This window comes from Hetaerina americana, unplaced genomic scaffold (assembly GCF_022747635.1).
Source record: "Hetaerina americana unplaced genomic scaffold, ioHetAmer1.1.p SCAF_3, whole genome shotgun sequence".
NCBI lineage: Eukaryota > Metazoa > Arthropoda > Insecta > Odonata > Calopterygidae > Hetaerina > Hetaerina americana.
The window spans coordinates 4,749,284-4,893,462 of NW_027286874.1; the positions used below are offsets into that span (position 1 = coordinate 4,749,284).

Genomic DNA, 144,179 nt, shown 5'->3' on the forward strand with positions numbered 1-144,179 from the left:
GCCACATGTGCAAGCAATGCACCTCAATGTGATAGCATACAGTGAAGAAAATGCTTGCATGGCCACTTCGCCATGGAATGGATCAAGAGATTTGGCTGTTGCATGGTGGAAATGATGAATTTTGAATAAAAGTTATTAAATTTTATCCATTTCCACCAAACTGTTGGGTATCAAAAGAATGTCAGCATGACATCATCTTTAGGTGTAGTTCTAAAATTTCCGCATCCATCACTGCTGGTAGTTCCTAAAATTTCCAACATGAATGATCCTCCTTACTTTCAAGAATGTGGTGGTGATACCTTGGGCATGGTGCTCTTCATCACACCCTCCCATGCCAGGACTGAGGAGCTGCTCTGTAGGGAATTAGCTGTTCTAGAAAAAATGCCCATGATGCATCCTTAACATGTTCTACTGCCCCAAAGTTTCCCTAGCACTGCTAAGAGTGGGTGTCAGGGAAGGGCTTCAGTCCCCCCATCCAACAGCCCTTCTGGTCATTGGCTCCCACCTCTCTTGGACTGCACTGGAATTGCATACAAGTCAAATTTACTCAGTATACTTAGCAATCTACCTCAAATTATTCATCAATTAATCTCGCTTAGTTGCAAGTGCTACTGTCTTGAATTCAAAAGGTCATGTGTTAGCTGTTTAATACAATTGATGTAAGATGCTATTGTCCATTTCTGTGTTACAATCAGCATGTCCTGTGTACAGGTATACTTGTAGATTCCATCAATTTATTTAGTTAAAATGTTCAGTAATAAGATTGCATTGATTGATAGGTTTTTTAAGCCTTTTTTGAGAATAGGGGAGGATACTTTTTTACAGAGTCGAGCATCAATTTTTAGTTTAAAATGTATGATCCAGTGACGGCCCCATTTTAGTTGCATTTTGATGATCCATAACAAGTTCTATCTACATAGTATTGTGTAATTCCTCTAGGCCCATTTTTTTGTTCCAAATCATGTCCTAGTATTTTTATGATTACTACCATCTTTCATGACATCCATATAGCCTATTCCCTTTCTTCCTCTTATCTTGTTACATGTCATTCTCCCTTATCTCACAGTCTCCTAATATCTCCTCCATACACTCATTCTGCATTCTTGGACCAATACTCCTCCTTTGTATGTAATCAGTATAAATATGTGTATCTAAAACATCCATGGATTTTTAAGGTTTTCAAACCAAAATTTTTTTTAGTTGTCTAGTTCATCATTTGATTTGAAGCAGTAGGTGCCTATTTTTAAAGTTCTAAAATTTCAAACTCCATCGTAAGTCCAAGCTTGCATTAAACCAAAGAATATTTTCTTTTTCAAAGACTTGGAGTATCGAACTCCGGCACATTGCTTGTTTAAAAAACTCCTTTATTTTTATAAATTAACACGAGGATATTTTTATAACTCCTCCTTTAAAACTCCTTTATTTTTATAAATTAATGAAAGGTAAAATCAGGCTGAAGTGTTTCTTATATACATATTATCCTGCACGTATGACGCAAAAATTATCTGTATCTGATAAAATAAGGATCATTTACCGCACATTTCGTTTATTTCAGAAGAATGATTAACTTCCCACACACGAGTTTTGCACTAGTGAATAAAGGGAATATCAGGGCATCATTCGTCATGATTTTTGGGCATGGTTTCCTGATGCATTGCAATTCTGTAATGTATTAAATTTCCATAACAATGACTGAGATTCTACTATTTACTGTTTCTTCAGTTGCCTGAGCACACAGTTCACTTGATGGTTGCATTAAACGCTACAACCAATAATTAATAGTTTTTAACGTTAGAAAAGAGAAAACGGCACGCAAGAAGTTATTTTGACCAAGAAATGAAACTAAGATTAATATATTTCAAACATTATCGGGGTCGCCATACTTTCATTAATTTCGTTAAACCATTTATACTTGCCGCTCGAGTTAGGTTATGATAGTTTTCTTTGAGACGAAGTAACGGATCATTAAATGTCCTGAAACACGGACTGAATCATTCATTACTCACAGAAGAGCATCGAAATTTTTGGAATGAAGAAAGTCTGCATCGAAGTCTTAATCTAGTTGTTTTGAATTGACAATTCATTAGTACAGGAAGATACAGCATTACTCCTGAAGCAGCTTTATAGATTTTAAAATGTCATCTTTTCAGCGGGTTCAGGTGAGTTTGGAATTTGTTGTACTAAATGGAGTAGGTTAATGTTGACGGTCGTGCTAGGGTGAAAGGGTATTATAGAATTTTTCATATTTCACCTTCCTGTAGATCTGGTCTATTCATTGAAATTTAATTTCTCATTTTTCGATGTTGCATGGCCATGTTAAATTGTCATCAAGTGAAGAATTTATGCTATCAGGCAATACAAATTCCGGTGGATTAAAACTAGTAAACTACTATGCTACGGGTCTTTCCGTTTCAAATCAACCAAAAGAATTAGTCTCGGTACCCATAATCACTGTTGTTCCAGTGAAGTGGTTTTACGAATCTTCATTCTCCAGACAAGTATCTAGACCTTAAGAATCCAAAGAAACTTGTATTGCCATTTGTGGAACTGTATTATCTGGGTGTATTTTCGTATATTTAAAACGTCCTTCATGGGGTCTGTATTTAAATGTACGCCATATTTATGGGTGCCATGAAAATTGATTTCTTCAATGCTTGTTTTACAAAAAATTCGGAAGGCTTTGTTAATTTTCTTTATGCTTGTAATATCCTAATGAACCCTTTATTTGGCTATCTTAAAGGAATCAGAGGATATTTATAGATTGTTAAAAGCCTGAGGATCAAGGGAAATCTTCATTTTGATTAAATTCAAAAACGAATGTAACATTCTTTATTGATAAAAAGGCAGAACCCATAGGGGGAATAAACAACTAGTGGAGTTCTATGGACATTTTTTGTGAGACCTGTGTTATCAATATGATATTCATACCCATTTAGTGTACAATTCAACGGGGGGCTACTATAGCCTGTTTCATGCAGTCTTTAACAACTGCTCCCCCATGCCTGTTACATTATGATTTTCTATGATTAATAGGAAAGATGACACCATTTCAAAGCCAAATTCCCCAATTAAGACGTAGGTTGATGCGAGTTAAACATTTGAGAATTGACAGCAAAGGATCACTGAATTGATGAATTTCTCTATTATGCATAAAAGTTTTCGTAGAATTTAAACAATTATATGCTGCATTTTGTTTGCCATAATTACATTGTCAGGTCGACTGATATAACGAACTGCAAACAGAAACAAACTTTCTCCTAGAGGAGTTTTTCTAAAATTTATCACTATGGGATGAATCATCTTGGAATGCAGAGAAATTTGTTCAGCTATTTTGAGGTTGAAAATATGTTGACTTGATTTGGCTCTGAAAGATGTGGAATTCATTTTTCAGTCTTGTTGGTTAATGCTTCATTAAAAGTATGGAATGCGTATGGACTTATTTATAAGTTGTTCCATTGCATGGAACCAATTAGTACACTTAGTGATGCCACCTTTATCATTTGCTTCAAATGTTATTTCAAGCAAATCACTTTGTCTTTGGGGATATTCATTGCCACATATCAGCAAGCATTCTTTCTTTGTTTCTTAACAAGTGATTACTTGTGAGCAGAATTCATGTTTTTTCATTTTTTGCTGGTTAATAAGTTGCACAGCTTTTTGGTTAATTGTGTATTTATATGTATGGAATTAGTGCCCCTGGTCCCTACTAAAATGACACATCCTCGGTCAAAATTCACAAAATTTGGAAATCACCACATTAACTTCAGAATATAATTCATGTATGTTACCTGAACTCAGTCATTGTCTCCCATGTTGTTAGTTCCCTGTGCTGGCTGTATTTTATGTAGTCCTTAATCCTTAACCTTTTCTTGGAATAGAAAATACTAACATCCCATCATTGACTATCTAAACCTGTAGATTTAAATTACTACTTGACCCTGCAGGATTGAATTGTGTTGCCTGAGAATGCTTATTATCTCTACCTCTTCTGATGATATTATGTGTAATGATATTCTATGGGGTTCTCATTCCTATGAAAATAATTCTATTCTTTGATTTGATTAATCCTTGATTTAGTTAATGCTGAGCCCAGTTGAATTTTTTTCTAGCAATGGATGACCTTGGCAAGGACTTGGCACCTGTATGATGCCAAGTGGCAGAACCCATTTGAATCTGCGCTGGTTGTGAAGCAGCGTCTCTGTGGTCTTCACAAACCCATCTACCACCCATTGAGTGAGTGGAACAACTACCCTTCCTGCTCTCCCCTTCCCCTATAAGTCCTTCCTATTTGTTTCTCTTCCTTGTGCATCATTTTTTACAAAATTGAAAGTTAAACGGGGCGGCCATAACAGTTTGAAATTAATGAATTTCTTCAAACTGTACGGAAAAAATGGAGAAAATGGCCAATTTTTTTAAAGTTGGGAATTTCATATGCAAATCAGGACATGGGAATCCCAGTGGACTTCCACCCAATGATGTATTTTGTTGAAAATAAATTTTCCACTGCCATAGTTTTTTTAATGGGGTGTGCGGTAATCCAGGGGTAGAGCATTGAACTGCTGACCAAAGGGCCTGGGTTTGATTCCCGGGCAAGCCTCTCTGGGAACCCTCAGCTCCGCCCAAGCTGTGTGATTTTTTAGGAACCAGATTTTCCTGGGAAACCATAGCTGGCACAGGGAAAGGAATTCGCCCACCTACCATGTTTGTATTTCACTCATTGTCGGGCTTATTACTGGGTGAACCCTCGGTAATATCACGGTATTATTTTATGTCAAAGGCTAAATGTTTAAATTATGTAAAAAAAATTAAGAATATTTATTGGTCAGAATGACTGCAGCCAGTGCTTTAAGGTAGGAGAGGATTCCAGCCCTTCTTTCCTTAATTATTTATTTTACTCTTTGGTGTAAGAAACAGACATTCAAAATTAATTTTTTTGGTCTGCTTACATGCAAAAATGTTACCCACAGCCAGTTATATAAGAATATACTGATTGAAGGTCTGATTCTCCTGGGATTTCTTCCATGTTGGTACATTGTATAGGACAACAGCTATACTCCGTGGAAGCTTTCGCAGTGAAATAAGAGTACACTGTTTAAAAAATACGAATGAAAGTAAAACTTTCCATTCCTCTTTGCAATACCCCAATGTTTGTGCATGCATCCATCATATCCTATGAAAGTGATACTTCTTTGAAACATTTAACTGATCATAAATGCATGTTAATGAGAGATATGTAATGAGATGAAATGTGGAAAAACCTTTTCTAACTCATCAAACTTATCGTTAAATATTTTGAATCAACAATAATATTTTATGTCTGAAGTCTGATGTCCTAAATGATTTGCTGGTTTGTCGGACAATCATTTTCTATGATTAATGTCAAAATAAAACTTAATAAATCCACATGAAAAATAAACTTTAATGTGACCCAGGATTCACTGTGGTGCAGCAGTCACCCGGCTTGCACCATTGTGAAACGTGGGTTGCATTAAATTTTATTTTTCATATGGATTTACAAAGTTTTATTTTGACATTATTCATCATGGAACAATTCCTTAAAGTTGAGCCTGAAATGATTAATTTTGTTTACTAGACGATCCTTGAATTTTTGATGACTAGGTGGTTTCAGATTTCATTTTAAGATCATTTTTAGATATCTCAGGATGAATATTTGATTTGCATTGCATTGCAGACAGGATCTCTGTAACAAAATAATTAACTTGACTTTAAATTACAAATAAGAGTTTCAGTAAAGTACAGTAAACTCGATTATTCATGTGAGAATCATCCATTTGACAGGTTATTCATGCTACTCTCTTCACAGTTACACAATTACAGTTGTAAGGATAATTAAATACTTGGAAAATTCAGTATACTTTTGAAAAAATACAAGTTTGAAATACCTGGGCTCTATGAGAAGTTTTTTATTTCACAAAATTGAAAGTTCTCAGTAGTATTTAATGTTTAAATTAAAACATTTTTGTACTATCCATTCATTCCCATTGTCATTTCCCTCGCATTCATTACCTCAAGAATTTCATATTTTCCTTTGAGATGAGCAAATACATGGTTTTACTTTGCTACAAATCAGTCATTTACTAGCTACACACTCCAATATTTTAATCGGTATCATATGATAAATACAAATTCATATCAGATATCCTTTTTTAAAATTAGTGTATCCCTCTCCAGTCATTTGATTTTTCTTGGCTCCAAGTTTAGTTTAGCTTTCTGAGAAAAATATGTTCTGATTTTCACTCTATGATAGTTCTGTGCTCATGTAAATCCATAATTCCACCCTAATATAAAAATCCATTACTAAAAAGAAAGAAAGACTCGTACTTTTCCACAGATTTTGGAATCTGTGGAAAAGTACAAGTCTTTCTTTCTTTTTAGTAATGGATATTAAATACTTCCAAGAAGTGAAGCCTGAAACAATAGAATATAATATAAAAATGACTGAAAAATGGAGAAAATGTACTTTCCGTTGCCAAAAAAACTTATTAATCACAAGAAATGAAAAAGTAGAGTCTTTGTACATATCGGTTTATATCGGTACCATACTTTCCACATATATATTTTGGTTATATTTGTTTTTCAATTATCTACGCTTCATCATGCATAAATTAGCTCACTGATAATTGAGATTTTACTGTGAATGCTCTGGCTCACCACTTTGATGATATATTTTTACTGACAAGTGGATTTTCTACATGTTGTTTGTCTGTTCCTGCAGGTGACTGTGGGGATCATGTGGTGGTGATCAATTGTCGGGAAGTTGCACTCCCTGGGGATGAGTGGAGGCGAAGGGTTTACTTCCACCACACAGGGTACCCAGGGGGCGCATCATGGACCCCCGCATGGGAACTTCAGGAAAAGAACCCAACAATGGTGAGCAAAAGGGACCTACTCCACCCCGAACTCATCCATATTTTAATTTGTTGATGAAGTATGCCCATTGTTGCTGTGTGTACCAATTATTCATAGGGATCCATGCCAACTCCCTAAACCAGAGGGCTAATTGCCGGGCTGTATATGTAAATTATTCATCTGTAAAGCATAAAATGGACCTGTAAATTATATTCAAGGGTAGGCCCCAAAAAGTAACAGGAATGTTGTTATAGATTCTTTAGTTCTCAATATATTTACATTAAATTTTGTTCACTTTCAAAGTGTTCCCCATTGACCACATACACTTCTCCAAACAATGCTTCCATTTTTGGTAACATTTCTGAAATTAATTTATCGGGATATTCTTTAGGCCTTCTAGTGATTTTTGTTTTACCTCCTCCACAGTGTCAAAGCGCTTTCCTTTCATGCCCCTTTTGAGTCTGGGGAACAAAAAGAAGTCACAGGGACCTAAATCCAGTGAGTAGGGGGGGTGAACAATCGATGTCATGCCATTTTTTGTCAAAAAATGCATCACGGAGAGGGCGGTATAAGCTGGCGCGTTATCATGATGGAAGAACCCATCACCTGCATACCAAATATCAACTCTAGAATCCTCTGAATTGAACTCCATGACACTCCAGACATCTCACAGATTTGATCAATGGTTCTGCGATGGTCTTCACGAATGAGGGCATTGATTTTGACAATGATTTGTCAGTTCTTGATGTTGAAGGGCAGCCTGAACGGGGTTGGTCTTCAATTGACATTTCACCATTTTTAAAATGTGTAAACCACTCATAGACTCCCGTTTCGTTTAGGGCAGCTTCCCCATAAGCAGTATTGAGCATTACAATAGTTTCTGTGGCCGATTTTGCCAACAGAAAACAAAATTTCACTGCAGCGCGTTGCTCTTGATAATCTGCCATCACGTTTTTTGCCGAAATGAAAAAAAGTTGTTTCACTGAAACAGTTTTCACGGACGGACCAATCCCGTCACAGTGACGGCGCTGTGCATACTGATGCAGGTAGCGTGAGCCTGACGTACAACCGGCCGAAGAAAGGCTTCCCCTATCTCACTCCTCACCGCAGCCCAATTCCCGTTACTTTTGGGTCCCCTCTCGCAAATGTATAAGCATAATTTTCTCTATGATAGGGTTTTCTCCTTGAAAACCCTTTGTTAAATGAATTTTCTAAATGATTCTTCATTTTTACACTCATTCTAGGGATAAATAATATTATAGATTCCTTGAAAATTATCGAATTCAGATGTGTTTTAGTGTTTGTATTTCATGATCCCTAAGAAGAGTATTAGTCATGGAATCATTTTTCATTAAATCTATTGTCAGCCAGAGGAAACCGTTTCTCCTCATTTCTGATCAGATTTTTATGTTGTAGTTGGTGATATGGTTTAGTTTTGCACCTTGACCATGGATGGCATGAAATAGGGATCAAAGTTGGGTAACAGATGACTTTAAAGTATCAACTGTGAATGCTTGAAAGTTTGCAATGTCATTAATGCAATTATTTATCATGGTTTGTGTTACTTTACCAAACTAATAATGTGTATCTGAAGACTCAAATGTTCTCCTTTGAATGGACAGGCTTTTATTGCCCCAATATGTAGTTTGCTGTCTTGAAGAGAGCTGAAATTTCCATTCTTTGACCCCTACCCATTGATAGGCTTCTTGTATTAAGTAACCAGGGTGAACTGAGGCAAGAACTTTTTTTTATAACTTCTCTGGCCCATGCACTAAGTATAAATCACCAGATCTCTACAATAGCAAAGGCGTATTTACCAATAGAGCAGTTAAGCTTAAGAATGAAAAAAAAGATAATGGTCCATTGAGATATTTATAAACTATTCATGGAGACCTTCAAAATTCTTGTCTGACGCCCAGAAAGGTAAAAGATATTGAGTGAGACCAGGGGAATTATTGGGTTGTGCAAAGTATTCATCCTGATTATATCACCTTCTAGACATCACCTGAAAAAGTTGATTGTCTCCCAGACTTACTATTTCAGCATGGCATCCTTTCATATTATTGTGTATTCGCCTCTCCTTCACTTTTTTATTGATCATGATGTCAGTAATTCATTAGAGATAATGAATTACTGTTTTGAAAGAAAGAATCTGATGCCTCTGGAATATGTTAATATGAGTGCAGGCGTCTATCAACTCCTTTGGTTATAATCCTCAAAAACATCACAGCCTAAAGAAATTGCAGTTAGTAAACCACTTGAAACCATTTAATTTTTAGTCGAGTAATGTAAAGGAAAATATGTATTCCCTCCCCCCTTTCAATGATGACCATATGTTAGTTATACAAATTGGGAGGGGGATCGATATGGTGGTCCCAGTGGCATCGAATATTTTCCAGAGGTATCTCGATCCCTACTTGAGGTGCTTTGCGGACGGCACTTCGAGTGAGTATGCCATCCGTAGGATGGGACGATAAGCTGCGGATCCCTTGGCGCCTTTCATTAAGAGTAGGCTAATGCCGATGCCGGGTTTATTTCCACTCTTCATCCTTTCTTGTCTATCCCTAATGGTGCAAATGGCCTTAGCTGTCTGTCGCCTCCCCTAAATACTGCTACTACGAATTGGGAATATTGGCTGTGAATCCATAAGGACTGCAACCCAATGATAAAGATGTTCCTCTACTTGTGAGATCGCGTTGTGTTTCACCTTGGGCCATTTTGCCTGTAGGCCCTGGATAAAAAACAAAACAAGACTAGGACCAGTGGCAGTGATACCAGAGGCACGCTGATGAAAGAAGGTTCACGAGATAAACCTCTAATCAGGATCAAGACCCTGAGGAGGAAAATCAAAGAAATTGACAGCATGTCTGTTGGGAAAAATTTGCAAATGAGAATCTGTAGACAACCCAGTTTAATTGGAGTTAACTCCAATGAAAATGAATATTCGGTCCCTTTTCTCCTTTCAATGGTTTTACTACCATATGCATATGTATGGATAGTCACTTAGTTAATGATAATGGACCTCCACTTGGTAAAGGATGATTATCATCAACATCAAAATTCTGGAGCTGAATGCACTTGCTCAGTCACTAATATGGTCTCAGGGATGAATTTCAATGGCAGAAGATAACATATACTTCCCAGAATGAGTATATGAATACATTCTGTTACTGTGGGGTGTAGAGAAGTATGACTATTTCATTAAAAAGATAGAAGAGCATAATTTTTCATTGGAATGGAATGGTAAATTTTTCTCTGCTTCTCACCCCTGGTGAAGTGTACAATATTATCATTTCTTCATTTCGTCTTATTGAATTATTTGAAATTACAGTCTGCTGAAACCCTGTGCCAAAATCTTCAATTTATGAAGATTGTATCCTTCTAAAAATTCTCTCTCTAACACTTCCCTTGTACCAGAGTCTGTACTCTCAAAAATCATTAGTCTCAGCCGATGACTTTAAATATGTTTATGGTTACTTTGCACTTTCTATGCATATTGCACTTTCAGCGCTTAGCCTGATCAGTGTCTCATAATTTTGAATAGTCCTTTCTCAATCTTTCTAATTGACATGAGTCCAGAACTCTCCACAATCAAGCCTCTCAAGAACACACTTTTTTTATATTAATTCATTGCAATTCACTCTCTTTTTTCTGTTAAGCTTGAGACTATATACAGAGTTAATCATACTACTCTTTGGGTGAATGTCTTCTCCTATTTTTTTTTGTATGGTGTCTATTTAGTATGTATTGTAAATTTTTATGTTCATGTTACGAGAGAAATTAATACATTGTTATTATTATGCTTTTGTGTGATTATACGAGGGTCATCCGGAAAGTAGTACCCGTTCGTGCCGCATGAAGTGCTGACGACGCGAGTAGCCGCTGGACGAGGTCAGATAGCTTCAGTGGCTTGTCTGCTTTCTCTGAGCCAAGTTGCGTGACGCTAGCATTGCCTGTGTTGTTTCTGTGATTGTTTACAATGTTTAAAAAAATTGAGAACGCCGCCAGTTGTGAAGTGAGGGCAGTGATTAAATTCCTCAATGCAAGAAACGTTCGCCCATGTGATATTCATCGCCAATTAAAGGAGGTGTATGGAGACAATGTAATGGACGAGTCGTCTGTTCGGCGGTGGTGTCGCAACTTCAACATGGGGAGGGGGAACACACACGACGATGAGCGTTCGGAGAGACCGTCTGTCATTACAGACCAACTGGTGAGCTCAGTTGACGAATTCGTGAGGAACGATCGGCGCGTCACAATTGATGACATCTGTGAGCATTTTCCCAATGTTTCTCGAACAATTGTTCATGAAATTGTTAAACACCATCTGCATTATGCAAAAATTTGTGCAAGATGGGTCCCTCGCGTATCTCAATGAGCTGGCGGCGAAGGACTATGCAGCAGGAATACAGAAACTTGTCACACGTTATGACAAATGCCTTAATTTGCTTGGAGATTATGTTGAGAAGTAGTTTAAAGTATCCTCTTTCAAATAAAATTTTTTATGTTTGTTAATATTTACTTTTGTGTCTTTATTTCACGAACGGGTACTACTTTCCGGATGACCCTCGTATTAGAACCTAGTTACTCTCCCTCATTGGATGTGTTGCAACAAATTTATGAGAGCCATGTGATGTGCCAAGTCACTTTCTTGCAATCTTTCATCAACAGATTATGTGGAAAGCTGTGTATAACAGCATGAGGGGTAACCTTAAGCGTCGCTACACCATGTGCCGTCTGCATCTGTTTGCTGACGAAGCCACAGAAGACATTCTCTGCAAGGTCACCTCTCAAATCAGACCAGTCCGTCCCGTACCGCAACGCTTGGATTTTTACCCAGAAGACTTTGTCACTTCCTTCCCCAAACTGATGGATTGGCCCAAGGACTATATCCTCCACTCACAAAAGGAACAGCCTGCAGCCAAAGGCTCAGAGAGCAGCTAGTGGGTATGCATCACATGCTGTATGACATCAATGCTCTTTATGTCTTTAGGTGGTCCACCATTTTGTACATGTCCCGTAAGAGAACAATGAAATAGGCCCTTCCCATTTAATGAAGACACTGAATCAAAAATAACCTTTCAAAATAGCAATGGTATTGAGCAAAAAAGCCAGAGTTAGGGGGCTATGATGAGCCTCACATCGCCGGTGGAGTTAACCTGTCGGCGGTGTGATACCATTCGAAATGAGTCGCACCACCTGGAGCGATTACAAAAGGCTGGTGGTATTATCTCGCCGGTAGTGAGTCTCTCCATCGAAAGCTATTACCAACTTGGGCAGATTGATACTATGCTAACGGGGCGGAGTGACACCCGGTCAGGCACCCTGTCTTTGTCCCACCGCTTGAGTATATTTTCAATATGGCAGCTGTTAGTTTGCAATGATTATCTTCACCTGGCATATTAAAGTCATTAAATTTGGGCTCAGGAGTGCCTTAAGCACTATTATTTTGCATTAAAAATAACCAGGGTGGTCCAGTTAAATCAGGTGAAGTGAAATTAGCGATATTGGTTCTTCAAAAAATTATCTCGTGAGAACCACGCTAAACTTATCTATTCTATCATTGCAATTTAATTATTGCTTTTATTTAGTGATACCTGTGTTAAATGCAGTCTGTATTTAGTATATCAACACTGAGCCCTTAAAATTTTTATTGTTAATACTTCACTTGCATTCACATTTGTCGTTTGAGCAAAATTAGAGAAGTAATGCTTGAAACAAAATGTCCATGTTTAGAATAAATCCATGAAGGGACATGCTTATGAATGGGGGATGTAAGTAATAACTTTGAAATAAGTAATGATGAATTTGTGAAACATATTGTTCCTCTATATGATTGGTTCAGTAATTATTCGTCTGTACACGATCGTTTGTTGTCAAATCTCTTAGTTTATTCTTTTGATATTCTTTTTTGATCACCAAGAGCTACTCTAATTATTATCCTTTCATCTTTATTCTATTGTAAATAGATATAATCCCTTTTTCCGTATTAAATGAGACAATGAAGAATTTGCGAGCTACTTAAGTGTTCCAATATGTGTTTTCTGAAGTAATTATTCTTTGGTTCGCCATTGTGTAGTGCAAAATCCATTGCTTCAACTTATTTGTAATCATCAAATATTTTAATTCATTAGCGAAGACGGTCAAGAAAATATTGAAATAATATCTTGTTGAAAATGAAATAGAGGTTAATTGTGATATCTTGGGGGCAGTTACCTATCGGAGGTACCTATCAAAGCCCAAGTGATTACTAATGTTTGATATTAATTTGCATAGGTAACGAACTACCTTATGTAATATAAAATCAAGGGTGATGCTCTTGCATGGATTTTTCTATATAATACAGTAAGGGGTTTTTCAATACAAAGCACCAAGCTTCGTTTTGATAAGCTTTGTCGCAGGTTACATAAAGTGTGCTATTAGAGAAATAAATTTAATAATTTGGCATGGGTAAATTTTATGTTGATTATTTTGTTTCAGTTGAAGCTGATACACTGATTTTGGGAACAACTAGGAAAATAGGCTCATATAAAATATGCTTCTTTTAACTTTAGATTACCTAATGTAATCATCGTGTGTCTACATCCCATAAAGAGACATAATGGCCTAGCTGAATAAATCTAACCTTTCTAAAAACTTTTATGAGACATCTTAAAATATGTCATCCCCAGGTCTGGAAGACATATTAACTGCAAGGTGTGATCAAAAAAAGACCGTATTGATTTTATAACTTGTTTATTTTGATGGATACAGCTTAATCGAACTTGTCGCCCTCAAAGTAAATGCCTTGGCTGACGACACCTTTGCCAACGTTTCTTCCAGCTCTCGAAACCCTGCCTGGTAAGCCGCCTTAGGGATCCTTTTCAGGTCTACCGTACAATTAGTTTTAATGTCTGCAATAGAGTCGAATCAGTGCCCTTTCAAGGTTGATTTTAACTTTGGAAGCAAAACAAAGGTTTTAAGAAACTCTGGGTTGGCATTGGCTCAATCCAGGAGCTCCTGAAAAATGTCCTCACGTTTTTGTCTCTCTTCATCTGTCAGCACCCACGGGGCGAGTTTTGATGTAACACGCATCATGCCCAAAATGTCTGTCAAAATCATCTGACAGGATCGAAAACTAGTGTTCACTTTGTCAGCCATCTCCCTAACAGCTAAACAGCAATTTTCCTTCACCAAATTGACATGGTTGGGGTCTGTCGAAGTGGAAGGCTGCCCTGTTCACGAATCTTCATCTGTCGAGGTTCTGCCCGATTTAAAACGACTGTACCGCTCAAAACACTGGCTTCGACTCACAGCTTCATTAACAAAGGCTAGCTGAATCATTCCAAATGTCTCCGTAGCACTTTTGCCAAGTTTGAAACAAAATTTCTCACACACACTCTGCTCCTCTAGCCCCTTCATTGCTACCGTTGCATGCGGCAACGAATGCATACTGCTGCTGCTACTTAACGAATCAATTTAAACAAACACAACACCTCTCGTTTTAGTCTTCAGATGTGTCGCTAGATGGCGCACTGCATCTCGTTTTGATGCGTTGAACAGTTTGCACAGAATATAATCAGTCCAGTCTTTTTTTGATCACACCTTCTTCCATCTTACCTAAAAAAGGATCTTACCAAATAAGTAGATCCTTAACCTTGATTTTAGATTATGTATTCTTCAAGTTTATGACCAAAGAGTTCTAGTTGCGTGACCATTTGGTTATGGTAAAGATGAAATATTGTTCTCATATCCATACTACTTATTACGAAAGTTAAATTGCACATAGAAGTCTTTGCAGTGCAGTTAAAACTTTGCAATACCTAACCAGAAAACATAAAAATATATTTTATCTTTTAATGTATTCAAATCAATTTTAAAAGGAAACCAATATGGAAATTTTTATTCATTTTAGTAGCATTTTGGCAAATTAGTGTTTCTTTTATATCCCATGTATCTTGAAATAACCACCGGAACTTTATTAAATAACAAATTAAAGAATTTAATGTGCATTATTGTATTCTTCTCAGAAAGTCATTCTCATAACTCTATGATTGATTTCTTTAAGTATCTGTCAACTGTCAATAGTAAATAAAAATATTAATAATGTAATTTTCTTTATTTTCCAGGATCTCATGGCGAGAGTGATTCTGCCTTTGATTACTTGAGAACGGAGGATAATGCTTTTGATCCACCTTTTGTATCATATTTGTGTTTGTGTGTGTGTTGCAAGAATGATTATTGTTTCTGAGTAGACAATTGTATTATATTTGTTCAAAGGAAAGGCATTCCTGCAAAGCCATATTGGCCTCTTAACATGGTCCTTTCCTTGCAAACAATGTGGTGGATTATGATGTGAAAGGGACTTGGGTGCAAACTGATTGTACACTTCTAATAAAGCATGTCATTAATTCATATGCCATGCCAATACCATGCAGTTATCTGATGAATAAAATGAAGTCTGTTATAGTTGCACATTATGACTGATGGTTGAAATCTCAGTCTACTTAGTAGAGTGAATTACAATTTCATGAGTACCTAAATGAAATTTATGAATATCTGAATGGTTTGTAATATTTTCATCTACTTGCATTTCTGATGCCTCTCCTCCTTTGGTTAGCTGGTGGTGTTCAAACAGGGAATCTCCAAATAAGTAATGTTGGTGCAATTCCATTAGCCACTTGTGTTTATCTTACCAATCCATATTTTAAAATAGTTTTTCCATGATTTAAAAAAAATCATAGTTTGGCTTTCTAGATTAGCATCCCAATATCCTAGGATTATTAAAGGTTTTATTCTGTTTGTAGTAACTTTTATTATATTTTATTGTAGCTCATTATATGTATTGCATTTGACTGGTGCACTCCCTTGAGTGGCCCCTTCTTGGAAATCCAAATGGCAGACTATTTTACCACAGGAATATTTCACTTGACATTGCAAGAGGGCCAGGTGCTAAGTCCTTGGAGTAATACTTATCTTACCTTATCTGCTTACTATGTATACATAAGGATTGCAACTCTTAACGTACTATCTTCTTCTGTGTCACCATTGTAAAACATTGTGTTATTCCTTTCACATTTGTTTATTCCTAATTTTATTTTAGTTTTCATTTCTCTTACTATATTTCTACTTTTTCCCTGTAAAATATTTATTTGCTAGTTATTCTTCTATATTTGCCATTTCACATTGCAACTTTATTTTTCTCAATCCATTTCCAATGATCCTTATTTCATGAATTGTCATTTCATACTATTTCTGAGACTATTTGTTGTCTTTAAATATAATCGTATTTCAAATGAGTAGGTTAATGATCTGCTGCTTAACTCCCATGTCTATAGAATGCAGTTTTTTTATTCCCTCCCTACACATATGTTGGGCACTCCCCTATCCACCACCTGGAGGTGCACGCAATTGAAGACCAGCAACTGCAAACAGGTGTATTTATTTAGTAAGTCTGTCAAGGACAGAAATGCAGGGGAGCACCTGATATTTTCTAGATAAGCAGGTTTCCCATCTTACTGTTGTGATGAATGTTGAAATTCAGGTGTAACTAATTATTGTGATTAAATCATTTTTGGCTGGAAAAATGCTACCGGAAAAAGAAGTAGGTTACATCCACACAAATGGTTTTAGAAGAGCAAGTGTAGTTAAAACTATGAACGATTCCAAGGCTGGGCTAGACTGCCTAAAAGATTTTTCCATCTGAAATTTTATATGTGCTTATCACAGAGTCAAATGCCACTCATTCTGATAATGAAGCTTCTTTGCTGCACCTTACGATCCTTGAGAGAGGTTTTCTTGAGAATAAAGTGATGATTCTCATAGTTCCTGGTTTGACAGTTCCACTGCATTTATTTTCTAAATGATCCCAAGCATATTTTTAAATCATCCTTAGGAGAGAAAATCCTGATAAATTCGTGGTAAAGTGAGACATGATAAGAGAGAAATAGCTGTAAATTTTATAATGCATTTTGCATAAACGTTGGCTATTTTTGGTACCATCTTCGGTTGGCTACATATATACGTATTTCACTCTCACATGTACATATATTCAATCTGGGTGAGGGGGGCATTGACTGCCAGTGAATCATAGGGGGATGAGCTGCTGCACAGGTAAAGATTACACAGTGCATGTATATTTCTGCTTAAGGTATCTCCAGGGAAGGATGAGGGTTCCATAATTGAAGTCACTAAAGGATGGCAATTACAACTGTTAATTGACTAAAGCCATCATGACATTCTTTGGAGCTCATGCACTGATAAATTATATCAGGCATCCAGTTTACCATACCTTCTTTATTCACAATGGTAAGGCATGAAGTCACTGATGTGGTTGTGCTCTGTGAGATGTTTTCTGAAAATGGAAGTGCAATTTAAGGTCAGGTAGTATGCTTTGGGAGCTTTTACCCTAGTTTCGAAATCCCTCCCATTTTGAATTATGTTTGACAGATGGTGCAGTTTATGATGAGTACTCTGCTTTGTTGCAGAACGTTTACTAGGTGTTTGCTGTTGCAGAGAAGGTTTGCCTTTGTTACAAAATGCAGCCAGCACCTTGTTGAGAAATAACTGCTGTACTTTTAGCTAAATGTTACCCAGGAAGGGTATGCACCTTGAAGCACCAGAGCACATTGGAGCTGGCTCAAACAGAAGAGAGAGGAAGGTAAAAAAAATCCACCCGAGGGTAAAAATGTAACAAGAAATGAGTCATAAGGAAAAAAAGCTAGAGAATTAAAACAGACTTATGCAAGAGAAAGGAAATCACCTACTGAAATACGTCAATTGAACATAGCCAATGTCAATTAAATAGCCACTACTTATAAAGGACCAATAGATTTGGGGAAACATCACTCCCAATTAGGCGCGCTTATATTAAAGAACTTGGTGAAGACGAGCATAGAGTTTAAGGATGTTTCTGATGAAAATTAAATACCATAATACTCCTCACCCGCGGTCACACTTCCCTTAACTTATGTTTAGTAGAGATGTGTGACCACTACGGTGAAGGCCCCATTTGTGACAATGAGAAAAGAGGTACCATTGTCTTCTTAATTTGATGCCTCAACTCCAATTAGGAAATTTAGAATTTAGGAAATATTAGCTCTTCAGAATATACCATGAAGCATTGCAATAGGTCATTAATGTTGCTTTTCCAACTTGCATCAAGTAGCGAAGATGTTCCATTGTCTCTCCCATGAAAGTTATGGGTATACAATAGAAATATAAATACGCAATGAAGAATACGTAGACTGTATTTTTGGTGGCATGGATGACAGGCTGATGAGATTACAAAAACAAGTACGATGTAATTCAAAATTTCCTATGCAAAGAACGAGTCATTTTAATCATATCTAACGCTAACTTCATTACCTATCGATAAAAGAGAATCGCAGTCACAAGTTGATGGGTACTTCAACTTTTGACATCGCCATGTCAAACACTTAACCCTGAAAGCACGGTGTCCGGAGGATATATCCTCGACCCATTATCAGGAATTTTTGAACGTGAGCCGTTTGAATGAATCTAACGATCGTTCGAAGTGGTACCGCTGTTTTTCGCTCTTCCGTTGTTTTTTATTTCAATTTAAGCTTTATTTTTTATCTTTGGCATTGTAGAGTATGCGGTGATAAAAGATATAAATCCACGTACACAATACTTGATAACGGTAGTTGCAGCACAAAATAAAATTGGTTCGATTAGCACTGCCGATTTTTAACTTGTTTCAAAACTTCTATTTATCAGTTCGGCTGTTAAATTTATTCTCATCATGGTGTTAAAAGGCCTTAGCCCCGGTGATCCTAATTCTTATTCTAGACCAGGTTAGTGAATGATAATTCTTATTTTGCATTTCATAATTTCGTATGGTTCAGAGTTCTATATATTGACATACCAATGATTTCATTTTAATACGCTACATTTAAATATTTTCGCGGAAAATGAATATAACGTCCTTAAAATTCTTACAGAGGATGCAGTGGTTTGTAATCTTGAACTGCGAATGGATATAAATTTTGAGAATAAAACTTTATCTGGTTCAACGGTATATGACGTTAAAAAGAAGAGGCAAGATGTGAAATCTGTGGTAAGAGATAAATCACCTTAAAGTGTTACACAAAGGTAGATGTGAAAGAAATGACTTTTTTTTCTTTGTTTGGACAAAGTTTTCAGTAGGAATTTTCGGGAACATAAACATTGCCTCTGTTACCAGTTCTGTATTTTTATTTGCTCAGTTAATATATTCATTATGATTCCCAATGCTCCTATCAAGTTTGTTTTGACAGGTTAGTGAACCTCACCTCGTGCTCAATGGGGTATAAAGTTCAAATTTGTGGTTCTTGTTGTTGTTTTCCTGCCATTAATGATTTCCTCGCAAAGGTAACTGTTCAGAAAACCACAGGCCTGAATTTCTTAGCCGGCAGTATAAAAAGGTACGACCTATGACTTCCTGGTCAGTTTCTGAACTCTTTACCAGATAGAATACCAATGTTAGCTAACCGTAGATGTTAACCCTGTGTTATAAAAAATACATAATCGTACAACCATCATCAACTCATATTTTAGTGATTTGTTTACAGTAAGCATACAGTTTCTGCAGAGAGAAAAAGGAGAATTTTCTTTGTCTAAATTGAAATATTCAAATAAATTTAAAAAGGGAAGCATGTGACGATAAGTTATTAGGGGAAGAAAAATGGAGAATACTGGAAATGTAGTTTTTTTATATTATTAATTGTTAGTCTACCGTTTACTCTATTTCTTAGTGTCTCCTAATGAGGCAACCTGACACCCCACTCTACTATGAACCCTTTTCCAACTCCACATACTTCCTCGCTTTGCCTAGCATTATCCCTCTACCCATTTTTGGTTCATAGTTTTTGAATGTCAATTGCCCTGTATGGAGCAATTATTCAACTAGTGCTCTTAAGTCTGATTTCCCTTATTATTTCTATGATGTTAAGTTCAAGGGACATAGGTTCAAGGCTTTGATAGTTGGAGCATTTTATTTGACTTCTTAATTTTTATAGGACTCACAATATGTAACTCCATTTTCCCACCCTTTGGGGTTGTATTGCTAGTGGGGCACTTCTTTGGAAGGTTAGAAAAGAGGCTCGACAAAATGACATTTGCCCTTGCATAACTCCAAGTAGTTCTTTCTAATTAACTTGGATTTTTACGCTTGTAACATGTTCATTATTTGATACTGTAGAAAGAAGAACCTATTGCTTTCCTGTATTTCAGATAATGGACAGCAAAGGCATTACTATAAAAGCTGTAAAGGATGTGAACACTGGAAAGTTATTGGAATACTCTCTGAGTGAGCCGGTTCCTGTCTTTGGCTCTAAATTGGAAGTATTTCTGCCTCAATCAGATGATTTGAGGTTTGTCTGTAGTACTTATATCTAATATTAGTTGTGGGCATGTAGATAGAAAAGAAATTTAAATTATAACATCTTAAAGCTATGAGGGTAAAACGGAACTAAACATTTCCGCCAAAATATTTAATATTTCACGACCATGGTTTCGATGCTGCACATCATCATCAGGTAACATACATCAACATTTTTCATCTTATATAGTCTGGTTCCAAGAGGGGAGTAAGGGAGAGGAGAAGGGGTAAGTTGAATTTAGGTGCAGCAGCCTATTAGTGGTCTAGAGGAGGCGGAGGCTATGTATTGGAAGGTTACTGGCTCAAGTTTGTGAAAGTTTAAATTAATTAAGTGATCATTAAATGAAATAAACAATGTAACACTCTACCATTCTTAGAAATTGTGGCGGAAAAAAAAGAAACACATTGTGTTCTATATTTAATTAGTGGGGTTATTTGTCTACAATGGTTTGACCTTTATTAAGGGATGGTCAATGCTCATCACTGCCTTGGTGGGGGTAGGGTTGGTGCAGAAAGATATTGTAGTCTTTCAAGAATTTTAGGAGGGGGGAACGGGAGTGGTATTATGTTTCATTGACCACCTCAAACCAGTCAGACTGAAGGGATTGCCAAATTTCCAACTCCTCCAAAGCATTCAACCTGCATCCTTTCATTTCAGTGTGAAGAATGTCTGCTGTGAAGTTACTGGTGTGATTTTTATCTATGGGGTGTTAGGAAAATTGGGATCTATTGTCTTTCTTTGTGAAGCATGAATGTTGTTCTTTGATCCTAATATCAAATGTCCTCCTTGTCTGTCCAATATAGATGGCGTTGCAGTCCACACAATTGAGTTTATAAACCCCGCTTTGTTGCATTATGTCAATTTTGTCTTTTGGTGAACCTAATACGTTTTTATAGTATGTATGTTGTAAAAAACTGTGTTGATTTTATTTTTGGAGAGTATGTGTTGTATCCTGAGTGAAATGTGGCCAAGAAATTAAATTCTCCGTCATCGGTGCTCGTTAAGTTTAAAAGTGTGGTATATGGATTTCTGGGCTTTGTGTGTTTGTTTTCTGTTGTACATGTTGTCAATCATTATTTCCCTGTAACTGTGTTGACTGCAATTTGTTTAATAATACGGAGAGCCTCTTGTTTGTAGTGTGGTGGCATTGGAATATTGCATACCGTGTGTAACATGGAATGAAAGGCAGTGCGTTTTAGTGAATGGTGATGCTTGGATGTGGAGTGGATAATTTGCACGAGTGAATAATGATGTGCAGCATCGAAACCATGGTCGTGAAATGTTAAATATTTTGTTGTAAATGTTGTTTCTTTTTACCCTCATAATGAAGGAATTCCACAAAGTTAAACCTGAAACTGTTATGTTTATCTTAAAGCTAGTTTAATTTTTTTTGCCGAGTGAAAGAATGCATAATATTTTTGACTTTCAATGATGCTCTGAATTCTCAGAATATATATTGTCTGTTTTAGAGAAAGTTTAGCACGTGATTAATTTTTCATTTACTCATTACATTGTAAATGTCACATTTTATGATTTCCTGCTAATAACACTTTAGAAAAGCAATGCACAAGTGAACAAATATTTGTTTTTAATTTTGATGAGATTGTTTTTTTGAAGCCACTCACTCACAGCTAGATGCATTTGTGCATTCCAGGCACTCTGTTGAAGTGGAATTTGAGACATCCCCTGAGGCAACGGGTTTGCAGTGGTTGAGTCCAGAGCAGACATGCGGCCGAAAGCACCCAATTGTCTTGAGCCACTGTGAAGTTCGTATCATTATCATGGTCCTTCTCTTAATTGCTTCATTAAAATTGTTTTTTTATGAACACTGAATGCATTGTTCATACATCTGCCAAGCACCAAGTGATGTGAATACCTCTCCATTGCAGGCTATCCACTGCCGATCATTGATCCCCTGCCAGGACACCCCTTCTGTGAAAGCACCCTTCTCTGCCAAAGTGAGTAACAGTGAAGAAAATAGGTAGATAAAAATGTAATATTTGTAATGAGCCACTCTCGCCAAAAGAAAAAAGTAACATTAGCAATAGCCGGCTGGGTTTATCTATTGGGTAACTTTGCCTGCTAACATTAAAGGTCTTGGGTTTGAGTTGTGCCCAAATGTGCTTGCTTCCCACCGAGAGAGGTTGGGTTCAATTCATGGAGGCGGCAGATATCTTTCAGTGGTATCTTGATTCCTACTTGAGACCCTTCGTGGAGGGCACTTAGAGTGAGTTTGCTGTCTGTCAGATGGGACGTTATGCTGTGGACCCCTTTGTGCCTTTCGTGAAGAATAGGCTAATGCTGACGCTGGGTTTCTCCACACTCTTCATCCTTTCCTGTCAAACCCTAATGGTGCAAATGACCTTAGCTGTAGGTCGCCTCCCCTAAATACTATTACTACTTGAGTTGTGCCTAGGGCATGGATGGCATCATATCTATGAGTTAAAAGATGGCTACCATGTGCTCTCTTTGTTTTGAATATAGTATTTTTCCCCTTCAACTCTATGAAATATTTTGAATGCGATTTACAGTGTAGCAGTTAGAGTAGGTACAACCATTGCAGTACTTACTTAAGCAGTGTATAGCAAGCCCTGTGATAATTTTTACATGCATATAGCTCATTATCATTATAGCTATGTACTTGGTACAAGAGTCTTTCAAAAGTTGAAATCATTCAGTGAAGCTAACTTGTAGGTGTGGAGAGGAAGATGAACTATCATACTTTTGTGTTAGTTCTTCAACTTATTAAGAAGAGAAAAAGGTGTGTAAGTGCAAATCTGCTTTAGTGTTATCTTTGAATCATATTTGGCAATCTTCATCTGGAAAGGTAGGCTTATTTTTTTAAATATTGCTTCATTTATGACAGCTCTATTTAGGAAGCTACACACTTCATTAAGTAAGTCATCATTTTAAACGGTCTTTAAAATCAGTCTCTGAACAAATAACTGCTCTAATTTGTGCACTGTGAGTGAGTACACTAGAGATATCAGATCATGGGAGGGGATACCAAGAACTGGGAGCTGTTCATATGCGATTATTTTCTCTCTATTTTCTGTTGGTGAAAAATCTATCCATGTTGAAGACGTTTTAGTAGTGTTGGTTAGGGATAAGGGGAGAAATTTAAGGCTATTGGCTGAAAATATTACCTGAAGATGACGAGGTATTACAAGATTTTGATTTCCTCAAGTGTTCGTTTAAATTACCTTATTAACAATTTGGACATGGAGGGTAAAGTATTGAGGCATTTTGGTAGTCAGGACTTGGTTGAGAAAGGTTAAAATATGCAGTAGGTGTCATGAGTTATGTTTTGGCCCGTATAGTTTGTCAACAATGTAAGTGGTAATGTTATATGATATTAGTAAGTTACAATCTCTGGAAATGGAAGTGTTGAAAATCTTAATGCAAAACTGGCTGAAATTCTACCCAACAGAATTTTATATGACAGGTTTGAAGAAGCTCATTTCATGGTATCAAAAGTGTAAGGAGCAAAATGGTGACTAGATAGGAAGATTATGTTAATGTATATGTACTTGGAAACTCAAATTTTTAATTTTTTAAATTATTGCTCAATTCATGTTTCTGATGGTCCTTTACTTACTGCTAAAATGTGCCTCATATTTGTGTGGTGTGCAGTAAATTGCAGTTTAGTCACTGGCTTGCTCTCCACCTCAGGTGACTGCCCCACAGGAGTTAACAGTCCTGATGGGTGCCCATGAAGATGGCAAACCAACTCCCGTTGGCGATGGCAAGCGCATGCTCTTCTCATACAAGCAACCAGTGCCCATCCCCGTCTACCTGCTGGCATTTGCAGCGGGGAAGTTTGTCAAGCGTGAGCTGGGCCCACGGTCATTTGTCTGGTCGGAGGAGGAAATTGTGGAATCTGCTGCCTATGAGTTTGCAGAGGTATGTAATTAACCAACAATTTAGCGGTCTAATCTTGTATTAATCGACATATACCATGAAAATATTTCACAATAAATATTTGTTGGATAACAGTTAAGATGCATTTAATCATAGGGCTGTTGTTTAAGGTGAATTGCCACATGATTTACCAATACCTGCTTAATTTAATTTAATTTAATTTAATGCATAATTTACCAATGGCTACCAGTTGGCATGGTAGCCATTATATGTAGAGCTTTTGGCTATTAATTGAAGTATACTGAGCTTGAAACTGGACCCAGATTTTATGATTTTCTGAGTGCTAGATCTTCCTTGGAAGCCACAGGTAGCACAGGGAAAGGAAATGACACTCGAAATTATGTTTTTAATGTGTGAATTTCAAATGCTTTAGGTCTGAGTATAAGTTTAGATTTAGCCCTGTAAAACCAAACTTCATTTGTGTACTCAAGGTTTCTTTAGTCCCTGCATGAAATTATAATGATTAGATTAGTTCATATTCTATTTATTATATAATTTCTTTAGTGATATGTTAAGAAAGGCAATAGAAAGGCACTACCTTCAACATCTTGGTCTCTCATTTGATGTCATGTACTTTTTGCATACAAACTTTTGCAATGGAGCCATACAAAATCTATACTCTCAGTAAAACTTGTATACTGTATCAGGATTTCGTGCAATAACACTGTTTGCTAAAATATTACAGCAATGCCCACTCAAACGTTTTAAAGAAAGCCTGTTCCCATAATAAAATCACGTTTCAATTATTTTGCATAATAAACAAGTACATTCCCAAACCACCAACATTTTTTCCTCTTTGATTTATGTGCATGACCACAGGCATGATCACAGATATGACACCATCAATTTAATGTGACAATATAAGGGTTGATTGGAGAAGTAGTTTGGTGTGGTTTCTCTTTCGTACCTTGCAGACTGAAGTGATGCTGCAGACCGCTGAAGAGATCTGTGGTCCCTATGTGTGGGGAGTGTATGGCCTATTGGTGCTGCCACCTTCGTTCCCATATGGTGGGATGGAGAACCCTTGCCTTACTTTTGTCACACCCACACTACTGGTGAGTCCTTTCCCTCTGTTCCCGTGACAAATCCTGATGTAATTAATCCACACCACAGGAATTGGCAAAGGAAGGTGTTTTGTAGGGGGTATAAATTAAAGGAAATAATTTCATTTGTAATAGTGAAGAATTTGTGTTTCACAAATTTAAATGTATTCGTAGTAAACTCGTAAACATGTCTATCTCTAGTTTGCATTCAAGTGCATTATGGAAAAATTTATTCTTTTATCTTATCAATGGAACTACGTATGCATGGGTTGTCTGAAAATTGTCTCTGCTAATAAATAAATGAGACATTTTTTCTTTTCAATTAAATTTTTTTTTCACATGTTCTCCTTTAAGGTCAATAGCCTTTTTCCAGTAATGCTTAAACTTTTTTAAACCTTTCAAATATGTAGTAGTTGATGTCTTTCTTGGCAAAATAGGCATTCATGTATGCAATATCTTCCTCGTCCTATGAAAATCTCTGTCTTACAAGCATTACTTTAAGGGGAGGAAACCAGAAAAGGTCGCTGGGGGCCAGATCAGGTGAATACATTGAGTGGTCTATCAATTCAAAGTGTAATTTGTGATTTTTGGCCATGGCAACTGCTGAAGTGTGAGCAGGTGCATTGTCCTGTTGTAAAAGCCTTTTCTTCCTCTTCAAATGCAGTCCTTTTTTTGTAATGCTTGCTTTCAGCTGTTCAATTAATAAGGCATGATACTCTTCAATTGTTGTTTTACCTTTTTAAAGATAATTGATGAACAATATTCCGTGGCTATCCCAAGAAACAGTTGCCATCACCTTCCCGGCTAATGGAACCATCTTGGCATTTTTTGGAGCAGGTTCACCATTTGCAGTTCACTGTTTTGAGTGTTCCTTCGCCTCAGGAGGGTAATGGTGGTTCCAAGTTTCATCTATAGTTATGAATCTGACTCGTTTCACTTAAACTGCTCCAAAAGGGGCTTGGAATTGTTCAATCGAATGCATATTTGGTCCAAAGTGAGCAAACGCAGCACTCAACATGCAGATAGCTCATGCTTGTCCAATTCTTTCGTCCATACATATATGCCAAATGCATTCTTTCGATATGCCCATAGCCTCTGCTATCTCTATACCCTTATTTGGATGGTCGTCCCTTATTTTGGTTACCCTTAATGTTCAACATTAGCCAAGCTGGTATGGCCATGTTTAAAATCAACTGCCGAAAAATCCATGCCTGTAAAAATGCTGCAGAGTCCCCATGTGTACCTGTATGTTTGCTAATCCAGCTGTTGGGATGGCAAGAGGAAATAACACAAATATATGGTTATTGTAAAATGTAAAAATGCCCTTCCAGGCAATGTGAAAATGGTGTGCACAAAGCTTGATTATGTTTATGTTTACATGAGCCCCGGTAATTAAAAAAGAGAAATTTTGATTGCCTGTGTATGTACACAAGTTTATCAAAATATGTGTGCACCTGAGGATTCAGTGTGACTCATATCCTTTGGATTCACATACTTTTATTCGGCTATTAATGAAAGCTTTCACTTCATCCTGACCAACACGTTTCTTTGCTTCTCTCGTCGTGAGGCCGGTGATCGGTCCCTGGCGGATGTCGTAGCGCATGAAGTGTCACACAGCTGGACCGGCAACCTCGTCACCAACTGCTCATTTGAACACTTTTGGCTAAACGAAGGCTTCACAGTATTTGTCGAGCGAAAGATATGCGGGCGGATGAGGGGAGAGGCCCACCGGCACTTCTCGGCCATTGGTGGCATCAAAGAGCTGGCGGAGACAGTGAGTATGATCTCAATTGTGATTTCATCACAAATGCATGCATTATCTTGTCCCAAGTAGGTATGGGGGTTCATCATGCTTTGAGTTCACTTCTGAAGGACACTTCGAACTAGAAACGAAGGGAAATTAATTAGAATCCATACATTTTTGAAAATTTTATTAAGTTCTCAATTTAAATGAATTTTCCGATAACAAACGTCCATAAGTATTTGTCTGTTTAAATATTCTGCCAAAATATCCTCATGAAATGTACTCCCCTAAGGATCCTAAATTTTGTCCTGCAATTAGTTGAAATTCTTATTTAAAAAAAAATGTACGTAAATCTTATTCAAAAATAAAAAACATTACTGAAGAGCTTCCTCATTTTGAAATTTCAATCTCATAGACACTTATTTCCTTCATGAAAATGAATGAAAAATACGAAGTGTGTTCAAAAGGTAATTGAAATCATGTAATTTTGCATAGTGCACCATGAATTCTTGCCACAAGGTCAGACGATCAATGAAGAGTACTACTTACAGGGTCAACACGGTTTGCATGAAGCAGTACAAAAAAAATGCCTTTATTTGTGGCTAAACAATTCATGACTTTGGCCCTATCACAATAATCCACTTACTATACTGCTCATTGCTTGTTCATGAATTTTTGGCCCAAAACAGCGCTAGTAAATGATGCCCCAGCCCCCATATCCACCAGACATGGCCACGTGTGGATTTTTTCTCTTCCCATAGATAGATAGAACCTTAAAAGTGTCATCCTTTTAGAAGCATTGATAAGATCAAAAGCACATTGCCAAGAGAGATAAAAGCCATGCCAAACATCAAGTTCCAGAAGTGTTTCGAGGGTTGGAAAAAGTGCTGGCGTAGTAAGTGTATAATATCAAATTATAAAATGGGCACTACTTCAAAGGGGGTAGCATTGATATGGACAAATAAATAAAATTCTCTTCAAATTCTCCCATTATTTATTGAACACACCTTGTCGATGAGGTCTGTTCAGAAAGTATTGCAAATTTTGAATTTTTGCTGGTTATGTATATTTGATTTTCAGCTTTTTTGTGGTGTTATGTTGGTACTTATGTCTCTCACTTATGCCGAAAACGTCAGCCATTTTGAATTTTCAGTTAATTGTTGACAGCTGTTTAGCTTGGGCGTGTTTTGGCTTGCCTTTGATTTTTGCCTGTTCCAAAAAATGGATCAAAGAATCTGTATTAAATTTTGTGTAAAAACCAAAATTAAGTGTGCGGACGCATTCCGAATGTTGACTGTGGCATATGGAGAAGCTATCTTGGACCAAAGCAACGTTTATGGGTGGTACAAAATGTTCTCAGAGGGCCGGGAAGATGTGAACGACGAAGAGCGTGCCAGACGCCCGAGCACGTCAACAACAGATGAAAACATTGATGAAGTGAAGAAAATAGTATAGGCCTATCGTTGAATCACCGTGATAGAAGTTGCTGAGGACCTAAACATTTCCAGTGCCATTCATTTTTACCAATGATTCGGGCATGGCACGGGTCACCGCAAAATTCATACCAAACTTGTTCAATTTCAACCAAAAGCAGCTACGCATTAACATTGCTAATGGACTTGCGTTGGACTCTGTCTGCGAAAACCCAAATTTGCTCCAGAGGTTCATAACTGGTGGCGAATAATGGGTTTATGATTTTGACGTGGAAACTAAAGCTTAATCAGTGCGAGCGTAGACTGAAAAAAGTCCACCAAGTACGGCTGAATGTGAAAGTTTTGCTTACAGTTTTCTTCGATTGCCGGGGCGTGGTTCATCATGAGTTCTTGCCACAGGGTAGAAAGGTAAATAAGGAATATCACCTGTGCAGTTATGTGCAATTTGTACGAAGCTTTCCGCTACAAACACTCGGATTTGTGAAGATCAAAAATTGGCTTTTGCACCATGACAACGCCCCTGCTACACATTGTTGCTTGTGCGCAAAATTTTGGTCGAAAAAACACACTAATGATGCCTCAGCCTCCGTATTCCCCAGATCTGGCACCCAGTGACTTTTTCTTGTTCCTGAAACTGAACAGGCTCATGAAAGGATGACGCTATGCTACGATTGATGAGATAAAGACTGCATAGAAGGAGGAGCTAAACAAAGTCACAAAAAATGATTCTTTGAAGTGCTTCGAGGATTGGAAAAAGCGTTGGCACAAGTGTATAATAACTAATGGGGATTACTTTGAAGGGGACAAAATAGATATTCATGAATAAATTAATAAATTTTTAAAAAACACAAAGATAACAATACTTTTTGAACAGACTTAGTATATAAAGAACATGATGCATGCTACCATTTTTTTTGAAAATTGCAGCTTAAGGGAAGTTTCATTGAGGTTAATGGAAGTGGATTGTTAACAGATAATAATTTTGAGATTACTGTGCCTAACAGGAGATGTTTTGTAGTACCTCCATATTTGACAGTCATTCAAACATGTACCCTAATCACATTCAGTCATTGTGTCGCTTTACCCAATTGTCCATTGCTCAGCTCCTTCCTTCCTCCCATGTGTAAATGGCTCCCAAAATTCTTGTGCAGATCCACATCCGTGGCGAGAGCAACCCTCTCACTCAGCTGGTTCTGGACTTGCGTGGCGTGGATCCCGATGACTCATTCTCAGTCGTCCCCTATGAGAAGGGACACACATTCCTCTTCTACCTGGAGACCTTGCTTGGTGGTGCAGGTGAGAGAGGATGATGTGAACGCTTTGAAACCAACCTGCATGCCTGTTTGCTCAATTTTGGTTGAGTTTCCTTGCATGACTTTCCCTACAACATATTGAAATTTGTTCATGCAACTACTGATATTTTAGATTACACTTTTTTAGTATTTTTTAAAAAAAATTCCTGAGCTAGGGCATTTCTCAATTTTGATTTGATTCTGTGACTGTAAACTTCAAACATTTTTATTAAGAGATCATATATGTTTTGGATCTGTGAAATAACCTAATTCAAGGTTTTAGGATTTCCCCAGAGAAGATTTATTCAAAGCTAAGCTGTTAGTTTCTGTCTGTCAATATATCTGTTCTTCCTGTGGGCGGGTATTAGGTCAATATGTTTGAATTTCATAGTTGGTATATTTCTAATAACCTTTATTATAAGTCATGCAAAATTTTATGACTTTAGTGGAGGAATGTTTTTTGCTGCAAATTACACTGTTGTGAAGTAATTGGAAGATTGAAATGATAAGATTTTGTCATGATCAGAATTTGTAATTTTTTCTTTGCAATATCTTTTCCTCTCTGTCCTGAGCAGATGTATTTGATCCATTCCTGAGGTTTTACCTTGACAAGTATAAATTCAAGTCCGTATCTACTGATGACTTTGTGTCTACCCTCAAATCCTATTTTGCTGGAAAGAAGCCGCAAGAAGACCTCCTGGCAAAGTTGGACTGGGCAGCATGGCTGAACACCCCTGGCATGCCTCCTGTCATTCCAAAGTTTGTTTCTGCACTTCCTTTTTTCAATAATCATGGATAAATCGATTAAAAAGATATTATTGAAAACTTGCTTTATGGGCAATGGAATAAAGGGCATAAATGCATGTACTAACACAGATCTAGATTTATTGAAGTGTTTGGTTTGACAAATATGGTTTTTATTCAATTTTTTTTAATATTTTCAAATTGTCGGCTTAACTGTAGTTAAATCTTGTCTGTATGGCTTGTTTGAGTCAGAAGGTGTTCAAACATCCTTGCCCTTATTGTACCAAAAGTATTGTAACTTAACTTCAATAATTATTTGATTGTCCTCATTTCATTAACAAAGGTATGACACCAGTTTGGCAGATGCATGCAGTGATTTGCGCAAACGTTGGCAGTGTTGGGATGTGCAGACAGAGTGTCCTTTCACAATAGATGGTGACCTGAAGCAATTGAGCTCGAACCAGGTGATTGAGTTCTTGGCTCAGTTAGTTGCGGAGACAGAATCCCCGCTGTCATTGGAGAAGGTGAAGAAGATGCAAGAGAAATATGACATGAATTCCTATACAAATTCAGAAATTAAGTTCAGGTATGTAGATGCAAGTAACTGCTGCAGTGTTAACTTAATATGTTATAGGTTGCAGTGGTAAACTTGAGGGAAAGTCATACTACTATGAAAAATGCATATACTGCCATTCTTTAGAGAATCCATTCGAGGCAAAGAGGTGGGAATGGAGATAGACATCTACTGTGGAATGATGTGAATAGGTAAATTAGAAATCATTCGCATCAAGCTGATAAAATGAACTTTGGGATATAAACCTGGCTATGGCTGCATTTTTCGGTAATTGATCTGAGTTGAGCTTGAGTAAACCTCATTGGTCAAACAAAAATAAGTTTGTAAATACAGTGCTTGTGGAAAAGAGGGGTTCTGGAAAATAAGGGGAACATTTTGAGTGACATTGTTTGAAAATAAATATGAAAACTGTCCTAAACAAATGAGAGGACACTGGGATGGACTCTCAAGCATTTCTTAAAAATGACCGTCATTGTTAGCGAATAGCTTCTTTTGTATAAATAACATTCTGACATTTTACTCAATCAAATCTGTAATTCCGACTTTAATGGTCCCTTCAATTGCAATTCACTGTATTGATCTCTAGCTAGAACATCCCTCAGTTTGGCAAAAATTTAGGTAAAGAATTGGATTGGAAGTTTTTCACTCAAATTAGTGGCATTTTTTAGGCGATTTTCTTCTAAGACAGGCTGGGAGAACTGACTTTACTTAGAGAGGGATTGAATCCCTGCATTTTAGTAAAGATTCTGCTATATGGCTGACATGGACTTACGATTCTCCTGTAAATGTCTTTATAACTGTCTCCAAGAAATGAGCAGAGAATATCACCTCATTATAGCATCTCTTTTTCACTTCTATTATATAAATAAATTTTATGTTTTTATTAGATCTTCGAAGATCATAGTTTGAAATGCCAAAGTGAGATAAGGTTTGGAAGGAGTCTGGATATAAGAGAATGATTCAACCAAAATAAGGGGATGAAATTTACCCATGGAGGTTATTTAAAGCTTGAGGGTCAGTAAAATGTGTGGATATGACTGCAGGGATGTCTCATGCCCTCTTTGCCCTGACCTCTTCCCAAGCTGTGATTAATCCTTTCATTCACAAGATGTGGATGTAAGTGGCTCAGTTCAGTCTTCTTATGCATTTGCCCTGAATTACTATGAAACAGATTTATCAAACATGGATTTGCTAGCCTAGACTTGTAAATGATTTGTTTCTTCTCTCAATGAATGTAATTAAAATTTTGTTAGAAACTGCATTTCTAATTCAATCCTGCGACTTCTTTAGTGGCAACTCTTTGCTCTAGTCAAAGTTTTCATAAATATTCTTATAGTATTATGCGGTATTAAGCATCACATCTATAGACAAACCAAACTGCATACTATATTGATGAAATTAAGTATATGCTCTAGTTAAGAGTAAGCAGTAGTCATGAAATGGATCACTTTTGCAAGTTGAGAGTGGTGGTCAAACGCAGTGTGGTCTCTTAACTGAGTTGGGGCTTACTATTGCTCAGCTAAGGTGGATGGCCAGCTTTAAATGAAGAATATTGCATTAGAGAGGATAATAGCGGAAAGTGTATGAAAAGATCCATGGTTGCACACATGTGGAGTACCTGTAATTGTACTGTCAACAATTGGTCAGCTAATGGCATCGTCTCTTCCTTCCATTGCAGATGGCTGAGGCTTTGCATTAAGGCCCGTTGGGAAGAGCAGATTGAGAAGGCACTTGAGTTTGCCACTTCGCAGGGCAGAATGAAATTTGTTCGTCCCATATTTAGGTAAGGTATTACTTACTATTATATATAGCATAGAACATCTAACAAGACTAAAGGAAATCATGAAATTCAATTTGAATTTTTAAGATATTATGAAAAAGCATATCCTAGGTAAAGTCCATGTGGAAATATCTTGTTAGAAGTAAAGGCAGTGTAGTGTCATTAGTGAGGTATGAAAATCACTCAAATCAGTATTTTCATCTGCAAATATTTTTATGATACATTTCAGCATATTTTTTAACATACCAATCTTTAAATCTTGTTCTCCTGAATGCTTCTATCATGTGGACTGCGGACACTTGGTGGAAGGTGTTCTAACTTGGAATTATTTGTTTGCTGCAAATAGATGTCTCTGCAGTTAAAATTGCCCCTTTGTTCTGTTCTTCGCTGCCTATTATCCTCGCTAGATTTCCCATCACTAGCTAGCTAGGGCTTGCTATCTTTGTTTTATGCTGGTGCCACCTAATGTCCTTCAGCTGCAGGTTTTTAACTTGAAGTTTTACTTTCAGCACAGCCTTTAATTAGCAGCATAGTTAGTAATGAATAGTTGTTCGACTGGCCAAAATACTTGGGGAAATGACTCAGGCCCGTGATATTTTGTTTTATTATTACTTGTTTGACAGCAATATTCAAACTAATTTTAAAACTCTTGGTATGTGCTCCCCCTCATCATGATATGTATTGGACACTGTGAGTAACTGAGGACTGTAATGAAAGACAAGTGAATAAAAATGCCAGAAAAAAGCCATGAACTCAGAAGACAACATCCCCCGATATTTAATTTAAGGATGAAACAAGTGAACAATTAAGAAATTATGAATTTTTTTTCAAATCGATTTCCATCCATTAGAATCCCTCTTTACTCAATGGTGATTGATTGTTGTAAACTAATTGGAGAAAAGCATGGCTTGAAAAGTAAGCTAATAATTTTTTGGCCAGAAAAAATATTTTCCTGCTTGTCCAGTCTTTTCAGCTAAGAGGAAGTATAAGATGTATGTACATGGCTACTAAATCACCTCTTCTAATATTTATTAATCTTTGTGTCCTTTTTGAGGGCATTGCTGCTTTTCAAGGGGTAGTTGGAATGCTGTAAACGTATGCTTGAAAGAGTGGTATGATTTCTTTACAGAGACCTAAGGAAATGGGACAAGGCAAGGGACAGGGCTATAGCTGCATATGAGAAACAGCGATCTTCAATGATGTATGTAACAGCCCACATGGTGGCCTCTGACCTTGGGCTGACTAAAGAATAAATGGTGAAGATGGATTTGAAGTGCTATTGGCTGCTATCATGCCAGACTTCGGCTGTCATCATTTACCATTATTTAGTCTTACTCTGAATGTGACAGATTGCTTCGGGTGATATTGCTGCTTCTTTACCTCTAGGAGGCAGTTGTTGTTTGAATTTGAGTATTATGGCCTGCATTGAAGCTTGTGTTTATATTTCTATTCTCATTTTATTATTCATTCAAAGTATGTTTGTCACCGGCCTTTTGTGGGAGCTCAGAAATTGTTGAGCCCCTCTGCTCTAATTGGCTGGAGCTCAAGGGTAGTGTTGCTATATCTCTTGAAATGTATGTAGAGCTAGGCATACACTTCCTGCCAAACGTTCAAAAGAATCCTGAGGGGGTTGAAAGGGAATCCCATGGGGTTGAAAGGGGATCCCGGAAGTGGCAGGCTCCATCACCCTTGATAAACAGTGAGGATGATGACTGCGGCCCAACCTTTTCAAGCTCAAGATAACAAAAAGTGCTTCTCTTCCCTGAAAATAATGACTGGCAGGCACTCAGTGGGAACCCAGAAAATATAAGGAATAAAATACATTTTATTGACCTTCAGTTTGACTGCAAGGACTGGGAAAACATTCTGAAACCTGTTTAAAATCATTTTAGGTTTTGATACTTATCAATACCACATTTAATTCAGCAGATTAAAACTTAAGTTAAAAATCATAGAAAAAGGCAACAATATTTTTAATTTATCAAAGTCACACCAGTTAATTCAATTTTCTAAATAATGTTAATCTGTATTCTCTGATGAAATATAATTAATGTACTTGTTTATGTATTTCCAAGGGGGATTTGGATGGTGGGGTGGCTAAGGCACTGGCTTCCCATGCCATGGGCCTGGGTTCAAATCCCAGTGGTGGCCAGTTGATTCAATAGTATCTCGACCCCTACTTGGGGTGCTACGTGGAGAGTTCTTTAGTACAGTAAGGTAAATGAGTAGGCCATCTATCGGATGGAATGTTAAATTGTGGATCTCTCAGCGCCTTTCATTATGAGTAGGATAAGTAGGCTAAATGTGTCAGTAATGATACATTGGCAGTCTTGTGATGTCATGCCCTTTGTTAGCAGCCCATATATTCAGAGAATATTGCTTACTGTCCATACCCAGTTTCACCAGTGGCAATAGCTCTACCCTTGTCTAATCACAAGTGAACAGTATTCCTTATCCTATGAGCCAATTTCTAATGTCATCTTTTCTGATTGAGGTGCTGAGATCATTATCCATGACAGCTGAGTGATGGCTTGAATTTTTCATTTTGGGAACAGCATTCCTGTTTTCTCTTGCATTAAAAAAAACCAGGAAGTCCTCCAACCTGAATATAATTTGACAAAGTGATACAATAAATAATCACTGCATGATATTTTTCATACACGCCAATGTAAGGATGGAAGAAACAAGTGGTTTATATACGCAAGTATACCATCCACTGTCCATTTATAACAGTGGTCAATTTATTTCACAACCATTTAGAACGATATCGTGCACACTTCATATTCCTTGCTCTCTTTAATGGTGTGGCTGATATCATTCATTTTCGGAAATTTTCCTTCAGCAGAAAAGAAACAATATATTGCCTCAATTCATCCTTTTGAATATCATTAAGGTCTGCTATTGTTTTGGATCATGGCTTCCTCATCTTGCGTGGCTTTGAAGGAAATCTATCTGGTTTTTGTGATCGAATCTCTCCCTGTCGAAGATTTTTGTTAATTTCATATAAGAACTGCAATGAATAAACAAGTGAAAAATGAATTAAGGAAGAAGATATAATCTCATTTCACTCATCTTATGAAAAATACTTAGTATTATGCAAAATAAAATGATGAAAGTAATAAAAACATAAATAAATAGAAAATTTACTTCTCCAGCATAGCCTGCATTTATCACAAGCTTAACCCCTCCCCATAAGGTATTCACTGATCTCTCCCGGTCTTTAGCAAGAGAAATAATTGGCCGGCCAACATCTTCATTTGGGAATACTTATGAAGTTGTGAAATATCTCATTCATTAGATGGCAAAGAAGAAGTTTCTCCACACTCTCACTCATCATACTCAAACACAAAATCACACTTGGCAGCATTATACTAGGAGAGTCGAAGTTCACTTGATGAAGTATTGCTGGTAGAGCATCGGAATTTTCCGCTGATGAAGCCCTGCCCACTTCATTGTTATGGTTCCCACAAAGTCATATGATTAGGGACTTCAACCTCTTGAATGACAAACATATTTTTGATGGATGATAGTTGCTTCACTTTGGATTCCATTCACTTGCTCTGTTTGATTTACCAAGGACCATTCCTGATGGCCCTTTTCACTGAATCATTATCTTCTGGTATTTTTTTATTCTAACTTATTTAGTTTGACTTCGGTTTTAATCCACTTATTAATGGTTTTTGGATTATTTTTCTGCTTGGGATGGTGGACTAATGTCAAATGGAAGTTATGAAATCAGTTCTAATTTCCTTGTAAAATAATGTGTGCTCATGTTTCCATTAAACTGTGATGAAATAAACATTTGTGTAATGTTTACGTGCATATGTTAATGAGTGAGGTTGCTCTTTAGTACCTATGCATTTCAGGATTGTGTGAAAACCTGGATGTGAAAGATAGGTATTAGAAATTTGCTCAAGTAAAACTGGAGGAGGGCAGTTAAGTGAAGCATCTGAAAATCCTGACCCTATGAGAAGGAAAGCAATTGAATAAAAACCCATGACTGATACAGTGTGTTAATCACATGCATTATTTCTTATTGAAGGCTTTAAGCCAAAATCAAATGGTTGAAAATTATTTTTATTTACAAATGGATTTCCACAAAGTTTCCTCAACTATCTCCCAAATTTATTAGATCTCTTTGAAATCTTTTTTCCTTGAGAGTTGATTTGCCAAAATTAAAATCCAAATATATTTTCACTATCAAGTTCTAATAATGCTTTTTCTAGACTTTTAGTTGAAATATTAGGTTGATAGTGCATTTCAATGCAATTCCTCCGTTCCTTTGATGAATATACTTTCTGGCAGAAAGCTCTCAATGTAGTACAAGACTTGACTCTGGCAAAGTACAGTTCCATTTGTAATTACTTGCTCTATGTATGGAGAAGCATCCTTATTACGGCAATCCATTCAATTTAGAATATTCTCTTTTCCCCTAGCCTATAAACATGTATCCTCTGATTATATGAGATAGAGATGGCTGAATTTCCAATGTATTGAATGGGCATGTTGATGGAAATTTTCCTGTAATTTCTATCGCAGAGAAGAAACAAAAAAGTTAATCAACACTTAAGTATCAAGTTAATGAAGCAATGTTTTCTCCAAAAACAGGAATTTATTGTTATAGGAAAAAGCTCTTTCCTTGGCAGAATGCTCGCATTACAAATATGTTACTAAATCACCGTTCATCACATCTTTAAATGTTAAATTTTATATTTCAAAACTGTGAATCTCCAATGGCGATGAGAAATTCCTTTTTCTTTTTGCAGCTTCTTCACACATTTCTTTCCATTTCCTGGGGTCTCTTCAAGCAAAAATCATGGGTGGTTCTTCAAAATACTTGGCAAGTTGAGTTGTCCAGAGTGATTCTTGGTTGGCTCCATGACAGCATGATCTATTGCTTCTTCAGGGGTACCATGTTCTTCACATGACCATCCTCTTGACGAGTGCAGTTGCAATTCTAGTACTTCCCCACAAAGTGTACTTTTTCACTCCAAATTTCTCCCGTCAAATTAAACAATATATGTAATTTTATCAAAACTTATTGCAATTTTTCACTTGTAAATGGTGACTCTTGTGGAAATATGTGTCCATGTGGAGATAGTACTACCATTTGCAGTCTTAGAGGTTATTTATTTTAGACATTCGATTGTGCAAATGGCAAACTTGTTGCCTAAGGGAAGGGTGGGCCGATGTGTTTTTAGCCCTCCACCTTTAAATGTTCCCTCTCCCTCTACAAGCCGACTCGTGCAGTGCCCTCTTCCTTGCATCCTAATAAATGGCAGGTTGACAGGTGGGGGAGTACCTGGTACCACACAGTTAAAGGACCTGTGTAATAGCTCTGGTTGTCTTAGTTACCAGGAGATGGACTTATTCAGGCCATGCAGGGTCTGGATTTTAGGGTTGGGATTTTGGTGGATGCTAGGGATGAGTCAGGGGCCCTGAAAGCAGGCACAATAGGCCAGGCTGGAATGGGAGCATTGGCTGGAATGGGTGAAGGTGTGGACTGAAGAGGGGGAAACCAGGTTGAAGTGCCAGTCACTGGTTTGGTGCCTGGTGTATCTTATCCCCTTTCTTCTCAATTGGAAGTGTTTGGGGGTGCTTGGAATAGGAAGTGTGGGAGTGGTTTACTTCACTTCATAGCTCCCTCACCTGAGAGTATGGGTAGCAGACTTGCGGATCTCAGGTAGGAAAAAAATCGGAGTGGGAGTTCAGCATGGTGAGTGAGGTATACATGGGGTTATGGATTCTGGCTACAATGGCAGTAAATGCCAAGACCACTTTTATGGTTGGGATGGAAGGTTGCAAGCATTCAAATGGCAGTTAACTCCTCACTGTCGGAGTCTGCATCTGCCATACCCAAGGAGGTTGTGGTGATTGGGTGGAAGTCCAAGAGAAATTTCTCTGATGTTCCACAGTGTCCTCCAGATCTCTCCTTTTTGGAACTAATTGTCATGCTATACCTCCTGTAATATCCCCTGCCATCACCCCACGACTTACGGCAGTGATTACTTCGCCATCTGTGTTTATAAAGACAGGATTAGGGAATAAGCAGACAACCTTCCGGTAAGCTACCTCTGGACCGTTTTGCTGAACTAGAAGGATGCACGCAGAGGGTTACTTGAATTGCAGTCCAGATTCACTTATGTGTGAGGCAGAAAAGATCCAGTTAAAGTTTAGATTTAATTAGATAAACTTAGCGACTTGATCGGAAAAATTAATCAAAGTTTATATTCCTTATTTATATGTCTTAAGTAAAGACTATATTACGTTATAAAAGGGAATAAAAGTTAGTAAAAATTAGTTCAAGAGTAGAGTATATTATAATTAAATGTTGATATTTATAATTACTGAAATTATATTCATTGAAAAATGAATTACTTAGCTCCTGCCCTACGGTGATATGATCCTATTTCGGGCTGCAGTGCGGGTGTCAGACCAAAATATATATATTAATGATAACACATTCATGGCATTCACCAATGTTCGATATACATGTTTAGTTGATAAATAGATAAATTAAAATTTCTCATGAGGAGTCACAGATATGAGGGGAGGGCGTTCAATCAGAGGGGCATACGTGGTTGATGAGTGACAGAGAACTTTCTCAATTTTCAATATATTCACATTCGTACATCATCTGTTAATTCCTTATTTCGAGCTACATAGATGGCAGTACTATTGCGAAGGGTGTTCAAACCCTATCCGCCTTATATTTAAGGCGCTTAGAAACTAGGACCCTATTTCCTGAAAAGTTTGGACGCAGCTTGCGAGATATTGGTAGGATCAGAAAATATTTACTTGTATACAAAATGGATCAGAGAATATGCATTAAATTTTGCTATGAGAATGGGATAAGTGCAACAAAGTTTTTTAAATGTTGAATATTGCTTTTGGTGAGTCTACCATAAGTAAAACATGGGTGTACGAGTGATATGAGCGTTTCCAAGAAGGCCGTAAAGACGTTGAAGTTGACGAATAATGACGCCCCAGTTCATCAGTGGCCGATGAAAACGTGGAAAAAGTGAGAGGAATAATTATGAAATATCGCCTTATTACAATCAGAGATGTTGCTGATGATGTTGGCATTTCAATTGGATCCATGCCACGACATTTTTTCGGATTTTTTGGGTAGGAAGCGCGTGACAGCAAATTTAGTTTTTTAACGAAAACAGCGGCAATAGGCAGTCACGCAGGAGTCGCTGGATGAAGTCAACACTAATGATGACCCAACCTCATACTCGCCTCTTGCTATTTTTTTGTACCCTAGACTAATGAGAACCTTAAATGGCCGTTTTTCTATAAGCAAACGATAAATGAGATGAAAAACTCATCGCTGAGAGAGCTATATCAAAGATCGCGTTTCAGTGGTGTTTCGAGGATTGGGAAAAGCGCTGGAATAAGTGAATAATATCTAATGGGGACTACTTCGAAGGGGACAACATCGATATAGACCAATTACTAGTTTTTTCTAAATGACTCAAATTCCCGTTAGTTATTGAGCAAGTCTCTTATCAGCAAGGACTTTCCATTAGCACTGCATCATTATTGACGAAATTAAGGCAAAAACTTAGGAGGAAAGGCTGGGATTTGTATGGTACAATTTCAAATATTAACATGTTATGGGATATGATAATTGCATTGATAGCTTCGCAACGGCTATTAGTGACGATTGTTAACAATATAAAATCACATCTTTGTTAGATTCTTGGTGGCATGTTTGACTTCATGATTTTGGTTGAAAATGCTTACCTTCGTGAGAATGATGTCGAACCAAGCGGGACTCCGATCATTTTTTACCTGTAAATCTAAAAGAAAATGTTGATTATTTATTCTTTCTGAACCTTTGATTTAATTGCACAATATTTCACAAAGTGTTTAACTTAAATGATTTTTAATTAGTATGGAAGATTTTCCATGCTAGCGAACATATCTGTACTAGAGTGACTTGGTATGGTAATGGCTAATACTTAAGTTGTGGTGCCCTCGGTTTAAATATCAATACTAGGTGGGTTTGTTTAAACAGATGATTTGTGATCTTTGGTCTCCACCTACTTTTGAATTAGTGTCGTAGGAGCATATATAGTGTTTAATGATAATCTGACCCCCTAGCGTTTTATTATTGTCACTGTTGTATTAAGTTCCTCTCCTCTTAGTTTGCTGAAATGACCATAGGAAAACTAGAATGGTCGTTGGAGTTGCTGGAAAAATTGCATGCGTATTCCATTTTATTTGTAGGTAGAGCCCCGCAACCATGTAAGGAAATTTATTCCCTTAAACGTTCCAAGGGTAGCATGGATCAACTTACAGGAGATAATGCCAAAATTGAAGAGGTAATTTTTTTCAATTTACGTTTTGTAATTAAATGGCCCTTTCGCATGTTGTCACATTAAAGTTCCCACTATTGCAAATTATTGTGAAACTGTTATAAGATTCCTTCAGATTGGAATTGTTAGTTGAAACTACCGGAATATTTTGCTGACAGATTTAGTGTGCTTCTCACTCTGGATGATTGTCCTAAAATGCTTTTCGATCTAGCCAGTAAAGGTTGTATGAATTTAACATGACATTGTGCTCATGAATTCCACCTCCAGGTTTTTAAACAATAATGGGTTGATTCTTGTGGTTTTATTAAATTTTTATTTTGTTGCACCACTCCCATAAAACTCATTGTAGCCCATTTAATTTGTTAAAGTTATTAAGTATTTATCACTGGAATTTAACTTAAACTTTCATTCATAGCAAGCTACGTTTGAGATGTCAAGAAGCTGTTCTTCATGATATAGTTGTAATAACTTTATTGTTAAATTGAAATTACTTTTCTATTAGATCTAGATTGAGGAGCAGAATGTTAGGCTGAAATAATCAAAACTTTGATTGGGTGGGTGTTAAATAAAAATTATTTCAAGTTACTGAGAATGCATTTTGGGTATGATCATATATGACCTAACATATATTTGCAGATTGAGCCATAAAAGCAAATCGAAAAATTAAATTCCAAATGAAATATATGTGGGTTCTATTAGGTATTAACTGTACACAAACTGCTATTTCTTTTAGCTATGTGTGAAGTCACCAAAAAGTAATATGGAAGATCAAAATAATGTAACAAAAGGTGAAGGGAATATTCTTTCATCAGATCGATTCCTGGATTCTTTCTATGATGTTCCTTGTGAACAACTTGCCAAGAATTTACTTGGGCATGTGAGTCAATAAAATATATTGTCTGCTTGAGCTTTAGTAAGCTTATATATTTCGTTTGAATAGCCATTAAAAATGACAAGGAGGAATTTATTTGAATTGGAAATTTTATTTTAGGTACTAGTTCGCCAATTGAGTAATGGTAAAGTTTTAAAGGGCAGAATAGTGGAAACTGAATGCTACCCAGGTGGGGATGACAAAGCTTCTCATTCATTTCAAGGAAAAATTACTGAAAGAAACTCACCAATGTACATGAAACCTGGAACAACGTATGTGTACTTCACTTATGGAATGTATCACTGCTTCAACATATCAAGCCAAGGTCAGTATTTTTCTTCTAGTAGTTATTCTGCTGCCCTTTTATGTTAGGTTAATTTCTTACGTAGAATGCAGCAATTTCAGAGTGTAAAAATCATTCGCCTTGACTGGGATTCGAACCCAGATCCCTCAATATCCGGTCGAGTGCTTTAGCCACTTAAGCTACCGAGGCGTCCTAGGCGAATGATTTTTACACTCTGAAATTGCTGCATTAAAATGCACATTAGCGGATGACTCCGTTAAAGTTACTGTTGCGGCATCTCCCGCAGTTTCTTTGGAATTCTTACGCAGAAGTTTACAATCTCCTTTCACCATCTTAGCATGGTTTTATGAAGCATAAATCTACATCTTCTGCTATCTATCAGTTAATGACCCAGACTTTAAATGCTCTAGATAAAAAAATGGAAGTTGCTGTAATGTTTTTCAATTTCTCGAAAGCTTTTGATTGTGTTGACCCCCAATTACCTCTCAAGAAACTCCAAAGGATGGGTATTTGTGGCATACCTAATGCTTGGATTAAATCCTACCTATTTGATTGAATACAACACGTGGTTGTTTCTGATTACTATCACATTAGTGATTTTTTATTAAAGGAAAAAGAACTTAGCACGTATATTACAACCTTGAAAATTCTTATCACTAGCAGTAGTAGTATTTAGGGGAGGCGACCGATAGCTAAGGTCATTTGCACCACTAGGGATGGACAGGAAAGGATGAAGGGTGGAGAGAAACCCGGCATCAGCATTAGCGTACTCTTGTTGGAAGGCACCAAGGGGCCCGCAGCTTAACATCCCATCCGACAGATTGTGTACTCACTCAAAGTGCCCTCCACAAAGCACCTCAAGTAGGGATCAAGATACCACTGAAAAATATGTTGCCGCCGGGATTTGAACCCGGGCTCTCTGGGTGGGAAGCCAGTACGTTAGCCACTGCACCCTCTCGATCCCCATCTTATTGCTATTACAATGATAAATTAAAGACAAACTCCTATAGCTGTAGTAAGTTTTCCTTTAATGTTTCCTTTTTTAGTTTTCCTTTAACTTGTTATTATTATGAGGCCATAGAGCTCAAATTTCCTAGATCTTAAACATTTACTATGGTGTCTGTGACCAAAAATATGACAAGAAAAATGACAGTTACGTGTGATATATGTGCCAGTATAGTATTATTATTTCTGGGGTTATAACTGATTCATATCAGTGCATACTGTACTGATGGCATATCAGTGGCATTTTTGATCGACTGTGAAAGTAGGCTTAGTGCTAAATGTAGGTATATTGATGAGGTGATTGAAATTATGTAAGAAGTAATTTGGGACATTTGTATAAATAAGGAATATGACTGTAAAAGCTGAGGACATAATTGCCTGAGAAAATATGGATGAAATATATGTAAATGGAAATGAACATTACGTTTATTTAGAGTGAATTGGTTCCCATTTGTAAGTAATGTTATTTTGACAGTGCTGGGATATTAAATGGATAGGCTAATACAAAAAGTGCAAATGAAGAGAAAGAAGCATGAATAATTCAATAAGAACTTACCATAGTTCCCAATTTCTGATTGCATTTTTGGTTAGGATAAGAAGAAAGGTATTGTTATACAATCCTTATGCTGTGTTCATCCAAAATCTACCTTAACTGGTAAAATACCTATGACAGTAATGAGTGTTCAAGAACTTGTGTGCGGATAAAAAAGGTAAAATGAATAGGTAAGAATAAAAAGTGTAAGTGACCCCTCAAATCAATGCGTATACGCCTCAATGGTCTCCATTGAAAGTTTAGACTTTTAAAAACAGAGTCCTCTCCAAGCTGTACAGAAACTACATTCAGAATACTAAAAATGTCATGATGCACACTACAGGAAAGTGCTCACTCTGGTGCAACTTTGAAATTTTACATTATGCACTTCATAGTGCTTGATGTGCAATTAGGGATGCTCACTCAATGAATATAAGATTGCAAGCTACAAAAATTCGAGCAGATGCCAACGATATCTGCTCGGACTTCAAGCCACCGGTGCTCCTCCTGTTATAAGTTCCCTAACCACACTCTAGGAAGAGAAAATGCATGAAGTGTGGGTGTATAGCCACTCTCCCCACCACAGCTGTTGAAGCTGCATGGCTAAAAGGGTCTTACCCCACCTTAAAGTTTGATTTCCTATGCAAATTTGTCAATAATTAGAAACCCATTTGATCCAGTGTGAATTCGTGGAAAAACTGCCATTATCCATATATTTAGTGTCTTTTCTGTTTCCTATATGTATTTCAGGTTTTGAAGGAATTATTTTATAGTACTTGATTCTTTTAATTCATTGCCAGAAAAAAAGTCTTCCTAAGCCATTTAAATCACTCATTCATTTTTTATTGTTTAATTTGTGAAAAATATTCATTAAATATATTGAACAGAACAGAACCACTTGGTTCTGTCATCAATGTTACCATAGATTGGTCAACACACAAATTACCTAATGCCTTGCACCCTGTTCATTTCTAGGGCCTGGAGCTGCTGTCCTGCTGAGGGCCATTGAACCTTTGGAGGGCATGGACTATATGCAGCAAGAGAGGAATAAAAAGAGGAAAGTTGCATGCACTTTGAAGCCACATCACTTGGCCAATGGCCCATCCAAGCTGTGCATCAGCCTGAGTATAGACAAGGCATCCTGTAATGCACAGGACTTGTGTTCATGGGGTGGTATGTGGATAGAGCAAGTGGCCAGGGATTTTACTTGTGACAACACTCAGTGGCTGGCAGCTGTTGAGTCTCACAGAGTGGTGGCAACATCCCGGATAGGGATTGACTCCTCTGGCAAAGAGTGGGCTTCCAAGCCATATAGGTTCTATGTCCTTGGGAATGCTTCTGTCAGCCAAAGAGACAAAATTAAGGAGAAAGAAGTGGAGTCTCTTGTTGAGATACTGGAGAGGAAAAGGAGGAGGTTGAACAGTCCAAGTAAAATTTAATGAAATTCCCCAAAATTTTCAGCTTCTACATCAAAGAGTCTAACTCTGCATATTGATGGATTCCAGTTGAACTGCATTTCGAAGTCAGCTTTCTCTTGTCAGAAAATTTAGTTTAGGGAAAATTTATTGCTCAAATTCCACCTGGATTTGAGTTTTTGGCCAATATGTTTATCTATTTTATATAATCTTTATTTAACTAATTTTTTTGAGGCAGAACATGAAATTTTTATATGATGGGCATTTAGTAACATTCATTTATGAAAATTGTATTGATAATTAAGACAACATGGCTTAATCAAAAAAATATTTTTATTAATATAACCAAGTTCATTTATTACTTTCTGATAATACAGTTGTCCTGTCCATAAAAATAGTTTATTGTTGCCGTGATATTTTGACATTTTAAAATTAATTTAACCATTTCCATTGTTTAAAAATAGAGCTTAGTTGCTGTCAATACCCATTTTATATGGCATAGCTGTGAAACTACTAATTCCTCTATTCATACAGGGTAACTATTGATGTTGGTAAATGATTTTTAAGTATTTATTCTATCACCTGTTGCTGTTAATTTCAGTTCCTACCTAGAACCGCACTTTACAATGCATCTAAACTCATTATATAATGTCAAGTTCTGATTTTGTCAGAGGAATTACTCATTTAATATAAAAAACGTTTTTGTGCTCCTGATCTTTACATTTTCAAAGATAAAACAGTTAAAATGCATGTTTAAATGTCTAAAAAATTTCTAATAATAAAAATGAGCCCTTTTCCCCATTGTTTGTAAAAGTTTGAAGAAGTTGAGTAGTTCGTAACTTTTTCCAATTTACTTACTTTAAGTGTCCACCATGACTATTAATGTTTATAATATTTTAACCTCATACAAACATTAATCATGGTCACAAAAAAATTTCCAAAATCACATTTCTTAATTTCTATGCTTAATGACAAATAAGATGGTTTTCTTATTTACTCTTCAATATTTTATAAGCATTCAGGACTTTTAACCTTGAAAAAGATATTGCATTTTGTACACAGTTTTTTCAATTTAAAATTAATCTATAGCAACCAAGTTCATGGCAAAGGTTTACTTTAAGATAATTTCTAAAAGCAAAAGGTAGTGGACTGTTAGAATAAAAAATTGGCTAGGACATCTGTGTTGTATAAATTAATGTGGATCAGTAAATATTTAAAATGAGTTTTCACGCAGGAAATTAGACTGAATTAATCAGGGAAGTACCAAGAGGAAAGAAAATAAGTGGCTTTTATTTTCAAGGAAGTGGATTTCTGATTACAAGAAAAAACAAAGGTTTTGCCATTTTTGGTAATCCAAGTATCCACCAATGCCCCATGCATATGGATAAAAAGTTTCTGATTCTCCTTAAGTGTACCTTCAACATGCATGCATTTACCTGTTGATGACTCCTGCCAATGAAGACCACAATTGGCGGAAGTAGTTTGCTCATATTTACCTTGCCTCATTCTGTTTCAATACATTATATCTCTTCTTGCATATCACTGCTATGATGACCTGAGGAAAATCGTAAATATTGGTTCCAGGTATAATTCTAGCCCATAGAAATGAAATGCACTGGTATTGAGTCTGCCAAGGAGCTGAGTTGTTAGGTCCCTAGTAATATAATTAAGTAGACATATGGTAACCCATTCATGATTTTTCGCAGTTGATAATTTGCACACAACCTATGTTAAGCAAGTAATTGACTGACTGGTAGTAGCATATTCACAAAAATATGCTGTGGTTATATATCTGGTTAAAAATAAAAGTGAGACACCTGCAGGTTTTTCGAAATATGGCAATGAGTTTAGGACAATTTGGAAATTTATTGGTCTATTTAGGCTGTATACAAGTGCTATCATGCACAGTCTACCAGGCTGGCCTTGGACAACTCTTGAAAATGATGGCATTTCCTTGATGACTTAAAGTACTTTATCATAGATCAAACTCTTTGTGCCTAGTGTTGACTTCCTTCATATTTCATATTTTTTATCACCCAACATATTATACAAATACATACTCCCTTCCTACTGCTTCCACATGAATCCAAAAGTATTTCAATCATAGCCAACAACATCCCACACACTCTCGAAGTTTCATCTATCCGATTTTTCTGACCTTTGGATATTTTGCCGAACAACTTCTTCTAAATGTTAATTACCCTTCTTTGCTAAATATCTTCTTAATGCAGTGAATTTGATGAATGTTACTTTATTGTTGAGCTTTCAAGTGTTGGACTTTATTTATAAAATAATTGTAGGCTTGAAGCCTAAATATGTTGATGGCATAGCATCATAGTGTAAACCCTCCCCAAAAGAGTTGAGATTCAGTGGCTAAAATGCTTGCTATGGGAGTGAATAGAAAGACCAGGAGCAGTGGTGGAGAGGAGTGTAAAGACAGGCAAGGAAGTTCTGCTTTATTTAAAGGTTTGTGTTGTACAGTCTCTGACAAATATCACATTTCAGATTTAATTCCTATTCTCAGTCCCACATTTTTAAAATGGAGCGTGTTTATGTATGGCAAGTGGAATCATGGTCTTTGAAGTAAGATATTAGCCATAGATTGGAGGCTTTGGCAATTTGGATGTGGAGAAGGATGGTGAAGTGGACAGAAAGGAAAGCAAACGAAGTTCTAGGTATGGTGGGGAATTGTTGGGAGAATCCAAAAGAGACAGGAAAGACGGATTCAGAAATTTTTCATTGCTCTTGGGATGTTGAAGAGGGAAGATGGGAGAGGGATAGAGGGAAGAATGTTTGGCAAGTGAGGAAGAGGTTGGAATGGGAAGGGGATGTTGGATGTATAGCTTTTGTTCATCTAAAACCTACCTTAACCATTACAATACCAACTAATAATGATTTCTTTCTTTAGTTTGTTGTATTGACTTCCTGACTTCATATTTTCTCAAAAGCTTAGTGTCTTCATTCCTCCCTTCAATTATTCTACCATTCTCCTTTCTATTATAACTATTAACATCCTACTACCTCGAAGTACTTCCTCTGCCCGATATTCTTTTTTTTTCAGAGATGCAACAGAATAACTTTAAATTTGGTAATAGGGTTATTGACATTCATATGATTACCTTTTATCAAGCTTAGATAAACATATGCTTTTAATGTAGTATTAATGAACTTCTAACACTTATTAATTATGAATTTCTAAATGATACGACTTGCTAACCAGCCAGTATCATACAATATAAGTTATATTGTTATGCCAGAAATATACATGCAAAAGCAAATCCAGAAATGAGATTTCATTGAATATAAAGAAAATTTAAGAATAAGTTTACCAGCAACCTTTCTACTTCATATACATTGTTATTTTTTGTATGAAGTTCTTAAGCCTGCGATGTCAAAAAGTGCTCGTTATTTTTTAATATAGTATGCAAAGCTTAAATAAACAGCCCAAAACAATGTGTTGATTCTGAAGATTAAAAATATGTACCAAATATTTCTTCACAGAAAATCATTTTGAATATGTGTATTAAATTTGCGATGGAAAATATGAACACATAATTTACTTAGCAAATTGCCCTTTTGCAAGTTACCCTTATTTATTAGTAGCAAAAACCTTATTAAGGTGGGAGGGGCATTTTTATATATGATCAAAAATATTTTTCCCCCAAGGAGAAAAAAACCGAGTCGCACTAATTTTTACCATAAAATACCTTTGTAAACAATTCCGCAAATGAGGATCGTTTGGCATTGAAATTTGTTTTAAAACGAGGGTCAAAGTAGCTCTTTTGATTTTATTAGAGCCAAATATACTTCCTGGGGGGGCTGCCCCTGTAATGTTTGAACCTTGCATGCTAGAGTGCCTCCTATGCAGATTTGTGGAATATTTCTCGAATAATATATCGACCTATTACGGATATATTAAGCTATATTTAATGAAGCGTATTTACATGGTTTTAAAAATGCCTCCATTTCCTTAAGGCGGCACCATAAAGACAAGAAGGCATCGATAACGTTGGCAAGGTCAATCGAATTAAATTATAATCTCCTGGTATATATCATTGAGTTCAACATAAATATTCAGATGGATTATCATTTCACATAGGTTAAATTTCAGTGGTTCCACCGGAACTAAATGCTATCAATTATATATCTTTGCTACGCAAATGGTGTTTTTTTTGTTAATTTGAAGGTTGGAGCTAAATATTTTGAATGTTGGCAGCCCTCGTATGTAAACATGTTGAAGAAGTTTAAACCGGTTCGGCAATAATATTGTTATGGTCATTTGCAGAAATTGAGTCATTCGTGGGGAAACAAGTATGAACAAGCCCTCATTACATCAATTTTGACGGTACATATGAATAGAATTTGTATAAATCTTATGTGTGAAGACGATGAGAAAATAAGGCGTGTCACATCTAAATTTGGAAGTAGATTGGAAAAGCGATGTAAATTATTTTGAAACTCGCTTTTGATAGCTTTAAATACAAATAAGTTTAATTTGTAATTAGACTGCTTTTTATCAAAGTATAATACGATTTAGTCGGGGAATGGCAATGCATGAATACTCGCATTAAGTTATGATGTTAATTAACCATGGAAGTTATTAATTTTAGCGTGAATTGTTTGAACTCAGTAGTGACTTATTGAATGTTTAAATTATTAGGTCATCGTGCCAATTAAAATTTCCAGCTTCAGTTAATTAAATTCTTCAGAGATGAGGAACCGATACCATAACAAATCCGAAACAATACCTCTAGAACAAGGTTTGTACTCCTTGATTTGAATGGTTCTTGTTTTCTCTGCGTATGAATTGTTTTAAATCAATCTCAATATTCCCAGTTGAAAGCGTATCTTCTGGGGAGTCCTCTTCAAGCAGAGAAGCAGAAACATATTTTCAGAATGGACATCGGTCGCTATCGATGGATGCCGGCAAAGGAGAGTTAAAAAATGATGGCCCACCTCGGACATCAAGTAAGCCTATGAGCCATCATCTTCATAATTTCCAAACTTATGTTTATAGTGCATAGGTGTGCGCTATAGTTTTAGTTGTCGCGGGGATTGTACGTACTAAATTTTTTACAGTTCATGTTGTAGTAAAATGCCTGCCACCTTATCTCAGCAAATCCTTCGTATTTTTTACATGAATGTTTGAATTTTGATTTAATGATTGATAGTGAATAGAAAGTGGCAGCACAGTCAAATTTGCCTTTTTAGGATCGAATGCTTGAGGCCTCTCTGACATAAAGTGAGATTTTGGGCTGCAATGAATTTAGTTAGAGTGCGATTAAAATCAGCAGGAAAGTGAAAACTTTAATCGTGGTATTTTGACCAACAAGGGTAATCCTCAGCAGGGATGGTTGTGTAATGCAGAAACAATATCCGAAGTTAGGTCATCTCGATTCAAGACTTTTCCCGCAGCTATCCCTGCATTATTTATATTTTATTACATTTTTATTTATTTTAAAGCGGTGGTTATCGAAAAACCTGGAAAAGAAATAATAGTAATGGCAATGTTTGCCGTGACTAGCATAACTTTTCCTTTGAATCAAGTTGAAAATCCCTGGACATTAACCTTAGGTATAAACATTTAAACAATTGACTTAATAAATAGAGCGAAGGAATCCCTGGGGTTATTGTACACTTAAAAATATTGGCATTAGGCAAAAAAGTTTTTATTAAGAGTTGATGATTTCAGGTGTTGACTGTCAGAATAAAATTGATGAAAACTTTAATATAGAGCCTGCTTTTGTACAGCATGGAAATTGGTTGTTGAGCCAAGATGATAGCCATAGATTTGTGGAGGCTTTTGAAATACAGGTGTGAAGAAAGATGGGAGAAATGAAATGGACAGAAAGGGAAAAAATATAAAAAGTACTGGGCAAGTTGAGGAAGGAGAGATTGCTGTTGGAGGAAATCCAAACGAGGCAGGAAAGGTGGTGGTGCTGAGTTTTGATTGGCAATGGGATGTTGAATACTGTGATTCAGAGCTTAAGGCTTAAGAGGTAGAGGAGGAAAATGATAGGCATGTTGAAGTAAAGGAGTTGGAAAAATTGGGAACTGCAGGAGAATATTGTATGGTAGCATCTTAGGCTGTGTTTTGTTAAGTGAGGCTTGGAAATGTGTTGGTTTTCAGTATATGTCTATCTAAAACTTACCTTTACTCTTTGGCTGGATTAATAATAATTCAAATCTGACTTGTGACTGTGGTTTATAAGCCATCACTTTCATCCATCAGATGGTAAATAGCGGGCCAATCTCAAGTTGTAGACATTATTTGCAAAATAGTGTACTAAGGATGCCTCATGTCTTGAAAACCTTAATTTTCCCCGATTTTGAAAGTTTCTGGAAAACTTGGAAATAATTCTGGCAAACTACGTAAATATCTTGTAAACTTGGTACAGTGACAGTGATGTGCCCTGTCCTGGGCACACATCATCTTGCAGTGATGTGCCCCCTTCTTGCATCTCCTATGACAATCGTCAGGGACATGCAGTGTTCACCATACACAGCAGACATGGAATGATGAATATTGCGTACGTCAGTACTCTGTCACCAGGAAACAAGCCATGCCTCTCTGCTTTTCTTTGCTTGCCTCCATTTCTACAGTTGGACAAACAAGCAAGACCAGTCCGTGCTCCAACAAGGACATAATCCAGCAACTATGTGCACCTGTGAGTTGTCGCTATGCAGTTCTCTTACCACAGTGATGGCAGTAGTGATACGTAACAACTGTGTTGCCACCTTTTGTGCGGACTTTGCAATTGCAATTGTGCGGTGGTTGTTCAATTTTCATTTGACTGCCCCCCCTCCTATATCGATAAAATTAATGGAAACCATTAATCACTGCTAGAAGCAGGTCATCCTCCATTTAAATTTCAGTACAGAGACTGATAAAGAGACTATGCCAGTCAAATGCCTCTGCATAAGATTAGAACTTGAGATGTCAGATTACTTCAAGCTTGCAGTAGATAGAGACTCATGAAGGACAAAAATTATTCAATCAAATATGTGGCCAAAAAAACTGTGAGGAAGGAAGATATTGGAACAGGATAGCTTTAATGACTGCTGCAAATTAATTCTAGTATTTGTTTTGTTGTTAACCAAACTCATTCTTCCTGCAAAATTTTTCCATTCTGTTGTGCATGCCAGCGAGTCGAGTTTTACAGTGTGTAGTGTTCATGAAGAAATTTGTTGTCACGAATAGTAAAGTATAACAGTGAGGATCCTCTGCTTTGACTGAGCTGGTTACTTAATGGTAATAATTTTATTTTCCAAATGGGGACTAGAAATCTCATCGCAGTCAACTCTGGAGCTGAGGAGACGAAGATCCAGCTTGGGATATGGAAGGTGCTTCACTTTGCCATCTCGTCGTCCGTCTTGCGTGATGCAGTCAGTTGACTGCCAAGCTCAGAAGTTATACACTGTTATAGAGGGAGATGATGCCCTCATGGAAGACAATCCACTCTCCCAGCAGATGAGAATGTAAGGACCCTTTTCATTAATCCCCTAAGAATTTCAAAGCATGCACATGGATGTGAACTTGATCTTTGGTTGGTGTAGCAATGTTAGAGTTTATCTTTCTAGTCATGGGACTGTGTACTTGTGATACCATGGGATCCTCAATGGGTACTTTTATGTGTGATTTGGTATGTGATACTTGGTGTTCAAACTCGGTATTACAAGTGGTTTTCAATGTTTGCTACCATATCTGATTTTGCCTGCAATGGTCTGCTTTGGCAGAGAACAGTTTCACACACCTTTTAGTGTTTTCTTCTTGTAGTGCTTTACTATGTTGCAGATGAATGGATATTAATTTTTTTCATGGGAAAATATAGCAAAAAAGTTCTAAATGAGAGCAGTAGCCATTCATTTTTGGAAATCATAACTTAAGAATATGAGTTCATTTTGAGGGCAATTCAATAAAGTGTCAGTAATAAATTTTTTCTCTGAATAATTTGCTGTGCTATAATTTTACTTTATAAATTTTTAGCAGAATGTGAAATACATATGTATGTGGTACAAGTGTTAATCATTTAATGTGGACTTTGAGTCGTTAGAAGTTGAATCATCAGCCTAGACCGATGTAATACTAGGGAAGACTAATGGAGAGTCTCCTATTTTGCATATAGTATATGCGAATGAACTTCACTTGTGTGTTATACAATACCTTTAGTGGTTATTTTTATGTCATTTTAAGTAATATTACACTAAGGGAATGAAGAATCTTGTTAAGAACAGGGACTATTGCCTGCAGCTGCAAGTTTTCTTGTCAGAATTGAAAATTGTCTGTTTGAATAAACCCATAATCTCACCAAATATTTTCTCTTGTAAATTATTTTGTTGCTGTTAAATTTGACTGGTTTACAAAATACGGTTGCATGTAATAAATTATTATTATACTTATTGCATATTATTTAATGGTATTTGTAATGTTTTCAATAGGCAAAATAGAGAGTACAATGTTTCAAAATGGTACAAATGTGTGGCAAAAGAAAAATGATGACATGGTGAGAATTGTAGCACACTTTCTGGCCGGTGCATTGTTTCTGGAAACATTGTGAAGTTGAATTCTTATAGACTTTATTTTCTGTGCAGTACATCATAATTGGAAGTCTTATTTTCTTTTAAAATGAATTCATCCTTTCCAGTGAAACCCTGAGAAAAATGGCAGCCTCATTGACACTTAAGAGATCAATAAAGCACAGACTTGGCACATCAATTAGCTTGAACCCCAAAAGATCGCATTTAAGTTTAAGGAAGAGAATGAAATACTTCATCAGTATGAGTTTCTCTAGGGTATGTATATATTTGTTTGCATTTATGTTTTTTCTTTGGAATAAGCAACTTAAGTTCATTCATGGAAGTGATACATACAAAGAGTATTTTTATTATTCATGTCATGATAGATATACACCGAAATTTCTCTATTTATTGACCCAAAATTTACCCGAAATCCTGGAATTCATGTAATTAATGTCCTGGATAGCTGTTCATTTAAATAAATTTATGGTCCTGAAACCTGAAAAATAACTAAATGGCTCATGATATGAATAGGGATGATATGACATAGGGATGATATGACATAGGGATAGAAGTACACCTAGTTATGTTTTTGCATGCTTCTGAAGCAAGGTTAGTGGAGAAGAAAGAAGGGTGCATATTCCAAGCAGGAAGAAAGTTTCTTTTACTGGGGCTCAAACCACAGACCTTCGACCAGCTGGGCCAATACTCTTACCATTTAGCTGCCAAGGAACACATAATTAACACTGAAATCTATGAAGTTTTATGTCACCAAGCGCCCTTTGTTTTTATCCGTTTTGGTTTTTATCTGCACCATTCCACCTTTGTTTTTTCTTTCTCTTTCCCCTGTACATATAACTTGTATGAATATGATTTTGCTGTTTGGTGGGTTTTCATGTTTGAGGGTGTAAAATATCACTTTAAATAACTGATAGTTAATGGAAACTTATTTGAATGGTTGAATTTGGATTGTGAAATCTTTAATTTTCAATAAAAATCTCAGTGACAAGTCATATTACCTACTAGGTGGCCTGTATCTAATGCTAACCCTGGTTATAGAGAAAAACATCACCCATAAATGGAATTAAATAGGGTCCATGTCTTAATTCATCTTGAAATATTTGTGTAATTATGCACTTTTGTGATTTAAGAAAATTCTATCATTTTTTCGTGACATTCTGTAATCATTTCTATTTTTTTTATCATTTTGTAACTGCTTGCAGTTTAAAATGTGGATGAAAGATGTCGTTTATGTCATGGAGCCATGGTATGGAAGTATCAAAGTCATTGAGGGGCACTTTGGGACCAGCACTGCCACTTATTTTCGTTTTTTACGATGGCTCTTTGTGATCAATACGGTGGTATTTATAATGAGGTAAGTGCAACCTCCCTCTTTTTGCCCTGGTTGTTTTCATCCTTTCGGAAATATCTCATACGTGATATTTGGTTTTACAGCTTTGGGTTTCTGGTCATTCCACAATTACTTATTCACCTTTATAAGCCAAGTTTTGATCAGAAGAGCATCACAATAGAAGGTAAGGCATAATCGGTTGCTGTTGTTTTTACTTTGATTGATTTTTAATTGAGCCAGTTGGCCTACTGAAGGGTTCAGTCTGTAAAAATTATATTTTGACATAATTGCCTACACTTTTGTGGCCTCTCTTGGTGGAAATCGTGATTTTAAATAATTTTTCACTCAAGCATTCTGGTTTGCTACAGACCTAAGAATAGACTCTGACTTGTGCACTTGCTTATTTAAAAGCATGTATCATGCAACAGCTTTGAGTGCATCAAATATGAGTTTGTTATAACAATTTTAATGTGCTGTCATGCATTGAGGTGATGCTATTCGAAATGGTGTTGGCCTCCGAGTTTGAATATATGCGGAGGAGGGGGTATAGGGGGTATGTGTGTTCAGCCACAAAGAAACTTTCTCATGCTGTTTATGATACTTGCTGTGACTCTAGAGAAACATTAAGCCAAAAAATACTCCAAAAGCAGTCCACCTCAGAATCTATCATGGCGTCCACTGTGAAAGACTGGTCCATGGCCTCACTCGATACTTAGCCAAGATGTTTAACAAAACTACATGATTTTGTTATTCATGGGACTTCTGTGTATTTTTTATGTAGTAACTTATTTTGTGCAACTTGCTTTTATTTCAAGGAAATTCAACAGTCATTCCTGAATTTAATTTGATTGAACCAGAAAATTCATCAAGCCCATATGATGCAAATACTGAGTTTGCTATTGGAAATTTGTTGACTGGAGAGGTGAATTACCCTTATATATTCCTGTGGAGGTTTATTTGAATTAATGGTAATCTCTATCACACTGAATGCCTGTCAAGATAGTACTTATTTCACTGACTTGATGTGTCATTTTCACTGATAATATTTTATGTATTCTGTTGCATAATTCATTCATGTTTGTATTTGGGTGTTAATTTTTAAAATTTTCCATTAGCATTCCAATATAGGATTTAAATAAGGTAGGAAATATTTACAAAAGATAAAATTGCCAAAAGTGTGTTGCCTCAATTTTTTTATTGCATAGAATTTCAAATATGAATTGCATTTTTTTGCAGGGGTGGCTTGAAAATACTGAGTTGTATTATGGTTTCTATGCCAACCAGTCTGTATCTTTACTACCAAAACTCCACTACAGTATTCCTGGAAGCTACATTTTTACAATGGTTGTCTGCTATGCCTTGATGTTCATCATGGTTGCTAATAAGTATGTTTATTATCTATTTCTCTATGTTGATATGTGTTTCTTTGTGAATTTTACTTTAGAATCTTAAAGATTAATCTCAAAACAAATAATTTGTGGAATGAATTTGCAAATGAACACTTGTTTGTATCTTAGCCATTTTAAAGTGTGATAAATGAAAGATGCAACTGGATGTCACATCTGAGTGATAGTTGGAAGAGTAGCATTTGAAATAGCATAATCTCAAATGACTTTGTCACATTTCATTTCCAAACATGCATATGTTATGATTGGTTGATGCAATCATATAGCTGGGTCATGATAGTAAATATGCACATATATACATTGTCTGCCCAATATATACGCGAGCTGGTGCAATCTGACGGCCATGGCACGCAGACTATAGCCCCGCCCACTTGCGGCATTAGTTGCCTGAGACCCAATGAGACATCTGTGCTTGGCGAATTGTCAAGCTGTGCACATGGTGCCTGTTATGTTAGTTTATGCTGCACTTCTTTTTACTGTTTGTCGAAAATGACAATTGACAAAATCACGGAGCAACGAATCAACATCAAGGCTATGGTGAAGCGCTGTTAAAGTTATCAAGAAATTACTGAAATGTTGATAACTGTTAACAGTGGTAATGCTTTGAAGAAAATATACATTTTTAAGTGGATTATATCAAACCAAAATATCAAGAAAAAGCTTATTGTGAAAATCAAAGTCATGCTCGTGGTTTTCTTTGACGTCGAAGGTGTTGTTCATTGTGAATTTCTTCCTGAAGGGCAAACAGTAAATGCTGAGTTCTACCTAACAGTTCTCAAGCATTTGAGAGATCGCGTGCGTCTTGTGCCACCAAATTTGGCTCAAGGCGATGGATGGATCCTTCACCATGACAATGCACCTATACATTCAGCATTGATTGTTTGCCAGTTTCTGGCAAAAATTCAATCACCATCCTTTATCATCCTCCTTATACGCCATATCTCGCCCCCTGCGAATTTTTCCGATTCCCTAAATGCCCATCCCTGGGAAGATGTGGACACAATAAAGCAAAAACGATGAGACAGCTTAAAAGCCTAACTGCCGAGGACTTCCAAGGGTGCTTTAATAAACAGTGGAAAAGAAGATGGAATAAGTGCATAGCAACGAATGGAGAGTATTTTGAAGGGAACACAATCGATGTAGACTAAATTTTGCAAAATAAAGTTCCTGTAGCCTCAGTTCGCGAATTTATTGGACAGACCTCGTAATTGTTGTTTTTGATGGTGCCATTTGTTCCAAGAATGTGATATTTTGAATCACTGCACTTGTCTGAGCATGTAGTATTTGCAAAATAATAAAACCTAAATGGATGTATCCATACTCAAGAAAGAAGAAATATTTTCAAAAGTCCTTTAATTATGAGGAAATTAATGAGGAAAATGTTAATTAAATGATTATGCACAAAGTTGAGCCCGGAACAATTGAATAAGGAAAATGTTGTTTGATTGGAAATGGCTGAATTTTGCAATTAATGATTGTAAGGTTATATCCTGGAGAAAGTTGCTTCTTTTTCTCAATTAGGCTCTGTGTATTCTCATATATCCAAAAAATATAAAATATGCCAGCAAATGTTGGATCAAGTTAAAGTATATTGATTGGTGGATATTTCTTTTAAATTTGTGGCAAAGATGCTCTCACCAAAAAGAAAAATACGCTGAAGACAGGAGGACTTTCTTTTGCCTTGAAATTTGATGATTTTGACTACTCCAGCTCTCATTTTTCCTGTATTTTCCAAAAAAAATATTGTATATATATATATATATATATATATATATATATATATATATATATATATAAAATATCTTCGAAATGGAACGCTCTTCGGCGACGCACAAATATTTAAAAAACAGATTTAGATTATTAGAATATAGAAACACAAAGAAAGGACACTCACAATTTGTTATTTGACGTTTCGACAGCACGGCTGTCATCTTCAGAAGTTGTATATATACATATATATATATATATATATATATTCATATATATGTATATATATATATGTATATATGTGTGTGTGTGTGTATATATATATATTTTTATTCATCTCACAGTAAAACAAAAAATCTGTAAATGTCTCATATATACTATGCTGGGATAGTTTCTGCTAATCATCATGAAGGGTTATCAAGTAGAGAATTAGTTTGTGGTAGCAGCTTTGCAGTCCATTATTTTTTTCCATTCTACCAATCTTTATTCCGCCATAGTTCTTTGTACTGGCATCTTCTGTTTACTGCTTCTCATTGTTTATCCTTGGCCTTTCTCAGCAACCCTTCCTATCTATGTTTCATTCAAATTTGGCTTTTATGAAGCTATTAACCTCAGGATTTCAGTCCTGTTCATTTCCCTCTACTTCTTGTGAATGTATTTACCTACTACTTGAAGTACTTCTGCATTTGCTACTCTGTCAATCCATTTTATTTTCAACCGTCTTCCAAATTTCAGTGCATCTTAGCCATCGCTTTAAATTTTTCTCTGCCTCTGGTATCATCTATTTCTCATGGTTGTTAATGAATTACCTCTTCATATAAGTTCTGGTGAACCGCTCATTATTTTAAAGTATTACTTTTTGCTGTTTCTTCTGATAGATAGTCTTTTTTGACATCCTTATGCTTACTCAAGTCTGATTGCATCGTGTATTTATATTGATATTGCTGCCATGGCTATCTTCGTACAAATAGGTTCTTGGGGTCCGATTAGTATGGTATCACTATTGATCATTTTAGCTGCTAAATGCATGCATGTATTAAAAAAAGGAAATAGTTTATATTTTATAAAATCATGATGATATATTCTCATCAATTGCTATGATAAAGGAGACCCAATTGCCATTTCTAATGCTTTCTTTATCAAACTATGCTAATATATGAGGTCTGTTCAAAAAGTATCGTGAACTTTGAATTTCTGTGGGTTACGTATATTTGATTTTTTTGGCGTTATGTATGCTACTTATGTCGAAAAGTTCGGCAATTTTGAATGTTCCGTTAATTTTTGACAACTGTTTTGCTGGGATATGCTTTGGCTTGTCTTCAATTTTTGCTTGTTCCAAAAAATGGATCAAAGAATCTGTATCAAATTTGTCTGAAAAACGAAATTAAGTGCGCGGACGCATTTCGAATATTGACTGTGGCATGTGGAGAACCTACCTTGGACCAAAGAAACATTTATCGGTGGTACAAAATGTTCTCAGAGGGCCGAGGAGATTGGAACTACAAAGAGCATGCTAGATGCCCGTCAACAACAGATGCAAACATTGATGAAGTGAAGAAAATAGTACAGGCCAATCGTCGAATCACCGATAGAGAAGTTGCCGAGGACCTAAACATATCGACCATTTGATTTTTACCAATGATTTGGGCATGACACGGGTCGCCGCAAAATTGTACCAAAATTGCTCAATTTCGACCAAAAGCAGCAATGAAGTAAGATCTGGTGCTTTCCCGGCGTATTTGATTCGTGAAGGATTCTCGGGTCTTCCACTGGGTCAAGGGTTCCATATTGGCTGACGTTTCGATGCCCGACTTGTGCATCGTCTTCAGGGTTGATGGCTGCCATTCCGTATTTGGCCGTCTTATATACCTGAGCTCCCGCCTCAGGTGACCTGTGATTGGCCCAAGGAGGGGGGACCTCCTGATTGGTCGCCGGGCAGTTGTGGTCTGTTCCTTCCTTTCTTTACTTGGTTTAGCACCGGTTTCCATGCATTGCTGAGGGAATAGCCGGAATCCCTATTGAAATTATGTCCTGCCATTTTAATTTCAATTGATTCTTTGACTATTCGGTCCCAGTGACCACCGGCGCGGGCAAGTACCTTCGTCTCATTGAAATTGATGGAGTGATCCATCGCGATGCTGTGTTCGGCGATGGCTGATTTTTCCAATTGTCCCAGGCGAAGGTTTCTTTTATGTTCTTTTAATCTTGTCTCAATTGCCCCGTCTCTCCGATGTAGACATCTCCGCAGGCACACGGGACTTGGTATATGCCTGGGGTCTTTAGGCCGATAGGGTCCTTTGCTCTGACGAGCAAATTTCTAATTTTTCCCGGTATACAAAGGATACTGGCGAGGCACAACATCGAGGCTATCCACAAACCACCTGGGGTCTTTAGGCCGATAGGGTCCTTTGCTCTGACAAGCAAATTTCTAATTTTTCCCTGTATACAAAGGATACTGGCGAGGCACAACATCGAGGCTATCCACAAACCAAACGGCTAAATACGGAATGGCAGCCATCAACCCTGAAGACGATGTACGAGTCGGGCATCGAAACATCGGCCAATATGGAACCCTTGACCCGGTGGAAGACCCGAGAATCCTTCACGAAAAGCAGCAATGCTATGAAAACATTGTTAATGAGGTGTTGGACTCTGTCCGTGACGACCCAAATTTGCTCTAGAGGGTCATAACTGGTGAAGAATCATGGGTTAATGGTTATGACTTTGAAAGTAAAGCTCAATCATCCCAATGGAAGCTGCAGCACAAGCTGTGACCGAAAACAGCATACCAAGTTCGGTGGAAAGTGAAAGTTTTGCTGATAGTTTTCCTTGATTGCAGGGGCATGGTGCATCATGAGTTCTTGTCACAGGGTAGCGCGATAAATAAGGAATGTTACCTGCAAGTTATGCGCAATTTGCGGGATGAAATCCACCACAAATGCCCGGATTTGTTGAAGAACAAGATTGGCTTTTGCGCCATGGCAATGCCCCTGCTCACACACTGGTACTTGTGTGCGAATGCTTGGCCAAAAATAACACAATAATGATGCCGGAGCCACCGTATTCCCCAGATCTGGCCCCCAGTGACTTTTTCTTGTTCCTGAAACTGAAGAGGCCAGTGAAAGGATGACACTACGCTACGATTGACGAGATAAAGACTGCATCGAAGGAGGAGCTGAACAAGATCACAAAAAATGATTTTTTGAAGTGCTTCGAGGATTGGAAAAAACCTTGGCACAAGTGTATAATATCTAATGGGGATTACTTTGATGGGGACAAAATAGATATCTATGAATAAATAAATAAATTTTGGAAAAACACAAAAGTCACGGTACGTTTTGAACAGACCTAGGAAATGATAGAAATTTATAACAACCCAATTATTTAATGCAGCTAATGTTATTAAGTCTCAGGCTATGCATGTTACTCTAAAAATTGTGCAAATATTATTTCTGTGTAATGTTAAGTGAGCTCATTGAATATGGTTAATATTACGTCTTCTTGGGTAGTGCTCCAAAGTCTTTATTTCTCTGATTTTCGGCGCTCATGTTGCTGGTGTCTTGGTATTTTTAGCGCTGCAAAAGCTTACAGGAAGAGCTACATTGAAACTGGAAGTGTGGTGAAGCACATGTACTCACATAAACTGTTTTGTGGATGGGATTTTGGCATTGCCACCGAGCAGGGTGCTCTTTTGAAGAGGCAGAGCATTGTGAATGAATTCAAGGTAAAACATTTTTCATGTTTAGTTGTGGAGGCATTATCAATGTGCATATATGGTGAGGGTAGTAATGATTTTTTATATTAAGGCATCATAGTATCAGCAAATAAAATAATTCAGGAAATGAGTGCATATATTCATGGTTGCTTGGGTGGTGTGGGTCCCACACTCCCTGCTTTTTGTATTTGCTTTCGCCCTCATTATTCCTTCTCGTAGACCCAATTTTTTGGCACTTCGCATTTATTATCCAGTGTGCTGTAGACCTCAAACTAATTTCTTTGATGCACCCAAGAGGGCCTCTAATTGGTCCAAGCAATGATCCACACTTACTCTGTGATGCATCTTCATTGGCTCACTCAAATTTAATCTCAGGCCGCCATTCATATTCCATTTTACTATCTGCAACATCCACAGTATTGAGACTCTCAAGTGTCCCTTGGGTTTGAATTTTATGAGCTAATTTTTCCATTCCATTAGAAGGGCATTGCCTATCCAGTAACCTTTGAAACTATTCAAGTTGCATCCCCTTCAATTTGGCATAGGTAGATGCTCAGAGTTGGGCACATAGGTGTGCTTTTTTTAATTTTATGCTTTATTAAAAAAAAATATCACTTTATCATGAAATTACTTAACATCTAATGGAATTATGAATCGAATTGTTTTTGATTATTAGTTTTCTTAGGAATGAGTGGGTGTGATGCTGGAGGTGAGATTACGACATCTATATATGTACACTAATTATTTGTGTCATTTATAAAAAAATATGAATGACCTAAATATGAGAATTAATCTGTTGAGTTATTGTTATGGTTAGTCTACCATTTAAGGTAGATTTTGGATGGACACCAACTGAACAATGATAAATTTCTTTACCTCTCCTAACTGAGCACATCTGGTGCCACACATTGAAATAAACCCTTCTTGGATGCCGCATTCTTCCTTCCATCCTCCACTTATTCCCTCTAACATCTGTATCCTATTCCTGCCGCTTCCATACTTGCCAAACATTCTCCCCTCTATATTGCAGTCTTCAACAGCCCATTGCCAATTCATATCCTCTGCCCTCTCCTTTCATGTCTCCTTTGGATATCATCTCTAAACCCTCTGACTTATGCCTATCATCTTGCTTCAACAAACATGTTTCCAGGCCATAAAAAACCACACTCCACATTAAAGTTTCAAAGAGTCTTTTCTAAATGTAACACCTGCTGTTCAACTTCCCTGTTATAAATTCCTTCTTCCTAAGGAAAGCTTTTTTGCTTAATGCAATTCTTCTTCAAAATGATGGAAGAACTACTACTGTGTCCATCTTATTCCAAAACAATTCCGATATAGGAAAAATGTTTCACCTGTTTATGCTCTATTTTTGTGTAACTTAGCTTTCCTGTTTCTTGAAAGCATTCTTGCAAGTGTCTTTGACCATATCCTCCACCAATACATTAAAAAGCGCATCATAATGGGCACCCCTCTAGACCCACTTCTTAACTCTGCCTATTCGGACTCTCCATCTGGCACTCAGTCTGAGACGTGTACATGCACTATATACTCCTGTTTCTGCAATACATAGATTAAGTCTACGGTTCAATGATAGTCAGCCATTTAGTAGAAAAGTTATAAATTGATTGCCATTGTGTATTAAGTCATTGTGCAGATCAGTCTAATTTAGTGTAAAAGAATATGTGTAAGCTATTGGATGTGAATGTGAAGTTAGGTTAATTACTATAGTTAATAATATTGGCTTTAGGAATTAACCTTACTTCATATTTTAATCGGGTTTGTGGCTTGATAAAAGTAAATTATAGCCCGTTAAATTTTTTTTTGAAAATAGGTGCATTTAAAAAAGACCTATAATTGTAAGAAAATTGACAGAGACTTTTTTCAATATTTTATCATTTTAGGAAATTCTTATATCATAGTATGTTATCAGTCCAAGGGAATGGGGAGTAGTTTAAGTAATTGCATCAATTTCAAGAGGGAATAATTTGAAACTTATCATGTGCATTCATTTTTAGGAGTTGCTGCAAGAAGAGGCAGAGAATATTTTGAAGGGGCACAGCCCTACAAGCTGTATGGAGACCCTGGCAACCCTATCTTTGAGACTGATCACCAATTTTGTCTTCTTTTTGGTCATATGCCTAACCGGGTGGCTAGTTTGGATGTTGCTCTCTATTCACAAGACGTGGGATGTAGCTGGTGACACCATTGGTAACTATATCTTGGGGGTTTCAGCCACTAGTTTTTCATGAACTTTGACCTGTTTCCATTTTCCTTTTTTCAGTTGTCTTGTTCTTCTGTTAAAATACTCTCTAATTCAAAGAAACTACAGTCTCGTTATCACTCAAAGAAGGGATCCCTCTGTTGAGTCAGAACTATTCTAGTGAAGCCATATTTTCGTTTAGTATTCTGCAAGATAGAATAAACTTCTTATATTTGGCCAAAACAAAAGCATCTATTTTGATGGTAAAATCAAGTTTCCTCCATAGATTAAGTAAGGCTGTTGCAAGCCGTATGTTGTTTACAGTGATTTTTGTTGATTATAATGATTGACCCTTTGTTCCGGCAGATTTTGAAGGTGTAGTTTTTAAACATGAATTGCTTCAGTAAAATTGTCATTATTTTCTTAAAAATTGAAAATTTTAAATGTAATTTTGAATGTAATACTCCCAGAAAATTTTAGAAATTTATCTCTGCGTGTTACTCCATGAAACATTTTCCTTTGTAGAGTGGAACATCACAAGAAGAGCACACATACCTTGTCTCCTTCCTAATTTTTTTTAGGCACAATCTTTTTGTATCTTCTTGTTTGGTATTTTTTCTTTCTTTGCCTACAATAGGAATGAGACGATGTTTACTAAGGTCTCTTGAGAGATGATGTGGGTGATCCCTTGAAGGAACCTGCTGCATCTGCTTATCATCACTGTTGTCCACTGAAGACTCATCTGGCTCCTCTGTACTCTTGTTGTTGTAGAGCAATGGAATGCAACTTGATTCATTCATTGTTTTATAAACTCTAATAGCATTAAAAAGAGCACAAATAATAAGACTCTTCTCTTTTTTCTTCTTGCTCTTCTTTCTTAGGCCATTTCATTGTTTTTCTCATGATTGTATAATACAATAAATACATATCAGCCCTGTCCTTGGCTTTCATGAACTTATTGTATTTCAAAATGCAGATAGGTTTTATATTTGCAGTCCTGTGATCCTATTTTTCATCTGTGCATAACCCATCCTAGCGCTGTGAATAGCACTAATCTCCCTTTTGATTTTCCAAAACACCGGAAGCAATTAACCTTTACGAGAAAATGTGCACAGCACCTTTTTCATTGTTTTTGCCTCATTCTTCAACGTGGAAGGGAGCCCTCTATTTGGCCTAATTATTGTGGTTGAGATTCCTGGTGAAGTATTGTCTTCATTGGCTCTCTTATTGGAGTCACTTTCACTTATGTAGAGAGTAGTGAATTTTTAACCTTCACAGCAATATCAGAATCATTACCGCTCTCATCGCTCTTTGGGTCGTACTCTAAAGGCACATCTGACTAGTCATCAGCGCACAAATCTAATAAAATTTCTTCCTCATGCAAAGTACTCCCTTTCCTATGTGATGCTATTGTATGGAATATTCCTTTAAATATTTAAAAAAATACAGATTGGGAAAATCCTCTCACGAGGCTAATCCAACACCAAAATCACAATTCACTGGGACTCAGGGAAACAAACTGCTCAAGACATATCGAGAGAATGGACTGACTAAATTGTAAAAGAACTATGGATGATTCATTATTGTTCCCCTCAATCTTTTCATCAAATATGTTTACGTTGATGAAGCAGAGCTGAGATTGTATTCTATTAGCCGAGAGTGGAACTTGCAAGCGAAGCAGTGGTCCTTCAGGCGATAGAGATAAGGTTCCTCGCTGATGTCTCAGCTAGGGCCATGTGAATAAACCCTCAAGAAATAGTGAGGCAAGGCATTAGGGTACACAAGGAAGAGAAGAATGAAATATTACCTCCAAAATGAAGACGGACGACGAATAAGTTTCAAGCTGTTGAAATTGAAATTGTATGCCATTACAGAAAAAGTCTGGGATTTAAATACAGTTTAATGTCTTGTACTATCAAAATTACTTAACAAAATGAAAATTTAAGTTGCGACTGTTCTTATTAAACAATTAAAGGCAAATGAAAAATTACAATCAAATATGTAAATAATGCTAATTAAAATTACGAGAATTCTCATCAGCCATCTGCAACGTGTTAAATTAGGATGCCTGTAGATTCCTAGTTTATTGGGAGAGATACGATGGCTGAGGGGCAACATCCCCACTAGCCCAATGCATATTAAGTCTAGCAGCAGCACCTTATGTGAGATTAAGATAAATGCGCTACATTGCATACATTTACAATTTATTTTAGAGTTTTTTAGGAAGTACTTTTACTGAATTATTTAAACTCAGTTTACTCTGCTTACATTTTGGAGTAAAAAAAGTGTGTCTTATGAGCTGGGAAATGCGGTAATCAAAACTACAATGTACATGCTATTGACAATGTGATATGAACAGGAGATGCCGACTAGATCATTTAGGCCATTGTTAATTACATTATATTAACTTTTTTGTCTTGATTACCTCAAGTTGTAACTCCATATGTTATTCTTTTGATGCATTATGGGTGCTCAATTTTTCCTCATTTTAAATGTCATATTTTTCGATGTAATAAAATTCCTCAACCTCAATATGATTTTCAATGCATTGACTGTGATAATATGATTTGCATTCCTCAGATGTCAAAGCGAAGACTCATCCACCGACAATAACCGTGTCTTTGTTGGTCACCCTTATCCTGTTGTTGGTTCCCATGTTCTTCTCGTATATGACTCGGTGGGAAAGGTTCCGAAGTCCACGGACGGCATTATATGTCACACTTTGGAGGACATTTGGGCTGGAGGTGGTCGTGGTGTGTGTGCTGCTGGGATTCTGGCTTCACTCCCCGAACAGAAAGGTGATAGTCATTATTTTTTGTATTACCATAGGTCCAAACATCTGAGTTAAAAAAATGTCCGGCCAAATAAGTGCTTTGCTCTGTGACTCAAAATGTGAAATTTCATGCGCTTCCTCATTTTGAAAAAGGAGTAGGTAAAGGTATGGTAAAGAAATGGTATTAATGTTGTCAGAATTTTCATACTGCCTCTGGTAACCTGATAGTCAGGAATGTGGAGCAGGATTTTCACCACTGTACAAAAACATAAAAAGCATACATATATACAATGCAAATATTATCACAATATTCTCGTAGTATTTTTTTATGCTGTTATTTTTGCAGCCTAGTGAGCTGTCTTATTTGAGGACAGCAGGTGTCTCCAACCTAATTTAAAATGAAAACCTTGATATCTGGGTAAGAGAATGGATGAGGAATGTTAATTTGAACCTTCTCCTATTCTCAACACCTTAGTATCAAGGGTATTAATGCATTGCCATTGTGAACTTTCTGTAGGAAAAATTTCCCTCTTGCTTATTTTTACGTTTCCAAGTCTCTAACCTCAGGAATACCTAAGTCAAAAGTTTTCATTCGTCCCTTGTTATATGTTATATTTGTTAGGTTATTTCTGAGACAGCAACAATATGTGTTAAAAATCTATGGATGGGGAATTAGGGAAGGTTCTCTTACCTAGGTAGGTTAATTTAGGAAAAGTAGAAGGCCTAAGGTTGTGTAAGCGGGAAGGTTGGAAACAAAGTCCATATTGTGCCTTGTTGTTAGAACATTTTTACATTTCTCTTGTGGAACCATTATTCTTCTTATTTATCTTATTCATTAGTCTTATAAAGGGTGTTTATTTTAATCAGAAAATCACAGTAGCAAAGGCCACCCATGAGGTTTAGGGACCCTGGTTCAAGCAGTATGTGAGAGTTAAAATGTTTTATCCTTTGAAAAAATTTATTTTGCAATTCATTTGACACAAGGAAATATGAAAAAATGAGTCATATATCCCCACTGATATGCATCATAATTGTAATTTTACATTATATGGGGTGCTCATGGAACAGCAATGTTACAGTGAATTGTTTGCCAATATCAAACCAAGCAGCCAAGGAAGTAAGCTAGAGGAGGGGTTGACGGTAGTAGAATCCTCAGCCTAGCAATAGATGATGAGAGCACAATCAGAGTTGACAACCAGAACATAGTGATAAGGGAAGGTAGAGGGGGAACAGTATATATGGGTAATTAGAAAGGTTATTGGAAGGGAAGAAAATTAACGACTTACCTCAAAGAAACTTTTATTTATCCATGTAGTCTCCTTTTACTGTAATGCACTTGGTCCAGCCATGTTCCAATGTCGTGATCCCATCTCGAAAATTAGATTCCTTCAGATCTACAAAATACCTGTCTACTTCAGCTGTTAGTTCTTTGTTTGAAGAGGGTCTCTGTCCACCAAGTAAAATTTTGCTCTTTGGGAAGAGATCAAATCTGATGGAAACAAATCAGACAAATAAGGTAGGTGTGGCAACAGTTTGTATCTTAGTTCTCGTATTTTTGCCATGACAACGACACTTGTGTGTGGACGGACTTTGTCTTGATGAAAAAAAGACTTTCTTCCCTGCCAAACCTGGCCTTTTTTTGTGTATCTTTTGCTGTAGTTGGTCCAGGAGGTTAGTGTATAACTGTCCAGTAATTGTTTGACCAGTTGGAAGTTAATCTATCAGCAGAATCCCTTTCGCATCCTGGGAAAATGAAGCCATTGCCTTTCTAGCCGACTGTGTAGCCTTTGCTTTCTTTGTTGGTGGTGAATAAACATGTTTCCACTGCTTTGTCTGCTGTTTTGTCTCTGGAGTATAGTTGTGGGGCCAAGTTTCATCTGTGGTCACAAAACCAGTTCAGAAATCTTGTTAGCTGCTCCTAAAATGGGTTAAACATTGTTCAGAAATTTCCATTCTGATGCGTTTGTGATCCTGCATCAAGAGTTGCGGTACCCATCTAGCAGATAATTTTCTCAAATCCAATTCCACTGTTAAAATGTGATAGGTCTCTTCAGATGGCATATCGATTTTCTCAAACCTTCACTTGGCGATCCTTCATGACCGATTTATGCTCTTTTGCGATAATTTCTAGGGTAGTGGCACATTTTGGCTGATTACTACGTGGGCCATCATCTAAGTTGTCCCAACCAAACTCATTTGCCCACTCGGTAACTGTTGAATATGAAGGAGCTGAGTCCCCCAGAGTGTTGTGAAAGTTGTAGTGAATTTCCTTAGCTTTTATTATTAACTATTTAATCACTGCTTGAATCTCAATTTTTTCCATCTTCATAAATCACTACACGGGAGCAACAATAGAGAGGTGTCCACACCGCAGATCTCTTCCCAGAGTGCAGATGTGTTATGTGTTAACTCATAAAGGATTACCTGTTACTATGTGGGGAACTCATTGCGCTAGCCGTGGTATTTGGTGGTGATTCCGAGAACCTTTCGAACTACCTTCATATATTATGGGCTAAAGTAACGAAACATCAAAGCAGGAGGACTAGAGTAATTCTGAATCCAAAGTATGAACTGAAAAATCGGAATTTGTAAAGATTCCAGGTTACCTGAATAAAAATTGAAGACAATTGGACAGAAACAAGTTTAAGGAAGAACAGAGTATCAAGGAGGCATGCTTGTTGTGAAGGCTTTTAGTAGAAAAAAGTTATGCTTAAGCAAGACATTGGGGGTGGCATTCATGGGATAGAAAATGGAATTTCATAAATTTTAATGGAACAATGTGGAAAATAGGACTAGATATTTGATATATCAGTTATTTGGAAAAATAAGGGACCTCCTTTTTTAACTACTTATATAACACTATTTGGAGAGTGAAAAATCTGCCTACTCTGTTGCTATTTAATTGGAAATTTGAAATGTGGAAACTTTATGGAAACTAGACCAGTTTTTATTCACTTGATGTCATTGAATAAAAATAGGTTTTCATCTGTTCTTTTTGTTCATAAATTATGGATATTAGGTTTCCACATTTTCTAAAATATTTTTTTGTTCCTTTAGTGTTGGGAAACGTCCCTGGGGCAAGAAATTTACCGATTGGTGATCATGGATCTTTTGATAACTATCTTTGGAACATATGGTGCTCAGCTAATACGTAGCCGCTTACACATGTAAGTAGTGTTTTTTATCGTATGTTACAGTTTGTATCAGTCTAATATCATGGCTTAGTAAGGATCCATTTAGTAAATATTAGTAAATTTGGTTTGTTTTTCCACCTGTCATGGTGCACAAAGTGCATTCCTCCTTTCATAATCAGATTTTTTGTTTAGAAAAGGATTTAATAAATTGGAATCGAAATTATTTAGAAACATATTAAGAAAATGAGTTTAGAGTGCAGTTCTCAAAGCTTCCAGTCTATACTCTTTGCTCAAAGAGAAGATTCTAGTGAGAAATCTGTATTTGCCAGTCATTTGTCTGCATTTTTACAGAATATTTGTTTGTAAAGTTTTATGTTACCATATAATACTGCAATTAGTGGACTAGCTAATAGACTTTTAGCTTTGAGAAAGCAGATCCCAGAAGTTTGTTTTCTAGTTTTATTTTGGAATTTATTTTAAATGCAAAATAGTATAATTGAATAAAAATGTTGCTATCCTTGCAAGTGCTTAATTTGGTTCAAGTGTAGTCAGACAAATTTGTAAGAAGTTAAAAGAAAAACCATTAATGTAAATAAAATCTTTAAAGATTAACTGAATCATGGACAAAATGGCTGGAGAAAGATTATGTTGGCACATTATTGTTTTGCAATTGCATTTTCATGTATACCTTATTGCCTGTATGCATTTTCAGTATGGTGTGGGATACTATTGAGATGCCAGAATTTGATATTGCTCGCAACACGCTTAACTTGATTTACAACCAGTCTCTCTTCTGGATTGGCTTCTTCTTCAGTCCATTGCTGTCACTGATAATTGCTGTGAAAACCTTCCTTACATTTTACATAAAAAAGGTGAGCACTATGAAAGAGGTATGTGTAAATATAAAATGAATGTACCTAAGGTTATGAAGCAATGAAAAATGAAATAGCTGAGATCATAAACTTGAATGACACACTAGGTTTGCAAAGGGGGAGAGGTAAAAAGAAAGTTACAAGTAAGGGGAAAGATAGGGAACACACACTAGGGCCCTTGGGTGTGTTTGGAAAACAGTGACCCACTTGTACCTTAATCGCACGCACAAAATTAAAATTAATAATTAATAAAACAAACTTACAACCACTCGATCACTAGGGTGTATTACAGCCACTCTCATGAATCGCATTCACACAAACACTCAGGGTTTGCAAAGATATCTCCTATGCCAGTGACCTATTGTGTTCACACGGGATTGAAACAAAATTGAAATAAAAACCAAAAAGGAAAAGCCCAAGTTCACGTTTGCAATTACTTGAGTGTGAATCGCACTCACCCACTTGTTCAAGGATTACAAGGATTCCTTCTATGCCAGTGACCCGTCAATCACACAGATGAAGACTAAATTATAAAACAGATGTACACACGAATTTGCTCATTTATTCAATCACTCGGGTGTGTTCAGAAACAGGGATCTTTGCGATTCACGAGTACGCACTCGTTCAGGGTTTACAAGGATTCCTCCTATGCCAGGCACATTGCATTGGACATGCACAGGTCTATTGCACACAAACAAATAAAACGGATGGACACAAGTTCTCGCTCATTCACTCAATCACTCGGGTGTGTTCAGAAACAGGGACCTTAGCAACTCACACGTACTCACACTTACAGGGTTTGCAAGGATTTCTCCCATGCCATTGACCCGTCAATTACACAGAAATAAAATGAAACAGAAAGGAATTACGTAAATGCGCAATCACTCAGTCACTCGGGTGTATAAGACCTTTGTGAATTGCACACACCGACTCATTCAGGGTTTGCAAGGATTCCCCGTATGGTGAGGATCTGTCAATCACACAAATACAAACAAAAAACAAGGAAATAAAAAGCAGGGGTAGGTAAATGCCTTGAGAAACCTGACACCGGGTGTTTCGCCTGCAAATCTGGCCTCTTCAGAGAAGAATGAAATATCCGTGAGGGAGGTTTGAAAGAATGGGTCGGTGGGAAGGGAAGGGGAGGAAAAAGTGGGGAATCTCATGGTTGGACAACAGAAGAGGGGTGGGGAGAAAACAGTCCAATAGGAGTATTGGAGGTTCAGTGTGGGCAGCCAAAACTACAGCGTAGTTTTGGCTGCCCACAAGCGTGGGGAAAAGAAGGGGATGGGAGCTATGAGCTAATCGGAAGGTGGTGTCTCTCTATTTCAAAAGGCCGTGGGAAGGATTCTAAGGTTGGGGGGGAGGCAAGGTATTGTTAATGAAGGGGGAGAAGTTTAAGGAGGTGGTAAAAAGGAGATGTGTAAGTCAACGGCATTAGCAAAGGGGAAATATGCAAGATGTAATGTGTCTTTGGTTGCTGTTCATTATTTTTGTACTGTTCTTTTTAATGTGGATGCATTCATAATTGTCTAGCATGTAGTCTGGGGAATGTTTTTAGGAGTTTAATGACGTCAGTTGTGATCTTATGTCCTTCAGAGATCATATGTTGGGCTACGGAGGGTTTGTGAAAGTTCCCTAGTCTGTAGCAAGTGGCATGTTCTTTAAAAGGGGTGACGAGGCTTCTTCTGGTCTGTCCAAAGTATGAAGAATTACATTGTGGACATAAAATTTGGTATATACCAGATTTGAGAAGGGGTTCTATGGGATCTTTAGGGTTTCCAAGTAAATGTTTGACTTTGTTATTGGATGAGAAAGAGGGTATGTAGTAGTGTTTCTTGAAAATGGTTTCTAACCCTTGGGTGGATTGTGGGTGCAATGGAAGTTTTATATGTTTCTTTTCATTGGGCTGGGATTGTGTGGTGCTGGTTCTGATTAGTCTTTTTTGTTCATGTTTGGTGAATATTTTGTGAATAAGTTGTTTGGTGTAGCTGTTAGAAATGGCGGTCTCTTTCATGAATTTAAGATCTTTTTGAAAGTCTGCTTTGCTCAAGGGTACATTTAAAAGACGGTGTATTAGAGAATGGAGGCGGTGTGTTTGTGGGTTTGGTGATCGAAGGAAAACTGATTAATGTTGGTATTAGTGGTCTCCAGTGAAAATTGTATGAAAGCTGATTATTGTCTCTAGTAACAAGAAGGTCCGAAAGGGGAGTGACTTGTGATTCTCAACTTCTCATGTGAATTTAATGGATGGGTATTGACGATTAAGGCCCATGAGGAAGAATGGAGCAGTTATTGGTATCAAAAATTGCAAACAGTCACTCTTGTGAATGCGATTCACATGAGTGACTGTTATTCCTTAACACACCCTAGTGATGGAGTGATTGTAAGTTTGTTATTTTAATTTTGCACTTTTGTGTGTGATTGAGGAATAATTGGGTTTCCCAAGCACACTCATCTGACCTAGTGTGTGTTCCTTATTCTTCCCCTTACTTGTAACTTTGTTTATAACTCCCCCCCTTGACAAATCTAGTGACAATCAAGTTTACGGTCTCGGCTATTTCGTTTTTCAAAGAGGCATGAACTGAAATTCCATAATCAGTGAACCTCTGAGGGGATAATCTACCCTGAATTTTTTAACACGAGTGCTTCTACTGGTGATATGCCATTCACCATTGTTTTCTTTTTACTTACCTGTCACCACATATTTATAAAGTACATGAAGTTCTTGATGTACGTCAGAGACGCATGCTAGAATGTGGAGTGTAAAATGGAATCATCTCTCTAAAGCTCAATTTCCCTGCATCTGGTTGTGTGTTTCTGGTTTCACCATAGTGTGTACTTTTGGCATACTCCATTTTCATGCCTGTGCAAGCGGCAAAAGGAAACGGAATACAACAATGTCCCATGTGCAGTTTGTTTTAATGGGAGACAAATGGCAGTGAACAATTGGTTTTCACTTGCTGCTGTCACTGCAGCAACACAGCCCATAGTAAAAGTTGAGAGATTGGCAGCCTTTGCTGCATATCACCTTGCGGTAATAGCACCATATCCTGGTTGGCTGAACATTCTGCAGCGATGCAAAATTGGGTGTTTGAAACATAGCTTAATTAATGAATCTACCAAGTTGTGTTATTCTAAGTTTGTGGTGTCAACTTATTCTGGAAAAATGCTGGAATGGCTCGTACTCAGGGTAGGCTCTAACAATTTCTACTCCAGGCTGAGGTACCTGGGGTTCTGCAGCAATCGAAAACTAATTGCTCATCGGCGCTAATTATTCTGCCAATAAAACACCGCATGTAGATCATTGCTGTCTTCTATTTCCTTAAGTGGCTTAACACACCTAACATAGTTCTATTATGTCATAGTGTTTGATATAACTTATTCATATAGAATTTATATAAAGGATTTGTTTTGGAATTTGCAACTTCTTACTTCCAACAGAATCCACTTCACCACTTGTCATTAAACATTTTCTATGGTCTTTGAGATATTGTGACTCAGCATTTAGTAAATTAAGTCCAAAATTTAGTAAATATGAAAAATACTTGTAATATTGCTACAATGCTCTACAATGGCACAGTGAAACAGGACATTCATGTTGGAGACTCCTTAACCCTGCCCTAGGGGGTGAGGTGGTGCACTGCATGGCAGGGGGGATAGTTGTGTGAAATCAAGCTCCAGCGGGTGTGGGGTTATGACCAATATGAATACAAATTTTAATTGATGCTTCATTGTGCATCCATTATTAGCTCACGGTAAATTGAGAGTTTACCCTTCTCAATGCAAGAGAGAACTCTGAAGAATTCAACTAGATTTTTCTTAATGGTTTTGGATGGAATGATGAATATTGAAATGCTTACACTCTGGTTCTTTTGTGATGATTGCTCCTCTTCTTGGAAGCTGGAGAGTTTGGGGAATTTTTTTTCTATTTTATTTCAGTCTGCTTATTAGAAGAAGAGACATACAAGTTATGATAATCCTTTTCTCGTTGTTTTTATCTAATTATTTGTTTCCGATGTGTTTGAATGGGCAGATAGGATTGATGTACCACTGTCAGCCATCTGCGAAGGCATGGAGAGCTGCTCAAACTGAAACTATTTTTCTTATTCTGTCCTTCCTGTCACTCTTTGGAATTCTCTTTGCCCTCGGATTCATGTTTACCAGGTATTTTTCTTTTATTCTTCTGAATGATCTCCTGATTGTATCACTTGGAAATATGGGCAATAGTAACCACCAAATAAATGACGTTTCATTGACACAATTTTGCAATTCATTCCAGGGTTCCATCGTCCGACTGTGGTCCATTCAAAGGCTATGAATACATGTATCAAATGGTTGTTATTGAAATTTTCTCCATATTAGAAGAATCATTCACCTGGAAAATGCTCTCGTATGCAATGAGGCCAGGTGTCGTGGGATGTGTCCTTGTTTCCATGTGGTAAGGCACTCTCATTGTTTTAACAGGGAATATTACAGTGCAGAAAAAATGCTAATTTAGTAAGTGATTGGTTTGGATGTTGCTTATTCAAATTTCTTCATAGTGGAGAATTACCTTTTTTAGCATGGCACCAAAAATAATCCTCGTTTCCTTGCTGTTCAGAATCATTGAAGAAAACTGCTAGACTTATGCATCTACATAAAACCCCGCAAGCCGCCGCAAGGGTGTCTGGCAGGGGGTGCTAGGTCACCACCCGTAAAAGGGAACAAAACCACATTCAAAACCAACACACACATGCAAACCCATACCCACAGTCGAGTATACATTAATGCAAAAATCCTTTTAACCTACATGTATGCAATTACATTTACTATCATATAACAAATAATTGCACCTTAGGATGCAGTAAGAAATTTATCCAGTACACTTTCTTTCATTCTAAACTATGCATCAGTCTTCACCATACTTGAACTCCCAAGGAAATGCTGAAGACATGATGCCATGTCGGAGTTAAAATTTCATCTTTCAGTGACCAAGCACATTCTAATTTTCTTTCACTCTTTTATGACCCGAGTTGAATGTAAATTTATCCATTCTCAGCATTTCAATTGTCAAAGTGAATTCCATTTAAGGAAACAGCCTAATTTATCAAAAGGAAGGTAAACAGGGAATTGGGATGTAACTAGAGGGCGGTAACATTAAAGAAAACATGTTCATAAGTCAGGGTGTATTTCTTGATACCTTTATTATTTAGATATTGTGTTGTTTATGATTTGCCAAAAGTTTCCAGGTATTGAGATGATATAGTACTTATCAGAAAAGAATAATTTCAAAATTGTTTATGTTAATGATAACTCCTCATTTTCTCTAGCATTACCCTATTGAAATGAAGGCATATGAATAAGGCAAGTTACATCAGTGAATGAGTGAAGACCTAACCTTCATCCATATATTCATATTGAGTAACTATGGTCATTCTTGACATTAGCAGACTTACAATTATCCAGAATTCCCCAAATAAGGGCTGTATATGAAGTGGTAGCCAATGAAAACTTGTGTGCAAAAGTTAATTAAAAACTTATTTGTAGCTGGTATATAAGCTAGACATAATAAGACCAAACTCACTTCCCTCCAGCATCCTGTATATATGCTATGGATATTCAAGTGCATGTATAATAATGAGAGATCATTTCACAGGTGAGGTAATCTCTAGTATGCATTGTTGTAAATTAATACCTTCTCTTAAAAGTGTGGACAATTTTGATTTTCATTGATCTCTCATTTACATTATCTCTTGTTTGTACATTATTGGGAATAATTTTTATATTGGAGCTGATTTAAACCTGGAAAGTGGAAATGTATTTTTTTTAGCAAGTGACTCTGAGAAATTATATGAAGGCTGTTTAACAGGGATGATGTTTTTTTTTATGCACAAAATTTTGCTGTTCAAAAATTTGAGTTTGCCCTATTTCCAGTGAAATAGTTGTGTGTTGTATACACAGGATGCGGTGGCCATATCCGGACAAATTTCAATTTGAATTTCCCACCATATCGTAGTTCATTTGGAGGTTGGGATCGGCGTTCTTGAAAGTTATAGGCATCTAGTAAACAGTCATAACCTCAAAATGGCTGAGGTGTTATGCACAAGTGCAGAGCAAAATCAGAGCCGTTATTATCAAAAGTGTTTGTGAAGCGAAATAGTTCTATTCATCGGGTACCCCAGATCTGCTGTTTACGATATTGTGGCTAAGTATATTGCTTCGGAGAAGTCTGGGGAAGGTTTTGCTAACCCGATGAGGAAATGCTCAGGTGCTGATTTCAGAGGAATTTGCAAAATTTTGCAAATTTGCAAATTTTGAAGAATGTTGGGAAACCGTAGATGGTAACTGTGACCTCGGGGAGACAATAAGCCTTTCAACAGGACAGTTCTTTTAAGTCATTTAATCCAAAACTACCTCTCAGATAACATTGACATGTTCTGGTCAAAGGAGTTCTGGCCCCCTAATAGCCCGGACTTGATCCTCAACTATTATGTTTGGAGCATTGTTGAAAAAGTTGCCAATAAGATGAAGTACCCTAATGTCACATCTCTACGCACCGCTATGGAGCAGCAATCCCATATATGGTCAGTATTGTTTAAAAGTGTGTGCGATCAATTCAGGGCAGGGTTAGAGATGGTCATTGCAGCTGAAGGGGGTTGAATTGAGTAATGTCATTCTTGACAAATACCACTATTTGTATGTGAAAGGATTTTCATTATAATTTTTTTTAATTCATTTGCTTTTAAACTAAAGTTTCATTTGTCTGGATTTAGCTGCCAAAGACTGTTTGTGTTTCAAGTTTCGGTAATATGATTCCAGGATGACATCAGCAACAGCCATTGCGACTTGAAGCCTGCTCAGTTCATCAGTGGCAATGATAGTGATTACTTGTAACTGTTCGTTGCTTTAGCCTAAATAAATCATCAGCTGAAACCCAAACGTTACTACAGAAGACTTAATGAAGGGTGTGTTCTTTGCTGTGGCACAGATAGAAAATATGAAAGAATGGAAGAAGAAGAATATGGAAGAAGAATGGAAGAAGAAGAATATGGAAGAAGAATGGAAGAAGAAGAATATGGAAGAAGAATGGAAGAAGAAGAATATGGAAGATATGTTAAAAAAGGAGAGAATGAAGAAATTTCTTTAAGGGAGTTGAATCAGGAGTTCAATTCACTGATCTAATATGATTTAACATGAACACCACTGCCGCCATTGTGAGAGAAGATCATCAAATACATTAAGACCACTATTATAAGTGTTGAAATTCAATTAGGTGTTGATTACACAAAAACTACACAAGAGAAATGTGTGTGCTAAGATTCCCACAAACCCTCTATGAAATGCAATTATTTCATGAAAATGATTCTGAAGTGTGTGCTATTGACTTTAGTCCAGACCTTGCTCCATGTGATATTCGATCTGAAAAAATATGCTGTATAAAACATTTTTCATCATTGAACTGAATGTTTCAACTTTCAACTGATGCAATACTGGAGTCAAATCAATGAAACTTATACTCAATCAAATTAATTGAACTTGTTTTTTCACACAAAGTGAATATTATAACACAATATGATATTTGTGTATGTTAAAGAATAAAAATGAAGAAAGTTTTGGCCATCTTTATTGAACGGTATTTGTACATTCATGTTAGAAAATGCCCTTAAATATGCTCTTTCTAGATTCCCAGATGAAACCATAGGAAAGATATCATTTTTGTCATATTGTCCACAATCAATTCATACCATGCTTGTTTCTTTTGTTATAGTGTTGGCATTTACTACCTCAGGGCTGTGGCGATGGCCAGGGTTAAGATGGTAAAAATACTAAGGGAAATGTTGGTACTTGAAGCCAAGGATAAAGAGTATCTACTGGCCAACATTTTCAGCATTACTGAAGGCAGTGAGTAAATGAATCTTTTTTACATTTTCTTATCCTACGTATGAATATTTCAAAGTCAATCACAAAATATTGAGCTAAAGTACTAAAAAGGGCAAGTTAACTTAATTTGTTCTATGTATGAGTACATGTTGAACGATTATGTAGAAGTTTGAAATGCTCATGTTTTCCAATTATTAATGTATCTTATCTACTTCATTTGCCCAAGTGTTAGATATTGTTGCCCATGGCTCACTGAGTTAGAGAGAGTTCGCATTAAGCAAAATGACTTTCTATTTTTTGCAGAATCAGGCCCAAACAGTTGTCAGCCAAAAAGGGAATTTTTGTTTTCAGAAAGGAGCAGCACATTTGAATTCCGCAGGAGTGAAAATGAGGATGATTGTTTTTCAGAGGTTTGCTCCATTAGTAATATTTTTCCATAGTTTCCATTATTTTTGCTTTAATATAGTTTAATCATGAAATAAGCTTATTCTAACTGGGTGATTTATTATTAAACTTATCTAACATTTCTCACAGTCTCTCTCATTTAATCTGTGATAAATCCTCATTTTCAGGATGTGAATCAGTTGGGAGATGTGACCCAGATAACTAACGTAGAAGATTCTATCATGGAAGAATCAGGTGAGAATCAACTTTTCAAAATATTCTTCTAGGAATGCATTGTTAATCTTTAAATGTTGACTTCTCTTTGGGAGGCTTTTATGTAGCAAATGTGCAGTTTTCCCCGAGTAGCATAAAAAGATGTGAAATAGTCCGAGACTAACTCGCAGGAATTTGTAAAAAATATATACCTTTAAACATACATGCAGTGGCAAATTATGGCAGGGGAAAGTAATAGTTTTTAGTTGTTTGCTCTACAGTTGATTCCTATAATGTTGTGTGTCATAAACTGATCTTTGGGATATGTTTTTCATCAGTCCCTTGGTGTCAGAAGAATAGCTCAAATGGAATAATTCCATTGCCTGTTGCTTTAATCATTTGTTTGGCATCACTTCATCCTATTCATTGAGACCTTACAATGGAGCTGTCCTTGTCCCCACAATTTTTTCCTATCTAAAGTTACATCTGAAAAGTGATCTTAATAGAGTCACAACAATAGTCTTAAGCAGATCTTACACAAGTGCTTAAGGATTGGTAAAACTTTGAATAGTCCAAGAAAACATGGAAACTAGTGAAGAATGATCTGAGGCTTTCCTGGCGAATACTGTGGATGAAGGCTTCTCGGGCTTCGCACCAGGTCAGGTTGGGTAGCACCAACGTTTCGACAGCTAACTCCGCCATCCTCTTCAGGGTGAAGTGACATTGCCGGGATTGTGCCCAGTATTTATATGTTCGGCGTGGGGTCCGCTGTATCGTGATTGGTCGAGACGCTTGTTCTCTTGATTCCGTGATTCCGCGATTTTTTTGAGTACGGGTTTCCATGCGTTACTAATCTGGAATCCGTTGTCTCGATTTACCAGGTTCTTGTTCAATCTTATGTGGACTCCTTCTTTGACAATCCGGTCCCAGTATCCATTGGCCTGACAAAGGACCTTTGTCTTGGAGAATTCTATTCTATGTTCCTTTTCGATGCAATGTTCTGCCACCGCCGATTTCTCGGGGTAGCACAGTCGGATACATCTCTCGTGTTCGATGATTCGCTTTTCCACTGTTCTCCCGGTTTCCCCAATGTATGATTTCCCACACTCGCAGGGGATTTGGTAAACTCCAGCTCTTTTTAGATTCCGGTCGTCCTTCACGGTGGATAAGAAGGATTTCAACTTGCTCTGAGGTTTATGTATTGTATCCACCTTATGTTTCTTAAAGATCCTGCCAATCTTATTCGATATGGTGGACACGAACGGGATGCAGGCTCTGGCGATGGGTTTTTCTCCTTCAGCCTTAATCCTCTCCGGCTTCTCGAAGGTCCTTTTTAGGGCCAAGTTGATGTCACGTTCTCTATGGCCATTTCTCCGGAAAGTGGTCTTAAGGTGTTCCAATTCCTTTCCTAGGTTTTCTGCGTCGGATATGGTTTTGGCTCGATGGAGGAGTGTGGACAATACACTCCTCTTCTGTGATGGGTGGTGGTGGCTCTCTCCGTTTAGGTATAGGTCCGTGTGGGTAGGTTTCCTGTACACCCTGTGGCTCAAGGTTCCATCCTCCCCCTTCTTGATTAGGATGTCCAGGAAGGGTAGTTGGCCGTTGTCCTCCTTTTCCATGGGGAAACGGATGTTGGGGTGGACACTATTCATATGTTCCAGAAATTCATTCAGAGCGGCCGGTCCATGGGGCCAGACGATGAAGGTGTCATCCACATACCGGAAGAAGTACCTCGGTCGGTCGGAAACCCATCACCAGAGCCTGCATCCCGTTCGTGTCCACCATATCGAATAAGATTGGCAGGATCCTTAAGAAACATAAGGTGGATACAATACATAAACCTCAGAGCAAGTTGAAATCCTTCTTATCCACCGTGAAGGACGACCGGAATCTAAAAAGAGCTGGAGTTTACCAAATCCCCTGCGAGTGTGGGAAATCATACATTGGGGAAACCGGGAGAACAGTGGAAAAGCGAATCATCGAACACGAGAGATGTATCCGACTGTGCTACCCCGAGAAATCGGCGGTGGCAGAACATTGCATCGAAAAGGAACATAGAATAGAATTCTCCAAGACAAAGGTCCTTTGTCAGGCCAATGGATACTGGGACCGGATTGTCAAAGAAGGAGTCCACATAAGATTGAACAAGAACCTGGTAAATCGAGACAACGGATTCCAGATTAGTAACGCATGGAAACCCATACTCAAAAAAATCACGGAATCAAGAGAACAAGCGTCTCGACCAATCACGATACAGCGGACCCCACGCCGAACATATAAATACTGGGCACAATCCCGGCAATGTCACTTCACCCTGAAGAGGATGGCGGAGTTAGCTGTCGAAACGTTGGTGCTACCCAACCTGACCTGGTGCGAAGCCCGAGAAGCCTTCATCCATGGAAACTAGTGGGTATTGTTATGAATAACTGAATTATTTTAACATTTTGGTGGGTGGATAGATTCTCAAAAGTTACTGCATCACTCTTAGGTTTCCATGGTGTTGGAAACTTGTCTGATTCCTTCAGAATTCTTAATCTGCCAGTCCTAGCCCTTTTACTAGAAAAAGTAGAATTTCCTGTAGAGCGAAATAAAACAGAATTGTCTACTTCCTGCTAACTTGTACAGAATATATATTTTTCTTAACTTTATTCAAAATAGTCTTCTTTACTCTCTTTTCAGAATCAAATCAACAATGTGACATTGAGCGTGGAGGTACAGTTTGAATTTTTCCAACTTAGAACTCTTATTCAGGTCTCTCTTTGCCTTCTCTGGTCTCTAAATGATTTGTATTTTATAAATTGTCTTTAAACTAAGTTCCTATAATGTCATCCCTTGTTAATTTGCGCTTCATGTTGAGAAATGTACCCTCAATAAGTGGGATGGAGTCACTGCATTTACTTCTCCTTTTCTATTAATACTAAGATTTTTTGCAGCAGTATTTTTGTGCCAATGCTGGCAAATTGTTATAAATAGTAGAATTTTTCTTATTTGACACTGAATGCTCTAATACATATTTTTGCCAAGGAAAATATTTTTAATCACTTGTTGATACTTCATGAAAATTTGTATTATTCCATTTTCTATTCTTAAGTTATTATTTATGATCACCTAATAGTGGCTGTTTTAACTTTGTAGTTGTCATTATTATACAGCAATTTCAGAGTGTAAAAATCATCCGCATTGACCAGGATTCGAACCTGGATCCTTTGATGTCTGGGCGAGTGCTTCGGTCAGTTAAGCTATCAAGGCATCCTCTTAGACTCCAAAATTTTGGAAGCTTTAAAAGAACAAAATGTTTGATAACTTAACTGGCTAAAGCACTCAGCCAATCATTAAGGGATCCAGATTTGAATCCCGGCCAAGGCAAATGATTTTTACGCTTTGAAATTGTTGCATTGTAATGCACATATATTGGATGACTCCATTAAAAGTATACTGCTGCTATCTCGCAGTTTCTTGGAATTGGTAGTTCTCTCTTCATAAGACTTCTGATATTATTATCAATCTCTTGAGTTGCTTTCCCTAGGTCTCAATCTGAGGTGATATACGATGGAGGCTTTTTTGCTGTGAAATCTAGTTTAAGAATGCTATATACATTTCAATTACTGTGATAAGGTGTCGGTAAGCAATGACACTTATAGTCAGTCCTCCGCATGTCAATGAAGTTGTCAATTTTGATTTGGTGCCAAAATGTTCTGAGGGAGATGTTGATATTTCCTGTTTCCAATTGAGATTTGCTTCTAATATTATTGTCATTCTGAAGTAATTATTATACACATATATACACAGTGGTAAATATGTATGCTCATATTTATTTTAATTGTTAACAATTGAGTTTTAATGTGATTGGTGCTTTGCATTAGTAATTAGTTCAAATGTGCCGAATACTTGAGTAAAAATGTTAAATAGCATTTAACCTGTTCTTGATGATCTAGGTAATGATGCTCCTTTCAAATAATATTAATTTGATATTGGTTTGAATGTTACTGTATTATCAATAGTGTTTTGAACAAATTAATTTTAGGTGCTATGAACACATTCTAGCAGCCATAAATTGGCTTGCTGAATTTTATAAAAAATGTAACCATGAATGTTTTTAAAATATATTTTGAAGATTTCAAGAAATTGTCAAATTATCCAAAAAAGCATTTTAATATCGATTTCATTATTTCAAATCATTATGGAATTGTTGGTACTGAAATACTCCACAAATATTAATCAAGTAACAACTCACTTCTTCGTGGAAATGAGCTGGTAAACCTACAAGCTCATTCGAATTTGTGGGACTTTCTTCTTTAATGTTTCATTATCATGGCCAAAAAATTTAAGGTATTCTATGAAGAGATCATCATTACTACCTTTGGTAATATCTGATTGGTGAGAATAATTTTTTCCCAATCATTGATGTAATGTTGCATTTTGTTTTCTGAATTTTGGTTTATGATATATGGTTTTGTATATTATATTAAGGATAAGATGAATATACATTTTTGAGGTTCAAAAATTTTTTACAATAAGGTGGGAACCCTCTATAGCTCTGTAGCAAGATTCAAAACCATCTCTGAAACAGTGTTGGCACACTGATATTGGTACTGCATAGTCTGCTTTTTATTACCACTATTATTACTGGTAATTGCCTCAGTAGACATTTTAAATGGGTAATGCCCTGGTGAAAATGGTGGATCAAAAACTTACGAAGATGTAAGTTCAAATCCCTAATCCCTCAGGGCAGTTCTCAGTAAGTGATAGGTTGCAGTCAGCAGGCCTTATCCGTGGATCGACATATACCAAACGCCTTTATCCGCTCCCTCTGTTTTGAATTTTTTTCCATGGCGCCATCGAATTTTTGAAATATATATATGGTTGCCCTAGGCCACATAGATAATGAGTCTTGCTAATTGTTCTGTTTTGGCCACATGAAAAGGCACTATATAGGGAAGATAAATCTATCAAATCAGTCGTTATGAGATAAGCAAGTTCTTTGCATTAACATTTTGTCCCCAGGTTCTGTTCTTATTTATTGCTTTATATGACCACCCTATCTAATGTCTCTGGAACCATTTGCGTATCATTCTTTCTGTTTCATCGTAACAGTTGCGAGGGCAAAAGGCCTCACCACCATCTATAGTCCCAGCTGTTAGAGTTCTTTCTTGAGAAGGAGAAGCAAAAATGCCTTGTATATAACCCCTGTAATAGATTCCAAAAGGGATAAGCTTTTTTTGAGTGAAGATAATGTAGAGAATTTATTTGAACACCTGGACGGAGAAAGAGAAGTGAGTATTGGATGTGATAGTGAAAGTTCAAGTGAGGATGATTCGTCGAGAGACACTTTGTTGAAAAGATACAGCCGACTGGGAAGAAGTCCAGGCCTCAAAGAAGATGTCAGGTGTCTAACGCACAAGGTAAGAGGAGGGATACAGCGTACTGGTGCCCCAACTGCATTGCAGGTCTATGTGTAGGGGATTGTTTCAAATTATATCACAGAAAACTGAACGTTTAGACTGGAGGTTCGAAAATTAAAGGTGAATAAAAAAGTGAAAATATAAAATAAAACTTAAGTGAAATTTTTACTAAATAGAATAAGAAATTTAACATAAGGTATTTTTTTTTAAATTTTAGAATAGATATTTAAAAAGATATAAATTATTTTCAACAATGCTGTGACAGAAAGAGATTCTAAATAAATTAAATACTGCAAGTGGGGTCCATGCATTTGAATACCTATACCGGCTTGAGGGATTAAGAAAGAAAATATAAATATTGGTGAAAATATTTTAATAAATATTGGTGAAAAATATTTTAATAAATATTTTTTTGTTTTATGTAATCTGTGAGTTTTCAAGATGAAGAATTCTACAGACAGTTTTAAAACTTAAGTACCTTAAAATGCTTGTTACTGTGCTATAAGTATACAAGATGAAATACAGAAAAGCATTTCTGTACTCAAATACTACATTTCTTATACTGACCCTCACAACTTGTGCCAAGAATTAGTTAACTAATGCACATGATATTTATTTGTAGTGTAATGCAAAAGCATATGAATAATTTACAATTCATTTTTAAGTATTCATTAGACTGTAATTAAAAATATTTCTCAAACAAAAAATCAAACAAGTCTTTTTTTTTTGTTATAACCAAGTAAAAGGCTTGATGGTTCACTCAAATATCAAGAACAATAATTTTGTTTAATTAAAATTTTAAATCGTTCGGAGTTTGTTGTAATGAGAAATGTCATTCAGTAAATACATTTAATTTTATCCCCGATATATATTTTATGTCCAAGACATAGTTCTGGTTGCTTGGGAAATACTAGTATTCATTATTGAGTCATGATATTGCAGTATATTAGTAATGGAGAATACCAGAATTTTAATCGTTTTTTGTTTCTAGTGGCTAGTAATTCCTGGTGTGCATTTCACAATCTTTATTTTTGGTTTACGATTATGGGTAAATTTGTGTATCGTGCATAGACCATTGGTTGAACTTGTTTTCTATGCACATATATTCAATATTAAGAGTTGAGCATCCTATAAAATTACAATTTAGAGGTGAGAAATTATTAATACCCAATGAACATAAGGACCTGATTATAATAATTTTTTATTATAAACCCTATTGCCGACTAGCTATGTACTATGTAAATAGGGATGCTATATATTGAGTATAGTCAAACTGTTGAGTAAAATCCCACTTAATGTACATTTCAAGAAGATTTAGTGCTCTGTAGAATTTCCCTGTGGCATGCTGGAAATTACATTTGCCTCCGAACTGAACTGAACCCATTGATCAACATTGTTTGTGTATGGTAATATAACAAGTTCTTAATCTATATTCTTGTTGATACCATAACATTTGAGATAACTTTTCAGTTTGTTGTGGAGGACCTAATTGAAGAACCACTTTCTTGGAATTTGAAGAGGCACCATCCACTTGTCTCTTCCCTTCCCTTGGATTTCAGGATATAATGATTATAGAGACTCATTTTTTACCCTATAATTACACAGGAGGCAAGAAAGAATGGAATGGAGTTGGGATAGTGGTAAAGTCTAGGAGTAGAGATGAGTGAAGAACGTTACAAGTTCTTAGGAGACAGACTCAAGTGTGTGAGGATAGATACCATCCCCAAAGACCTGCAGATAATGCCATCTAGAGGAAATGAGGGCAAAGTGGTTGGAGACATGCATATGAGATGAGGGAGAAGGAACTGGCAGAAGGGTAGTACTACTGTATGGCAGTAGTGGGAGACTTGAACTGGCAATGTTAGGAAAGAGGAAATGGCAGGAAATTTTAGAATGGGGAATAGAAATCAAACGTGAGAGGCTCGTAGAGTTTTGTAAGGGGAAAAAAGAAAATGATCGGTGTCACATGATTTAAGAGACAAACTGGCAATAGAAGGCTATATTGTACGTAGAAAAATCTTGGGATGAATACAAGAGACCGACTGACTATTTTAGCAGAACAAAGGTCCAAAAATGGTGTTGTGACATCAAATGCACTACCAAGGGCCTTTATAGGAAGATATGTTTTGGTGATCGCAGAGTTGAAGATCAAATTAAAGCAAATAAAGTTTGGAAAAAGGGAGAAAAGAAATAGGAAAATATAAGAAATAGCTCAATTCATGTTTGGAGAAAAAATGGGCAAAAGTATTGAGGGAATGAAATGTCAGAAGAAAATTTGACTTTAATAACATGTCCCATAGGAAGTGAAGAAAAATTGGATGCATTAGCAGTGTGAGAAAAAGAAACCTTGGGTCACAAATGCTTTGATTAAAACAGGAGGCAAAGAGGTAAGTGTGCATGCAGAGCAGGAAGAGATAAGAATTATTGGGTGAATGTGGAAAAAATATACTTAAAGAGCTGTACAAAAATGACAGAAAACCAGGAAAAATGGGAGTTATAGAAAATGCAGGTGAAAGAATGCAAACTTGGTTACAAAATGATAGAAAGTGAGGGAGAGACACTATGGGAGAAATGACAAGAATGAAGACAACAGATGAGTGGATGAAATACCGGCAGAATTATAAAAACTTGAAACTAAGCATCTCCCTTTCTGTCACTACTGCTTTGGAACGGAAGTGGTGCAAACTTCCATTCCATAACTCTCTTAAGTAAAAAATCGCCAACAGATATCCCAAAGACGAATTCCACATTTCATTTTATACCCCCACTACTCTGTCCAAAGCCTTATGCTAAAACGAAGACCCTATAGGATGTAATAAAAAAAGTGGTGTTTATGAAATTGAGTGTGAGTGTGGAGCTGTTTACATTGGCCAGACAGGCAGAAGTTTTTCGACACTTATTAAAGTACACAGGAAAGGCTGCATTACAGGTCTTACTAATTCTTTATTTGCCAAACATCTACTTGATTCCAACCATTTCTGTGACTTCAACTTTAAAGTGCTTCACAACCTGGATAAAGGAAAGAAGCTTGATGCCATGGAACAACTAGAAATCATACGTCGCAAGGACTTCGACCAAATCAATGAAGTCCAATTTTTATCTTCACCCTCCCTCCTCCATCTCCTTCCCAAGAAATTCATGGGATATATGATCCCTTGTCCCTAATATTGGGAATTCCCCCCCCCCCCTCCCCTGTGCATATGGAGACCATGCTTTCCCGACCTAGGCAGGAAGCCTTGACACACCCCCCCACCCTCCTTCACGGACCAGGAGGGAAGGCTCTATGTTGTGGTACCACCCCCCTTCATCGGCAATTTAAAAGTGTGAAATATCCCTCCTCGACTCTTCCGCTAATCCTTGCTTCGGCTTGCCCCTTGGAACCACAATAGGTAAGTGATTCCCAACCCTTAATTACCAGTTCGGCCTTGTGCGCTGTGCTCCTTTGCCCAATGATAACATGCTGATGAACAGTCAACGACCGCAGCAGAAGACCCCTGACTTCTCCCATTTTCTCCCCAGCCCTAGGAGTTTGGCGCCACTCCATGGGATACACCACCAACGGGAAATCCACCTCCATCCAGCTACCTCGTTCTCTCCGGAATTGGAAGGACTTTGCACCTGTTTACTTTGTCTTCCCCACCCTCTTCCCTTCCTCCACTCACATATGTATTCACCATACTGCCTTCTTTTTTCCCCCTCTTCCCCCCATATTTCCCCTACCTTCCCCTCACTTGTTTTTCAGCATATTTACTGGACTCCGAGTGATGACTTAACTGACGATGATGTAGTTACACTGAAACCAGTTGCATTAATAAATTTTATTTTGTGGAAAATATTGACAATTGTTAATTAATTATGATATTCCACCATATCACGCCTGAAACGTCTCTTTTTTATTGCAGGGGATGAGAGAAAAGGTTAATATAGTGGGTGAGATATATAGAAATAAATAAATAAATATATATATACAGGTATCAAGTATGCCTGAACCTAAGCTATCTTCCTCTACGTCTTGTTCCTTTTCTATGTTTAACCTTGTTGGCCTAAGTTATTTATCGTATAGTGCCTTTTTATATTCCTTCCATCTTTCTTGGATCTTTTCTGTGTCCACTATTACCTTACCTGCCTAATCTGTAACTGTTAGCACAGATCTTTCATTCTTACTTTCCGATAATGATTTAACCTTGCTGTATTGCACCCCAATTTAGCCCTTCCTCTGGAAACTTCCCATATCCTTGCACTGCGTTCTCAACCATGCTTCTTTTGCTTTATTTGTTGCCAGTCTCAATTTATTATTTAACTCTTTGTGCTTCATTTTGCCATACTCTGTGTTTACATTCTTCCATATTCTTCTATCATCCATCTTTGCAATCATCTCATCAGTGATCCATGGTTTCCTTGTCCTTTTCGCGTTAACGCTTCCAATAGTGTATTTTGCAGCTTTTGATATCCCTTTCTTCATACATTCCCATTTCATTTCGATAGTACTCAGCTTTTTACTGTCCTCCATGATATTCTCATCAGCCTGCTGGTGCTCCTGCCTTGTCAATCCAATCAATGCTTCTAGATTTCATTTCCTAACCCGCTGCCCCTGCCTTATCCTTTTGGAATGGACGCTGTGCTTCATAACAACTAACTTGTGGTCAGAGTCCGCATCCACTCCTGGGAAGCTGTGCGAATTTATCACCCTGTTCCTAAACCTGTGCCTAACCAGAATATAATTGATACCTTTCTGAGTCACCCGGCATATACCTGCACTTTTTGTGGTGCCTAAACCAAGTCTTGGTGATGACTAACCCCTGTCTCCTGCAGAACTCAGCTGCTTTCTTCCTCCATATGGTTGCTTGGTGGCATGTAAACCTGAACAATGACCAAGTTCTTTGGTTCTGCTTTTATCTCTACTAGTAATATTCTATCCGTTGCTTGTTCTATGTTCACTACACTTCTTCCTACCTCTTTATTTAATACTCTGGCAACCCCTCATTGGCTCTCGTCCCCACTGCTGTATATTATTCTATACTGATCACTCCAGTAATCCCTGCTATCCTTCCATCTCACCTCGCATGGACCTAAAATATCGATTTTTCCCCTTCCATCTCTCGCTTAACATTCTCCTATTTCCCTGTCCTCATCATTGTCCTAACATTCCACGTTCCCATTCTAACTAATTTGGTCTTCTTCACCTGCGTCTTCAGTCCTGCTGCTGCTGGTTTTCCCTTGCAAGGGTTTCGTGGGATGACGACCGCGGAAGCCTTGCCTCCCCCGCTGCCGGGCACGACACACGGCCGATTGGGCCGAGCCCCGTAGTTGCCAGGACTCAAAATCTCTGAATTGTCCATCATGTTAATCTTGGGAATGATAATTGAGGTGGTTTCCTGTTGCCTTCCTCAATAGTGTGTTTAATGTGACATTATCACTCAAAGGCCGGCCCACTGGGGTCAGATGCCATTGCAGCCGCCTCACTGAGGAACAGACGCTGCGTGGACTACCTTTCATTTGGCTCCTAACCTTCAACCTATCTGGCATGGGTGACCCTACCAGTAGCAATTATCATTACTCCCACCAGCACAGCTCTAGGGGCCATTGGAACACACAAGCCCTTCCACCACATCAAGGTTGTAGTCCGAGGAGGGGATAAATACCTGATGTGATATATAATCAAGGCTGACCCTGGTACGTGGATTTTTCAATATAATACAGTAAGGGACTTTTTAATATAAAATACCAAGCATTGAAGTTCATCAAGCATTGTTTTGATAAGCTTTGTCACAGGTTACATAAAGTGTGCTATTAGAAGAATAAATTAAATGATTTGGTATGGATGAATGTTATGTAGATTAATTTGTTTTAGTTAAATCTGATACTCTGACTTGGGTAAGAACTAGGAAAATAGGCTCATATTAAATACAATGTTCATTCACACAAAATATTATTGTGATGTTGGATGAGCTAAATGCATATGAATAAAGGAAATACATTGTTTTTGAAACATCCCCTTTCAGAAAGATATATGTGGTATGATTTAGCAATGGATTTTATAAACAAGTTCGAAGAAAATGGATTACAGGAACTGTAAAGGAGAAAGGTAAAAGTGTGATATTCCAAATTATTTAATCGATTTTGGTGGTAATAGTATTAATGTAGTTATACACAGAGATATTAATAATGCAATGCCAAATCATCTGCATGATTAAAGACCTATGGTGAGATTTATAAACAATTTAGGAAGTATCTCCTTCAAAGGTAAGGCTCGATGACAACAAAATATTTAAGTATTTGACCTCAATGCATATCATAGCATATTTGACTTTAATGTGCAAATGTTGCATAAGTGGAGGGTCTAGCATTTAAATATATCAACTTTGTGAAGATGGAAGAAATTAGTACCACATAAAGAACCACTATTTGACTCAGTAGGACTTATTACTTGACCAGTAGAGTTGGTGGGTGGAATGCATAATTTCTTTTTAATGAGTTTCTGATAAAGGCTAGTTCTTTTAATTGCAAATATTTTTTTGTCATCCATAAATTCCACCATCCTAGGTTACCCTCTTTTCTTTAATGCTTCTAATCTTTCCCAATTAGATTTAATTGCAATCTCAATGCCTTATCAGGTGTCCTTTAAGCATATTGCTTGTGCTTTGGCCAACTTGTACCCTTCCCTCCCTCTGATGAGATATTCATTGCTTATTAATCCAAATTATTGTAAACATAGGTATAGGACCATTCAAGTGTTGAAATTTCCTCTCCTTTTCTAGGATGCCTCAGCTTTTAACTCAGTACAATGCTATTATTAGCGTATAGGCTTACATGAAATATTTAAAATTAAATATATAATCATGTGCCAACTGGCCTGTTTATTGCTTTCTGTTGCTTCTGTCATTGGGTAATTTCATTCACCTCTAATATTGAATAAAAAATTAGGTGAAAGCACAGTAAACATAGAGGAAGCAATATATAGAATATTGCTAAACCAACATATTTAGTCATTGTTCAGGTGTTAATTCCACCAATTTAATCATAGAGTTGAGGAAATAGACTGGGCATACAATGAATTTGAGCACATACTTGGAGGTGTTTCTGGAAGGAAACAATTGATAGTGATGGGAGATTGCAATGGAACGGTAGTCAAAGGAAGAGATGGATGGTAGTGAGGTAGGGGGCAACAGTTAAGGAATGCAAACATTTAGTTTAAACACAATGAAAGGGGTCGGTACACATAGAAAATGCTGAGTGATTCAGAAAGATACCAGTTAGATTATATGATGGATAGGCATATAGTTAAGAACAGCTAGATCAATTTGCATAGTTTCCTAAGATCGGATGTAAATTTATATCATAATTCACTACTAATGAAACGTAACATCAGATTATAAAAGGATTAAACTAGGAAGGTAGTTCAGGAATTGGAAAATTAGCCAAAATTATAAGAGAGAAGTATGAACAGGCTGTAGTGAAAAACATGATTGAGGGAAGGGAGTTGGTTACCGCAGCAGAAAAATGGGAACATACCAAAAAAGTGATATCAAAAGCAGCAAATAAAATTATAGGAGCAGTTAATAGGAAAAGTATACAGAAAACATTAATTAAGCAAGAGGCAACTAGAATGATGGAAAAGAGAAATAAATGAAAGAATATAAACACAGTTATGTGTAAGTCTTTTTTTGGGGAGGAGACCGACAGCTGAGGTCATTTGCACCATTAGGAATGGATGGGAGGAGAGAAACCTGGCATCAGCATTAGTCTACTCTTGTCAAAAGGTTCCAAGGGGTCCGCCGTTTAACGTCCCATTTGAAGGACGTTGTACTCAATCAAAGTGCTCCCCACAAGGCACCTCAAGTGGGGATACCACTGAAAAATATTTCTTGCCTCCAGGATTTGAACCCTGGCCTTCTCGGTGGGAAGTCTTGTTATGTAGAAGGGAGTGTGAAGAGTTCCATAATAACTTAGCTGTAAAAATGTAAAGTGAAAATACATTTGAAAAGGTGTTTGATAGAATGAATTTGGAAACAATAATGGATATATTGCAAAAAATAGGAAAAGATTGGATGGACAGAAGGCTTATCCGCTACCTGTACATGTCTCAGACTGCCCAGGTGAGTGGTTGATGAAGAGTCCGGATGGGCAGGGTTAGGAGTAGGATTAAGGCAGGGGTGCCCATTATCACCAGTGCTGTTCAATGTATATGAGGAGGAAATGATTAAAGAGGTTTGGGAAGAACTGGAGATAGGACAAAGTCGGTGGGGAATTCATAAAATCAGGTTTGCTGATAAGCTCTAGTTTGCCAAGCTCTAATTTGTCGGTCTGCCAAGGGGTTGCAAGTATTGCTAATTGAATAGAAAATTCAGTGCATTTTAGGGTATATATAGGATAAGAATCAATATAAATAAAACAAAGGATATTCAAGTACCAGAAAGAGAAAGGGTAAGCTTAAGATTAAAATAAGAGGGCAAAAACTGGAGCAGATGGAACGGTTTATGTATCTCAGGCCAAAGTAGTTGGGAAGTAAGGAGAAGAATTGCACTAGGCAAAGTGGCTTTCACAAGGAGATAATGGATGACAGGGGCTTTGAGTAAGGATGTTGAGAAAAGACTCATAAAAACTTTGATATGGAGCGTAGCTATGTAAGGCGCGGAAATATGGTCACTGAAGCAGGAGGATAGATGTAGTTTGGAGGCTTCTGAAATATGAGTTGGGAGAAGGGTGAAGAAGGTGAAATGGACTGAAAGGAAAACAAATCAGGAAGTGGTGTACAAGGAAAGGGGATTGTTGAGAGAAATCATAAGGAGGCAAGAAAAATGGGTGAAGGGCATATTTGATTGGCAGTGGGATGTTGAAGACTGTGATTGATGGGAGAATGTTAGACAAATGAGGAAGTGGCAGAAATAGGATAGGGATGTTGGATGAGATTAAGGGCAGAAGTACACAGAGATAAAGAGGGGTTTGTTATAGGAGGATATTGGGTTGTTTTTTTTAAGGAGAAACAAAATATTTATTCGCTAGTTGTGTCCATCCAAAATCCTACCTTAACAAGTGTTTATATATATAAATAATATAAATATAATGGTGTTTGTCTTATTTGGTCATCCTTGTACTAGGATATTGCTGGAGTCTTAGTGAGAGGGGTTTGACATATTTACAATAAATTTATAAAGGGCAGTTTCATAAATAAAATCTGTTACCGTGTTGGTCTAATTATTAACTTAAGTTTGTAAAATATTTGATACTATTAATTGGCTGAAGAATTTGATTAAATGTTACAGTGAATTTAAAGAATGCGTTATATCCATGGGTATCAGGGGTAAAATCAACCTATTGTAAGTTACAGCCAAAGTTAATAGAAAAAAATAAACTGAATTAGTTAAGACATTTGAGTGGTATTGTCTATTTATTGGTGATAAATTGTATCTGAAGTGATATTATTGACCCAAAAGTTAATTTTTATATAGCTCTTACTGGCCCATTATAGAAAATACCTAAATGATTATAATAGGTGAATGAATATACGCAGGTAAATAGTAATGACCATTCTGATTCCTCATTACCCCCAAGTTCGCCCAAAGGTATGTAATGCACAATGATGTTGGATCCAACCATAAGTTGTGGGAGTTGACCAGTGGTGAATAACAAGGTAAGCCAAGAAGTCACCTAAGACCATTGACCATTTCCCACCTAAATAGTGATGAAATAACTACCAAACATTACATGACACCCCTGAACCTTGTTTTCTATTTTTCAAATCATGGCATTTGCCATATTACCATAAAATGGCTGTGTGTTATCTTGCCTACATCGTTTTCCTAATCCTGCCCGCCCCGAGCACTGACCTGAGTCCTTGAAGTTTTCAACCAACCCTGATCTTATTCCCTATCCCTAGATAAATTATTGGACTCCCCTGGCCCTGGTAACAACACCTGGAAATTCGTCCAGAAGCCTTAATTTGTGTTTTGTGTGTTACTGCCGGCCCTGAATCTTGACAACATCTTTCCTTTGGCCCTAGCCACTTGTGCATGATAACTTTCTATCTTTTCACGCCGTCCCTGAGGGTTTTAAATCACCCCTGGACATTTTATTTCCTGCGATTTATTCAGTCAAGCGCCCCTGCGCCTTGACAGCGACAGTCATTACACGTCGGAATTATCGATCTTGGGGTTTAATGTTTTGATCATATGTCGCCGGCCGTGATCACATGTGTTCCGTCCCTGTAACTTGGTATACGCTCCTGTTCTTCAGGAGGCACCCGGCCCTGACCCCTGTGACTGGTCCATAACCTTCATTTCAATTTCATCCCCTCTACTGCCGGCCCTGGCTACTTCAACTGGCCTCGCGTGATGGCCCTGGCGTCCTTGAATTGTTTCATTCCCTCTTATCTCACACGTGCTGCCGCCCCATATCCATATCGGGTCCCCTGTGGATATTTCATTCGGATTGTACAGGTAATTAGCGTGCCCTAAGTGAGTTCTGTGCTCTCAGTGTTGGGCCCTGTTCTACCCGTTCTCATGCAGCTGGCCCTCAATATCGAGAATAATGGAACTTTATTTCGGCTGTATATAGCCGACCCTGACTGCTGGCAGCCACTCTAGGTCTCATGAAATGCAATAGTCCCTTGTTTCAGCCCCAGGAAATTGGAATCTTTCCGATTTACAATATACGATTCCCAAAGTCCTCAAATGGAAGTCCTCTGATCCGTAGTTGAACGTTTCCGAGTGTCCGTTCACACTACTCCTTCTCGTTCAAAAGCCCCTGGTCGCTGGACAAAGTTTCTAACCCCTTGGGAATCCCTCTCTGATCTAAAACGGTCTCCTCTGTTCAATCGGCGACTTACCCTAGTTTAATCTAATTCCCCACTCTGTACACGCAAGACCTCAGACTGACTCTGATCCAACCTACCCTTCCAAGGTGATATGTACGCACGTTAGTGTCCGCTAAAGGAGAGTAGTTCACTTGATGACTGCGAGTCGTCTCTCTTCGCTGAAGTAATATCGGCCGAAATATTCCTAGTCCCGAGAGCTCCTCCCAGAGAACCCCGCGGATGGAAAGGCCTACCCTCGGATCGGGCTTCTTGGCTCGTCGGGTCAAAATTTCCGAAAATATGAGAAGTCCAGAGTTTAGAAATACTTACGTAAGTTTTGAACTATTTTTGGTGGCGAAAATTTTTGTGCAAATTTTTTTTCAGGATTGCTAATTTTCGCTACGACTTCACCAGGGGCTTTGATATTGTGTTCAGTGCGTCGTGAGAAGTCGGAAATTCAGTAAATTATGCAATACTTCCGAGCGGCCAAGATTTGTCCAACCCGGCCAAATCCGGAGGGAGGAGTGGAAAGAAAAAAAATCGGTCCAATTAAAATAAAAAAATCAAATTATAGCATTTGGCTGATCTTTCGCGGCGTGCTAAATCGACTGCGAAATTCCTACTCAGCAATTTTTCTGAAAATTGTGCCTGGACGAAATTTCGAACCATTAGTGGGGAATTTATCCAGTAAACGGCGCACGCATTGACTTTTGAGACGTGCAGTTACTTGTGGTACATCGGGAATTCATGACAATTTTATCTAGTAAATGACGCACGCATTTGAGATGTGCAATATCCCAGGGCGGCAACATCTCAAATGAGACTATACAAATAAAACACCAATCAATTGACAGAAGAGTTCGACTAAACAGACGAATTCTTTTATTTTAAAAAATTCAGGTCAGCATGAGACGTTCCAGCTTTCAATCTTATCAAAAGTTTCTCATCTGTAGCACTAAATGAGTCCGCGCAAAGTTGAGGTTATTTTTTCTGTAACCCAAGAGGTGCAATAGGATCAACACGAAGAATTTTAAGCTACATAAATATTTATGATTAACAAAACTATATTAAAAAAATAATAACGTGAAAAGTCTTCTTCACATAATTTATTTAAGCAATCATTATAGGCAAATACCTTCTATTTTAGATGCACTGATATTAATTCCTCCTCCAACACTACAGCTTCAATTCTCGACGATTGCCTGACGCAGTCTTCCATTGACTCAGCCCGATCAAGGCAGCAAACCCTTCCCGAAAGCTCACCAACGGTCACCCTGACACTTCTAATAACAGGAAACCCTCCTTTCTTGCTAAAGACAATTTTTTTACATCCCAAAATTGTACGAATGAAACCTATTCCAAGGAGACGGAGAGTTGAGACTTTACTTTTATCTTATTAGCCAACTGCAATACCGGGGAAATTTTGATCCCATCGCTCCTTTATTAAAACGTATAAAATAACTTCATTCTCTACGTTCTACCATTCGGAAGGCTTAGAATTTAGTAGGTTCTAAATACATAGCCACCTGGCTTGAAAATCTACATAGAATATTGAGAGAGGATTTCTGAAATAATTTGACAGCACTAAATTAAAAGTAACTTTAATTAAATTATCGGACACAAGTTACATCAGATAAGTAATGAATTCCTTAGGGTTCTAGTCCCATGCTCTCCATTTTCTCTTCTTTACCTTGAGTTCCATTAATGCAACATAATCGTCACCGATTTCAGCTTTCTCGGCATGAAATTAAGAATAGGCTTGGAATGCAGGTCTCGGAAATTTTTAATGTTAGCCACGCATCATGGAGAGATAATCGGCAATAAGTTAATTTTTTAGGAGAAACGTTTCAATTGTTAGCATTCTGGTCAGAAATATTTTTTATCGATTTCTAATTGGAAAGACGTGCAAGAATCCACTTCAAAATCTCCGGTAGGTTGGGTACTGTCATACGCGGCTGTGGAACTTCCTCAAAAAATATCCTGGCGCAATAGAAGGAAGCGCGAAGATAAGGGTGAACGTGAAAGATGGGCTGAAAACCTTTATACAGTCTGATCTATTCTCAAGTCTCCATTCCCAACTGCTTTCGGGATGACTACATACTTTGCAAATGGCAGGAAGGAACAATCACAAAATTTACAATAAAAAATTCACATACACGTACCAAGAGCTCAATGATTAAGTATTTGTTTTACAGTGACCCGAATAGTTTGAGGACATTCCGAACATCAGACCCCTTTTGAAACAGTGAATATTAGTTTTTGGAATCAATTACATAGCTTGTACAGACTTCAAGTGTGATAACATGCGGGATAGTGACTTTTCGTGCGAAATACAAACACTTTTACACCACTTGGCAATGTAACCTCGGGTTTAATACGAATGGAGAATCCATTTACAGTCCCATGGTTTTAGGTTTCAAGCTGAATTACATTGCCCATTTTATTCATTCAATTTTTGAGTACATGTATTTGTTCCGGGATGAAAATCAATCTAAAAGTTTATTATCAGGGGTTCTCTTTCAAAAACTCACAAGTGAATTTACACGTCCTCGCAGTTGACTTGTGCAATATCTCCTTAAAGAAATCAATGATTCCAGCTACAACGTGAGTGGCCAGGAAATCTAGGCCTGTTGTTACAGGATATTTCCGGGATTTCAGACCAAAATTCTCATTTCCACATGTTTTTTTCGCAACTTCTAACGTAGATAACTTCAATAAAACATAAAAAACACGGTGCTCTTCATTAGATAATATTCATATTACACCGAGAACCTCATAAAAAGAACGATGGGCGTAATGTTCATTTTACCCCAAGAAAAGTTTCTTTATTTTACGAGGAACTTTTGTGTGGTTAAACAGCGTCAGGTAAGTCAAAATTGACAAATTAGATTTCAATTTGAGATTAAGGGCAGTAGAATATAATCTAGCTGATACCTTTCTGAGTCACCTGGCATGTTTCCCGTATATCTACGCCTTTTGTTGAGTCTAAACCATGTGTTGGTATGATTAACCGCTGCCTCCTGCAGAACTATTGATTTCTCCTCTCATTTATTCCTTGGTCCTAAACTGTAGTCCTCCACCTCATCACCTCCGTCTCGTTCCAATCCCCCATTACTGTCAATTGTTTCCCTATAGAAACACCACGATTATGTCTTATCACTGATCATATACCCTTTCGATTTCTTCCTCCCTGTGACTGCCTGGTGGCATGTATACCAGGTAAATGAGAGGAGAAATCAATAGTTCTGCAGGAGGCAGCGGTTAATTATACCAACACATGGTTTAGACTCAACAAAAGGCGTAGATATACGGAAAACATGCCAGGTGACTCAGAAAGGTATCAGCTAGATTATATTCTAGTTAGACACAGTTTTAGGAACAGTGTGATAAATTCGCACAGCTTCCCGGGAGCTGATGCCGACTCTGACCACAATTTAGTTGTTATGAAATATAGCGTCCGTTTCAAAAGATAAGGCAGGGGCTGCGGGTTAGAAAATGGAATGTGGAAGCATGAAATGGGTTGAAAAGGAAGGAGCACCAACAGGCTGTAGAGGGAATCATGGAGGATGGTTAAGAGCTAAGTACTATGGAAGAAAAATGGGAATGTATGAAGAAAGGGTTATCGAAATCCGCAAAGACACTATTGGAACCGTTAACGCGAAAAGGACTAAGAAACCATGGATAACGAATGAGATGATTACAAAGATGGATGAGCGGGGAAAATGGAAGAATGTACACACGGAGTTAGGCAAAATGAAGTACAAAGAGAACAATAAATTGAGGCGGGCAACAAATAAAGCAAAATAAGCATGGTGGAAGACGCAGTGTGAGGATATAGAAAGTTTGCATAGGAAGGGTGAAATCGGTGCGCTGTACAGTAAAGTTAAATCTTTATCGGGAAGTAAGAAAGCCAGATCTATGCTAACAGTTAGAGATAAGGCGGGTAAGATAATAGCTGACACAGGAAATATCCAAGAGAGATGGATGGAATATATAGAAGAACTGTATGGTAAAGAACTTAGACCAACAAAGTTAGACATAGAAAAGGAACATGACTTAGAGGATGATAGCTTAGGTCCAGGCATACTCGACAATGAGATAGAAAGTGCATTAAGAGAGATGAAACTAAATAAGACCGTGGGGGTGGATAACATTCCTACAGAACTACTCAAATGTTTAGGAAAATGTGGGAGGAAGAGGCTATATGGACTGATTCGTAGCATCTATGAGGAAGGAATCTGGCCGAAAGACTTAGTGAGATCATAGTTAGTTCCTATTCCGAAAAAGGTAAAGGCTACGTCATGTGAGGGCCACAGAAGAATCAGTTTGATTACTTACACAGCTTAAGTGGTTCTCAGGATCATCAACAAGAAAATGGAAGGCAAATGATTACTTAGGGGATGATCAGTTTGGGTTTGGGAAGGGGAGAGACATTGCGGTAATGAGGTTACTAATAGAGAGGAACATATAATTCAATCAGGATGCATGTGCATGTTTTGCATATTTCGAAAAGGCGTTTGAAAAAGTCAATCGGTGGAATCAATGAATGTAGAACAGAAAATACGAGTAGATCAGAGGCTCGCAACCTGGGCATGTCACAGGGTGCTTAGGTACGAGTGGCGGATGGGCAGTGTTAGGAAGAGGTGCAAGTCAAGAGTTGTCCGTTGTTACCTGTGTTGTTCAACGTATATGAGGGTGATATAGTTAAAGAGCCAGTGGAAAAACTGAAGATAGGACTGAAAGTCATTGGGGAATTCATAAAATCAGTTAGGTTTGCGGATGACCAAGCTGTAGTTTGTCAGTCAGCTAAGGGGTTGGAAACTAAGCGGAGTACATTGAAAAGTCAGTGCAATAGGTATGGGATAAGAATAGATACAATTACAACAAAGGTTATGCGGTTTTCTGGGATGAGGAAAGCTAAACTAAACGTTAAAATAGGAGGGCAAAAACTAGAGCAGGTGGAACAGTTAACGTGCCTCGGAAGTGTTTTGGACTAAAATGGTCAATTTAGTAGAGACATAAAGGAGAAGAATTGTGTTAGGCCATGAAGTTTTTACGAGGAGGGAAATAATGACGTAGACTGTTGAGTAGGGATGTTAAGAAAAAGCTCGCCAAAACCTTGATATAGAGCGTGGTTTTGTACGGCTCGGAAACATGGCCATTGAAACAGGACGATAGACGTACATTGGAGGCTTTTGAAATGTGGGTTGGGAGAAGGATGGAAAAGGTGAAGTAGACAGAAAGAAAATAAATGAGGAAGTGGTAGGCATGGCAGGGGAGGAGGGGATTTTTGGGAGAAATTAAAAAAAGGCAGTTAAAATTGATGCACAACATTTTGATTGCAGTGGGATGTTGAAGACTGTGATAGGGGGGAGAATGTTAGGCAAGTGAGGAAGGGGCAGGAGTAGGGTAGGGATGTTGGACGGAATGAAGGAAGAATGCGGCTTTGAAAAGGGGCTTATTATAAAGCTGAATGTCGGGGTATGTTTGATTAAGAGAGACAAGCTTGTTGCTGCACCATTTGTAAGCTTGTGATCATCAAAAACCTACCTTAACCAGTGGATTACCGATAATAATACGTTACAGCCTGTTCAGCAGTCTATTTTCCTTATTACCTATGGCCGTGGTCTTGCCCGCCAAGGCAATAAGCGGAGCTAGAGCTATCCTCTTGAGGAAGCGTTAACTCTACGGATTTGTACTTTTCCAAAAGTTTACGTTACGTACATTTAGTCTTCCTTCTTGTAGTGTCTATCAACACAGTTCTACCCAATAATAATGCGACGCTCCTCGAATATTTGCGGAAGCCCCCCTCCCATGATCTTCACTCCATGAGCTTGGCATTCGCCTATTTAAATAAATACCTCTATCAATCTTTCTATCTATTCCACCGAGTTCAATGGAAGATGAGTTAAAAGAGGCGAGGGGCGGGTTGGTGGTGCAATTTTTGCACCGCTCTCTCTATCATGACCCAGGGTTGCAAAAGAACATGTGACTCCACGATGTGACAAACCAAGAGGCGACATAACTACATCAACATATTATTATTTAATAAAATTTATGCATACAGACAATGTCAGTTGACAAATAATTCCCTAGAATTGTGATTAATGTTACGCAGAAAAATAACCAATTCAATAATTTAAGTCAATCATTAAAGAAATTATTCGACAAATAAATGATTCACGCAATCATTAAAAATAAAAATTAAACAACTATGTGGGTAATCAAGAAAAATACGAAGTAAAATCAGACATGGCTCGGCATTACACCCCTTCCGAAATCACTCGCCGTCAGATATCGCCCCCCTATCATAGTCCACATTCTCACTTCGTCCACATCACTTAAAAAGCATTATTGAAAACAGACTCGGCGAAGTTTATCACCTGGACCTTTCCTCTCAGTGGCTGCATTACACCTATTCTAAAAACTCCTAACAATTGATGGAAAGGGCTCAAACAACTCTCCAGGTGGCTGGTTCCATTCCACAATACTTCTATTAAAAAATGAAATTTTTTTAATCGCTTTTTGTGTTATTTTTATTTTATAGATGTGGTCATTTTTTCCCTAAAAATTTGGTCTTTCTATTTCCTTCCTTAAATCATTTACGCTTTGTCATTTACTCTATTCTATACACTGCACCTAACCTACTTTACTGTCTTCTATTTGGCAAACTTTCCCATTTCAGAATACTCCACATGCCGGTTACGCTATCTGAGCTTTTGTACCTACCGAGTAACGTATCTGGTTGCACTTTTTTATCTTTTTAATATGCCCCACCTCTTACGGATCCTATGCTATGGACGAGTATTCCAGGATAGGGCGAACCAGGTCATGTGTCGCAGGAGAAGATACACTAGTAAATTCTCACGCGGGATCAGATTCATTAAAAGCCCATGCTTTAAGCGCAAGAATTACACATTGCCGCCAAGAATTATTCCATTTACCTGCTGAAACCATTTTCGGTTATTAATCATGTACTACTTTGGACACTTGAAGGGGATGAAATCTCTTCTGCAGCTTGGAGATAAGGTATTTGGAGGCAGTTATTCCTGAAATTATCTTAAAATACGTTCAAGTTCAAATTTATAGTCGAAGAAAAGATCCAAATTCCGCGGCCCAAATGCTCCTGACGTGTGGTGCAAAAGGTAAAAAAATGTGTATTATGTATTTAACAATTAGTACCTGGAAGAAAGATGTTTTTTGTAAACGAAGAGTGACTCTGCTACAAAAATACCTAAATAACTGCTCTTCTCGGCACCTCCGCCGTCCAAAAAAACAACTTCTACATATAACACCTATCTCGATGTCTTTCTCGTTTCCAAAAACCTAACGGTGCGAATTTTATGGGCATCCTCAAAATCATACTTCGACTAAACAATCACAAAAATAAAATTACTGATCGAATGAAACTAACAAACTACAAATATTTTGTTTTAAAGATTTAAAAGATGACTCGAGTGATCGGTTGTTAGGATTTCTATTATTCGTATAATATGTCTTTCCAGCGAGGACCTTAACATAATCCACAAAATGCATTGCTCCCCTAATCACTGCATTGCAACAAGATATTCCACACCTATGGCTAATTAATGAGAGACATAACGCGGATAAAACAGTTATGAAGATGTTTAACAAAACCAAGTTATTTCCGATAGGTTATCATCACAATAAGGGATCGAATTACAGCGAGAATATATTATTCCAGTTGCCTAGAACGAGAGTGGGCACCGGGGTTCAATCGCTTAGCGGCCGATTTCTTTCCACATTCGGCGAAAGTTAACCTCCTCCTCACATCTCCGACCGAACCAAAATTGCTCTGACTCCTGCACCCGATTGGCCAGCTGTTCTCTCAAGGCACGCGTGCAATAGTGCGAAACTCAACACCCACCCCTCCCCCGCCGGTAGTCCCCGAAGATGCTCGGGAAATTTGACCCACCGCGAGGGAATATTAAGCGCCTTCAGAATTTCAGATGTTCACTTCAGTCTAAGAGACTTTTTATTCTCCCTCCCTGCCGCTCTCCTAATATACTCCCCTCTAGGAAGGCCTTCGGCATCCATCTATCTATCCAATTATCTGCCCCGCCCATCTTTCCTGCCTCATTCGGACTTCAACCTCCTCCCTTTGTCCTCCAAAAGTAATAAAACTACATCGTTACGGGTCTTCTCTGTCCACTTCTACTGTCCTTTCATCTTGAGCAAAACTCGAAGCCGCATCGAATTCCACGGTGGTTGGGTAAAAATGCGGGCAGGCGAATGATTCTTGCACAATGTGAAACTGAAAATAAACATTCCGGCGCAAATTAGAGGATGACTCCGTCGAATTAACTGTCGCGGCATCTCTCAAATTTCCTTGAATACAGCCAAAAGATTCGCAGCAAAACGTGCGAATTCTCGATGTTCCTCCTGGAGGGAGGGGCGCCGACATTATCGCCGTCTGTGTATGCAAATGCGACGACATGAATTCGATTGAAGGCAAACATAATAACAACCGGACTTGAATATTCAGTCCCCTCTAGGAAGGCGGGGAGTCGACATTTTTTAAAATTTACATTTTTATTTTACGTGGAAGAAACGATTAGGGCTGCTTGCATACCAAATAAATCCACTAAAGCATACTGCAGCATCGCCGAATCCATTGCTTCGAAGTATCAAACTAGACCTAAGAGAACGTACTGGATACGCTACATGCATTTCAAGAATGCTCACTCCAGTGAAAGGAAAGAAAGAGTTGAACGTGGGTAGTGTGTGTGAAATTGGACTTCTCCCAAGAATGGGTTCCCATTTAACCCGAACACCTGACGCAACCCAACAGGGAGTTTTGAAAACACCAGCGTTCAACCCCATTCCAGTCGAGGCGGGCATGGGCACGAAAACATTGAGAAGGCAGAAAAATACGGGCATATTAATGACGAAGACTATATCAAAACGTTTGCTTGCGTGCAATGCAACTCCGTTGGACCCTCGTGTTTCGTGTCGCGGGGGGAGGGGGGAGAGGGCATGCGCTAAAAAGGTCCAACCTGCAGTGGCTGCAAGCGTTGAAATCACTCTTGAATTCGTGCATTTTTCAATAGCACGTAGTTGGACAAGCTAGTGAGGAGAAACTAGGAGATATTCAGATCCTCAACGTCAATAAAAATGCACCAATTGTTTTCCAGTATTTGCAACAGCTGATGTTGCAAATGGTCCTACACGTTTATAAGACGCTTTTAATATTAAATTCATTGATAGTGTGCTTGCTCTACAATTAATAAAACGTGGCCTGGGTCTACAACCGAAGCTACATTTAGTCTCTTTCTACGCGCAAATTTTATCACGGATTAAATAACAAGTATTCGAAAGAAAATTACATCCACGTAGCTGGATTGAATTACATACGAAAGTCCCCGCTTCGCTAGCTCTGCGAAACTCGCGGGCGGCATCGCAATGGTTCGCAACATGCGAGGCTTGCGAGAATCGCCTTCCGAGGCAACTAACTGCAGTCCTCCAGCTCCAAAGATCCAGATTTTTTTCCGGAGCTGGGCGGGCACTAATTGTAAAATACGGATCACGTGACGTAGTTTCATGATGCGCTATGAAATTAAGAGTTTCCACTCGGAAATAATGGTAACGCTTCTGGATAAAACATTATATTCAATTAAATAAACAAGATATTAGCCTTACCTCAAGCCCATAATGGTGATTTTTAACCTCTCGTATCTTTATCTTGTTATTTCCTTGTTCACTGGAAACGATACTTCGATAATTCGCTTGGCGGATTATGGGCGAGATTGACCTAAGATGAAAGAAGAATCTATTGTAAGAGATGGCAGTAGTTCAAAAGTTGACGATAATCAATAAGATATCAAATCTTGAAATGTTTCTAGATCTAATACTAGTCAAAAACAGAAATTGAGGCAAAAAATTCACCGTTCACTACCTAACTTGTGCGACAATAGGCACTTATCATCTTGAGAATTCGAGGAGGCAACACAGCCGGTTTCTCACCGTTATGTTTGCCTATTGTACGTAAGCATAGATAATGTTCGTATGTATATGTTACTATCATTATTGTCGACGTCACCATATCCTCAAACGATCAAAAACTATAGCCCAACAGCGCGTTGATTTCACTTTGTTGGACATCGCATCGGAAGCCGTTCCATTCACTCACCATTCCTCCACATCCTACCATTCGCTCTCCTTACTCGGAATGCACAACGAATGAATGGTTGATTAATCACTTTTTACACTTAATTCCACACGGACGATCCTCAACTCCTTCCTATGATCCTGAAAGGGCTCTTATTCCTCCCGCTACACGCAAGAGTTTGACCCCACGCTAACCGAGCCGAACAAGGATTTAAAAACAAATGAAGAACGTAGAGCGAACGCACACAGCTGGCGCCAATCGTGTGGGGGAGCATGCGTCGGCAAAACCGCGAACTAGGTCCAAAGTCCATCGATGCTCTACGGGTAGAGGGACATTGCTGTGATCCGAAAGGGGAGGGAGGGGGGTCACGGTGAATTGATGGGCCCTGAGGAAGGACTCCTAATCAACCGAAAAATTGAGCTAAACACGATGGGTGGGTTTAATAGCTGTCTAATTAATTTTCATATGTGGACCTTATTAGCTCGATATAGATTAATAAGTTAAGTAATTTATCAGCTACAAAAGAAAAAATATACAGCATGTAGAAAGTGAGATAAACAACAAAAATGAGCCGGGGTGGAGTACTAAAAAAGGTGGTAAAACAAAAACGAAATCGTGATAGTTTCGGACGTCAAGTGGAATTTTTAATTGTGGACGTCAAAACTGGGAGAAATTTCTGACTGTAGAGCATATTCCGACTGCACTGCCTTCTTCCAGGCATCGAATTATTGGACTGATCCAATCTCGCCGGTGCTGAAATGCTGGAATCTGGATGGTAGGAGGTCTCGCGGGAATAATGGTGGAGGTGAAGGGGGATGGAGTTGTGGTGCGAGCGAATCGCCCAACCCATTTGTCCGCTCCGTGTCCGTGTGGTGCAAAAATTGACCCGCCGAGTGGGCCACAAAGCAGCTGTCCTATAATGTGCTGTTTGGGAGTTCTTGATTGACAAAGAGTCGAATGAAAAAGTAGCACTGGGAAGAGAGGGCGAATAGAGCCTATGGACGACATTCAAAGAGAAGAAGAGGGAAACTAATTGGATACATCCCGAGACACGATACACGTATGCACTGAAGCCCATAATTGAAGGATATATAGAAAATGGACTAATTAAAATGGAAGCGCAAGGATGAAATGGACGCAGCTATGGCGTGTGGAACCATCTCCAAATAAAGTTTTGCAGCCAGTTTTTTTTACAGCAATCTATTTAGACATGCTCCATTTGGCGGTCGATTCATCTGCTCTTATACCCACGCAAACCACCGCAAGAGCGTGTGTCTGAAGCTTACACTCATGCACCCCTACCCACATCATGCAATAATGAGAGTCGATCTTCAATTTTGCATACGGGTTTTTAATTAAAAATGAAGGATTGGTGCATTTGGTTGATTTTGTTACGATTGTGAAACGTACAAGCGATGAATTAGCACCTAAGTTGGTCGTTGATGATATCTATCTCCTCTACGATATATTATACCGGGGAACAAACTGTCGATTTAGCGTGAAGCCATAATTCCGGTGGCATGCGGTAGCTTTTCCGTTGGCATGTACCTTCCCTCAGTACCATCTCGTCTAAGTTTCACCTGCTCTCTTCGTGATTCAAGGGACTCGCAATTTTATCGCACCATTTGGTTTAATTCGAGATGATTTATCCTGAGCTCTTTTCAATTCAATTGACATGTTCTCCTATGTATCCAAAATACTTGCCGCGTATTCGATTTAGGCCTCTCTAGGTGGGAGCACGTTATCCATGGGAGTTGATCGAGTATACCTCCACTAATCAGCCAATGTTTGGATCGACTCTCTTTCCTGCCCTATACCCCAACAAAACGAAATTTTTCAACCTATAAAGAGCAAAAGATACTTAGTTTTTCAGAAGATTTTATTGCATTGAACGCATAACTATAGATTCCAAGAAACTGTGGTAGAGATGCTGCGACAGCAACTTTTAACTCAGGAGTCATCCGCTGAATGTGAATTACAATGCACCAATTTCAAAGTGCGAAAACCATTCGCTTTGACCGTAATTCGAACTTGCCTCGCTATCCGGCCGAGTACTTCAGCCAGTTAAGCTAAGGAGGCGTCCTCATACACTCCATATCATAATAAATATTATTTCAACAAATTTTGCCTTGAACATATTTTTTGCATGAAAATGATGCGAATAGGTTGGAACCGCAATACGGAGTAAGTTTTTCTTCACATATATTTTCTTAATAGATACAAAAACGACAATACTCGACATTTTAATGCATCTTTCTTTTCTATGCACAGGTGGTCGGTATCCCTCGCTCCATTTTCGTGTAGGTTCCAAAATGTTTCCGGCTACAAACGTCATTATCTAAAATTCTGTATCGACATTTACAGAAATATTTTTTTAATGACGCATCGTTTTCACGATAGGTCAATCAAGTCTTACAGTATTATTCTAGATTGTGCTTATTTCCGTGTAGAAATATAAATAAATGAATCTATATCCATTCGAGTTCAAAGTTAGGAATCAAGTCTCCATGTATATTTTCCCGCAATAGTTAATGTAAAAATATGTGGATTCACTCAACATAATCAGCATTTGCATCACTGTAAACGACGCCAATAGTTGTCCCATTTTGTTAGAAAAAGAATTTCACAGTGTCTTAAGAATATCTTACTAGTGCTATTCGAGTTGTGCGATTGATCTGAAAGTCAAATTCACTTACATACCCCAACAATTTGATGAGGACGATCGCACCTGCGAATGGTGCTCTTAAAACGCTGAAAGGTGCATACTTCCCCAATGAAGGACTCAGAAGTTTCACTGGTTTAAATAAAAGCTTAGATGACCAACCACAAGTCTAAAAACTTCCAAACTTAGTCCATCCCACGTCTTCCCCTCTCATCCCTTTTCTGTCGCCCCCGGAAGGGCAGAAGGGCATTTATGAAGATGGGACAATTTGCTCTGTAATGAAGAACGTGATGTCACGCTGGTATGTTCCTCTACTGTCAGATTCTCTGCAAATCCCTTTCCGAGGTCGTTATTTTTTGGGTGTACCGACGGAGAGGGCCGCATTACACTAATCGCAACTTTACTTTACAAAACTATTTAATTACTTAAGAAACAATAACATACTGTGTTATTATTGCTAGAGTAGTTTAAAAATTGCCCCACCGATTAAAAAGGGTCACTTATGCAGTGCTGTATGTCCGGTTTTTTCTTAAAAACGAAAGTATTCAACTTAGGCTGCTGTTCCATTGAACCATCTCTCTCGTTGTCACTCAAAGACACTCCCAGTATCCTCATATTACGAGAAAGTTCTTGCATTTCTGCTCTCCCAGAGTCCACTAAAGGAAAAGCATAAAGAAGATGAGTTCAAACACTAGTATTTCGGTCATCAGGTCACTGACTTCAATGACGAAGTAGATTCTTAGCGTGTGCTAGAAATCTATACGGAAGTGAGACAATACGCGCAGGTGCTTCGTTAAGGAGAGAGAAATGAGAACGAGAAGAATATTTAACTTAACACCTCGGGAGTAGCATTAAATGAAGGATGGAGATGGACGGGATGGATATTGACCGAAATCAGGCACAGAATAGGCCCAACGTAAGGAGGAGTTCACCACGAAGAGACAACTGCAATGCTAAAGGAAGAAACTTTTACAGACTGGGATGAATTGCGACGACTTTTGCATATACTTTGGGGGAAACTGAGCTCGTGAATGGAGTAGATACTGAAGGCGGCATTGGACTGCTGACAACTGTGATAACGGCGTTCCTTAAGATTGCAAAGAAAAGATTGGGAGCGGCGAGGGGCATGACCCCCAAACTTGGTCGCTGACGAAGGAGGATAACCGAAGATCTGGAGTCTTATGAGATGTGGAGAAGAATGGAACAAGTATAATGGACAGAAATGAAGGCAAACGAAGAGGTCCAAGGCATGGTAGGGCAGGAGAGGAGGTTGGTTGCTTTAAAAGATTCAAAGAAGGCGGGAAATATGGATACATAGGGAGAAAACGAGAGAGGCAATGGAATGATGTAGACTGTGATAGAAAGAGGAAATTGATGTGTAGGTAAGTGGGGATGGAGAAAGAAGAGGGAACTGACTTTTTGGCGGCATTAAATCTGGTAGAACTGAAGATGTGAATTGTGTGGGACGAATGGCAGTCGTTGGGGGATCGACCGAAACCTTCCTTCAATTGTTGGACGACATAGACCGTTTCTGTCTCAAGCCATTTGCTTTTTCTTCAAACGATAGCGTTAATTTGTAGATTACTATCGAACCACTTTCTTTAGTAGCATACAGGTGTCGTTTTGAGTGAGCAAACATTGGCTAACACGTGAGATAATTTTTTTCTTCGAATTCCACACAGATGCCTCGTTTTTTAACTGAATAATTATGATAAAAAGGGGAACCATTTTAATCTCCATTGGAAGGTTGTCGTCGGACAAGACCGTCCACGGATGAGTGGGGGTATCGTGGAAATTTGGCGGCGGGTGGGTCGGTGTTGCTCTTGGAGCGGAGTGACATGGAAGGTCAGCGCATTGCGGGGAAAACTATCAAGTGCCATAATGTCATTGAGGAGTTTCCCTCCATATTCTGCCGCGATCTCATTTCAAATTGTTCAAAAGCAGCTCGAGTCTGCGCAACCTTAGGGTTCAAAATGAAGAATGCACGGAACCAGCTCGGGGGAATGGGAAGACACCGTCAAGATTACTCGCCATAAGTGATAACGATTCACGTGACCTCACTTCTCATGCATGCCAGAGTCAATGGGAATTCGGGATATACATTTGAATTGAAACGCAATGTACGCGGCGGATCACCGTGCTAAAGTACCATTTAATGTTATTTTAATCGTTTATTAAAAGGCACAAAATAGATCAGTCACACTCAGTCGTCGGGAGGTCACAATCACGACGCCGGAGCGGGTGGCTGCGGGGCGTTTTTTGACTGTTTAGTAGCCTCGGTGTCCCCCTCCCAACACCGAATCAACAATTTCAAGAACAACAATTCACCCCGTGATTCAGTCCTCGCGATCTGATTAGATTCTGATCAGATCGACGCAATGCAAAGAAAACACATGAGGCACCGTGGAGATTAAGGTAGGCTGGTAGGGAGGGGGGGATTAAGGAGAGGGAGGAAATTCCCGTCGATAAAGGAGGGCGATAAAGGCATATTTTCAGGATGGTGACGTTCGTGAAGCGGGCGACGTGGGAGGGAAAGTGAAGGAAAGGGTTAGAAGGCGTTGAGATAGAGGAAGGAATTCAAAGGATGAGACGGGAGGAAAGAGGAGGAAGGTTGGATGGCGATTGATTTGCAAGCGAGGCTGCATGTGGGGGAGGAAAGAGTTGAGAGGTGGATGGCCATTGAATGGGACAGCTTCTAGAGGTGCCAGGGTATGGGGGGGGGCCTTTGTTTGAGAGTGCCTTCAATCCGTGGGTTAAAAGGGGTCTGGTCGAAAAATGGTCGCACAGTATTGCAATGATTCAGGTTCGTACCTACAACGTTTCCCAGGACTGTTTAGGAGAGAACTAGTGAAATTCTTCCAAGAGATAGCTTCGTAATAAAAAGCCAGTCTCAACAATTTTTCAATACATCATTATCACAAGTTAACAATCTAAAGATTTGTTTGTTGTAGTTTTCCGATCTACTTATATTCTGTCCCCTGCCAATCCCTCCATTCCCAAGTACATCTTTGTACAGGCATTGCCCATTGCCTGCTGCTCATAGTTCATCCTAGAACTTCCTCAGTAAGTCTTACCCTCTATATCCAGGTTTACACTGGTTAAGCGTCGGTCTGTGTTCAGCAGTGTCCTCACTCTGTCCACATTCGTGTCGGTTCTTGCCGTCCGGAGCGATGGTCGTCTTCAACGAGCTCCCAACCCTCTTTAAACAACTTGTGCCACTCAAATACTGTGGAACGGCTTACGGCAGTGTCCCCATAAGCCTGCTTGATCATATCGAGGGTCTCAGTTGCCGTCTTCCCGAGTTTCGCACAAAACTTCACGGAATAACGTTGCTCTAAATTCATTTTCATTTTGTTTTTCGACGCGGACAAAAAACTTGCTTCACTAAAAACGGTGTCCTCACTCAACGACAGCCCGCAGGCAACTGAGGTTGGTGTAGGTCTGTTGCTAAGAGCCCCCTCCACCTTACCCTGCCAGGCAAACCCCCCTCCACCGCCCGTTCGCGCCAGAGAAAATCAGTCCTACCACTTTTGGGTGCGACCCTGTGTATCCTTCAAATATTATCAATGCATAGACTATCGTTCCTTAGGATGGACCCAATGATTTCCCTTATTCTTCCTGCAACTGACTTGCATTGGCGTCTCTCTTCATTTACTCTTCGGAGTACATTTGTTACTTTGTCTTTTCATTACATTTTCAGTATTATTCTATAGCACCACATTTCCATTGCTAATCGAATATTTGATTTCTTCTGCTCCTCCTACTCTCCAAGTCTCACACCCATTGTTCTGTAGATTCCATGTAAAACTCAACGATTCACTTCCTTATACCTATGCTAGAACTATTTGTCGTTGGTAGTTATTTCTTTTAATAGAAAGCCTCCTTCGCCACTCTCATTCTGCATATTGTATTTCTCCTGCTTCTTCCATCGCTAGTGATAAGAGGTCTGTTCAAAAATGTCACGAATTTTATTTATTACAAAAATATACTTCACCAACAAATTATTGATCAGGGTCCCTTTCAATGTAGTCTTCTCCCCAACGTATAAATCTATCCCAACGGTGTTTCCACTTTTTTAAACAGTCCTGGAACGCTTCTTCCGGAATGGTCATAAGCTCCTCCGTCAAAATTTTCTCTATCTCTGGACTGGTGGCAAACATTTTTCTTTGAGCATGGTTTTTACTTTAGGGAAAATGATAAAGTCACATGGGGCCAAGTCTAATGAGTAGGGTGGGTGCGGAAGCGCAGCGACCTTGTTTTTAGCTAAAAACTCACGAGTTCTAAGAGAGGAGTGAGCCGGCGCGTGGTCGTGGTTAAAAAACTACTCGCCTTTCTCCAAAGTTTGGGCCATTTTCACTTGATTCTCTTTCTTAGGCATTTCATGATCCCCAAGTAGTACTCCATGTTAACTGTCTAGCCTTTAGGCAGATATTTGTGATGCACATTTGCATCGAAAAAAACAGCCAACATCACCTTGACATTCGAGCGCACTTGTCGAGCCTCTTTTTTGGGACGGGGGGATGTTTTTCCTATCCATTTTGAAGATTTGCACTTTTGTTTCGATGTCATATCTATAAACCCATGACTCATCACCTGTTATGATACCGGACAAGAAGGTTTTATCCTCTTCAGCTCGATCAAAGAGTTCCTGACGAACTTGAACTCGATATTGTTTCTGGCCTGCTGACCATCAGGCCACACACGTATTTGACGGAGACTCGATGCAGCCCCAATTTGTCAGGATTTTATGGGACGAGCCACACACTTTTCTGCAAGTTCCCTGACAGTCAAACGTCAATTTTTACGAACGAGATCGTTCACTTTCTCGATATGGGGGTCATTAGTTAATGTTAATAGTCGTCCTCCGGAACAGTAGTCGTCTTCCACTTCCGGGTAAACCACTCATAGCGCGTGACACGTTTCATAGCATCCTCACCATAAGGCTTGGTGGTCAACTCAAAAGTTTCCTTGAAGGATGTGCAGAGTTTCACACAGAATTTCACAGAACAACGCGGCTCCTTCAAAGAGCTCATTTTCGCGGATCCGATTGTACGCCACACTCCACGAACATGGCTTCACATAAACGGCCGTAACTAATAAAACAAAATATCAACAAAGTGGTTGAAAGCTGTTTTTCGGGAAGTTTCCGCGGGCATAGCACCTTCAAGCGAATTGAAAAAATATTAACATGGAGGCGCGCTTTAAAAAGTTCGGGAACCTTTTGAACAGGTTACGCACTGCTGCCCTAAGACCTAAACTCTTGTTTCACCTGTCTCAGCTTATCTTTCCGTAATCTTACATTTTCTTCTCTACTTGCATCGCAGCTCATTACCTTCTATTTATCTCGAGGTGGTACTTTTCCATTTCCTTCTCCAAGAAGGCTAGTCCCTCTCGTCTGTCCGTTCTTCTCCAGATGTATAGCTATCCCGTATGCATATCGCAGCATGCACATTTTCCTCCGTTTATTCGTACGCCACCTCTTATTTTTTTCTTGATCTCGTCATCTGGTTCCTCAATGTTAAAATAACAAGGGGGATAACAAGCAACCCCGCCTTACTTCTCTTTTTATTTTTGCTTCTTACCAGATTTCAAAACATCTAATCGCTGCCGCTTGTTCTTCTGCACACTTGTTCATTTTATCTGATTTACATTGTTCACTTTATCTGTCCATCTGATCTCCAGCATCCGCCTCCTATCCTGCTTGGCTGACCTCTTCACAAAGCAAGTAAATATAGAGTAAGAATAAAGAGTTAATGATTTGAGAGAAAGAAGGGGAGAGACCGGGAAGGCCAACGACTGAAAGTGACCGAAAATACTTCCTCAAGACGAGGGATATTAGGAGTATCAGGTAGAACAGAAGAATCCAGAAAAGAAAGCATGAAGCATTATTTTGAAGTGACAGGTACGCAAAAAATATTAGGCAGCATGGAGAATATTATGAGGTCGTTTCCCCCGGTAATAAAATTAGTCTTCTGCAAGTAAGACTTTGTCCACCCCGAAAGGAAACCACGTTCAGCTTTCCAAGTATCCGCTCCCATAAATTGAAGCCACAACAGGAAAGGACTGAGAATAACAAAGGGATCTTTTCCAGTATGGATTAGGATACGAAATTCAAATATAATTCATTAATACAGACATATTTCCATATGCGCTGGGTCGTAAAACCGAAGAAAGCTCGTTTGGAATAAGCAAAGGCTACATGAAAAGTGAGAGTTCACCGGGGGACTTTGAGAATGGTGTTCCGATTGAGAGACCGAAGAGAAATAGGTGTCTCATGAGAACACTGAACCTCCCTGAGGCCAAAATGTGAACGCATATAACTAACTGAAGAAAAAGGGAAAGACTGGACAATATGCCAGGTAATATGCAAGTATGAGTGCACTCATACTTGTACGAGTGAGTTCGAAAGGTTGAAATCTGAATAATTACGCCCGTGATATCGAAATGGAATTTTGGCGAGACACATACTCGTATGAATGTGACTGTACCAAGGACGAATAATTCCGTGATAATATCTCCGGCTCCAACTAATGGAACTTAATCGATCGAGAACTGTTGGTGTGAAAGCGCGTGCTCAGAGAGACAACAGAGCCCATTGGCTGCTTGTATTAGTCGACGAAAGATTTTTCCCCATCTATCAAATCGTGCGATTTAAATCTGATATACATGAGAGTTCTGCGGAATAAAGCTCTTCCAACCGACCTAAGCCGTTGTGAACGGAAGGCATTTGATTTGTTTTCAATTGTGAGATAACAAGAAAGTAAAGCGCACTTCACATGAATAATCAATAATTAAAAATAAATGATACTTACATAAATCTTTAATTGACAAAGAGAAATGATGCACTGCTCATACGGTGCATTTGTGCAAAATCAAACACAATTTTGCTGTCGTTGTTCTAACATTCACAAAACTCTCTCGAATGTTCTGCGGGATGAAGTCGATAGCTGATGCGGTCGATAGTCGAATAACGCGAGTAGAAGATAAATAAGTATGAACATTTCATCGTTGCAACTGGAGGGGGTGGGGGCACATGTGTTATTAGCCGGGTTAAGATTGACGTCACTCTCAATTTAATAAACCAAATTGTCCTTCGAAATAGTAAAATCAATAACTCCTTTAATCAACTCATTTCGAAGAAGGGGGGTCTATATGCCTCGGCCAAATCTTCCTGCACACTGTTCGCCTCTCTTAAGGACGGCTGGCCAGATAATAAATACACTCACTCCAATCAATGATAGAATTTTATCCACTCAATGATGAAATTTATTACAATCTAAGATCAAAAGGTCGTTCTCAATGGGAGTTGTCATTTTATTGATTGATGAGAAAATTATCAAAATCACAGTTCAAGTTTACCATCAATAAATAAATTGCAATGGATTACCACAACGACTCGAAGGCGCAAGTTTTGTCTACATGAGAATTACTTGATCAACATCTCAGATTTACCGGTCTCATTGACGCGTGCAGAATTTTTGCCTCTGTCCATTGCCATAACTCTGAAACAGTTTTATTGTCTATCTGATAACTAAAGAAGTTTCCTATCTAATCAAATATCTTGTTCAATTAAAACTAATAGATGGCGATGGCGATGACATGGAAGATAGGAGCAGTAGAAATAAAATATTCGAATGAACGGAAAAATAAAATGGATAGAGTGTGTAAAAAATGGGGGATATATCGATGAGCGGGTGATGGGGTGTGGTGGACCCTTAGAAACAAGAAGAAGAGGGAAAACTAGTAGGATACACCCGGAGGCAAGATTGTTTAATGAAAACCATGTTGACGGAAACAGGCAGTAAGAATTTCGGATGACAACCAAGAATGGATTACGAGAAACAGGAGATGATGGAAGAAGTCGAAACAAGAAGGTATTGATCTGCGTGAACATCTATGCAATACCTCAAAAGCTGCCGCAAGGGTGCGTGTGGCTGTGGTTATTTATTATTGGCTGGTGTTAGGGCATCTGTCATTCATGCAGAAATATCTGTTGTAAAATACATTTGGATGCATGTTAAACGTGGCTCATGTAAAACACACTCGTAAGTCAAAATACCTTTATACATATCCCGAGCAATAACTGACTGAACCATTAAATATCTGCCTTTAAGTAAATATATTTGGGTGTTCAGGTTTGATTTTGCAGTGATTGTATATCATGCGAGAGAAGAACGAAGAAGATTCATACCTACGACGTTAACTCTCTTCTCTCTCAGCAGTGTCAAAAGTTCTGGCAGATTTTCTATGAACCACATCTCAATCGTTAATAAATGTTTTCTCCAATGGATCGCAAATACTTTGGGATAATCGCGTATTCCAAATGCGGCATGACTAAAGTACCATTCCTCTCTAATCATTTCATTATATTTTCCCACGATCCGTCAAATATAGCCTAGCTTGTTTAAGGCTAACCGGTATATTCTACTGATGTGTGGGCCCCATCGTAGGTTATATTTCAGTGCAACGCCTAATTAGTTGCAATGTTGTCTGAGATCCTTGATTTGGTCTCATAAATGTTATAAGCTACGTCTTGCTTATCTTTTCTATCAATCAAAAATTCACTGCTCTACATTTTCTGATATTTATTTCTAACTCACTAATTATTTACACCACACCGGTGCTCGGTGTAGATCGCTAGATAATAGACTGCATTCTGGTGGCGTTCTATTTTTTGTATTATAATGGGTCGTCTCCAAATGATCCAAGACTGCTGATAACGAGATAGTTTAGGTTGTGAATGAATGACAAGAAGAGTAGGGGCCCTGTTACACTTCGAAATAGACATCAATAGCCCGCGATCCTATGAGTATGACAGGGAGTGCAAGCACCAGGTGGCAAGGATAGGTGATAAGAGAGGGTATGGGAGAAGAAGGAAAAATGGCAAAATATTCAGTAAAACACTATCAAATAATGTGCAAGTTTGCATACTGGAGGAAGACTTAATTCAAAACAAGTGTTAATTCAGCTAATAAATTAGTTATTTGTTATGCGAAAAAAGGGAATAAAAATTATCCAAAACCATTTATACGATGGGCCTCCACCATAAAAAGACTGCAGAACTGAAAATCAAGGGGTAGAAATCCTGCTATTGCATGGACATGCAGACTCATGGGCTCCACACCTGAAGTCACCGGTAGGGAATTACACCCCTATGATACAAAACCCTACACCGCTGTAATACACTGCTATTATATAAACCGCAGGTGTATAACCTTCCCTACCGAGAGAGACGAGGGATAGTAGGAGAAGCTTGAAAATGACAGGAAAGGGCAGGCAATATTGTATCGAAAACTATATTCATGAACAAAACACAAGAGATTCGTGAAATTGCATGCATTTGAGTAAAACTAACTATTCCCGAGACGCTGTGGGTGGCAAGTGGGATTTTGGCATCTCTATCTTTTCAGTTGCCATCCCGTATTCTCCGTAGGAAGGACAACTTTCCTTGAGTCTTCTAGTTTTGGCATCCATTTCCCGAATTTTATATTCATGATCCAATCGACCAATTTATGTCGGAGTACAAGGCCTGAAACAAGCGGCTCTGAATTTATTTTGATTCCAACCCAACTACAGAGGCATTACTCTGGCGTCTTTCATTTTATCGTAACAATTTTTAACGGAACGGGTTGCCCTGCGTTGAACCTTCTCAATTTGCCGAATTATGGCTTTTTATGTCGGATCCCATGCCCTACAGGTTTATTCTAAATGAGACCTTACAAGAGTCACAAAACTATAGCACATACATGTCTATACATATTGGAGATACTGGTAGGTAAAAGGTCGCAAATTAAAGAGCTGCTACTAACTTATCACCGGAATGTATGATGATCAAAACAATTCGTTCAAAAATTCGAATTCTATTGCATAATTAAAAAGCTGAAAGAAATTTCGCACAAACCAACAGCGAGGTTTCTTCGAGGTTCCAGGCTCTAGAAGAATAAGGGTTTACTTTATCTCCAACAGAGGAGAAACTATGATCACTGCAGGCCGGGGAGCGTGAAGTTTCAGAGGACAGGCAAAGGCCGTCCAATTCGGATTATTCTATGTCAACGGGTACTCCCAGAAAATAAGCTAAAACTGAGCAACATCAGTACCTGGTTATACTCGTATTTATTACCGATTATCTACCGCTGAAGGTAGCTTTGGATGGACAAAACTGTCCAGCGACAATTCCCTTGTCTCTCTTAACACAATCCGACATCCAGCCTTACAATAAATCCTTCTTCAGTTCTGTATACTTCTTTCATTCCGTCCAACATCCCTACCGTCTTTCTGCCTTTTCCTCGTTTGCCTAACATTCTCCCCTCTCTCACATTCTTCAACATCCCACTGCCGCTCAATGCTTTTCATCCATCTTTCCTGCCTCCATATGATTTCTGCTAACAATCCCCTTGTCTCGCCCACCATACCTAGCACCTTCTCATTTGTTTTCGTTTCTGTCCACTTCACCTTCTCCATCCTTCTCCACACCCACATTTCAAAAGTCACCAGTCTATCATCCTGCTTTAACGACAATGTTTCCGCGTCGTATTAAACCTTGCTGCATATTAAGATTTTAACGAGTCTTTTCTTAACATCCTTACTCAACGTCCCTGTCAACTCCTCCTCTATACGACAGCTTCTTTTCCTCACGCAATTCTTCGTTTCACATCCTTAGGCTTCTTTTGCACAATTTGTGACCCGCCTCAGTTTATTATAGTATTTAGCTTTTTATGCTTCAACCTACCTAACTCTCTGTTTATGTACTTCCATTTCCTTCTCTTGCCTACATATCTTTCTAATCATCCACGGTTTCATTGCCCTTTCCTTTTTAAAATTCCTGTCGTCTCATTTGCGCCCTTCGATTTCCCTTATTTGATATACTATATTCTCTATTTTCCTCTAATGTAACCAGTATTCTTTTCTCTCTCATAATTTTCTCCAAAACGTCTGGTACTTCTTCCTTGTCAACCCAGTTAATGTCTCTAAGTTCCATTTCCTAGACCCTCTTCTTATTTTTATCGTTCCATTTCCTAGACCCTCTTCTTATTTTTATCTTTTTGAATTGGAAGATACACTTCGTACTAATTACTAAATCGTGATCGGGGCCCACATACGCTCTCGGAAAACTCTGCGAACTGCACATTGACCACGCTGCTCCTAAAACTTTGCCTAACCATAAGATAGTCCAGCTGATACCTTCCTGAAGCTAGCAGCATTTTCCATATGTACGAATGCCTTTTGTGATGTTCAACCCAAGTGCTGGTGATGATTTCTTCGTCTCCTGCAGAATTAATTGCTTTCTGCGCGCGGTCATTCCACGTTCCTAAACCACAATCCCGCACCTCATCACTACCTTTTCCTCCACCGACCATCGAGTTCCAATTCCCCATCGTTATCAAATGTTTCCCTTCAGGAACATCGCGATTATTTCCTCTAACTGACTGTATACCCTATCAACCTCTTCCTCCCCATGATTGATTTACAGCATGTACTCGTATACCTCAACAATGACTTAACTCAGTAGTTCCACTTTTACTTCTACACATCTACACAATACCCCGCAAGCCGCCGAGGGCATGTGGCAGGGGTTGCCAAGGCACCACCCGTAAAATAAAACATTACCACATGCAAAAAAAAAAACCTGCCAACTCACAATCACAGAGATGTATACATTCATGCCAAACCCATATTAATATAAATCCATTTTTACATAACAAATTCAAATACATATACTACCCCATAACATGCACATACATATGCACTTTAAGTGTGTACCAGATGTCTACGCAGCATGCAATCCTATCCTCGCTTGTAATTAAAATATCTTTACTAATAAGGCTTTGATTTTTTACTGCTACGTATAATGATTCCTGACTGCCCGAGGGAAGAACGAATATTTGTATCTACCTGTCGTGTAGTCTATCTCCTTTATCTTATCTTAGTGGTTTCACTTACCAAAATAATGTGGGGCCATAGTAATTTATTCTGTGTGATAGTTAAACTCAGGTGTTCTGAAACTTGCCAAAAGTCTCGCTTGTTCTCTTCGCATCTCAGGCGGCTCCCTACCTAATTTACTCTAAAACGCCCGTCACATTCGTCTTCTTATCGTAACTATACATGTATCTGTCATACTCATATTTGATAATTCTGGTGGGTTTTCGCTGAACCCTATTTAATTCTTTCATCAACTATTTCTCCCAAGGATTCCAAATATTTTCAGCGTATTCAAAATGTGGCCTTACTAAAGCGAAACCACTCTTTAACTTTCTCTTTCCTTCTACTAGTAACATTCAATCGTTCGCTGGCTCTATGTTAACTACGCTTCTTCCTACATTTTTATTCAATTTTATTGCCACCTGTATATTATTCTAGTAACTATCACTCCAGTAATCCCAGCTATCCTTCCATCTCACTTCGCACATGCCTAAAACAGGCATATTTCCTCTCTCCATCTCCCCTTTCCTGATTTCTCTATCCTCACAATCATCCTAATATTTCATGTCCCTATTCTAGCTAACTCTGTCGCCTTCAGTGTCTTCTGTGCTGTTACTGCCGCGGTCCCTTTGTAAGGATTTCGCGAGATGACGACTTCGGACGTCTTGCCTCCCCCCCTGCTGGACACAACACAGCCGATCGGGGCGAGTCCCGTAGTTGCCAGTAATCATTTTCAGTGTGGTGTTATTAATGATATATCTTTGGATGAATAAATGGGATGGTTTCCCATTGAAACCTTGACTCAACGGCCGCATCACAGGGGACAGTCGCCTTTACAACCGACTCACTGAGGAACAGACACCACGCGAACTACCTTTTGTCTGGATCATACCCTTTGACCTATCTGGCATGAGAGACCGGACCAGAAGCAAATATCATTGCTTCCGCCAGCACAGGCCGAGGGGTCATCAGAACGCACAAGCCCCTCCACGACGCCAAGATTTTAGTCCATGGGGAGGGCGATGCCTGATAATCTTTTACAATTGTACAAATTAGGTATAATTTGCTGTTACATAATCAATCCTTCCCTCCCCGGACTACAACCTTGACGTGGTGGAAGGGCTTGTGCGTTCCGATGACCCCTAGAGCTGTGCTGGCGGGAGTAATAATTATTGCTCCTGGTAGGGTCACCCATGCCAGATAGGTCGAAGGTTAGGAGCCAGACGAAAGGTAGTCCACGCAGCGTCTGTTCCTCAGTGAGGCGGCTGCAATGGCGTCTGACCCCAGTGGGGCGGCCATTAAGTGATGGTGTCACGTTAAAAACACTATTGAGGAAGGCAACGGGAAACCACCTCAATTATCATTCCCTAGAAAAATATGATGGACAATAGAGATATTTTGAGTCCTGGCAACCACGGGGCTCGGCCCAATCGGCCGTGTGTCGTGCCCGGCAGCGGGGGAGGCAAGGCTTCCGCGGTCGTCATCCCACGAAACCCTTGCAAGGGAAAACCAGCAGCAGCAGGACAGAAGACGCAGGAGAAGAAGACGAAATTAGTTAGAATAGGAACGTGGAATGTTCGGACAATGATGAGGACAGGGAAATTGGAGAATGTTAAGCGAGAGATGGAAAGGGGAAATATAGATATTTTAGGTCTATGCGAGGTGAGATGGAAAGATAGCGGGGATTACTGGAGTGATAAGTATAGAATAATATACAGCGGCGGGGACGAGAGCCAACGAGGGGTTGCCATTGTATTAAATGAAGAGGTAGGGAGAAGCGTAGTCAACATAGAGCAGGTAACGGATAGAATACTACTAGCGGAGATAAAAGCAGAACCGACGAACTTAGTTATTATTCAAGTATACATGCCACCGAGCAACCATAAGGAAGAAGAGGTCGATAGGATATACGATCAGTTAGAGGACATGATCGCGTGTGTTCCTGCAGGGAAACATTTGATAGTGATGGGGGATTGGAATGCGACGGTAGGCGAAGGAAGAGATGGTGATGAGGTGGGGGACTACGGTTTAGGCACGAGGAATGACCGCGGGGAGAAAGCAGTTGAGTTCTGCAGAAGACAGGGGTTAGTCATCACCAACACTTGGTTTAGACACCACAAAAGACGCAGGTATACATGGAAAATGCCAGGTGACTCAGGAAGATATCAGCTAGATTATATCCTGGTTAGACACAGTTTTGGAATAGTGTGATAAATTCCCACAGCTTCCCGGGAGCGGATGCGGACTCAGACCACAATTTAGTTGTTATGAAATGTAGCGTACGTTTCAAAAAGATAAGGCAGGGGCGGCGAGTTAGAAAATGGAATGTAGAAGCGTTAAATGGGTTGAAAAGGAAGGAATACAAACAGGCGGTAGAGAAAATCATGGAGGATGGTAAAGGGCTTAGTACTATCGAAGAAAAATGGGAAATGATCAAGAAGGGGTTGTCTAAAGCCGCAAAAGACACTATTGGAACCGTTAACGCTAAAAGGACTAGGAAACCATGGATCACGGATGAGATGATTACAAAGATGGATGAGCGGAGAAAATGGAAGAATATGAATACAGAATTAGGCAAAATGAAGTACAAAGAATTGAACAATAAATTGAGGCGGGCAACAAATAAAGCAAAAGAAGCATGGTGGAAGACGCAGTGCGAGGATATGGAAAGTCTGCAGAGGAAGGGTGAAATCGGTGCGCTGTACAGCAAAGTTAAATCGTTATCGGGAAGTAAGAAAGGAAGAGCTATGCTAACAGTTAGAGATAAGGCGGGTAAGGTAATAGTTGACGCAGGAAAGATCCAAGAGAGATGGAAGGAGTATATAGAAGAACTGTATGGTAAAGAACTCAGACCAACAAAGTTAGACATTGAAAAAGAAAATGACGTAGAGGAGGACAGCTTAGACCAACAAAGTTAGACATTGAAAAAGAAAATGACGTAGAGGAGGACAGCTTAGGTCCAGGCATACTAGACCATGAGATAGAAAGGGCATTAAGGGAGATGAAACTAAATAAGGCCGTGGGGGTAGATAACATTCCCGTGGAACTTTTAAAATGCTTAGGAAAATGTGGGAGGAAGAGGCTATATGGGCTGATCCGTAGTATTTATGAGGAGGGAACCTGGCCGGAAGACTTTTTGAGATCAGTTTTAGTTCCTATTCCGAAAAAGGTAAAGGCCACGTCATGTGAGGACTGTAGGACAATTAGTTTGATATCCCACGCAGCTAAAGTAGTTCTCAGGATCATAAACAAAAGGATAGAGAGTAGGGCAAATGATTACTTAGGGGATGATCAGTTTGGGTTTAGGAAGGGGAGAGGTACGCGTGATGCCATTGCAGTAATGAGATTATTAATCGAGAGGAATATAGAACACAACCAGGAGGTATTTGCCTGTTTCGTAGATTTCGAAAAAGCGTTTGATAGGGTGAATTGGGAAAAACTAATGAGTATATTGCAGAAAATAGGAATAGATTGGAGGGAAAGGAGGCTAATCCGCAACCTGTACATGTCTCAGACTGCTCAGGTGCGGGTGGGAAACGGGGAGTCAGGATGGGCAGTGTTAGGAAGGGGTGTAAGGCAGGGTTGCCCATTATCACCGTTGCTGTTCAACCTGTATGCAGAGGAAATGATTAAAGAGGCATGGGAAGAACTCGAGGTAGGAATGAAAGTGGGCGGGGAATTCGTAAAATCAGTTAGGTTTGCTGATGACCAAGCTTTAGTTTGTCAGTCAGCCAAGGGGCTGCAAGCATTGCTTAGTGAATTGGAAATTCAGTGCGACAGCAATGGGATGAGAATCAATATTAAGAAAACAAAGGTTATGCGATTTTCTAGAAAGAAAAAAGCCAAGCTTAACATTAAAATAGGAGGGCAAAAACTAGAGCAGGTAGAGCAGTTTACGTATCTCGGTAGTGTTTTGGACCAACACGGTCAAAGTAGTAGGGACGTAAGGAGAAGAATTGCGCTAGGCAAAGAGGCTTTCACAAGGAGGAGGGAGTTGATGACGGGGACCCTGAGTAAGGATGTTAGGAAAAGACTCGTAAAAACTTTGATATGGAGCGTAGCTATGTACGGTGCGGAAACGTGGTCATTGAAGCAGGAGGATAGACGTAGATTGGAGGCTTTTGAAATGTGGGTGTGGAGAAGAATGGAGAAGGTGAAATGGACAGAGAAGAAAACAAATGAGGAAGTACTTGGTATGGTGGGCGAAGAGAGGGGTTTGTTGGGAGAAATCATGTGGAGGCAGGAAAAGTGGATGAAGGGGGTATTGACCGGCAGTGGGATGTTGAAGACTGTGATAGAGGGTAGAATGTTGGGCAAAAGAGGAAAGGGAAGGAACAGGATAGGGATGTTGGACGGGATGGAGGGAGGAAGAAAGTACTCAGAGATGAAGAGGGACCTGATATAGAGTAGGATGATGGATTTTGTGTTTTGTTAGGAGTAATAAAATATTTGTTTGGTAGTTGTGTCCATCCAAAAACCTACCTTAACCGGTAGATTACCTTAAAAAAAATCAATCCTTCTGAGTCCCTCCAAAGTTAAATATATGCAGAATGGAAAACACCAAATAAATATAATGCCTGATGAATAGGTCCTTCACAACGCGGGTGAAGGGAGAAACCTATGGAGAACGAAAGCAGAAGGAGAAGAAAACTACACAATATGGTGCGTCTTAAAATGCGATAATTTACTAAATACCAAAATTAAAAGGAAATAGAGCATAGAGGAAGGCCAAATATGTATTAGATCGAAGAGCAACATTTGGAAAACGTCTGGTTAAGGAATTGCTAGGGACTGACAAAAATGACTTTGAAAACTCCTGAATGCCGATTCTAGGAATGACTGATTGCCCACAATGATTATTATAACATGCAGTTTTTCCGTTTTATACAGTGAACCTGAGGATTACTTAATCCTGATTAATATGTCTCAATTTATCTTTCGTAATAAATCAACATTTCAAAACTCAAAATCAAGTGTTCGAACATTTTCCTTCCGTATCCATATCAGCATTACTTACTTGACCTTATCACTCTTCAACTTTTTCTCAATTAAAATCAATTGAAGCACGGAGAATACAAACATTTTTTCCTTTGGTGAACTTCTTTCACTGCCACTTTTAAGTTGCCTACTGTTATTTCACAAACTAATATATTCCTTGATTACGTCTATTTCAAAACTGTACATTTTCAGTGGCGCATTCAAAGGTTCGAAAGGAGAGGTCACGGAGGTCATATCCCTAAACATGTTGTTGAAAAAGATGTCATAGATATCCTATAAGCCAAACAAAACATATACATAAATGACGTAAATTAGAACCATGAGATTGAATATCTTCTATAACCTATCTAATGTTCTCTTATACTTATCGTATTATATTCTCCAGTTAAGAAACGATCGCGACTCCCCCAATATTTTAACTCTCAGCATACGGTTAGTCACATAAATTTTATTGACATCTATCTCTGGGAATCACTTGAACTTATCCATTTCTAGTCCCCAAAGCTGCAGACTTAAAGCTGATATAAAACTCCTCTACAACACCCGGAACTCGGCTATTGATTGCCCTGAACTGCTATCTTCCTTCAACTTCAGGATACCAACCCGATCCACCCGCACCCACTCCCTACTCCATCTGCCTATTCCTAGAATATCTCTCACCAAGCGCTCACTGTTATTTCGCCTCTCCTCCCTTCTAAATTCACTCCCTCACACTGTCGACCCCTTTCACTTATCATGCAGCAACTTCACCACCCAAGCTTTATTCCACCTCTCAGTAAATTAAAATTTTCCCAGGTCCATGCTTGGTTCTCGTTGTTATTGTTATGCTGTTATTGTCTTTTGTCCTCTTTCATGTTTGTTATATTTTTCACTGTAAAATGGCGCTACTGCTGTAAGTGAAGAATGTTTTAAAATAAAATAAATAAAATGACTTGACTTGAGTAGAGCAGTCGCCTTGCGCAGTGAACGGGAATGTAGAGAAACCAGCACAGAACTCATCGTCCGATTCCGAAAACCTGGGCAGGGGAGATAAACCATGTTTGCGGGTTGCGCAATTTGCGGGAAAAGCCACAAGAGGGATCCTCCTCGGAGGAAGGCCCTGCATTCAAGAGATTTTTGCGGTAAGCACGTATCTCGCGCGAGAAAAAACGCAAGGGATTTTCAAGGGTATTTCCTTCACGGCGGCAAGATGGACAGCGTGCCCTCCCTTTCGGAAAGAGGGAACTGAAGTTCAGGACAATAGTCACGATATCTTAGACGAAACATCACAACGCCAAGGGTAAGTGAATGCTTTTATTTGTTCAATTGTACTTATAAAAACTGAACCAAAATTATGTTAATTATTTCCACGTCCTGATTTAGCAACAAATGGTAAAACGACGAACTTATATAACTAGTGGAACTATAACTTTTTCCCGTTCAATCCCTCGTCCCTCCCGCGGGGGGACTCGGCCCGCCACCTGCAACATTGGGTCACATTCCCTGCCTTTCACAGTCTCCTTGGGGGGGGGGGGGAGCGTTTTGTGTTGCATGTTCATGCGGTGGTGGAGTTTCGCCTTCTTGTTTGTTGTGTCCTGGCTTGCGTGTTGTTGGATGGCTTTCGTGCTGCATCCTGGGGTGCAGTTGTTTGTTGGTTTATGGTATATATGTTTGCAAGAGTGTTGGATAAAGAGATTTTTGCATGAGTGTGTGCGCTGCTGTGGGTGTAGTTTTCCATGTTGTTGTTTTTGCATGTGGTATTGTTATCTTTTACGGGTGGTGACCTAACACCCCCCGCTACACGCCCTTGCGGTGGCTTGCGGGGTATTGTGTAGATGTAGATGTAACTAGTACTTCTGTAGATTCTTAAAATATGCTCACAGCCAGAATTATTTCCAAAATTTTAATTCACTAAGTCTTTCCAAGGCATTATTCGTTTTCATTTTTGAAAAGTCAGTTACTTGATTGATTCACGGAATTCAAGAAAAACTACGGCTAAGGGCATCGTCGCAGGTATACGGTAGGTATACAAGCATTGACGTCACGTAGATATTGATTCGACATAATCGTTTATCGATGCTTTCTTTAACCTTTTTGAAATATAAAAGTTGTCTATAATTTTTGTTTTACATAGAAAACACTGTCAGATCAACAGGCTACGAGAGTGAGGTGAAAATTTCTTGGCCCGACAATGGCACACTGATTTTCAGTTAAAAAATGATTTTATTTTTCTGCATAATCTCCCTTGACTTCAACACACTTGGTCCATCGTATATCCAACATTAGTATTCCTTCCCGGAAGATAGAGTCTGGAAGGCTGTGAAAATATCTATCTACATCTCATCCATGGCGACATTTTGCCGCACAAAATCGTTCGGTTCCCTCTTGAATCGGTCCAAATATTGCTGCGAAAATGGTTTGCGCATTTGCTTTCGATGGGAATTTAGTAAATGCGACGCCCACCTTGTGCAGAGCTTTCGCATCCCTAATCCTTTGTGCAAGATATTGCGCACCCTTTCTTCCGATATCCCCATGGATCTCTCAGCTATCTCACTCACCTTCACTCGCCTATCGTCCAACACGATATCGTGCACCTTTTCGATGGTTTCCCCGGTGTGGTTGCGGTTTTTGGCCGTCCTTCATGTTGGTCGTCTTCGAGGGATGTGCGACTGCGCTTACATTCAGCTGCCCACTTTTAAACGGTTGACGTGGACGGAGCAGGGTCCCTGTACACTTCCGTCAACTTCAGGTGCATTTCCTTAGAAATTTATGAAGAATTTTCAGCGAAGAATTTTATGACAGCACGAAATTCAAAGTTTTCCATTTTAACGAACAACACGAAAGACGTCTACTGCGTGTATCAGGCCGAGAACTTTTCACTTTACTCTTGTAGGAACCTTTATCAATTTAAATATACCATTTTTATTTTTTCTCATTTTCACGAAAGAATTGGTTTTTTAGGAAAGGCGTAGAAATTCCACTTTGATAAAGAGAAACTTGCTATTCTAATCCGAATGGCTTTTAAGTGTTACATTACAATATAAAACAGTTTTGCCGCAAAATGGCATCGTCAGGTAATTAACGGGCCAATAAGGATGGCATTCTTCCTTACCTGAACATGTTACAGCAAATCAATTGAATCTGATAATTACAATCAAAATGTTTTGATACGAGCACAGCCATAATCTCCTATTTTGAGCAAAAAAGAGATAAGTTGGTCTAAGAACCATCCATTTTATCGAGCAACATGCCACGATTTGAACGAACGCTAGGTAGAAGAGAGCCTTACGTGTGAGTGTAGCGAGGAAATATCTTTAGACCAGAAGAACGAGTAATGATTGAACTGTTTTAAAAAGAACTAAGGCCTATCAACATTGCATTGTTGTATTGCTTGACCCTTCCCTCATCTTCCCCTCCTGATTCCTCCTTCATTTCATCTTTGTCCATCTTTTCCCATGCTTGCCGATAGTAATTTTCAGGATTAAAAAAAGATCTTTAAATCGAAAATCACGAGTATTTATGAATGAAATTCATAAGCTGCATTAATATCCATTGTTCTTGTCACCTAAAGCACATATTTGTGCATGTGTACGAAAGAGAGAGCAAGAGGTAACAGCATTGAGTATAGAAATTTACTTTTCAATTTTTTGTTCAATTTAAATGTTTACTAGTCAACTGATTTAAATTGGAAAATTAAACATTTTGAGATGCAAACTATTATACTGATATAGTTACTAATTTATAAAACTTTATCTGTATTAATTGTGACTCGAAGAATTGAATGGGCAGGCGAAGGAGGAGATAGCTTTAGAGAAGGGGACTACGGTTTAGGGGCAAATGACCGCGGAGAAAAGGCAATAGCAAAGTACACCTCAGGAAATCGGATTTAATCACAACGAAAACTTGGTTTTGATATCCAAAGTAGTAGCAGTTATACACGGAAAATTCATGGAAGTTCAGGAAGATATCAGTTATTTTGGCTAGGCACAGATTTAAGAACAACGCGATCAATGCGCTCATTTTCCCAGGTGTATATACAGGTTTATATGAGAATTTAGTTCTAAGGAAGAGTAACGTCGGCTTTAAGAGATAATACAGGGGGTTGGCTTAGACAATGGAATGTAGGAGCATTAACCGGAACGGCAAGGAAGGAGGACCGCCATGCTGTAGAGGAAATCATGAGCGAGGACAGGGAGCTGGGTACTATGGAAGAAAAATAGGAACCTATCTACTAGAGGAACATACTTGTATCTCGTAAAAAGGGATATCAAAAAACACAAACGAAACTACGGGAACAGTAAATAGGAAGAGACAATGAAATCTTGGATTACGGATGAAATGATTAAAAAGATAGACGATAGAAGGAAATGGAAGAATGTTAGTACAGAGTTATGTAGGAGTAAGTATAAAGAGCTAAACAATAAACTTAGGCGGACAGCAAATAGAGCGAAAGAAGTGTGGTGGAGGAGGCAGTACGAGGATTTGGAAAATTTATAGAGGATGTATGCTATACAGGAAGGTGAAACCACCAACTTGAACAGCGCACATGTAAAGTGTACAGGCCACCTTCTGCGGCAGATCTCGCGAGAAAAGGAAAAAAATTCATTTCCTTAAAAAAAAAGGACGATATCTGCGGTAGGCCGGAACACTTTTGATTAAGAACCCGTGGCGTGGGATTGCGGAAATGGATTGTTTTTCCTTTCGCCCCCTCCTTGCACCTCTGACGCGTGGAATGAAGTTATTCGCGAGAGGGAGAGAAGATTTAAATAATTAGAGGAAGTAGGTGAACTTTTTAGAGGGAAAATGTTTCGACACACACACTTCGGGGCTTTTTCGATGTCAAAACTATTTTCTCTGATTCAACCCGGGCAGCTTGTTGGCCGCGGCCGTCAGCTCGAAGTTTCCTAACACTCACACAATTCCTTCCCCCTGACAATCCTCCACTCACTCGTTTTCTTCACTCACCCTTCACTCTTTCCCTCCTCCTCTCCCCCTCCCCCCACCCACACACAATCACGCACACCTCCGTTGCCTCCTCCTACGTCCATAATCTCCCGCCCCAAGAATTTTATCGCGTGAACCAATGCAACAGGGGAAAATCGCCTCTCGGAAAAAAAACATTCCTGATAAGGTTTCGGATAATGAAGCTGTTGAAATGCCAATGTTTTACGTGTTATACAAGCCACCGACCCACGACGCGATAACATTTACCTACTCGAAGATTAACCTGCAGAATTATGACTCAACGTCAGAGCTTAATTAAGGCGATAAAGTCAGCGAATTCACTTTGGAAAACACTGAATTGTTTTTAAAAGAGGCGGGGCCAATCAGTTTCAAAGGTTTTAATCGTTAGATTATACACACAACCTCGAAATCATCAGAATCTCACAATAATGCGAGAAACGATGGAAACAAATGAAAATGGACCTTAATGAAACGACACTGAGCGACATCGATACGCTAACATATTTATGGCATTCTTTCCATCATGGGCTCCTTCCTCAATGTACGAGTACATACGTAATTTCAGAACTGGTGTTCCAGCAACGACTACCATACAATAGCTCTCGTTGATACGCTTGAGAGATGAGAGTTCTCTAACATTGACAACATAAAAGGTGCATGAATCTAAACGATTAAACCGTATATTAAAATCAAACCATTTGATAATTAATTTTTGTTCACTTACTACTATTCAGCATTAGTAAGCATAATCATTTTATAAAATAACAACAGACTTATTTTAACCATTTGCCAATAAATATTTGCACGTGTTTCGTTTATTTAAGAAATTGACATCGAAATATTTGAATATTTAGAATTTATTACCTGATTTATTTTCAATATCATACGTGCGAGGGATTATATGAGATCAAGTGCACAAGTGGTCAAGCCTACATTTACCACACAGGGAGGACCATTCGACTCAAAGGAATCCCAAAAGGCAGAGAAAAGGAACAGTTCCGCCTTCTGGAATTCGCTGAACCTGCGTAGTCAGAACTCAGACACCAAATCACATCCGACCAGATAAAAGTCCTAGCAAAGGAATGCACTATTTTTCCAAACTCATGAGAGAATTGGTAGAAATATTTAAGAATCCGAAAAAACGAGGTCGGATGATACACGCTTACTTCGTCGACGAAGAAAGGATAATCCGACCTTACCAAGGAATATCCAAACCCGAGGGAAGGGAAACAGCTTTTAGCCAATCATAGCGCCCCACGCCAGATAGAAACTCCTCCAATATTGTTGCCAGAATGTCAATGCCGATCCCTTCTACATAAAGACGCCTCCAGGACGGGGAGACGAAACTTTTGTGCAGAAATCCGATCTACGAGACGAAAAATTCAGGAAGCAGCACATAACTTTCATCAAATTCCAGGAAGAATTCCAGGAAGCCTCAAGAAGAAAATTATCAGTATTAGAGTATTATGTGCGCGCTGTTGATAGTCATTTGAAGAATTTATTCCGCAAGCAAATAGAGCGCGTCATTTTATTTTGTTCGCAGACTACCTTTAGCGATTGGCTTTCATGATTTTGAATGCATATCTTCAATATCTTCATTGCACTTTGCATCCCTTTCTGTGCCGCCGGCATGCGGCACAATATGAGCAGAGTTATTCTTTAAAAGGTCATCCTACATTCAGTTGGACGCTAGAAGTGTCCTGGACCTGAAGCTGTTTCATCAAATGAATAACATATTGCGATATATAGCATACTACGACATAAATATTACTGGCATTTGTATAGCTCATGGATAGCAAACTGCATGGAAAATTAAATTTATTCGTATCAAAAATACTATAATCAGAGGAGCAAAAGGAAAATGAACTATCGTCGACATTAAATCTTCGGAGAACAGAAGAGAGGTCTGGACCGTGGAAGTGAAATATAGATACTTACACAAATCGCGGATTTAGAAGGACGCTGTTTGCGACAGCGAACTATCGGATGTTTCAACGTCATAACAGCAATTATTCGAAGCGATTCAGTAGCTCCGTCGTGAGAGAATGAGGGACTAATCAAATCACAGATGAACACAAACGAGATAAGCAAAATAACGCGCGAAAAATGAAATCCACGATAGGCTTGGAAACTGCTTACTAGAGGATTGACACACTTAACGACCGGGTGAAGCATATCCTAAGAAGAAATATGATGAGAGTAGTGTGGAAGGGGAAAAGGAAAGGAAGAGCGATGGAGTAGGATGAAGAATGGCACGTGATGAAAGACAAATGGGGTATCCTCAGGAGCTAAAAAGAGAAACTGGAGATGGAGAGTTGCCCAAAGAACCATCATAACTTTAAATTTCGCCAGAGGTTGCCATACTTATGACATACTATAACCCAATGCCGTATACTTCATACAGTATACATTCGTATACAGTTCAATAATGAGACACCTTGACAATATTAACTTTTTAAGTGACAATCAACACGGATTCAGGAATACCCGCTCCTGCGAAACCCAATTAGGATTATTTACACATGATTTACTTTTATCAGGTGAGAGAGGTAGGCAAGTGGATGCGATCTTCTTAGATTTTCAAAAGACATTTGATAAGGTCCCACATGGTAAACTCATTCATAAATTAAAGGTCGCGGGTATAAACAAGGGCGCCATAAGTTGGGTTAAAGATTTTCTTTCAGAGCGGGAACAGAGGGTAGTCCTTGATGGCGCTAGCTTCGACAGCGTTCGAGTCACGTCGGGGGTACCTCAGGGAAGTGTGATCGGGCCGTTGCTTTTCTTGATTTTTGTTAACGATTTGAACCGCGAAGTGAAAAGTAAAATTAGGATGTTCGCGGATGACACGGTGATCTATCGGGAGATATCTGGGGATGAGGATCGTTTTATTCTAGAGCAGGATTTAGATTGCATTACTAAATGGTGTTCTAACTGGGGATTGACTCTAAATTATAATAAATGTTCGGTGGTAAATTTCTTTAAAAGATCAACGGGATTTGCTTACAAATTAGCTGGAGGTGACCTAGCAGTAGTTGATACGGTGAAATACCTAGGTGTCACATTCACAAAAGACTTAACTTGGGGGACTCACATACGTAAAGTCTGCGGTCAAGCATATAAAAAATTGGGATTCATTAGACGCATTGTCGGCAAAAGTGACTCGAAGGTCAAGGAACGTTGTTACCACGCTCTTGTAAGGCCTCATTTAGAATACGCATGCAGCGTGTGGGATCCGAGTGAAAAAGGTCTCATTCGGGAAATTGAGAAGGTTCAACGCCGGGCAGCCCGTTTTGTAAAAAATTCCTACGATAAAACGCAAAGCGTCACCGAAATGCTCATGGATTTGGGGTGGGAATCATTGGCTGAGAGACGATTCAATGCAAGATTGAAATTATTAAATAAATTTAGATCCGCATGTTTCAGCACCGAGGTCTCGCAAATTATTCGTACTCCTACATACATTAGTCGCTTGGATCATGCATATAAAATTCGGGAAATAGATGCCAGAACTAGCCGACTCAAGGACTCCTTCTTCCCACGGACAATACGGGATAGCAACTGCAGGGTTATAGATAGCAAAAATTCCACTTGCCACCCTCAGCGTCTAAAAAATAATTAGTTCTACTTAAATGCATGCTCTTCCACTAACCTTATGTGTTTTGCTATAATAACCCATTCTTTCCGAATGACCTCATTCATGTTCTGTTCATCTGTTTTTAAGTTTCCCTTTCAATCCCTCGTCCCTCTCCGCGGGGGGAAATTCCTGCTACCTGCAACGTTGGGTCGCATTCCCTGCCTTTTACAGACTCTTTGGGGGTAGAGTGTTTCGTGGTGCATTTTCATGTGGTAGTGATGTTTCAATTTCTTGCTTGTTGTGTCCTGGCTTCCGTGTTGTAGGATGTCTTTCGTGCTGCATCATGGGGTGCAGTTTTTTAGTTGTTTTGCGGTATATGTGTTTGCATGAGTATTGGATGAAGGGATTTTTGCATGAGTGTGTGCGCTGCTGTGGGTGTAATTTTCCGAGTTGTTTTTTTGCATGTGGTATTTTTCCTTTTTACAGTTGGTGACCTAACACCCCCCGCCACGCGCCCTTTCGGTGGCTTGCGGGGTATTTTGTAGATGTAGATGTAGATGTATATTTTTGGACCCGGGGATTTGTTGGGTTTAACTCTTTGAGCAATTTGACAATTAATTGTAAGTCTGCTGTTATTTTTTCCATGGGTTGAGTATGTTTTGTTTCTCGTAGATATGCGGTGGTACATCATTCGTGAAAACGCTTTGGAAGAATGAATTTAGGATGTTAGCTTTACCCTCACTGTCAGTATGAATTATATTTTTACAATCCCTTAAGCAAGCCACGGTTTGCTTACCCCCTTTTACGCCCCTAACATATGACCAGAAAATTTTGAGGTCAGTGTCCAAATACTGGCAAAGTACTTAACGTTTAAAGTCTTGTAAGGCGTTACGTAATTGTGATTTGGTTTCAATTTTAGAGGATCTCTACTTGTCCCATAAATGTTTATTCTCAGAGGATGATGTGTCCATGTGTCCTGCTTCCTTTGCCCTAAGGTCTATCATTCTCTGCTTTTGAAGGGCTTCTCTAAAGTCTTAATTGTAACACCTGAGGTCGCGATTTGCTTTAACGTAAATAATAGGGATGAAATCTGTGACGCCTTTTTGCATAATATTGGCAAATTGAGTCCAAGTTACTTCCACGGTGGCATTACTAAGGCGCGTTTTGAACTCGGGCAGTGAAGAGTTTAATTGACTTGCAAATGCTTCAAAGTCTGCGTTATGGTGGTTATAGGTTTTTCTTTTTGGTTTAACAACCTTTTTTATTTCTACGTCCAAGTTGATATTAACTGATTTATGATCTCTGAAGCCCTCGTCAGTTCATACACTAATAATACGTTCCGATGTGTTCGTAAGAAATAGGTCCAATATGTTCTTTGCACGAGTGGGCAGTCATACTGCTTGATGGAGCGAGTTTCTTTGAACCAAATTTAATAAGGAATTACAAGATTCGCGAACGCGGGTCCTAGATTTAACGCTATTGCTTGGTTTCGCTAACGCTCGGACTTGGAAAGTCTAGACGTTCCCCATTCAAAATAAACTTGGATGATTTAAATAGCTACTTTCTCACATCTGCTTTCAAGGATGAAAATTATGTCGAGGATGGTAACCATTCTACTCAAACCCAAAATAATCTCACTTCATTAGATCATGCATTATTCTCCGACTTCTACATCTACATCTACTTAATACCCCGCAAGCCGCCGCAAGGGCGTGTAGCGGGGGGTATTAGGACACCACCCGTAATTTAGAAAAGAAAAAGAAAAAAAAACCGCATGCAATAACCACAAAATCATATATCCTCAAAGAAAACATGGCATACATTCATGCATGAACACTTACACCCCACACAAATGCAAACAGTAAATCTACATCTTACATACACATGCACCAGAAAGTATACCTAACAGCTTTGCAGTGTTTAACTTTGCTCCGACTTGTAAATTCAATATTTTCAATATTTCTAAAGTGACTTCGGTTTCTTACTATTATGATTTCTGATTGTTCGGTGAAAGAATAAGTATTTGTACCTATCTATCCTGGAATCTATCTCCCTTAGTTTATTTTTGTGGTCTGATCTACCTAAGTAGTGTGGGGCCATTATAATTCCTTCAGTGTCATAGTTAAACTCGTTTGCTCTGAACCTTTCCAAAAGTCTAAGCCTCGCTTGTTCTCTCCGCACTTCAAGTGGTTCCCAGCCTAAATCCCCTAAGAGACCTGTCACACTTGTGTTCTAATCATAAAAATTTTAACGAATCTAGCGGATTTTCTCTGGACTTTATCTAATTCTTTTTGCCACATTTTCTCCCACGGATCCCAAATACTTGCGGCATATTCCAAATGAGGTCTAACTAGAGCAAAATAACACCTCTCTTTAACTTTTTCATTACATTTCCCCACCACCCGTTTTATGAAGCCAAGTTTCTTTAAAGCTGATCCGCATATTGTCCTGATATGTGCTCCCCATGAAAGGCGTGGTGTTAGAACAACCCCCAAATATTTAACTTGATTAGCCGTAGTCAGTACTGAACCCTCTATTTTGTAGTTTATATCCTGTTCCTCGCTTCCTTTATTCCAAAATTTCAAAACTGCGCATTTATCTATATTAAGTGTTAATCCCCATTTATTGCACCATTCCGAGATATTGTCTAAGTCTCTAGAGAGAAGCTCGCGATCTAGTTGGCTCCTTATTTCCCCGTACACCACCGTGTCGCCAGAAAATAACCTCAGATTGCTACCAACGTGTGTGCTTAAGTCATTAATGTATATTAAGAACAGAAGAGGCCCCATTACACTTCCCTGGGGGACGCCCGAAGTTACATCTCTATCCGTTGAGCACAACCCATCTATGACTACGATTTGTTTGCGGTTAGACAAGAAGTCTCTAATCCAATTAATTATTTTCTCATTGATCCCATAGTATTTAAGTTTATGTAACAATTTATTGTGTGGGACTTTGTCGAAGGCTTTTTTGAAATCCAGGAATACTGCATCGACTTGTGTGTTCTTTTCTCCCGATCTAAGTATATTGTGAATGAAGAGACCAAGTTGTGTTTCGCAAGATCTGCTTTTCCTAAAGCCGTGCTGGTTGTGGATTAGTATTTTCCTACTATCAAGAAATCTCATAATGTTAGTGACAATAATGTGTTCCAATATTTTACAAGAGATCGATGTTAAAGAAATGGGTCGGTACTTGGTTGGTTTATCCCTATCGCCGCCTTTATGGATGGGAGTTATATGGGCTAGCTTCCAGTCGCGAGGCACTGAGCCTTCTTCTATCGATTTTAGAAAAACAGTATGTAAATATGGGGCAATGTCTTCAGCTAATTCCTTTAATATTCTAGCAGGTATTTCTTCCGGACTAGGTGCCTTGTGTGCTTTGATGCTACGGATCAGATGTACTATTCCCTGCTTGGTCAGTGTAAAGACTTTGGGACTTTGGCGATGGAAGGTTTTATTTCCCCCACTATACACCCGAAATGCTAATAACACAAGTGAAAAGTTTAAAATCAAATTCATCAGGCGTCGATGGAATCAGTGCAGGAATGCTAAATGTTATTATCTCAGTAGTAATGCCTATGATACTAGACATCTATAACTGTTCACCCAATTACTCTATATTTTTTACCTTGTGGAAATCTGCCCCAGTTCGACCGATACTGAAAATAACAACTTCGAAAGAAATGTCTGACTTCCGACCTATTGCACTTCTTTGTTCTATTTCCAAACCTTTCGAGCGAATCGTTCATACGGTTACGCTGGAGCATCTTACGCGGCACAATTTCTTCGATGAGTATCAGTCGGGCTTTCGTAAGCTCTATAGCACTCAGTCGGCTTTGATAAAGGTAACTGATTTTATACGCATATCCATAGACGTAAAAAAGGTAACAGTTTTAGTCCAATTCGATTTGAGCAAGGCTTTTGATTCAGTAGACCACGGCATACTACTGGAACGTATGAGCAAACTCAAGTTCTCTTACTCTGTCCTTCGCTGGTTTCGCTCCTATCTGTCTAATCGTCAGCAAGCTGTTAAAGATGAAGATGGGAATGTATCTGTTTTCCAACCTGTCCTATGTGGAGTTCCACAGGGGTCAATTCTCGCACCTTTATTATTTACTATTTTTATAAAAGAACTAGCTACCATAATAACTCATTGTAAACATCACTTTTATGCTGACGATCTACAGATTTATATTGAGTCCTATTTATCTGAATTTATCCATGCCATTACCTTGGTCAACAAAAATATCCAACTCATCTGTGAATGGCTGACTGAATATCGGCTAAATCTAAATCCCAAAAAGATCAAGTCGATAATCTTTGGAAGCACCGCCAATGTACATATGCTGCTCGCAAGTGATTTCCCTAAAATAAGTGTTTTAAATATTCATAATTGACTACTCAAATACAATGAAAAGCCTAGGAGTTTATCTAAGCAGCACCTTAACCTGGCGCGAGCAAGTAAATGCCATTTCTAATAAAATTCACAAAACTCTTTACACAATGAAGCATTTCAGACACCTAATGCCTATAACATTACGCCAGAAGCTTGTTCTAACGTTAGTATTACCACATCTCGACTATTGCTCAGTTGTCTACGCTGATGTGAACAAGGAGCAAAGTACAAAATTACAAAGGCTCCAAAATTCTTGTTTACGATTCATTCTTAACGTACGTTATAATGAACGTGTAACTCCTTTCTATAAAATGTTGAATTGCTAAAACTCGAACAGAGGAGAATGCTTCAAAAGGCCTAACAATTATTTAAAGTTCTGAATTCTAGAACCCCTTCATATTTATATGAAAATTTTATATTCAATTCACTTACAACAGAGATCAACCCGAATTACAAAAACATTCCATCTTCCCAAATACCGCACGGCTACATATGAAAAGTCATTCAGTATTTCATCCTGTAAATTATGGAACTGTTTGCCTAATAAAGTAAAATTATCCAGGAACACATTCCAATTCAACAGGAACATGTTCGAATATCTGTGTACCACACTACCAAAATGACCTTATTACTGTTCTATCCGGCTAAATATTTAACTATTGTTCTTTGTGAAGGATCTCAGGTTTTCCCGGCGTATGGTATTCAAGAAGTTCTCTCGGGTTTCCCACCGGGTCAGGTTGCAGTGCACCGACGTTTCGAAGGCTGACTCTGCCATCGTCTTCAGGGTGAAGACTTCACCCTGAAGACGATGGCAGAGTCAGCCTTCGAAACGTCGGTGCACTGCAACCTGACCCGGTGGGAAACCCGAGAGAACTTCTTGAATATTGTTCTTTGTATTTGTATGTATGTATTGTACTATATGTTTCGTTCAACTGATGTTGAATTGTGTTTTGTGACTGGTTTAATTACCTTATTCTATGGATTATGTAAACCTGTTTCACTCCGTAGGTTTCAAAACCTCATGTAACATGTATTATGCTCCAAGGGTCTTTGCTCCCAGAGCAATAAAAATGGTTTATTATTATTATTGCTGTCCCAAACGATACCAGGGATGTTAAAGTCACCACCAATAATGTTGATGCTGTTATTATTTTTACGTGTAAAATTGTATATTTGTTCATTGAGGGTATGAAGAGTTTTATAATCTGAGTCTGCAGGTCTGCAGAAGGAACATAAATTAATGTTCGGTTGATTAGATCGCAGTATGGTGCACCAAACACTTTTTTTGTTATTATTTAAAAAAAAAAAATTTGCCTGCTTTCAAAATGACTTTTCATTGCCACGAAAACTCCTCCTCCGAGTCTTGTACCTGTATTGTGTCGGTAAACGGTGCAATCTATTGGGAAAATTTCTTGGTCGTTTATATCATTACACAGCCAACCCTCTGTGCCTAATACTATATCATCAGCATTACTTTAGATTATGTACTTAAGATCCGATGTTTTATTTTTGAGGCTTCTGCAATTTATTTCAAGGATAGTTAGATTATTTTTATTTTGAATAACGCTTTTATTTGCGACTGAGTGTAATTGAAGACGCCTTTGTGGAGAAGTGCGTGTCAAATGTCATTGTCCAAATGCCAGTTAATGCCTTACCAGTGATTAGATACACATTCTAAATACTAAGACACATGTACACAGCTGGATGTTTAACGAATAGGTTAACAAGGAAATCAATCCTATTGCCAGGGGTCGTATTGGGGAACTTACAAATATGCTCGTACACACTCAGCACAAAGTGTTTTACGGGGACGTTTTTCCCTCCCATTAGACCGGTTCTGGGCTACTTAAACCATTTGCGTATTAACTAGGAAGAGACTGAATAGGTTTGCAATAAATTTGAAATAATTATTTAATTATTTATTAATTACTTTATTTATTAAAAATAGTGAAGCATTTAAAAAAGAATCGCGCAATGCAATGCTGTTTAAAAATTGATGACAAGGACCACAGGTAAAATATATATGAAAAAAATGAACAAAAACTTTGAAATGGAATTCTAATGACTCGGTAACTTGATTGTTGATGAGAGATGATGGTCGAAGAATAGAGGCTTTTGGAGACGTGGGTCTGGAAAAGAATGGAAAAATATAATGGGCCGAGAGGAAAACAAAACTAATAACTATCAGGCATGGAGGTGGGGAGGAGGATACAGTCGGGAGAAAATCGAAGACGGCAGGGAAAATAGCATGGCATATTGAGTGTCAATGGGATGTTAATGGAATGTAATAGAAATGGGAGAATGTTGGCTAAGCTATTCAGAGAGGGGGGGAGATTTAGCTAGATAGACGGAATGAAGCAAGGTGGAAAGTATGCGGAGTAGAAAAGCAAGTTATTGTAATGTAAAGTTGTATATGCATGTAGACTACACATATTTTGTCGTTTGAGGCAATGCTTAGAGGTTTAGTAAGTTAAGGTCCTCCGGTTATCAAAAACTACCAATGGCCAGTGAACTAAAATGATTGATGATACTCTTAAAATGCCGTCGAATTCAGAAGTCGCGATTAGCGTTGAGGTTGACATTCAATGAAATTTGCCTGTCAGTTAAGTTTAAAGGTTGGTATGTGCCAGCAAAGATTTACAATACGATACTTTGATCCGGCGGATTAAGTGTTATGTAAGATGATAAGCGCTCGGGGGAGAAATAAATCGCCGAAGAAATTATCAACACCGCTAGGTTGTGCTAAAGGCATTCTATTTGAGAAACCAAAGTGGCCCAAGAGAGGATTGGAGAGGATTTCGAGAAGAGTGAGATAGCAGGGAAAGGAGGGAGAAGGAAGGCCGTCGAACTTTGAGCCTTGCTGTCTCGAGCATGGGAAATGCCAGCACAATTAATCAGTCGAAGGAATGAAGGGACGAAATTGAGAACATCAGCCTGAACACCGCTTATCACTAGGGGAGAAGAGAAGAACGAGGGCGCCCATAATCTACCTATGCGCACTACTAGAAAACAATTACGACACACCTCACTCTCAACAACCAAGAACACTAAGCGAAACATTGAGGATTCTTCTCTGAGGAATTATGTCCGGTGACATCCAGGTATTTATTTTTATCAGGTGTTCTCCACGATCTCGCCAATCACGCATAAAAATTTCGATTTATGTTACCTGTCAAGTACTTAAGGTACGCACAAGAAAAAGTGACGAAAAATGAATATGTTTAGTGCATTTGAAAAGTGCTGCAGCTCGTGCATTCAGTGCATGTCACTCGTGAGAAGGAAACTTGTTCAATGAAAACTTTTGATTGCCACCAGAGAGATTTATAAATTCAAAAACAAATTGAGAATTATCCCTTTGTTTTGTAGAATTATTACGAGGTGTTACCGATGGAAATTAAAAGTCATTCCAGATTTAATAAATAAACTACAACCATCGCTTGATTTGGCAATACGATTAAATTCAAATTTTTTCTTTCCAGCAATAAAGTCTGCCGTTTTGTTGATATTTGATATCGCGTTGATAAACAACGAATATTGGATATACGCATTTCTTATTTACTAGCAAATCGTAAATAAACAAAGCATACGCAGTAAGGTATCCGAAAATTGTTCGCAACAATGGACCAATTATGATTTCAGTTGAATAAATTAGAGTATTGATTTTTGATCATGTTTTTCTCATATTATTTCTTTTTTTCTGATAGCAGAGGAGCAGCCCATTACTACCGCTAATTTATGCGTTAAATTATTACTGGAAGTGTTAGAACTGTATATCACAAAATTATTATCAGCCCCAAGTTTCTTTTTAATTAATTTTTTTTCAATTATTATTAAATATTCCTATGAATTAAGCATCCATTTACTAGGTTGCACACATACACATGTGGATTGTGTCTCAGTTTCATTCTGTCGTTACTATTTTGACGTTAAAGGTTAATTTATTGAAATAAATAAACTGAAAACGGATTAAGTGCATATTTGAATGTCACTTGAATCCGATAGTACCATTAATGAAGATCTGCCAGGGTATTGTGACAATGCAAGTTAAGAACTAACTTTGTGAGAAAGGGTAAGTTTACATTTTATCCGGAAAGTGCAAGCAAAGAGAAATAATATGTTCAACACATAAAAGGTAAGATTGAAACATTTGAAAAGCGGAGGAGATATTTTTTCATTGCGCAAGGAAGCAAAATACTTTAATTTGATAAATGATTGGCGAGGTTTTTCAGGGAATTCATTTCAGTTAATTCCGTAAATCTTCCACTTATGATTAACATCCTAATGATATACATTTAAAGGTCAGTAAAATTTAAATTTTATAGTGGTAAAATTGAAATTAAGGCGATATTGCACCAAAATATTGTACCAATGAGCGCCAAACGCTTATTGGTACAATATTAGTGTAAAATTGGATGGTTTAGTTAACTAGTTAGTAATTAAGATCAACTCTTAAAGCAGGAGGAGATAAAATAGAGAAGATGGAGCTGGGCAGTATTTTGTAGCAAAAGAGAAGCATACGTAGGGGGGACATCAGTAAATGATTTTCCAGGACAGGAGCATTTTCGAGAGAAAGGGAATACGCAATACCAGATACGATATATAAGGACTCGAAGTAAACATTAGCGAAATGCTTGATATGGAGCGGCATGAGTTCGAGCCTTGAATGTTTAAGGAATTAGGTTTAAGATGTTAGGCCTTTTTAGGTTTTGGACTTCAAGAAATGTTGGCATGGAGAAGAATTGAATGAAATAAGATAGTCAAAGGAAAGGAAAACGACTGAGTTCCAAGGAGTTTAGATCGTGAGTGAACGAGTCAATATGTCATTTTAGTTCATGCATTAAACTCGACCGATGAAATGGATCTTAACCCCCCCCCCTCCCCCATGCGTATTTCGCTAACACATTTGACGTGTATATACAGTTTTTAAGTGCGCTAAATAGAAGGTTCTTATTCATTTTTTAGAATTGATCCAAACTTATTTCGGACTACTTCTGAGGTGACAATTATTGAAACACTACTACTTCTGCTGTTTATTTTCCCACAGTCAATTGATATAATTCAAATAAAAGCGGATAGGTTCTTTCATGTCCAAAGATCTATTAAATTTCTTATATAAATGCCTACATATATGTCTTTTTATGAGATCGGGATACATTCCTGCACCGTCAATTCACAATCCTTCCCATGGTAGTCTTCCCCTGCCATAAGTGCATGTAAAAATATTGGATTTTTGAAGTCAATATCTGAGAAAAATAACGCGAGACGGCCTGGTTTTACCATAGTCATTTGGCATAGTACACTTAACGTTACAATTAGAGGAAATTATATCAAAATAACATACATTTGGCATCTCGTCATAATCTCTTTTAACATGGTGCGCGAAGAGATGGAGTTGGAGCTGGGCGGAATCTGACAACGAGAGAAGAAATGGGTGGATGAGATATTGCGAGGCAGAGTAGGATACTGATAAGGCCGTGGTAGAGGGAGGAGAATGTTGGATAGGCAGGGAAGAGGAAGGAGTTCAGGATGAACTTACTAGACGAAGGCAGCGGAAGGTACGAAGAAATGAAGCAATTCATTTAGCAATAATAATAATAAGACCAATGAGAAAAAAGCAATAACACAGAACAAACATGAGAAAGTCGAAGCGAAATGTATTAGCAGTAAACTTCCGTCCACAACCTAACTTTATGTGACTTTAAAGGGTTAACTCTGAATGAAAAACCCGTTATAATAGGCGTTACTGGATATGGAGAAGGCCATCGACAGCATTTTAAAAGGGGAGCAACGATGGAATTACAACGTAAGAAGGATAGCCACGAAATTCCCTGGCGATCGAGGTATCAGATAGCAAAATAAATCAAAGAATTGGGCAGGGCTGCAACTTCTCACCATCACAACTCAGCATGCAACTGATGGGGACAATGCTTCCATTGTTCCAAGCGCGAGGTGTTGGTATCAAAGGAATTAGGGTCAATGCGAATTAAATGAAAATGTTCTGTTGAGCAGAAGATATCGC

General features: G+C 38.3%; 3 protein-coding genes across 7 annotated transcripts; all 3 read left to right on the forward strand.

The window, feature by feature from the left end:
* The first annotated feature begins 1,995 nt into the window (after positions 1-1,995).
* Positions 1,996-34,209, forward strand: LOC139691054 (leukotriene A-4 hydrolase-like). Its single transcript, XM_071588783.1, has 17 exons — positions 1,996-2,159; positions 4,110-4,233; positions 6,737-6,891; positions 11,542-11,813; positions 18,565-18,665; positions 18,813-18,928; positions 20,083-20,222; positions 21,886-21,997; positions 22,121-22,189; positions 23,904-24,134; positions 25,067-25,207; positions 26,763-26,969; positions 29,524-29,668; positions 30,240-30,423; positions 30,752-30,994; positions 32,661-32,765; positions 33,892-34,209. Exons 1-17 carry the CDS (start codon positions 2,136-2,138, stop codon positions 34,013-34,015), a joined length of 2,493 nt encoding a protein of 830 aa, XP_071444884.1. The 5' UTR covers positions 1,996-2,135; the 3' UTR covers positions 34,016-34,209.
* Positions 34,210-39,458: 5,249 nt separating this feature from the next.
* LOC139690949 (putative 3-methyladenine DNA glycosylase) lies at positions 39,459-45,870 on the forward strand. 5 transcript variants are annotated; one of them, XM_071588599.1, is made up of 5 exons: positions 39,460-39,655; positions 40,998-41,092; positions 41,820-41,963; positions 42,078-42,282; positions 44,774-45,868. In XM_071588599.1, the coding sequence occupies exons 1-5, from the start codon at positions 39,637-39,639 to the stop codon at positions 45,235-45,237; spliced, it is 927 nt and encodes a 308-aa protein (XP_071444700.1). In that variant the 5' UTR covers positions 39,460-39,636; the 3' UTR covers positions 45,238-45,868. The 5 variants fall into 5 exon arrangements, with proteins under 5 accessions (XP_071444702.1, XP_071444700.1, XP_071444701.1 ...); XM_071588600.1 differs by having other exon boundaries at positions 39,460-39,783; positions 44,774-45,867; XM_071588603.1 differs by having other exon boundaries at positions 39,480-39,539; positions 44,774-45,869.
* Positions 45,871-49,446: 3,576 nt separating this feature from the next.
* On the forward strand, positions 49,447-83,456 carry LOC139690387 (transmembrane channel-like protein 7). Its single transcript, XM_071587817.1, has 20 exons — positions 49,447-49,558; positions 49,874-49,973; positions 50,050-50,181; positions 52,497-52,692; positions 53,859-54,006; positions 54,954-55,105; positions 55,186-55,265; positions 55,897-56,003; positions 56,318-56,466; positions 61,768-61,918; positions 63,925-64,117; positions 66,690-66,907; positions 69,940-70,049; positions 70,729-70,888; positions 74,922-75,052; positions 75,168-75,326; positions 78,636-78,769; positions 79,052-79,158; positions 79,321-79,387; positions 82,025-83,456. The coding sequence occupies exons 2-20, from the start codon at positions 49,925-49,927 to the stop codon at positions 82,066-82,068; spliced, it is 2,487 nt and encodes an 828-aa protein (XP_071443918.1). The 5' UTR covers positions 49,447-49,558; positions 49,874-49,924; the 3' UTR covers positions 82,069-83,456.
* Positions 83,457-144,179: the final 60,723 nt, after the last annotated feature.

Bases quoted from the DNA above. Each gene is read 5' to 3' on its own strand.
- LOC139691054 (XM_071588783.1), top strand. From the start codon at position 2,136: ATGTCATCTTTTCAGCGGGTTCAG. The intron at 18,929-20,082 runs GTAAGAGATAAA...CCTGTATTTCAG, and splicing joins GGCAAGATGTGAAATCTGTG to ATAATGGACAGCAAAGGCAT. The intron at 32,766-33,891 runs GTAAGGTATTAC...ATTTCTTTACAG, and splicing joins TTTGTTCGTCCCATATTTAG to AGACCTAAGGAAATGGGACA.
- LOC139690949 (XM_071588599.1), top strand. The intron at 41,964-42,077 runs GTGAGTCAATAA...ATTTTATTTTAG, and splicing joins CCAAGAATTTACTTGGGCAT to GTACTAGTTCGCCAATTGAG. The intron at 42,283-44,773 runs GTCAGTATTTTT...GTTCATTTCTAG, and splicing joins CTTCAACATATCAAGCCAAG to GGCCTGGAGCTGCTGTCCTG.
- LOC139690387 (XM_071587817.1), top strand. From the start codon at position 49,925: ATGAGGAACCGATACCATAACAAATCCGAAACAATACCTCTAGAACAA. The intron at 49,974-50,049 runs GTTTGTACTCCT...CAATATTCCCAG, and splicing joins AACAATACCTCTAGAACAAG to TTGAAAGCGTATCTTCTGGG. The intron at 79,388-82,024 runs GTGAGAATCAAC...CTCTCTTTTCAG, and splicing joins TTCTATCATGGAAGAATCAG to AATCAAATCAACAATGTGAC.